This window comes from Coptis chinensis, chromosome 5 (genome assembly GCF_015680905.1).
Source record: "Coptis chinensis isolate HL-2020 chromosome 5, ASM1568090v1, whole genome shotgun sequence".
NCBI lineage: Eukaryota > Viridiplantae > Streptophyta > Magnoliopsida > Ranunculales > Ranunculaceae > Coptis > Coptis chinensis.
The window spans coordinates 63,972,168-64,116,346 of NC_141460.1; the positions used below are offsets into that span (position 1 = coordinate 63,972,168).

General features: G+C 38.1%; 8 protein-coding genes, 1 long non-coding RNA gene and 1 pseudogene across 28 annotated transcripts; 7 read left to right on the forward strand and 3 right to left on the reverse strand.

The window, feature by feature from the left end:
* Nucleotides 1–28,814: 28,814 nt before the first annotated feature.
* LOC147498307 (vacuolar fusion protein CCZ1 homolog B-like) lies at nucleotides 28,815–36,010 on the reverse strand. Of its 3 annotated transcripts, none has more exons than XM_086560332.1 (9): nucleotides 35,750–36,010; nucleotides 35,586–35,679; nucleotides 34,438–34,621; nucleotides 34,234–34,343; nucleotides 31,871–31,969; nucleotides 31,280–31,732; nucleotides 30,972–31,127; nucleotides 29,871–30,100; nucleotides 28,815–29,187 (listed from the first exon to the last, which is right to left on the reverse strand). In XM_086560332.1, the coding sequence occupies exons 1-9, from the start codon at nucleotides 35,986–35,988 to the stop codon at nucleotides 29,157–29,159; spliced, it is 1,596 nt and encodes a 531-aa protein (XP_086416458.1). In that variant the 5' UTR covers nucleotides 35,989–36,010; the 3' UTR covers nucleotides 28,815–29,156. The 3 variants fall into 3 exon arrangements, with proteins under 3 accessions (XP_086416458.1, XP_086416460.1, XP_086416461.1); XM_086560334.1 differs by having other exon boundaries at nucleotides 31,871–31,900; nucleotides 35,750–36,005; XM_086560335.1 differs by having other exon boundaries at nucleotides 35,845–35,992.
* A 1,359-nt stretch (nucleotides 36,011–37,369) lies between these two features.
* Nucleotides 37,370–38,962, forward strand: LOC147498308 (uncharacterized). Its single transcript, XR_015195428.1, has 2 exons — nucleotides 37,370–38,185; nucleotides 38,274–38,962. It is a non-coding gene; the product is annotated as an uncharacterized LOC147498308 (long non-coding RNA).
* Nucleotides 38,963–40,047: 1,085 nt separating this feature from the next.
* Nucleotides 40,048–44,078, reverse strand: LOC147498309 (HIPL1 protein-like). Its single transcript, XM_086560331.1, has 7 exons — nucleotides 43,648–44,078; nucleotides 43,382–43,539; nucleotides 42,208–42,999; nucleotides 41,907–42,120; nucleotides 41,485–41,663; nucleotides 41,006–41,229; nucleotides 40,048–40,535 (listed from the first exon to the last, which is right to left on the reverse strand). Exons 1-7 carry the CDS (start codon nucleotides 43,751–43,753, stop codon nucleotides 40,130–40,132), a joined length of 2,079 nt encoding a protein of 692 aa, XP_086416457.1. The 5' UTR covers nucleotides 43,754–44,078; the 3' UTR covers nucleotides 40,048–40,129.
* Nucleotides 44,079–44,487: 409 nt separating this feature from the next.
* On the reverse strand, nucleotides 44,488–52,746 carry ELF5 (proline-rich family protein). 2 transcript variants are annotated; one of them, XM_086560336.1, is made up of 9 exons: nucleotides 52,426–52,746; nucleotides 52,194–52,287; nucleotides 52,027–52,112; nucleotides 46,710–46,759; nucleotides 46,524–46,593; nucleotides 46,362–46,443; nucleotides 45,836–46,254; nucleotides 45,193–45,720; nucleotides 44,488–45,075 (listed from the first exon to the last, which is right to left on the reverse strand). In XM_086560336.1, exons 1-9 carry the CDS (start codon nucleotides 52,507–52,509, stop codon nucleotides 44,854–44,856), a joined length of 1,635 nt encoding a protein of 544 aa, XP_086416462.1. In that variant the 5' UTR covers nucleotides 52,510–52,746; the 3' UTR covers nucleotides 44,488–44,853. The 2 variants fall into 2 exon arrangements, with proteins under 2 accessions (XP_086416462.1, XP_086416463.1); XM_086560337.1 differs by lacking the exons at nucleotides 52,194–52,287; nucleotides 52,426–52,746 and adding an exon at nucleotides 46,945–47,216 and having other exon boundaries at nucleotides 52,027–52,101.
* A 24,240-nt stretch (nucleotides 52,747–76,986) lies between these two features.
* Nucleotides 76,987–77,547, forward strand: LOC147498311 (uncharacterized). The gene has a single exon (XM_086563206.1). The coding sequence runs from the start codon at nucleotides 76,987–76,989 to the stop codon at nucleotides 77,545–77,547; it is 561 nt and encodes a 186-aa protein (XP_086419332.1).
* Nucleotides 77,548–78,567: 1,020 nt separating this feature from the next.
* Nucleotides 78,568–79,311, forward strand: LOC147498312 (uncharacterized). The gene has a single exon (XM_086563207.1). It carries the CDS (start codon nucleotides 78,568–78,570, stop codon nucleotides 79,309–79,311), a length of 744 nt encoding a protein of 247 aa, XP_086419333.1.
* Nucleotides 79,312–89,533: 10,222 nt separating this feature from the next.
* LOC147498313 (uncharacterized) lies at nucleotides 89,534–90,109 on the forward strand. The gene has a single exon (XM_086563208.1). It carries the CDS (start codon nucleotides 89,534–89,536, stop codon nucleotides 90,107–90,109), a length of 576 nt encoding a protein of 191 aa, XP_086419334.1.
* Nucleotides 90,110–91,067: 958 nt separating this feature from the next.
* On the forward strand, nucleotides 91,068–94,514 carry LOC147498314 (7,8-epoxymelianol synthase CYP88A154-like; annotated as a pseudogene).
* A 1,079-nt stretch (nucleotides 94,515–95,593) lies between these two features.
* LOC147498315 (small multi-drug export protein) lies at nucleotides 95,594–101,655 on the forward strand. Of its 5 annotated transcripts, none has more exons than XM_086560339.1 (4): nucleotides 95,600–96,250; nucleotides 96,713–97,001; nucleotides 101,237–101,309; nucleotides 101,419–101,655. In XM_086560339.1, exons 1-4 carry the CDS (start codon nucleotides 95,691–95,693, stop codon nucleotides 101,448–101,450), a joined length of 954 nt encoding a protein of 317 aa, XP_086416465.1. In that variant the 5' UTR covers nucleotides 95,600–95,690; the 3' UTR covers nucleotides 101,451–101,655. The 5 variants fall into 5 exon arrangements, with proteins under 5 accessions (XP_086416464.1, XP_086416465.1, XP_086416467.1 ...); XM_086560341.1 differs by having other exon boundaries at nucleotides 101,256–101,309; XM_086560342.1 differs by having other exon boundaries at nucleotides 101,263–101,309.
* A 23,079-nt stretch (nucleotides 101,656–124,734) lies between these two features.
* LOC147498316 (protein mago nashi homolog 1-like) lies at nucleotides 124,735–128,839 on the forward strand. 13 transcript variants are annotated; one of them, XM_086560346.1, is made up of 9 exons: nucleotides 124,735–124,806; nucleotides 125,056–125,164; nucleotides 126,013–126,188; nucleotides 126,569–126,637; nucleotides 126,739–126,807; nucleotides 126,920–127,071; nucleotides 127,352–127,535; nucleotides 128,160–128,422; nucleotides 128,501–128,839. In XM_086560346.1, exons 2-4 carry the CDS (start codon nucleotides 125,080–125,082, stop codon nucleotides 126,599–126,601), a joined length of 294 nt encoding a protein of 97 aa, XP_086416472.1. In that variant the 5' UTR covers nucleotides 124,735–124,806; nucleotides 125,056–125,079; the 3' UTR covers nucleotides 126,602–126,637; nucleotides 126,739–126,807; nucleotides 126,920–127,071; nucleotides 127,352–127,535; nucleotides 128,160–128,422; nucleotides 128,501–128,839. The 13 variants fall into 13 exon arrangements, 9 of the variants coding, with proteins under 9 accessions (XP_086416472.1, XP_086416471.1, XP_086416473.1 ...); XM_086560345.1 differs by having other exon boundaries at nucleotides 128,518–128,839; XR_015195430.1 differs by having other exon boundaries at nucleotides 126,066–126,188; nucleotides 128,160–128,839.
* Nucleotides 128,840–144,179: the final 15,340 nt, after the last annotated feature.

The window sequence follows — 144,179 nt, forward strand, 5'->3', positions numbered from 1 at the left end:
CGAGACTCCTCGAGGTCAGATAACAAAAGCCCTCAGGAGCATTATACAAATCTGGATAATCAACCATAGCAAAGAAGAAATATGACAGGACACTAAAAGAAGAGCTAGATCCCAGTAATTTTATTGCCATCAATACCACACTAGAAGATATATTAAGAAGGATCATGAAAGAAGATTTTGTGGTATGGCCAAAATACACTCTTAGGGAGATGAAGGACAAGCCTTATTGTCAATTCCGCAAGATTGAGAACCATGAGACAAACAGGTGTTTGCAGTTATTAAAAGAGATTGATAGGCTGATGAAGGACGGGAAATTGAGAGAGTTCAGGGCTGACGTCAGACCCGCAGAAACGGCAACCATCCACGATAAGCCACTTAGAGTAATAAATAGATATACAAAGGGGAGATTCCACAAAAGAAAATCCTTCGAGATTAAATATGGAAGATTTCAACGGTAAAAGAAGTGCTCAAGGTTAATATCGAGCCTATTCCAGTAAGTCAAAGTCTGGTATCAGCTAGTATCCCAGGAGCAATTATCTTCGTACTAAATGACCTGTCTAAGGTGATGTTTCCACATGATAATGCGTTATTAATCACTTTGCCTATTTCTGGATATGATGTACAAAAGATACTCGTGGATTGTGGGAGTTATGTGAATATATTATTTTGGAAAGCATTCACAGGCATGGGTCTCGATAAGACTCATCTAAAGCCACCACAATTTCGTTTGTTCGGGTTTAATGGAAGCTCTATCAAGCCCGTGGGAAAAATAAAATTGCCAGTTCGAGCGGGACCTCAGACAGTGATGACGAAGTTCGTGGTCATAAAGCATCAATCCGATCACAATGCAATACTTGGTAGAAAGTGGATACACAATATGCGTGTTGTTCCAAGTAGATTCTATCAGGTAATCAGATTTCCCATAGTGTATGGTTTACACGAGATTAGGGGGGATCAGTCGGAGTCAAAAAAGTATAATTTCGTCACTGTAAAGGGGATGATGAAGGGATAAAGCCAAGACACTAGAGGCGTCTTAGAAAGCTCTAACTAGCAGTTACAGTAAGCTTTACCTATAAACACCGATATGCAGATACATGAGTAGGTAAAGTTCACACAAGAGCTAAAGCAAAATGAAGAACCCTGGGAAAGAAAAACAATAGAGGCGGCAGAAAAAAATTGATATTGGTACAGGAGAAAGTGAACGTCATACGTTCATTGGTACAGAAATGTCGGTCAGTATAAGAAATGAGTTGATGGGATTTTTGAAAGAGAATCAGGATGTTTTTACATGGTCAATGTCGAACTTCACCTGTATTGACCCAGCTATCTGTTCACACAAGATGAATATGGAAGAAAATGCAACTCCGGTCCATCAAAAGCATCGAAAGGTTAGACCAATGTACTAAGAAGTGGTGCAAGCCGAGATACAAAAGATGTTAAATAATGGCATAATTAGAGAAGTTGAGCATTCCCAGTGGGTGACAAACATAGTAGTAGTGCCCAAAAAGGATGGTAGAGTTCAAATTTGCGTCGACTTTACTGATGTAAATAAGAAGTGTCCTAAAGATCATTATCCGATGCCAAGGATAGATGAGTTGGTTGATCGAACAACTGGTTTCGAATTAATCAGTTTCTGTGATGGATATTCGGTATATTTTCAGATTCTAATGACTATTATAGACCACCTAAAAATGGCATTCGTCATTAATGGAGGTATATACTGTTTCATCATAATGCCATTTGGATTGAAAAATGTTGGAGCCACTTATCAAAGGCTAGAAGAGAAGATGTTTAAGAAGCTCATCAAATGAATTGTCGAGGTCTATATCGACGATATGGTCATAAAGTCCATGAAAGCTAAAGATCATGTGAAGGATCTCGACACTGTATTCCAAATTTTGCAAGAGTTTAACATGAAGTTTAACCCAGAAAAATGTACTTTTGGGGTCAGCCTTGGCAAATTTTTGGGGTACATTGTTACCAAGCGAGGCATCGATGCTAATTCTGATCAGATACAATCGCTTCAGCAAATCCCATCACCAACAACTAGAAATTAGATACAAAGGTTGACTGGTAGAATAGCTGCGGTCAACAAATTCATATCCAGAACCTCTGATCGATGTAAGCCGCTTTTCAAGTTGCTTAAAAAGAATATTAAATTATGTTCGAATGAAGAATGTGAAGAAGCATTTTTTGAATTAAAGAAATATTTACAAGAAATGTCAACGCTTACAAAGCCAGATGAGGGAGAAAGTTTGCTTCTCTATTTGGCTGTATCAAAATTTGTTATAAGTTCAGTATTGGTAAAAGTTGAAAAGGGTGTTGAAAGACCAGTGTATTTTCAAAGCAAAATAATACTCGAGGCAGAGACACGATACTCGACACTAGAGAAATATCCTTTGGCACTTTTATTCTCATCTCAGAGGCTGAAGCCGTATTTTCAAGCACACTCTGTGATCGTTATAACGAATCTCCCATTAAAGCAGACTCTGGCGAAAACTGCCAAATCAGGAAGAGTGTCGAAATGGTCAGTACTAATAAACGAATTTGGTGTCGAATACCGAAATCGAGTATCGGAGAAAAGTCAGGTACTGGCCGACTTCTTGGCTGATTTTCCATATGAGGATGCTAGTTGGGGCATGGAAGAGGAGGAGTTCTCAATGCTGCAAGAGCCCGAGGATATTATCGATACAGACGATCCATGGGCTGGAACAAATGGTTGGAAACTATTTGTCAATGGATCATCTGGGAGTAAGGGATGTGGCATCGGTTGTATTGGTTACAATCGAAAATAAAAGGCTCAAAACAACAGTAACGTTAGGATTCCATGCATCAAACAACGAGACTGAGTACCAAGCATTAATCGCTGGACTCGAGATGGCTAAATCTCTCAAAGTGAAAGAATTATCAATTTTTAGTAACTCAATGCTCGTTGTCAGCAAGATTAATGGAGGATATTCAGCAAAATGTGATAACATGGTGATTTACTTGAGTTTTATAAAAACTAAGTTGAGGGACTTTAGTAAAATAAGGCTTCATCACCTCAATAGAAATGAAAACAGACATGCAGACACCCTAGCTTATGTGGCAGCAATGCTAGAAAACACAGAGGGTTGCACTTTGCACATCGACGTCTAGGAGAGGCCAAACATCGATGGCGACGGACCAGAGGTTATGGAAATTGACACACTGGGGGCGTTATGGATGGAAGCATATATATCATACTTACTTGAAGGTAAAGTACCTGGGGTTAAAAATGAAGCCAGAAGAATCAAGTCTGGAGTGCAAAGATATGTTTGATTGATAATGAGTGACATGCGCTCCTTTTGTGTGTATAAGATGATATATGGAATGTATAGATGGATGATGGATGATGGTCGTTGAACAAAATAGAAGCGTATCAAAACCTAATTATCCTTCAATGAGTAAAGGATGGGTAGGATATTGTTCCACTTTTAAATGTATGTTATGTGAAGGACAGGACTAGAAAGGGGGTTTGAGGGATTAAAAACTATGATTGTAGAGATTTTAGATTCTAATACTAAACTAAACTAAACTAACTAAACTATTGAGAATTTATAGGAGAGAGAATTCAAGAGATTAGAATCCACCGCTACCTTTGATATGTGACCTTCTGCTTCATGGTTGTTTTCACAAGTAGACTATAATTAAGCAATCGAACGAGTGTCGATGCCCTCTTGGACGAAACATCGTTAACAATTAACTCTACTTCAGGTTGTTCCTATGTTTATGCTATTAATATCTTCTTTCCTTTTATGTAAGCTCGGGTAGCCATTCAATGTATTACCGCCAGCAACATCAAGGAGTACTTCCTAATAAGGCGGTATTTCAATGAATCACCATTTAAGGCAAACACAACAAATACTTCCCCTAGGCAGCCACTCCCTGAGCTACCCCTTCTAGAGCAACACAAAGAATACTTCCCTAACTCTAAAGAACTACACTACTAGAAGAAAAGTAAAGAATACTATCATGATATTAATATTGCAAAACATAAAGCCTATTCTATACTTCCATCCCCTGGTGTGGGCAATTGAACTAATAACTAAAAATATAAAGAACTAACCTGATTGGAGAATACCATGAACCAGAAGAATCATCAAACCCTAAGCACCGGCTTCATCTTCTCCCTTGAAGGAGAAGATTAGCCTTCCATGAAGAAGGAAGAACACGAAGAACAAGAAGAAGAAGAGTCGAAGAACATAAAACTAGAAAGACTAATTTATTAAGACTTGACTAGTGAAAACCGAATATTTTATTATTAATCTCTCTCTACCTCAAGTTCTGGAGACAAGAATATAAGTGAATTGGTGAGTTTCATAAGGCACTTAGGTCCTCTATTTATAGGGGTTACAATGAGTTCTAGAAACATCCCAAATAGTGGCTTGTTTTCTATTACAAATCGACTTCTTTTAGATCGAGTCCAACTTCATTTTTAAAACAATAAAAGAAGTGGCTACAGTGTCGCTTCATGCGTCTAGACGCACGGGCCTTGCGTCCCAGATGCAAGTGTCGTGTCTGGACGCACGGGCTTTGCGTCCCAGACGCAAGAGTCTATTTTTCCTTTTGTGCTCCATCTTTCTTTCCTCTTTTGCGGGCTTTGGTCCAAGCAACAAATCCTTTTGCCTTGGGCTTCCAAATAGGCTTTAAAACAAGTCCAAGTCGCATCTTTCATAGCTTCAATTCCTTGGCCTTCTTTATGAGTGTCCACGGGCTTCCTATGTGATCTTTAATGCTCCAAATTACTCCGTTTTACCCCTTTTTCTCTAATATTCTACAAAACTCTCTTTTTCATCTGTAGAATCATAAAACATGACTTATAAGCACTGTTAGTCCACTAAAATGGCTAAACAAGAGGTATAATCGAGGGTTAAAATGCACTTTTTGAGCACTTATCACAACCCCCAACTAGCCTTTTGCTAGTCTCTTAGCAAATAAGATAAAAAGAGATAAGTGATCAAAATCATATCCTAATAACAAAAATAAAATCCTAACTCACTTTGGCAGGCATTGCGATTGCATTTACCGTATGCAACAAGGCTTTAAACCTTTAAGTTCTCCAAAAAGGACGAGTTATAGTCTCGTAAGGGTTTTCAGGTGATATACCCACAAAATCAATCAATAGCATGTTCAAGAATGATAGTATTTTTTAGAGAGAAATTCCTTACCCACTTAGTGCTTACTCCAACAGACGGTCTCCATTGCTAACTACATTGCTGCAAAGACTCATAGATTATGATAGGAGATAGTAAAAATTGACAAAATTTTCAATCAAGGCTTATGTGTGTACTCAGTCAATCTCCTATACTCTCCTATCCAAGAAACGGAATCCCTAGTTTACCTTTAGACAGATACTCTCGACTTTCAATCATATCCGGTCATACTCTCATAAAAGAATCTCTCAAAAGATGGTATACTATTTTATCTCATGTATGTGGGGAAAAGAATAATGAATACGAACATCCCACATGCTACCTTGAAAAACGAGCTTATGAATGAAAGTAGTCTCATGGAAAGAATGTCAATCACATATAAAGTGTCGGGTCCGTCACTTTAGCATCCTCTCACCTATTCTAGACTTCGTACCATACTGTAGTGATATGTCATGGGTTGTAACTTGGCTTGGGTATTGGTTTATGAAGGAAAGGTAAAAAGGATTCAAAGGTTGTTTCTAAAAACATTAAGGGTTTTGTTGCTTTCTTTGGAAGTCTTCTTCAAATTCTGTATTGCAGAGAAAATTCTTCCTTTGTCTTAGCTTTTCCATCCATTCTCTTCAACTTCTTCTCTCTTTTTTTCTTTTTTTTTTCATTAGCTCAGTGGTATATCCTTGATTAGTACTGGATATGCTTGTCTTCTACTAACTTCTTTCACTTAGAACAGAATGATGGTCTTCATTGTATCTCTCTGATATTTCCTTGTAATATTCCTTTTGTGCTCTTTCTTCCTCCTTGTTCCCCTCGTATTCTCAGAAACATATGGGTATGGCTGATAAAGATTTTGGGTTGTACTCCTTGTCTAGAGTTGGGTAAAAGATAAAGGGTTTTGAAAGAAAATGGCTTATTGTAAGGCTCAAAAAGGTTTAACATTATGGTCCTACTAGGTGGGATAAAGGCTGAATAGGTTCACTACTTGACTTATCAGTATGATAGTCTATTTCAAATAAACTACAAGACCTAATGGCTATCTCCCTAATTGATGTCACTTCGTGATTAACTAAATCAACAAATAATGAGACTATATTACAACGACATAAAGAACTGAAAGATGTTGAGTCACTAAGACTCAGATTTTTCGTAAGAACTCTCAAAAGAATGGGTATAAAGCTCAAGTCTCACGGGCTAAGTCTAAAAAATCTACTTCCAGTTTACTAGGTATTATGGTAGTGCCTTGATAAAGAATTCTATCAACAAGAATTATGTCCTAGCATAATAAATAGTCTAAGCGGTAATGAAATCAATAATATCAACTATCTATCAAACTCAACACTAAACAGTATAGAATCTATATCCCAGACTCATCATTAAAATTCATTTTTCTCATGCTACTGATATAGAAAAAAAAATTGTTTTTTGAAAACTAATTTTCAAAATTCATTTCTCAAGTACACCCTCCCCCTACTTATGCATGCATTGACCTTAATGTATAAAGAAGTAAATGAAATGGATGAGAAAAAGATAGGATATTACCATTGATGTCGAATATCAATATTTTGATCTTTCTCTGTCATATAAAGGTTAAGCTCACAAAATAGAGAAAATCAAATACAATTAGTTCAAATCAAAATTAATCCTCATAATCAGCATTAGTCCTCATAATCATGTATCAGTATTTTTTTTTAGGTCTTTTTATGTCAGATCCCCAAGACATAATGTGAGTCTTTTAAAGTCAGATTTTCAAGACTTTTGAGTCCTTTATAGTCAGATCCTCAAGACTAGTATTCCCACCCACTAGGTTTCACTCTGTAGGGATTCTTCCGATCTCCCTTAGCAGGTGATTGACAAAAGTATACCTTGTACCAACAATTTTCTCTTAATGACTTTAACCCAGGACAAGTTTTAGAGTGGCAATTCTTACACAAACCTAGCTTACGCACTCTCCTATCCTCTTACTGGAAAATGAACTTTTACCGAACCCTACGTGAGCGATAGAAATAATCTTCCTTTGAAGGTCAACGGGGAGTAAATCCCACAAACTAACAGGTGGTGAACACTTTGGTTTCCATCTCAATACTGATCTCTCACCAACATGCTTACTTCCTGTAGACATTTTATACTCGGTCTACTAAAGTTATGAGACTTTGACTCCGGCGCTTGCAACTCCTCTCAATAAAGGATAAAGTTATGAAAATTTGAGGGCCTGGCTATCGGTGGCACTTATACTAATGAGATCCTAAGGAGTCAAGCTTACAACGCTTGGCTTCCTCATGCAAAAAACTTAAACTAGATAGAGTAATAGGTTCAGCAAGATATAGAATGTAATCTTTAAGGTGTGTAGGCTGGCAACTTACCCCAATTTTCCGCTTCAACAGTGGTTTGATAAACTGGATCCTTGAGAAAAATGGCCTCCACATCTCTAGTAGGCAACTTTAGAAAAGGCTTCAGACGATGAGCGTTGACTTTGAGACGAGTCCTTCTCTTTATGTCTTCTACTTCAATAGCTTCAAAGGGTGTGACATATCTTACTACAAACGGTCCCGTCCATCTAGATCTCAACTTTCCAGGGAAAATTTCTAGACGAGAGTTGTAGACCAGAACCTTCTGTCCAGGTTCAAATTCTCTCTTCAGAATTCTTCTGTCATGTAATGCTTTAGTCTTATCCTTGAAAATCCTTGACTTATCATAAGCATCACTTCTCAATTACTCTAATTCACTGATCTGAAGCTTCCTCTTTTCTCCTGCTTGATCTAGGCTGAAATTCATCTCTTTCACTTCCCAATATGCTTTATGTTCTAACTAAATAGGTAGATGACACGCTTTTCCATATACCAAGCGATAGGGTATCCCTATGGGTGTTTTGAATACTGTTCTGTATGCCCATAGTGCATCTTGGAGTCTAAGAGGCCAGTCTTTCCTAGAAGGATTTACTGTCTTCTCCAGAATACTCTTGATTTCCCTATTCGAAACTTTTGCTTAACCATTAGTCTGAGGATGATATGGTAAAGCTAGCTTGTAAATTACTCCATACTTTTCCATAAGATTCCCAAATATATGGTTATAGAAGTGAGAACCGTTATCACTGATGATAGCTCTCGGTGCTCCAAATCTTGGTAGAATGTTCTTCTTCAGAAAGTCCACAATGACTTTATGATCGGCGGTCTTTGTAGGAACTACTTCAATCCACTTTGAAACATAGTCCACAGCCAGTAGAATGTAGGTGTAACCAAAAGAAGGCGGAAATGGTCCCATGAAATCTATACCCCATACATCAAAGATTTCTAAGATAAGGATCGGTTGTTAAGGCCACTCAAACCTTTTCGAGGTCTTGCCCAAATATTGGCATCTCGGACATGCTTTGCAATAAACATTTGCATCTTTAAAAAGAGTAGGCCAATAGAATCCAGCTTGTAATACCTTATCTGCAGTACGTTGCAGGCCAAAGTGTCCTCCATAAGGCTAATCGTGGCAGAATGATAGAATGGATTCCTGTTCTGATTTTGGGATGCATCTTTGAATAATCTGATCCAAACACTTCTTAAATAAGTATGGATCATCCCAAAAATAATATCTAGCCTTTGAGTAGAATAAATATTTTTCTTGTTTACTCCAATGCGATGGTATCTTGTTAGTCACAAGATAATTTGCGGTGTGGTCGTACCATGGTACTTCTGATATACTAAACAACTATTCATCAGGAAAAGTCTCACAAATTTGTAAGTTATCTACCGCATTCTCCACTAGCAATCTAGAAAGGTGATCAGCAATGACATTCTCTGTTCCTTTCTTATCACGTATCTCCAAATCAAATTCTTGCAAAAGTAGTATCCATTGGATCAACCTAGGTTTGGCATCTTGCTTAGTGAATAAATCACGTAAGGCAGCATGGTCAGTATAGACTATTACCTTTGAACCTATCAGATATTGACAGAATATGTCAAGAGAATAGACGATGGCTAAGAGCTCATCCTCAGTAGAGTAGATCCCTTATAATATCAATCTTCGCTCAATCTACTAGAATTTCTTCTTTTGAAACTTGGTGACCCAGCACTATCCCTTCCTTTACCATGAAGTGACACTTTTCCCAATTCAGAACTAAGTTGGTATCGCAACAACATTTAAGGACTAAGGAGAGATGGTGCAGGCAATCCTCAAAAGATGATCCAAAAATTGAAAAATCGTCCATAAAAACGTCCATGTATTTCTCCACCATGTCGTCAAAAATACTCATCATGCATCGCTGAAAAGTGGCAGGTGTATTGCATAGACCAAAAGGCATACGATGGTAGGTGAATGTTCCAAACGGACATGTGAATGTGGTTTTCTCTTGGTCCTCAGGGTGAATATGGATCTGAAAATATCCTGAGTAACCATCAAGAAAGCAGTAGTAAGCTTGTCCAGCTAATCTTTCTAACATCTGATCGATTAAAGGCAATGGAAAATGATCTTTTCTCAATGCGCTATTCAGCTTCCTGTAATCGATACAAACTCTCCATCCAGTCTGAATCCTGGTTGGAATCAATTCATTGTTCTCATTCTCGATTACTATGGTTCCAGACTTCTTCGGCACAACTTGAACTGGACTAACCCATTAACTATCAGAAATAGGGTAGATAATGTTGGCATCAAGGAGTTTGACGACCTCTTCTCTAACTATTTTCTTCATCTTCGGATTAAGCCTCCTCTGTGGTTGCTTAGAAGTCTTGGAATCTTCTTCCAAATGGATCCTATGTTGAATTATCATAGGGCTAATCCCCTTGATATCATCAATTGTCTAACCTATAGCTGTCTTATATTCCTTTAAAAGTGCTACTAAATTGGATTCCTGCTCCTCAGTTAAATCTGATGCAATGACTACTGGGTAGGTTCCCAAATCTCCCAAGAAAACATACTTGAGTGTAGACGGTAAATGCTTCAATTCTAGCTTAGGAGGCTCCTTCTTAAGCTCCTTAGATGGTCCATCAAGCATAGGCAATTCAAACTTTTCTTTGAACTTGTTGTCATCCATGACAGGTGATAAATCCAAGATCGCATTGATTGCCTTGACACTAAGTTCCTCACAGTTTGAGTTTGTCAGAGCTTTTAATAACTCGTCAACAGGATATGAATGAGTCAGATAATCCTGTGCTAACGCTTCAATCATGCATACCTCGTTCACATCACACACCTCATGTGGTTGCTGTAACATATGGAAAACATTGGTCTCAACTCTCATATTGCCAAAGGATAACGTCATATTACCATTTCGACAGTTGATGAGTGCATTTGCAATGGCCAAGAATGGTCTGCCTAGAATTATTGGTATCTGCCTACCAGATGTAGGTTATGTGTTAAGTACTATGAAATCAACCGGATAATAGAAATCTTCGATCTTGATTATGACGTCTTCAATGATTCCTCTAGCTATCTTCACTAATCTATCTGCCAACTGTAAAGTAACATCAGTCGGTTTTAGATCCTTCAAACCCAACTTCTCGTAGACGAAATATGGTAGAAGATTCACATTGGCACCCAAATCTAATAAAGCTTGCTCCTCAAAAGAATCTCCAATTCTGCATGTAACAGTTGGACTTCTAGGATCCTTCAGTCTCACAACTGCTAGATTTTGTAGGTACGATGAACATCTTTGAGCGATAAAAGCTTCTTTCAAAATGTTGGTCTTCTTCTTCACTAGATCTTTCACAAACTTGGCATACGAGGGAACTTGCTTGATGGCGGTTAGAAATGGGATATTAATCTGTAAATTTTGAAAGACATCGCAAATCTCCTTATACTGGTCATCCTTTCTGGTATTCACTAGTTTCGAAAGAAACGGTGCTGGCAGATTCTTCAATATCAGTTCTCTTCATTCGGTTTCGGTTGGCTTGGTAACAGATAGTGGAGTGACAGGTGGTGTCACTCATGATGGCTTCTTCTTACTTACTTCCATAGTAGTTCCTTCAACTTCTTTTGCAACAGTTTCTTCAGCAAGTGGCACAACACTAGATATATTTGGAGTGTTAGAACTGGGTGGGATGGTGGGGACATAAGTTACCTTAGGCTCCGCAGAATCTTTTCTTGGTTCATAGATAATCTTGTTATTAACCTTTTTGCCTAACCTCAGAGTGGTGACAGCATTAACTTGATCATTCGACTAAGTAATATCCAGGTTATCCACCTGCAAGACACCTCTTCCTTTTGGATTTGGCTCCGGCTGGCTTGGTAATGCTCCTTTCGATCTTTTCGTCAAGGCGGCAGCGATTTGCCCTATCTGGCCTTGAATGACACTAAAGTTATTCTCCAGCTTCTGGGTTCTTTGATTTGTCTGTTTCAGCTCATTGACAATGGTGGTGATAGCTTCTTCTAGATTGCGGATAACTGTTTTGCTCTACTGAGGCGTAGGGGCAATGTATCTACTCATAAGATCTGGTACTAACTCTCTGTTTGTGTTGGCATGGTATTTCTGGTTACGTATGATCATTGATTTCTCGTATGGTTCTTTGGCGGTCCTGAAACCGAGCATCGGGTTATTCGAACCGATTAGACTAATTCTGGAATCTTGGAGGAAAATTCCTCTGATTTGTATTATGTGGTTTCCAATAATTTTGTCTCTGATTGAACTGGTTATTTATTCCTAAAGAGTTGATACTACATGCCTCTGCGTTAGTATCCAGATAGTACGAACACTCTTCAGTGGTGTGGCCTTCATCAGAACATAGCTCACAGATGACATAACAAGGCTTGGATGGCTGAGGTTTAGCTTCGAAATTATTTGCTTTCGGAGGATTCATAGAGAACTGATCAAACTTCTTGTTTAGAGTTTCAAGTCCTGTTCATAGGCTTGCCATAATTTATAGCATCACTTGATCTGGGTCTTCACGAACTTCGTTACCAAATTGCTTCGGAATCCCCTCCACTCTAGCTACGTCCTCGTTACTTGTACTCCATTGTTGAGTGTCTTCAGCTAAATTCTCGAGAAAGTTGTAAGCTTACTCCCCATCCAATGATGTAAACTTACCTTGATGCATTGACTGTATCATCTGTTTGTTCATAGTAGAAAGTCTTCAAAAGAAAAAATGAGCCAGTGTGCTCTTATCATAACCATGATGTGGACATGAGACTAGCAGATTATTAAATTTCTCCCAGCTTTGATGATATTCATCAATCACCTTCACTTTGAAATTGTTGATGGATTGATGCATGGCATCTGTCTTCTGAGGTGGGTAGAACTTGTTCGTAAACTTTGTTCTCAACTTCTCCCAGTTGTTGATTGAATTGATATGCTGTGTAGTTAACCATTAGGATGCTTTACCTTCAAGTGAGAGTGGAAAAAGAATTAACTTGATACTCTCATCCCTGATATTCTAGTTCTTGAAAGTTCTGAGGACTGATAGAAATTTGTTCATGTGAACATAAGGCTGAACATTATCTGAACCGTTAAACTTTTGAAGCATAGAAATGATTGATGCTCTAAGCTCAAATTGGTTAGCTTCTGTCTCTAGAAAAATAATATTGCTAGGTGGGTCTCTAATGATTGGCAAATAGAACTCACTCAGCTTCTTCCTCTGTTGTGCTTGCATGGGTGGGATAGCTTCAGGATTATTCGGGTCCACAACACCTCCATCATTACGTGTGGCCATTGTATCAATCTCGTCTAGTATTCTTATGAGTCGGTTGTTAAACCTTGTCCACTGTTGTGTTCCTACCGGACAATGATATGGACGACGGGGCATACCCTAGAAAATGCTTCTGAAAATGACGAAAAACTATCTTACTATGCTTGAATGCAATTAAACCAATATGCAACTATTCTAAATTATACTAAAATGCAATTATACTAATTTTTTGGATTTTTTTTTTTTAAAATAAAACTACTTTCCTTCAACTGGATTGGGCTTTGTAGCTAGTGTCTCGCCCGTTGTCTAAAGCTGTCTCTTCTAGGGTTATGGTGAATCACTTGGATTGCTTAAATACCATGGCCCACAGACGATAGTCCGTTTCTCAAGATTCAGACAAGATACACTAGAGTTCGATGTTTCACTGTGTTGGCTTACAACTTCAATTGTTGAAAAGGTCTTCAATGTAATTATACTAGAAAGCAATAAAACTAAACTACGATGCAACTAAACTAAGAGTGAAATAAAAAGAATGGAGATTTGACTAACCTAGATGGTAGATCTTGTCTTCGAGATGTCTTTCAAGCTTCTCTCTTTCTTAAAAGGATGGATGATGCGGCTAAAATTACCTCAAGATCCAAAGTTCTAATCTTGAAAGAAAACGTTAAACATAAACAACTTAAAACGATAGTGGTGCCATTTGACGTACACGCGTTCCTTTTGTCTGTGTAAGATGATATATGGAATGTGTAGATGGATGATGGATGATGGTCATTGAACAAAACAGAAGCGTATCAAACCTAATTATCCCTCAATGAGTAAAGGATGAGTAGGATATCGTTCCACTTTTAAATATATGTTATGTGAAGGACAGGACTGGAAAGGGGGTTTGAGGGATTAAAAAGTATGATTGTAGAGATTTTAGATTCTAATGCTAAACTAAACTAAACTAACTAAACTATTGAGAATTTATAGGAGAGAGAATTCAAGAGATTAGAATACACCGCTACCTTTGATCTGTGACCTTCTGCTTCATGGTTGTTCTCACAAGTAGACTACAATTAGGCAATCGAGCGAGTGCCGATGCCCTCTTGGATGAAATATCATTAACAATTAACTCTACTTAAGGTTGTTCCTATTTTTATGCTATTAATATCTTCTTTCCTTTTATGTAAGCTCGGGCAGCCATTCAATGTATTACCGGGAGCAACATCAAGGAGTACTTCCTAATAGGGCGACCATTTAATGAATCACCACGTACGACAAACACAAAGAATACTTCCCCTAGGCACCCACTCCCTAAGCTACCCCTTCTAGGGCAACACAAAGAATACTTCCCTAACTCTAAAGAACTACACTACTAGAAGAAAAGTAAAGAACACTAGAATGGTATTAATATTGCAAAACATAAAGCATATTATATACTTCCATCCCCTGGTGTGGGAAATGGAACTAATAACTAAAAACATAAAGAACTAACCTGATTGGAGAATACCATGAACCAGAACAATCATTAAACCCTAAGCACCGGCTTCATCTTCTCCCTTGAAGGAAAAGATTAACCTTTCATGAAGAATGAAGAACACGAAGAACGAGAAGAAGAAGAGTCAAAGAACATAAGACTAGAAAGACTAATTTATTAAGACTCGACTAGTGAAAACTGAATCTTTTATTATTAATCTCTCGCTGCCTCAAATTCTGGAGACAATAATATAAGTGAATTGGCGAGTTTCATAAGGCACTTAGGTCCTCTATTTATAGGGATTACAATGAGTTCTAGAAACATTCCAAATTGTGGCTTGTTTCCTATTACAAATCGACTTCTTTTAGAGTCCAACTTCGTTTTCGAAACAGTAAAAGAGGTGGCTATAGTGTCGCTTCATGCATCTGGACGCACGGGCCTTGCGTCCCAGATGCAAGAGTCTATTTTTCCTCTTTTGCTCCATCCTTCTTTCCTCTTTTGCTGGCTTTGATTCAAGCAATGAATCATTTTGCCTTAGGCTTCCAAATAGGCTTTAAAACAATTCCAAGTCGCATCTTTCATAGCTTCAATTCCTTGGCCTTCTCCATGATTGTCCACGGGCTTCCCATGTGATCCTTAATGCTCCGAATTGCTCCGTTTTACCCCTTTTTCTCTAATATTCACAAAACTCTCTTTTCACCTGTAGAATCATAAAACATGACTTACAAGCACTGTTAGTCCACTAAGATGGCTAAACAAGAGGTATAATCGAGGGTTAAAATGCACTTTTTGAGCACTTATCAATGAGCTATATCAAAAGAATCCAGGAGGTCCACATCTAAAGTGTATATCACATGAGGATGCACATTTAATCATTGCAGAACTCCATGAAGGAGAATGTGGAAACCATTCAGCTGGAAGGTCATTGGCAAATAAAATCACGAGGCAAGGATATTTTTGGCCCCAAATGCGAAGAGATTATCTTCATTATGCTAAAAAGTGCATGCAATGCCAAATATATGGATATGCTATACACGTTCCAGCTGAGGAGTTGCACTGTATATCGAACCCATGGCCTTTTGCGCTGTGGGGCATGGACATTGTCGGTCCTCTAGCACCTGGAAGAGGTAAAAGATGATTCATGCTCACGGTCACAGACTATTTCACCAAGTGGGTAGAGGTTATAGCCTTACAACACATAAAATAGCAAGATGTGATAAATTTTCTTTTCAAAAGAGTAATATGTCGATATGGGTTGTCATATGCTATTATATCAGATAACAGCCCACAGTTCGAGGGAGGAAAAGTAAAAGCTTTCTTGCAATCATATAAGGTGAAGCATTTCACATTTGCGCCATATTATGCTCAGGGTAACGGGCAAGTAGAAGCAACAAATAAAATCATTATGGATAATATCAAGAAAAAGCTGGAAGACAAGAAAGGTCTCTGAGTGGATAAATTAAACAACATTCTATGGGCTTATAGAACGACACCTCGAACTGCCACGGGTGAATCTCCTTTTACACTAGCTTATGTCATGGAAGCAGTAACCCCATCAAAAATGGTGGAATCGACATCCAGAACCAAATTCTTAACGAATGGCCAAAATAATGAAGTAATGGCAGCAGAAGTCCTCAATCTCAAGGAAACAAGAGATCAAGCAAGATTAAGGCTCGACACGTACCATCGGTAGCTCAGAAAAGCTTTTAGCAAGAAAGTGAGAGAAAGACATTTTCAAGAAGGGGATTTACTCTTGAAAATGGTTACTCAAGCAACTAAAGAGAAAGGGGTTGGCAAACTAGCAGCAAGCTGGGATGGGCCTTACATCATTCACAAAGTGGGAATCAATGGAGCTTACTACTTAAAAATGGCTGAAGGTGTAATATTACCAAAGCCTCAAAATATAAGCAATTTGAAAGCAATTTATCAATAAAGAATATTCTAAGTATCATGATGTATTTTTTTGAAGTTATACATTCAATAAACAGATTGTTATTTCCAAAAGCAATATCTATACAAGTATCGCAGATCCTCATATCTCTAGAATTATTTGTTGATAACAGGTCAAACAAAAACCCTGGTGATATGTGGATCCTCATCTCAATAACAGGTCAAACAAAAACCCTAGTAATCTGTAGATCCTCATCTTGATACCAGATCAAACTAAAACCTTGGTGATTAGTAGATCCTCATCTCGATACCAGGTCAAACGAAAACCCTGGTGATTTGTAGATCCTCATCTCGATACCAGGTCAAAAAATCCAGTTCTTGGCAACAATGTCGAGTTCGAGTAAAAAAATCCAGTTCTTGGCAGTGATGTCGAGTTCAGGTAAAAAAATCTAGTTCTTGGCAACGATGTCGAGTTCAGGTAAAAAAATCCAGTTCTTGGCAACAATGTCGAGTTCAGGTCAAAAAATCCAATTTTTGGCAGCAATGTCGAGTTCGGGTCAAAAAATCCAGTTCTTGGCAGCAATGTCGAGTTCGGGTAAAAAAATCTAGTTCTTGACAGCAATGTCGAGTTCGAGTCAAAAAATCCTGGTATTGGCAAAAATGTCAATATGAGGTCAAGATTGTGATGAAAATCCTGGTATGGGCGGAAATATCGATATCAGGTCAAAAGTGTGATGATACCAAGATCAGGTCAAGAATCATTTTGAGCTGCAATCAAATAAGCTCAATGAAAATCCTGGCATCGGTGGTGATGTAGGCTCGATGCCAGGTCAAAGAACAATGGGGAAACACTAAAGGTATGTAGCACAAGGGACACTATCTTGGAAGGGAATAGTGTCAAAATTGTATTTTGTTTCCAAAATTATTACAAGTTGCCATTTGATAATATTTGTAAATAGAATACCAATAGAATTTTAGTTTTTTGGTTATTGCAGTGAAGAAAAAGTAATATGATAATATTTCATGTAAAAACAGAGCTATTTTATTATTATTCAATTTTTCAAAAGTAAACAGAACATTAGGTAAATAAAAGAACGCAATGAGAGAATCAATCTTCATCCTCATCATCTTCATCTTCATCTTCATCTTCATATTCATCATAATTTTCATATTCATCATAATTTTCATCTTCATCTGCCTCGTCATTATTTTTTTCGTAACAGTACGGGTCTCGGGGAAGCCATTCATCTTCTTCTTCTCTTTCTTCTTCTTTTTCTTCTTCTTCTTCGTCTTCTTTTTCTTCTTCTTCTTCATTTTCTTCTCTGTCTACTTCTTCGTATGAATATTCACTGGTAGGGCAATTTGATCAGTGAGACCATTTGGGGATAGCCATGAAAATAACTAAATAGAGGAAGAAGTATGTGAGAGGAGACATTGTTTTAAGAAATTTTGTTTATAAAACACAGGCTACTCTTATATAGTTTGAGGATGGGTTTTTTATAGAAGTAAAAAAGTGTAAAAACGAGGAAACTTAATGGTGATTAGTAAGAAAATGAGAAAATTTAATGGTGATTACTAAGAAAACGAGGAAAATAAATGAAAACACAATTCTTGGTTATCTGTGTGTGTGATAGTTTAAGATTTAAATGATAATTTACTGCATGGTTGAGTTTTGAGCCAATTGGTTGAATTTATTTATTATTGTTAAATGTGAGTTTTTATATTAAGTAAATGTTATAAGGTCCATTACCAAATTTGTGTTCAAGCAAGGTTACGAATTCGAATCCTGGTATCGGTACCAGGTCAAATAAAAAATCCTGGTAATCTGTAGATCTTCATCTCGATACAAGGTCAAAAATTATTGATCAAAGATAATGGTATCTATACATATATATCGATCTCGAAGATATGATATCAATTGATACTGCTTTTAATTGGAGTGGTATCAAAAGTCGAATTTTATTTTCAAAATATTACTAAGTATCAAATGATACTGCTATTATTTGGAGTGGTATCGAAAGTCGAATTTTCGATTCAAAATATTACTAAGTATCAATTGATACTGCTTTTAATTAGAGTGGTATCGAAAGTCAAATTTTCTTTTCAAAATAGTACTAAATATCAATTGATACTGCTTTTAATTGGAGTGGTATCGAAAGTCAAATTTTCTTTTCAAAATATTACTAAGTATCAATTGATACTGCTATTATTTGGAGTGGTATCAAAAGTTGAATTTTCGATTCAAAATATTACTAAGTATCAATTGATATTGCTTTTAATTAGAGTGGTATCGAAAGTCAAATTTTCTTTTCAAAATAGTACTAAGTATCAATTGATACTGCTTTTAATTGGAGTGGTATCGAAAGTCAAATTTTCTTTTCAAAATATTACTAAGTATCAATTGATACTGCTATTATTTGGAGTGGTATCGAAAGTCAAATTTTTTATTCAAAATATTATTAAGTATCAATTGATACTGCTTTTATTTGGAGTGGTATTGAAAGTTAAATTTTCGATTCAAAATATTATTAAGTATCAATTGATACTGCTTTTATTTGGAGTGGTATCGAAAGTCGAATTTTCTTTTCAAAATATTACTAAGTATTAATTGATACTATTTTTATTTGGAGTGGTATCGAAAGTTGAATTTTCTTTTCAAAATATTACTAAGTATCAATTGATACTGCTTTTATTTGGAGTGGTATCGAAAGTCGAATTTTCTTTTCAAAATATTACGGGTTAATTAGACTAAACCCCCCATTTTATATACATGTTTAGACTAAACCCCCCATTTTATGATTCCTTAGACATAAACCCCCATTCTGTTTTCTCCTCATCACACAACGTCAATATTTTACTTAATACCCTAACTGCCCTTGTTGTGTTTAGTGCACAAACTCGTGTAAATTTTCTACCTCTGACAATTCTATCCACTACACTAAATCCCAGGGAACAAATAGCAATCATTCACAAACATGAACATTTAACAAAAAAATAATGATTGCATACACTGCATAAAATAGAGAACGCAACAGAATTGTCAGCCAATTCACCACTTCTAATATGATCATGCTATAGATAAGTTCCGCCAACCAACTATGAACATTAGAATACTACCAAAGTTATCACCCCTTCTCATGTAACCTCACGAAAAGTCACATATACTACAAAGCAAACAATCAACCACTGGTTATATTTCCTCCAATTATAGACCAAACCTATTTATCTACTGTTGAGTACTCAGACACTAACTCTACAAATATGTTGACATCTACACTCTAATAGACAAATCACAAAGCAGAACTTGGAGTAACCTAGCTACTGAAAATGAAAATTCCAACTATGCTAAAAGTCTCATCCGAGGGGAACTCTAGAGCAAGAACTCACCAGTTACTATGAACTTGTGTTTAATAATGACTTTGATTATACAAAAAATAACTTACTTAAATCAAATTTGAAGTTTGTTAGAGGCTTTTGTTGACATTACTACCTATCTTGGATTGACACATGTAACTCCATTCAACAAATGACAAGTTTAGTGTCTTAGATGGACTGGGTGTGGCGATTCTATACCCAAATAATGCTTAAAGATTACTAATGAATTATGAAAGAAAGCCTTCGATGTATCATTTGTAGAATTCTCACATATAACAGGCCAGACGGGTCAAATGATGACCAGTGATATAATATATTCATGGCAGCAAACACAAATCACATACTCAAACTCTCCTTCCAATTGAAGCTTATAGATTATTTACATTCAAACATGGAATACACAAAATCTATATACTCCAACTTAATTAAGAGTGTTATATTGCTTGATGTCACATATGATGTCATACATAAAATTGAATGTATTCTATGAAGCCATCAAATACTTTCTTGAGCCCATTAATCATGATAATGTGAGAGTTCCAAATGCAAAAATGGAGACATCTTACATGAACCACTAAGTAAACCACTAAGTAAGCCATAAAAAATGATTGTTGTTTTGTGTTTCAAATGAGCAAATGGCAAGATGATGCGATGGAGAGGAAGAATGATGGGAACTTAGAGCTTGTGCAATTAGAGTTTTCTTTTTCTTTTTTTTTTTTTTTTTTTTTTTCTAAAAACAACTTTTGTGTCATAGCTTACACTAAACACAACAAGGGTAGTTAGGGTATTAAGTAAAATATTGACGTTGGTGTGATGGGGAGAAAACAGAATGGGGGTTTATGTCTAAGGAATCATAAAATGGGGGGTTTAGTCTAAACATGTATATAAAATGGGGGGTTTAGTCTAATTAACCCAAATATTACTAAGTATCAATTGATACTGCTTTTATTTGAAGTGGTATCGAAAGTTGAATTTTCTTTTCAAAATATTACTAAGTATCAATTGATATTGTTTTTATTTGGAGTGTTATCGAAAGTCGAATTTTCTTTCCAAAATATTACTAAGTATCAATTGATACTACTTTTCAGTGGAGTGGTATCAAAAATTCAAATTTTCTTTTTAGATATGTTTAAGTGTCAAAAGCTACTAACATATATATTGTAAATATAAACAAACCAAAAGGAGAAAAAGAGATCTATTTCATATGTCGAAGCAGTTTAAGAAAATAAGGCAAAATAGACAACTCGTTGTATCAAAATTACAAATTGATGCAAATTTCAGCTCGTGGTGGAGTTTTTGGGTTGACTAAGAATGTTGCATCTGGCCTCAAGATCTAAGTCGACACCAGCAAGCATATCGATTCCCTCTAGGGCAGAGGGATCAAGACGAAATGCGTCAAGATCAAGAGGTGGAATAGTCACAGTCTTGTTGGGGTTAGTTTTTTCCACACAATCTTCATTACTGGTTGTCTCAATCTCGATAGCCTCAGCTACAGTGGTATCAGATACGCCAAACTTTTTCTCAACATCGAGGGCAACAGCTTCGGACGGCATATCGCTCTCGTCATCAGACTCAAGGTTATACTGAGTGATAACATCGGCAGGAAGATATTTTTTGAAACTTTTCATAGTGGAAACACAATATTTCATATTTTCATCAGCTTCAACCACCTCGAGATCGGCCTTTCTTACTTCGTCCACGAGTTCATCTTTTTCTTTCTCAAAATTGGTTTTTGCTTGTTTGAGTTTCATTTCCATATCGGCATAAGAGCTGCTCAATCTCTCTGTCAATAAGGTATTCTCAACAATAAATGTCTTCAGATTGGCATTCGTAGCTTGACGAGCAATTTCGGAAGCATTGAGTTTGGTGGTGGTGAGAGCATGGTTTTTCTTTTCTTCTTCAAGAGAATTTTGAAGTTATTCGTTGTCTTTCTTCAATTTGTCATTTTCTTCCCTGAAATGGTGGAAGGAAGCCATCTTGTTCTCAAACTAACTGACAGCAGCAACTTTAGCCTGAAATCAAGAATACAGCAGATGCATACATTATAAATAATGGGCAAAGTGATATAAGAGTAAGGCCAAAGGTATATACTTACTTTTTCGAGGGAAGATCACAAAATATGAAATCTTTCATTCGTGGAAATTTCAGCCATCGCGGATTGATCTCGAGGAAGAATTGTGTTCATAACAAGAGCTTCTCCGAGTCTAGGTGTCGGAGGATCAGAAAATAGAGAAGAAGATTTTATAACCCTTTTCTTGTTACGAAGGATAAAATCAGCCACAAAAACTTCATATGAAGAAGAAGGACCATGAGCAGTGGATGGAGTAGTGGGTTGAATAGTGGTTGGAATAGGTGCAGAAGTGGTGGTAGTTTTTGCAGTCTTAGATACCTTCGTAGTTGGTGGTACTTCAGTGGTACAAGGTTCTTTTCTTTTCTTTTGATGAAGGCCAGTATCGACATGTTTTTCTTTGGAAAGAATTAGAGCCTGGGAGGAACTACCACCTGTTGATTTTTTTGAGTTCAGAAACTTGTTGGTGGATTTGTCTTGATTACGAGGAATGTGAGATGTCATATCTGTGTATAATAAGCAGTGGTGATCAAACACATCTTGAAAAAGTGGATAATTATAGAAGTCTGGAACTTCTACTTTGATTTTGGGAAAAAGATCTTCAGTCATACTAAAACCATTAATCATATAATCAAAATAACATCTAGGAGTGTTATCAGGCAATTTAGAAGAATCAAAAGTTTTTCTAAATCCTTTTTCATAAAAACAAGGTCGTAATGAAAATGGAGCAGACTTTGGAAGGTATAACAGGTTGGTTAAGGATCTTGACCTCGAAGCACATTACTCTTTAAGGTATATAAAGGAGCAACATAATTGTCGACATCTTGTAAGTCGACATTCGAGGCTGGATTTCCATATTGATCAGCACCAGTTCGAGCAATTATTTCTTCATCAGTGCCTCTTAGAAGATCCATTACTCTAGAAGATTATCTACGACTTCTCAAAGTCGCAAGTTTTAGTACTGAAACAAGGGCACAAAGATAGGACAGTCAGATAAAAGGTCTGAGATGGAGTATCGAAATTTTGTTTCAAAACGTACCTCTAAGATTAAAAACACGGTGTACCAAGGAAGGAACAGCGACAGAAATAGATGACTCCCATTGACCAGATATAATGAGATGATAGATTGGCCATCTAAAGTCACTATCTCGATTCACGCTTATGATACCCTGTCGGTTACTTCATTTCTTAGGATAAAAATAACCACTAGGCTCATTTAAATTTTTTTTGTTTTTTTCAGTACGTTCGACAAAGGTATAGTGGGTTTGAATGTCGATGAGCTAGATTTTTTGGGATCTTCGCATATCAGTTCGAGATGCGCATTATAATAGTTACAAATGTACATCAATCTTCAAAAATTGTCTGTGCCTTGGCCAGGAGAGATGGTCAAATGGTTCAGTACTTCTCGATCGAGGTCAGTCAAAGGGAGTAGCAAACCAGTAGCTAGTTGCCCAACAGTGATGATGATTGACTGGGCATCACCATTTTGGCATTTGGTACCTTTCCTACATCCAACGTAGTGTTGAAGAGTGATAGTATCGGGTATTTGATATGCAGCTCTAACTATTGCTAAGTTGGGTCTTTTTGGAAAATAAGGGTTCAAACCACCACTCCATATGTTGTTATCCTCCATAATTTCACGCTCTGATTCCGAGGTCATAGTCTCGAAAGGATGGCATGCTAAGCCATCAACAAGGTATGTTGGGCACCATGCTGGTTCATCAGTTTCCGTCCTTTGTGATGTCGAGGCTGAGGAAGAAGAGTTGGTTCTAGTTGCAGACTCGATACCTTCATTCGACATGTCGGTATCACTAGAAAGAATAAAGTTTTTATTAAAATTATATTTTCCATAGATACTACTATCGTTATATTCAGTACAATTATATAGTATATTATTTTTTATACACGTATCGAGTTTTCGTGGTGACAATGACGAGTTTCGAGGTGAGGATGTTTGTCTCAAATGCATACGTTCTTGACGTCGAAGCCAGGACCGTTTCGAGATTGTTGCCTAAAATTAACACAAGTTTTTCTCCTAGCCATATTGAAACAGATCAAAAATTATAATTCAAAAATCTAGTTAGTATATTGGTTGTACAGATAAAACGTCCAAGTTTAAACCTTAACCCTAACCCTCTTCGGTTAAGAAGAGGAACAGATGCGATATTAAAGATAAAAAGATAAGTGTTTATGATAGCAAATAGCATATTAAAGTTTTATTTTAACTAACCTGTCAAGTTTGCAGGAAAATCTGGTGAAGAGGACGGCGAGTAATTCCAAGATGAAGCTTTTCAGGTGTTGTTAATGGTGGTGGGGTTTTAATGTTTCAAGCCGTTTTTGCGAATAAGTGAAGTGAGAGAAAGTGAAAGCGAGTTTTTATATTCGATATTTCGGTGCGGCTTTTCAGTTCCAACAGTAACTGCTTGATAATTTGAATTTTAAATTTGAGTTTTCAGTTTGAAATTTTTTGTTTTTCTCGGTTGCTTCTCGAAGCATTCAAATTTTTGAGATCAAAATTTGAATGCTTCGAGAAGCAACCCAGAAAAACAAAAAATTTCAAACTGAAAACTCAAACAAAATTTGAAAGTTTCGAGAGGGGGGCGATGTCGTGGGCAAATATCGTCAACCCGATATTCCACCCCAAATATCGTAAATAATTTGAGATATCGACATAAATGTTGATATCTTGGGCATAAGTTCAATTGTCGCAGGAACAAGTAGGAAAAGAAAGGAGAATAGTGGGAATGGACACGCGTCAAGATAGGATTGAGCACCACTATAACTAAAAGACTATATAAAGTGATGATCAAGAGAAAGAAGACAGATTTGATTCATTACAAAACTACTTGTAAAACCAGAGAGAGAGAGAGAGACTTTGTAACCACCATTAATGATGAATACTATAGCTTGAGTTTCATTTCTTTCCTATTATCAATTCAATCCAAACCTATTCAATTCATAGTTGATCTTAGAAGAAGATATTTGATCACTACAAATAATATAAAGAAGCGTACCCGAGCGATGTTAACTAAGTAACTAAAATTGTCGACAATATTGTTGATGTCAGTGTCAACTCTCTGCAATAAATTCTTTTGTTTCTGAGCTGCTACCGCATATGCTGCTGTAGTAGGTCCAGTGTTACCTTGGACCCCACCACCTCCTCCTCCACTATGACCAACTCCTCCTCCGCCTTTGTTCATCTTAAAACTTATTGGCTGAATGGACAATTTCATGTGATATAAGACCAGGGCTTACAGTAGGCCCAATCCACAGTTTGTTGGATCAAGGCCTAAGCCCAATCCACAGTTCACTGGGTTGTGGTACCATGAAAAGTTTACTATGAGTCTTGGAGACTTGGACACTTTCGTATAGTGCATGGAACAAGCCGACTAGCAATTCATATATAATATATATTACACGAGCACTAGCTCCCTCGATCAGACCTTGTAACTAGATGATGTTGATTTGCGCTGAATTACATGCCACGAAGTCGGTCTAGGGAATCACCTTGAGGATGTTTTTTCTTATGAGATTCTTTTCGAATAGTTTGGGAACATTATCAAATAAAGGCTTATCTTTTATCTATAGTTCTTAGAAAAAAAAAAGAAAAAATAGCCAAAGTAGGTAACGTACTTTCCCGAAAAAATCAATTTGGGTAACGTACTTTTTTTCTCGTCAATTTGGGTAACGTATTTATTAAATTCCTCATTTCAAGTAATCTGTTAACTTGCCGTTTAAATCAGTCTACATGGAAATCATTTTTACATGTGTAATATATCTATTTCTATTTAATTCCGTTAAAAAATGACTGCCACGTAGGCTGATTTGAACGGCAAGTTAACAGATTACCTAGAATGACGAATTTAATAAGTACGTTACCCAAATTGACGAGAAAAAAAGTATGTTACCCAATTGAATTTTTTGGAAAAGTATGTTACCCACTTTGGCTATTTTTTCTAGTTTTTAATTATGGATTAGTGATGCTATTTGTAAGGGGGATTTCCTGTCAATAGATAAAGGACACGTGGACAAGGAATAACCTAGAACTATAAATACCCAGAATGAGACGAAGACTATCGGATTAGTTCTGGGAATAAGTAATCTCGTGTTTCTCACAAGTATTTCATAAACATGTGTTAGTCACGTGACAGGCCACCTCTAGAGATAACAGTTAGCCAAGTCGTTAGGAACTGATATAGACAGTTTCTGAACAGAAAGGAACTGAGGAGGACGGTCCTTGATGATAAGGAAGGAATCAGGATGGCATATCTCTAAGAGGTTACCTTTTATGCCTAATCTTTCCATACATAACAGGTTATTATGATCTAAAAGGAAACATATCTCTGATAAGATATGGTCCAGGTTCAGACTTCCAAGAAGGGAGGATTCCCAATAGGAAAGCAGAGTCCAAGGAGGGGAGGAAACTCACACGTAGTGAGGTTAGCGTAAACCCTAGGACTCCTAAGACTTCTCCTATATAAACAAGAGGAGTTCGCTCTTAGGAACTACGCAAAATAGGGTTTGATTCTTCTAAGCATATAAGAAGATACGTAGACAGCCGCATAGCGGTTCTACCCTAATTATTCAATCAACTCATCTCATTTCTCTTTTCCATCCCTAAAGTTCTTCATCACACGACACAGAGGAGGATCGTAGGATACTCAAAAATTCCCCTACATCTTTTGGCGCCGTCTGCCGGGAACGGTAGCAGATAACATTTGTTCGATCGGTCGACCGATTTAGTTTAAACACTCTTTACATTGTGGTGGCAAGAACTAAGAAGACAAAAGGTGGCACTACCACTTGCAGCATCACTGTCAGAGAAGAGGAACATGAGAATATTAGACTAAGAATGTTCAATGTTGTAAATTGCGCTTGTCTTGCTTGTAATACAGTATCCCAACTATCTGCAATTAAGTGTCGAGCTCTACACCATCTGCATATCAGTTTTGGAACCAGATGGATTGCATTCCGTTTGGCGTACATTCCAACTGTTGTGGTGAGACCCATTGTTCATAGGTCAATGGCAAACTAGTAATATATTTTTTTTTTGGTCTGCCCAATAGAAAATGGAAGGTGCCCATAGCGAGTACCATAATTCAATTATTCAATTATGATCTAAGAAGAAAAGTTATGGGCTTAATTGAAGGTCATCATTATTAACAGAGTAACAAAACAAGTCAACAAGTAATAGAGTCATCTCACAAAACAAGTCAACAACAACAACATAACTGCATTATGGGTTATGGCGCGCAACTAAACTTTTCCTCTCACTAAAATCCATTCAACTGGAGAACTCTTACCTCCATTTCTTTACTCTCGTAGTGTACTTTGATCTTCCACAATTCTAAGTATGAGGTTAGTTGATTTCTTTTTTGGCCCCTCTTTTTCATGTCTAGGTAAATTTTCTCAATTGAATGGTGTGTGATTTGGACAATTTGAACTGTAAATCACACACATTTGCTCTTTTGTTGATTTAAAAAGGGATGTGCAATAATTAGACAGGTATATCATGCTGAGCTTTTCTCGAATGTGAAATAAAGTTGACATTGAATTTATCCAATGTCAAATGAACTTGACATTGAATTTTTCCAAAGTGGCATATGGTTTGAGCACCATAATTGTTTGGTTATGACCATTCTACTGTTCAAGCATTTATGTCTTTTTTTCTATTACCACTGTGATTACTTAATAGAGTATGAAATCGAGTGAATATGCGTTGAAAGTGTACTTGTTTCATGAAGCGATCTGAAAGTGAATCACATCTCTAACGACAAAGAAGATTAGCTTTGCAATGCATGTTTTGATTGTTTTACGAATTAGGATACTGATTTTATGGATGTGACATCTATGGGAAAGGATGAAAATGTTGAAATTCATGAGAACAGTGATAGAGACAATGACGGGTGTGAGGCTAGTAGAGTTTTCGAAGAAGACAAAACAACATTCTATTATATGCAGTTCAAGGCCACTAAGGAGGCATTCATAATTTACAATCAATATGCAAAGTTAGTCGGTTTCAGTGTTCGTAAATATATTTATAGAATACGTACAAATGGTGTTTGTGTTAAGCAGAGATTTCTATGCTCAGCTGCTGGTGAACGAAATCTAAAGAGTGTCACACCCAGAAAATGCAACATCGAATCTAGAGAATCGAAGCCCATCACTAGGTTTAAATGTAAAGCCCGCTTTGAATTTGGTTATGATTTTGAATTAAATTTTTAGGTTGTGAAGGATTTATTGGGGAACACACACATCTACTTGTACCGGATCCGAGCTCGATGTTCTTAAGATCACACAGAAATGTAAGTGAAGAAGATTTGAAATTTGCTACGAGCCTAGTTGATGTTAGTGTTCGTAAATGCAAGGTGATAGATATTTTTGTACATAGGCCTGGAGGTTTCTCAAGTGTTGGTTTTTTGAAGAAAGACTTGTATAATCAAATGGAGCTTGATAGGAAATATCGATGTATTAGTGGTGATGCCAACACACTGCTGACTTTCATGGATAACAAGGTGAAAGGAGATCCCTTATTTCATTACATATATAACTAAAATGAGGGTGGGTAGCTGGTTAGAGTGTTTTGGACAGATTCCACCTCACGTGCGGACTATAATTGCTTTGGAGATGTATTGTTGTTTGATTCAATATACAAGAGCAACCAGTACATGATGCCAATTGTTGTGTTTGCTGGAGTGAACAACCATCAACAAACAATAGTGTTTGGTTTTGCATTGTTGACAAGTGAATATGTAGTCTTACGAATGGGTATTGAAATTTTTTGTTAGCGCGATGTATGACAAACACCCTAAGTCAGCGATCATTGATGGTGACCCGGCAATATGCGAGGCTGTGAGATCTACTCTCCCAAATTGCCTCAACAATATCGACATCATTGGTTTATTTGGTTTATGACTGACCTGGAAATTTCGATCAATTAAATATTCTCTCCCCCCAAAGGTCCATCGTTTGATGGGCCTCTAATAACATAAGGGCCTTGACACGAGATTCTATAATTTGTCAGGGCTGTTTAACTTGTTCAATGGCGGGGCCTTTAAGTTCAGTACAAATGGGCAAGTGCAACTGTGCAAGTGTTACTTTCCTGAATTTGCCTAACACCCAGAAAAAGAGGTAAGCAAAAGGAGTGAAGCTCATCAAGATGGCTACAGACCTGCAGTAACTAAATTTTTGACAGACATGATTACTGATGACTGACATTGCAAAACAAACAACATTGGTGCTGCTGGAAATTTTATAAATGAATTGCTTGGTCTTTATATTAACCAGTTGATTTTCTTTCTTAAAGCATTCACTTACACACAAGAAACAAGCAGTTTTTAAACGGCAAAATGATTTACATTTTTCTTCTTTCCCTCCAATACTCAAAATAGGATAAAGCGAACCAATTTCTGTGGGAAATCCAATGAAGATTCAGGTAGTTTTGAAGAACGGAAGACACTTATGTTGTATAGTGTTCTCTTTATGTGCTAAGCCTCTGAAATTACAAAAATCCGCTTACTTCAAAAAAAAAAAACACCATCACAGTACCTACATTGTTTGTGTGCGAAGCCTCTGAAATTACTATAATCCGCTTAGTCCAAAGAAAAAGCACCATCACAGTACCTGCACAAATTAATCAGCAACAACCTCGTAAAATCATCTTATGGGAGCTAAGCATCCTAGAACGCTTCCTTGTTCCATCTGTAATAGAGAACTGGGGGGCTTTACTTATTTTCTTATCCTTCAGTATCAAATAACAGTGACTGGGTGGTGACATAAAGCACCAGCAATCTTCTCTTTCACAAAATTAACGAGAAAGTAAGGGAATTGTTGGAGAACAAAATCCTTTATCACCAGCCTTCTATTACTAACCAAGAAAATTATCATTGAAAAGACTCAACAAATAAATTATGTCGTAGTGGTTCCTAGGTTGCATTGATCTTCACCTTTAGATAAAGCAAGCCAACTAACATAATAACAAAGATCAGTGTGCCACTCTATGCTACTGTCTATGGCATGTGCACATTCATTACTAAAATTGCTTTGTGATCCGACCCACCAGCTGAACCATTCCTACGGTTTAGGTTTAGACCAGTCCGAATTACAATTATGTTTCCCACAAAGCCAATAAATCCTGGATTTTCTCACCTAATAACTAAACAATGGATTCAGTGGCAGGGATGTAATAGCCATTCGCAAATCAGAGATTCAAGGGCGTACGGGGAATAAACAAATAAATCAATAAATTAATAGAAAATTAATAATAATTATATAGTGCAAAACAAACAATAAATAACATAAATTACCTGGTGCTGAATTGCTCAACAGCATCTGAGGCATAGAGAAGGGTTTCATTGGCTTTCTCTAAAACCATGTAAAGCTCTTTTCCTCGTGTAACTCGGGCAATAACCCAAGCATTGTTCTTCACCCTAATGCACAGTTCTAAATCCTTTTCACGGGAAGGGTCATCCTGTTTTGTTCTACTTTTTTCTAAATCAACTTCTTCCCTTAGCTTGTTAAGAGCAAGTAAGGAATCCTGAAATCCAAATGCAAACGCAAATATAATTAATGAGGTTAAGAGGTCGCACCAAAAACTCTAGAAACCATTTCAAGCAATAATACAACAAATGCTATAGGAAAACATTCTCTCTATCCAGAGTCCTTACAAACTAGAGTTGATGAAAACAACAAAATCACAATCCAAGTGCCTAGTAAATATAGATTAGATCATTATCGAGGGTCTTACCCAAAGTCTTTTCCATTTTCTTTTTGGATAGGTAAAAGGCATATTTAATAAATTGGAGGAATCAAACAAGAAGGTTGGCTCGAGACAATTCACCATACAAGAAAGAAAGAGTACAATAAAACCCAAGAAGATCAACCTGTTACAGAAGTAAATAGCTTCCAGTCCTCCAATCTCAAAACATGATAGAACTGATTTCAATGCAAGAGCAAAGTGAAAAAGGAATGTTAGGGTTCTTTTCTTGTATGGGGTATTTTCTTAGGGTGTCTATTGGCAGTTTGGGCTTTGGAGCAGCGCCCCCACCCAAATCTTTCTGGATGTAAACCCTGTGATGTCTATATATAGCTATTGATCTTTACCAATTGGAAAAGACTTTATCAAAACTAATTCGTGCTTCCTTCCATCTCTATTCTTTATAGAGATATCAGATAACAGAGCACTTCTTAAATTATAGTAAGGTGGCATAGTACTGAACAATTAAAACCTCGTTGGGGTGGTATTTTTTTTTACTTGAACGCAAAGAATACCCATTGTAACCCCTATTTATATTGAGCGACCCATGTACAACATATCATGATGATTATATTCATCAACACGACAAATAAAAATAATTTGCTCTCATAATGTAATTCAAACAAAACTCATGCATGTATAGGAGGCTAACCTTTGTCAGGGTTGTCACTTTTCCTGGTGGAGAAGCCCTTGATATACTTCTGTCACTGTCAAACAGTAAATAGCGATAGCCAGCGACATGATATGCATTGTCACCACCCCATCCTCTTGTTAATTTCTCTTCCACTTTCAATATCTTCGGTGACGCCTAACAGATTGAACACGAAAAGCAGTGACACCCGGGAAGTTGATATTTCAACATTCTGAGGCAACTTTATTCATACTAGTACAAGACGAACACAGAAATATTTTATAGAAATAAACTCAACATGAGAAGCACAATGCAGAAAAGATACCGACATTTTCAAGAAGTTGTTGCTTCACAATGGAAATCCCTTGTTCGCCATTAATTATAGAAGTAACGGGAATGAGAAGGATTATTGTAAGGTATTTCTGCTGATAAACACAAAGATAAGCTCTCTCTCCTGTCTGCTTTAGCCACACTGTTGGGGTTGCAGGAACTAAATCGTCATTCTGTGAACCCCAGATTTCTGTGCACAGAAAACCATCTTTCCCTTTGGACCATTTCTCCTGTTGTAAAGGTCTTGGAACATGATATCTGTGCCTCTGTCCGCTAGGGGAAGTGTCACGTGAAGCGTTTAGAGCAGATTCTGCATTCCCTATAATAGAGTCTGTGGCAACTTGAGAGGCAGTATTTCCCTTGCGCAGATAGGACCATGTATTTGTAACAGATGATAGGGCACGAGGAGTCAACCTTGAAAGGGCATGGGTGAAAAGATTCACAGTGTCATCCTGCCATAAATAAGAGGTAAATGGTAAGCTTCACGAACAACAAACCTGGGACTAGTGTTTTTCAAAGTATTGTCACAAAACAGGTAACTGCTCCCCTTGCAATTAGCTAGAACAGTATTAAGTGGAGATCCAACGTACAGGAGTAAGTGTGGTGGACACCAGCAGGTCCTGAAATAAAACAAGTGAGTTGCATGCAGTACTCCCAGCACATGAAGATTCTACCACTTTCACAAGAGACTGCAAAAATAATAACACATGTAGGGTATGAATAAATCAAATAATAATAATAGTTCACCTTTCTAAGTTGATATGGAGGCACATAACTGCATCTTTGTGATAAAAGAAGTAAAAATACCGATTTACATAAATACTGTGAACTACATAAAATAAATTTGTGCTCCAAAAATGTTCACCAATCAAGGATGATCATAGAAGAGAATAAATGAAAGGACAATGACTACCGGGATGCATGATTTCTCTAATTGCAATGATATTCACCCCAGTAAACAAATTAAAAATAAATTTCACTGTTGTTGTACCACATGAGCACCCACGTGGCCACAGACATATATACACACACATATATATTTAATTAATATGGAAAGAAAAATCACAGAGACAATTCCCAAAAACTTTAACTAAAGCAAATTCTTACATCCATCAGCAGAGATAGATTACTCAGTTAAGGGCTAAGTTACATTGACACGGGCACATGTGTCCATATCCGACACGGATACGGAGTGTCTGATACAGCGAAATATCAAAAACTAAGGTATATCACACACAATATGTGTCCGTGTGTGTCCGATATGGACACGTGGATACGTATCCGACACAGATTATTTTTGAAATATAGTGTGTCCATGTAACATAGGTTAATAACATAGGTTAAGGGGAAAATAAAGCAGTTTAATCTCACTTCCAAGAGCTCGATAAGGAAATATCATATCGTTTAAGTCCTGTGCAGTTAAATCGCTACTCGGTCGGTACTCGTTTGAAGAGCGAGTAGCGAGTAGGTGTAATCGGTCGGGGATTAATCAGGATTACTCAGGACGATTTTTCATAACACTATTTTGAAATACCAACATAATAAAGCCAATTAAGAACCCAATCAATCAATAAACAATTAAAACACTCAATCAACTAAAATAAATATGATTAAAGTGCAGAACTTTACAGAATCGAAGGTTGGTTGAATCGTCGAAATGTCGAGTTCAATGTTTAACATTAAAATAGTTGAAATAGTGAACACAATTACTCTGCTAATCGGCCGAGTACTCGGGGAGTTTTTGAGCCCGATTGTGACCGGGGATTAAATTGTTAGTCGGGTCGGCTAAGTAGCGAGTACTCAACGATTTAATAGCAGAGCGTTTAACTATAGCATCATTAGTGTGTTGCTATACATGGAATCCCTCGGTACTGATGCTACAAAAGATAATTATCTGAAACTGTAGAAGTTGATAACTGATGCCGTTTTCAGCAAGCATATATAGATATGTTGTTCTTAACAGACAACATACAAGTATACAACCTCTCGGGTCATTCACAAAATTGCTTCATAACTAACAGCCTAACAGTACATAGCTTCCTATCACAACAATCAAGCGTTGCATGCTTCCATGGTCCTTGACATGATAAATCATGCGCAAGGAATTTTAACATTATGTGCTACAAAACTTTGTGCAAAAAATGTTCATTCCTTATCAATGATGCACTTTCATGCAACTAAAGATTAAATGTGACTGGGAAGAATCGCAAACTGGTTATTTTGAGCCACTACAGTTGTTGTAAATGACAACTGGACTTAATATTCACAATTCGATGAAGGGATGATAAGTTCTCCCCTGTACTTACTCTGCACATTATCAATCAGCAGACACAGAAAAAACTCTCCTCACACACAAACACAACTTTATAAACTCCAAAACCAACCATTTTGGTCAAATTTCCTTCGAGTTAACTTATAGCCTTCGGAGGCTTACAAATTAGAAACTGTTAAGAAATTTCAAATTTGTTATAGTTCCACATGGGATGTGTGAAGCCTTGCAGTATAGTATAACTACTCTTGGGCCTCTCCACTTATCACCAATTGGTTTTAAGTTTGATGCTAATAATGTTAAAGATAAACCAAATACTAATTGGAACAGGATACTAACTACTACCTAAAGTTCGCAACAAATAGCCTAAGAGTAGAGATAGTCTTAAAAATATATTTAGGCTACTAAATATGAGTAGAAGAAGAAGATGAAAAATTCTGGAGAAGAAGAGAGAAAATACAGCATTAGTCAATATCGTCCTTCTCTCAAACATTTTTATATAAGAAAATTGTATATAAAAAGTAAATAAAAAAGGTCATGACATAAAATAGATCTAGATTAGGCCTGTAAAGGAATTCTGTAATGAACCAGAATCATGGAATTCTCTCCATAGTAACACTTCTGTATGCAATTTGAAACAATAGAAAAGATCTTTTAGGCGTCATATATTTTACTAAAGCGCACCTGAACTCCAATTGCAACCTCCCGACTGACAGTTAACATCTGAATGGTTCCACGCTCCTTTAGACAGTCACGAAATGATGGCAAATGTAGCTTCTTCCCAACAAAAAAATCTGCCTCGAAGAAACACAAGTTTAAATGTCAAATTCAGATCTCAGCAGAGCTTTTCCATAGAAACATCTGGTATGAAGTATAATCACACATTACCAGATAGATAATCCATGATAAAGGAATGGAGATGAACACGAACAAGTCCACCACCAGGGTCTTTCTCAAGTAATGCTCGTACAGATCCATGAAACATTACAAAAAGAGAATGTACTTCACTGAGAATTTTCTGTAATGCATCAATCCGCCAAATGGCTTCAGCTTCTTTATTTTTCTCTACAATCTGCAACAAAGGTAAAAATTGGTATTATTGGCATGCGAAAAATGTCACTAATTCAGCAATCGAGAAAGGTCAGGAATTTTGAGAATTTGTATGGGCAACAAAACTAGAGCTGATGTAATAAGAGCCTTTATAGTTGCTTCAGTTAGTTCTATTTGGTATATGGGGTGGGAACGGGGAATGGGATCCCCTACCCGACTATGCAAGTTGTGTACTAGTGTGTGTGTGTGTGTGCTATTTTTTTTTTGGATAAAGGTATTCTACAAGTACTGTACTAGTCTATGTAATGTGCATAATAGTATGCATATTTAGTTAATTAAAAAAATTTGCAAAAAATGAAATTGAACTCAAGACCTCTTACTTGAAAGCATTAACATCATATCACAAGGCTAATGCCAAATTCGTGTGAAATTTCTTCGATATAAAGATGGAAATAGTTTAGGGTGTGAACAAATAAGGAAATTACTTTCATTTAAAGTTGGTGAATGGGAGGTGGGGCTTGTATGGGAAATCTGGTACCCTGGTAGGGCGGGTGCAGGCAATCCCCAATTGTTCCCAAAAGGGCATGGGGGCGGGCATGGGAAACTAGATTGAAATCAGGGATGGCAGACCCACCCCATTACATCCCTAGTGGTGTTCAATACAGAATTGATAATAGCGTCTTCAAATGATATATCAGATTCTAACAAAGTGAAAAAATAAAATAAGTACCAACTTGTGCCGAGCTTAATTTGCACGGGTGCAGAAGGCAAAATTGTTTGAAACTCCGATTGTCATTCACATTCAATTTGATGGTCAGAGGCGAATTAAAGGTATTGGGAAAAATGGTTTTGAAATTGATGGCGATGTCCTAGGCACTATAAATAAAGCTGATACGTCCTGTACTGATCCGATAAAACATCTAATCAAATGTGTTCGGGACAGGGTCAACAATGGACTCTTAATTCGAGATATGGAAGCCACGTACCATGACCATCCAGATATCTGGCTCTGCCTGATAGAAAACATGGGAGTGCCTTTCTGCTTCAATGACCTCACAAGCAGCTTCAGGTGAAAAAATTCTGCAGTAAAATAAAATGTTATGCATAAAGGTTTTTAAGTGTTGAATAGCGAGAAGAAAAGCATTGTGACCTAGTAAAAGTAATGAGCCCTTCACTGAGTCCTATAACAGAAAGTTGAGTAGAAAAAGGGCAATCAGCGGGAAAGAAAAACAGAATCTTCTCCACCTCCTGTCCTTCACGTTGACCCCTTCTCAAATCAAAAACACAGAGCCGGACGCTTTCACTGCTAGTCGTGGGAGATGACAACCCCATTTTACAATCTAAAAACACCACCTGCATCACATGCATCACCCCATTTAACCAACCCATGAAAGCAAGCCCGACAAAACCCCAGTTTATGTAGCAATGTTGATTTTTTAAAATTGCAACCGAACCCCAGTCAAAATAAGCCCAACCAAATTCAACCGAAGCCCATCTAATTCAAAAACCGTAATTTAAAGGTGAAACTTGGGTCGAGTTAGTCCAATCCCGATAGACTAAAACCCGACCTAGGCTAACATGTCATATCTGTGGTTTCAATTTGGTTTTGTAAATCAAAACCCGACTCGGTTTTGGATTGGGTTCGGATTAGAATATCAAAAAACTGAAAAACTCGAGCCAATGTGCATATATGTACATATATTTTTCAATCATTCCATTTTTGTAAAAAATAAGGTTGGGAATTTCTATTTTAGAGAGAATAATATAATCAACAAAGTTAGTTTCTCTTTCAAACAATCAAATCTCTTTGATTTCATTAGAATATTTCAATTTTATTGTTTTTTATTTCATAATTCCAAAAAACAACCAGAGAAGTTTGACTAACCCGACATAATCCGACCCAACCCGAATTAGTCGAGCCAAGGCTTAGCCTGAAAATTTAATGACCGACTAGGGCTTGGTCTCGAGCTCGGCTTGAAACATTTGAAACTCGGATTGGACTCGGATTATGCCTCAACCCGACCCAACCCGCCCGAGTTCCACCCCTTCCCTCATTACACATAAAATCAGGTTTGAGTGTTGTAAATAGAAAATATGAATAAGGACAAAACGGAAAAGATAAAATATGGATCCGGTTTTAGTCCGACCCAAAAAAAGAGTTTCCACTCGACCCATTTGCCATTTCCCACCAAAACCAAAAACAGTCTATGGAAAGGAAAGGAATGGAAAAAGTGTTCTCAAGGGACATAACAGCCTATTAACATATGTGAGAGCTAGGGTTTCCAATTGTTGCTTTGATAGAGAGTGTCCCGGGGTAACACTTTCAAGTCTCAAGGTAAAAGTTTGTTCTCCAACTAGTTTACATTAAAGTTATTCAATATTTGCTCTAATTCAATTATTCAATTAGTTTGGTTTGGTGAATGTACTTTATTTTGTGTGTAAATTGTGCTTTACATTTGGTTTTTAACTTTTTGGTATAGTAGAATGTATCTTTCCCGTTATGTGTCTAGATGGATGATATCAGTGTATTACGTAATCAAAATGTACAGGAATATTATGGATGGTTTCGACTGGTGATGATGACGTAGTGGCTGCAGCAGTCGTTTTTTTAAATGCTACATATCTTTTTTGTGAGGCATATGAAAATAGTGAACCAAGTAGAAATCGGAAGAGGAAGCGAAATCGACGTATGATTGAAGAACTGAGGTACGAGATGACAAGGTTAAGAGTTGAAATAGAGAACTGAGGTATGAGATGACAAGGTTAAGAGTTGAAATAGAGCGCATGGTGTCTGCAATGCGGACTAGGGCCCAAGAACTAAATGCTAGGAACCGAATGGAGGGTGAACTTTGGGATCAATGTGCGGTTGCAATTGAGTCCATTATTGATATGGATGATGATACCAAGTTGGAGGCACTAGAATGGTTCACGGGAGATGCGGAAAACATAAAGATGTTTCTAAGGGTCAAAGAATCTGAGTGGCGATCCTAGATTATGGAAAAAATACATAAAGTTTAAGATCACCTTTCTCTAGGCAATGTAGGGTACAATTATGTAGGGGTGCAAGTAGATATCCAAATATTCGAATCCGATTCGTATTCGTATTCGAAAAATAGGATATTATCCGAAAATTTCGGATATCAGATTCGGATTCGGATAAATTTTCACATTCGAACAGATTTCGGATACGGATACGGATGCTGGTAGTATCCGTCGGATAATATCCAGATCCGATTTAATTATTATAAATTTATAAGTATATTATTAAATAATTAATTAAATACAAAACATCATTAATTAATAAACTATAAAAAGAAAAACAACATTAATACAACAACTTTCTCCAGAGCCAGAGACCAACGCCGCCGTCACCACCACAACTCCTCTTCTTCCTCTATCAAATCATGAATTCATGAAAGCAACAAAAATAGAAGACCTTTCTTTGTAAAGAAGAAACAGATTGCTCTATAAATACTCCTAATTCTATATCACTTCACCAGATCCCTCAAATTTTCTCTCTCCACTGTTTTTCAATCTTTTAAAATTTGAAGATGAGTAATCCGAATCAAGCTGAATCCTCTTACTTGTAAGTCTCCGATCTATTTTTTGTTGTTGATATTGTTTTTTTAAGTTGATTGATTGAATGATGGGTTGTTTGATTTGATTTTGTGTAGAAAGGGGACAAAGAGAGATTTTAGAAATGAAAAAGGTAGTGAATAGATTGGTTGTTGATGAAGCAATTAATGATGGACAAGTGATGAGGATGATTATTTGAATGGTGGAGAAGATACTTGAGATCTTCTATATGTTGCTGCTGCTAAAGTTGTAAGGATGAGGTTGAATGAAGAAGGGTCCAAGTTTGGGAGAGGATTTCTTGCTGTTCCTCAAAACCCAACTCCAAAGAACTCTACGACTAATGTTGGGTTTTACCCAAATTACTCAAATCAAGCACTTGCTCAGCAACAACTGCAATTGAATCAGTTTCTTTAGTTTAGGCAACAGAGAGAACAAATATGTTTTTACAGTTTAGTGATCGGATCGGATATTATCCGATATCCGAATCCGATACGAATCGGATATCGGATTGGGATTCCGGATATTATTTCATACATCAGTCAGATACGGATTCGGACTCGGATGTGAGTGACAAATTTCGGATTCGGATTCGTCTGCATGCATATCTGAATCCGAACCTATCCGTCTGCACTCCTACAATTATGTTAGATGCTTTGATGGCACTGTTATGTTGGCTCTGTTGCCTTGGTTGCATTTTTTGTGTTGGTAGTACTATGCTGGTGTTATGCAATTTGTTTTAATATCTACTACTTATAAATAGCGTGGGTGAGTTAGCCGTTCTGCCCAACTGCTGTTTTATGGACACGTGTCCCATAGAGCCATATAAGCCTGTCAAACAAAAAATCAGTTCTAAATTTTTTAGTTTGGGTTTTATTACTGCCGGACCCCAATTTGTGTTGGGCAGACTCCCAAAAATAAAACAATTATTAAAGTGTGTCATTGGTTTCAAAAAATTTAAAAAAAAAACAATTATTACAAGTATGTCATTGGTCCCCAAAAAATTGAATTCGAAACCCAAACTTAAACGACCCCCGGTGGAGTCGTTTTGAAGTTCCAAACGATCTTGGCTTTACCGTTTGGACTTAAATCAAACTACCCAAACACAACCGATCGTTGTTCCCAAAAAATGTAATTTTTATATTTTTTCAAAGTTCAATCCTCAATGACATAGCCACATCGTTTTGGGACTAATTCCAAAACGGTGTGGCTATATCATCGGGATTTTTCTAAGACCAAATGGTGTGGCCATTTTTTTACATGTCCCAATCCCAAAGCGGCATGGCCACATCGTTTTGGACTCTTCCTGATCGGTGTGTGGCCAAGCGGGGATTTGAACTTTGAAAAATTTTAAAGTTATGTTTTTGACTCGGCCCATTTTGTTTGGATTTGAACTTTGAAAAATTTAAAGTTAAGTTTGTGGTTTTCGACCAACTTTTTTTGATACCAATGACATATTTGTAATAATTGTTTTTTTTTTTAGATTTTTTGGGACCAATAACACATTTGTAATAATTGTTTTTTGGTTGGAGTCTGCCAAACACAATATGGGGTTGTCAATAACAAATACCATTTTTTATGGGACAAAATTGTTTTGTCCACAGTTAAATCTGAATTCTGTCTGTTTTTTCCACTGTTTGTTTTTTTTGTTGGACCTACCACAAAAAAGTGAATAAAATAAAAAAAAAATTAAGCCAATGTAATTCACGTGCAAAGCACGTGCTAATTGCTAGTATATGTTATTGTGTTAGGCAGTTTTGAACGGGCTGACTTGATTGGTTGTAGATCACAGTGTGAATCCTTTCTGCATTGGATTTGAATCAATTATCATGTATAGGAGTCGGTCTCAATGAGAGTGGTTAGGGATCATGTGAAACGTTTCCAAACTCAACACAATTTATAAAAAATCACTGATACTTCATAATACACTCCGTTTGAATAAGATCTGTTTTTTATGTTACCATGTAGGAGCCAAAAGAATGAACACAGAACAAAACAATGAAGTCAGGAATTCCTTTGGCAGGGTATTGATTTGGCTCCCAGAACGAAAAGAATCAGAATGGTGACCCGGAGTCCCAGCCACGTTTACAATTTCCTTGGAGCAAGCATAATTGCAACGACTCGGACGGGCGACTCTGTAGACACCATTTGTTGTTAAAATATATATATCCTTCCTGTTGTCCTCGCCAAATGAGAAAATATAGCCCCATGCAGGGAGACTACTTCCAGCCACTAGATTGCATTGCATTGGAGAGTTACGCGCACAAGTGAACGGAACCAGGGCACTGCTGAAATTCCCACTGTTTGCTGGACTTTCTGTACCTGCCCATACAGCTGACCCATACAAATCTGCATACAAGTACCTGTAATCTTATTTGTTTTCAGTATGATTTTCACACAAATTATAAACAAACTATAAAATAGTTGCACGCACACACATACAGAAGCAATCTGTGTAGTAAAACTCACAGCACCTGCTAGTTGTATTCAAGAGAAGTATTCTGTAGGTTTAATTTACTACTCTCCCATACTGTCATTGCACGAGCTGAAATTATAAGCTGCTAAATTACAGTATTTCCCTTGGAACTTACAGCTAAGAAAACACAAACTGTAAAGGAGAAATCAAGCTTCGTGTTTCATCTTAAGACCTTAATTTTGGATCCACATAAGTTTTTGAAAATGCAAAATGTTTTTCAGTGACACATACGAGGTGCAGAAATACTGCAGGCGCACGCCAAGATGTGGCGCTTTTTTTTTTTTTTTTTTTTTGATCAGCTGAATACAATGGTCAATGATATTATCAAGACAGTAGGGGGGGGGGGGCGGCGCTTACCTTCCGTACATGCAAGGATCAGTCATGGATCGATATACATATCCACCTATGATTGCTGCAGAACCAGTGGAGTGGTTGTACCCCATTACAGGGAAGATTGTATATACAGAACTTGCAGGAGAATTTCCTCCAGGAGATTGAGGAGCAAAAGGTAAAAATCCCTCATAGAGACGCCATCCATAGTTCCCTCCTCTTGTTACTAAATCCACCTCTTCATAGTCCTCCTACAAGAAAACATTTGTACAGGCATTAGATTAAGTTGATAACAACAAGAGAACTAAGAATCTCAGTGCTTCTAATGTTGAAATTGTGCAAAGAAATGTTTTGGGGATACTGAATTCGTAAGAAGAACCAACTACAAATTTATCAAAGACAAAAAAACCATCAACTTTTAGTTTTTTCATCTTTGAAAAGCGACTTTCTTCAACTGTTGAAGAAAGGATCAATGAAAAGGCTTAAAGCATGTGAAAAATGAGAACCTGTCCAGAATCAGCACAAAACAAGTAGGAAGGTTTCTCCGAATCGAAAGCACAGCGCCAAGGATCTCTAAGACCGAAGGCCCAAATTTCAGGCCGCAATTCATTGTCATTGGAGTATGGATTATCTTTTGGAATAGAATAATTCCCCCATAGTTCAAGATCATTTATATCTTTTGCACCTGGAAATGCATGGAACTGTAAGAAGCCAATAGGGATATTCTCATTGGTATATAATTAACATGATGTCACAACAATATTTAAGTTCGTATTTAGTATTTACACTTGCTTTCTACATCATAATGCTAGACATTATAACCGAAGTGTTCAAGACCATATTCACAGCAGAACATGTTCATTAATTCGGTTGATCAAGAAAAACATTAAAGGATGCCATACTACGTAATGTTTTAACCCATACTCACTTGGTATATTATCTATGTCGAACCTTAGAACCTTTCCGAGTAAAGATTTCTTGTTTTGAGCAAAGTTATAAGGATCACTTTTGCTTCCCCCATCTCCAGTCATGAAGTATAAGTAACCATCAGGTCCAAAGAGAACCTGGCCGCAATGATGGCCGGAGAATGGAAGGCCCATTGTAAATATTTTTCTCACTTCTATTGGATTCGCACTTGTTGCCTGATAATCATGTGAAGATGAAATTCATAAGGATACCTTGCTGAAAATCATATAGCATATTCTCACAAGTAGAGCTCAGATGTGTACCAAGAAAGGTTGTGATGCAGAGCCATTAACTGTGTACTCTACAATGACACTGTGATAATGGCAGGGCAGAACCAAATTATTAGAACCAAGCTTTGAAGGATCACAGTTCGTATCTGAATTACAAGAACACCTTCCAACGCATGCCTTCCATTGGACCGCATCACAGTAAAATGAGACAAAAAAGCGCCCGTTGTGCTCAAAATCTGGATGGAACGCTATAGCCACGAGTCCATATGCGGTATCATAATGCACTTTGTCAGTTACATCAAGAAAAGGAGTTGATTCTTTCAGCGGCATTGTTCCTCCAGTTTCCTCCTTCGGAACAGTTGCCAACCAAATTTTACCTTGTTGGTTAGCCACGAAGATACGGTCAGTTCCATCAGGATGTGGAACCATGTGTATGAAAGTTCCGTTATGTATTTTCTCAAGGCAGATGCCATTTGGTGGTCTTGGAGACTCAGAATAATCAAATGCTTCACCACTGAAGCATTCAGCTCCATTATCGGAAGATCCACCAAAGGCTTCACAGAAGACACCCTTGGACTGCCAATCATCAGCCAGTTTAGAAAAACTAGAGTTGACAGTTTTTCTTGCTTTATTCTGCAGTGAACTAGCAAACGGTGAATTCAATATGGGCACATTTTGGCATGTATCCCAGACCTTTCCACAGAAGTCATTTGTGGAACTTCTGGATTGCGAGGAATTAACAGTAACAGTGGAGGTACAGAGAATAGGGATGTCTCGAGGCCCAGATTTAGTTTTAAATAGTTCTGCGGAGAACGGATCACATCTCTGCAAACCAAAATATTAAAATAGTTAAGACATGAGTCGGACTGTTCAATGAATGTTTTATGGCAATGCCTACTGAAAAATGCTAAGAAACTCTTAAACTGCATAAATTTATACTTACATGCCTTAAAGTTCAGATACCATGCAATTGCAACCTAAATAATTATGAAACCAAATTTTTGCATGTAAACTAATCAACTGTAAATTTTAGTGCGGAACCTAAATAATCACGAATCATTTTGGGGTGTTGATGTTTCAAAATAAATGGAAGCCGGACAATATTAGAATATCTTATGAACAATTATGAAATTGATTCATAGAGCACTAAGGAACTCAAAACTACCAAACCGACTATTTGAAATGATCATTAATGTAGTAGTCGCACCGCACAAAGGACAGACTTAAGTAAAGAAGCACAAGGCCGATCATAAACACTCATGTATTTAAACTGCTTCTGCAATCTAAACTCTTCCACAGTGTCACAGCATACACTCCCATTATAAGGACAGAAGGATAGAGGGGTCTTAGGTGTAAAAGGTGTTCCTATACAAGAAAGAAACCCAATTAGAAAATGCAGTAAAGCAATAAAGCATCAAAACAAGGGGGGAAATGTAAATATATGAATTCAATTCATGAGAAAAAGACACTCACTTGAATCAAAGCACAAGGGATCAGAAGAGGAAAGATGTGGAAATATAAACAAGTTAGAGGAGAGTAGAAGGGTAATCCAACGCATGAAGACCAAATACTCTTCCATATTCTACAGTTTACAGTTTCTAGCAGAGTAAGAAAGAGTGTTTATATGAAAAAACTTTGCTGCTTCTTCAGATAGTTCCATAGATATATAATATAAACAACTCTCTCTTTCTATGCACAGGTACACACTTCATGGGTAGAAGAGGAGATAGTCCACAAAACAAGTTTCTTGAACTAGAGAATAGTATAAATTTATTGAACTAGAGAATAGTATAAATTTATTGGTGGAAGAATGTAGGGAAGCAGTACTGGGTGACAACGTTAGCCTTACGTACATTGATTTAGTTCTTGATCTTCTCAAAATGATGAGATGGGTTTATGAGAAAGTGTGAAGTAAAATTGAACGAAATAGGATATCATTCTGCTCTTACTTTCTAACATATATGGTCTTGTTGAGAACAAAAATCTAACATCACAACCATAGCAACCAGCTGGAGACACGGAAACTTTTCTACAAAAATTTAAACCTATGGTTCATGGAAAAATAGAGTGCAGTTTCCAGTTCAACTGGCTCGCCATCCCAACTGCTTCAGTGCTTGTCCACATAATATTTATTCATGAGTAATAAATTTCAACTTAAACAGTTAAACTATTTGACAAAAGATACTTCTAATCAAAGAACCATGAATTGGCTTACAAACAATACATAAGCAGACACAAGATACTTAATAAATTGGTAATTCAATGAGTTTTCAACTGCCATCATTCCCAAATACTTCAGCAGACACAAGGTACTTAATAAATTGGTAATTCAATGAGATTTCAACTGCCATCATTTCCACATAACAAGCCAAGTCAGGACGAGTTACATAATACGCAAAATATGGACAAGTTACATAATAATCTAATTGGCAATCAAATTTCGAAGTTGATCAACGTAACATTCCTCATATCCACCAGAGGTGGAAAAAAATTCGACCTCTGGCAAGGCAAGGGTACTCCAGGAAAGACATCTGATTGAAAATATCAAGGCAACTTCAAATGATCAATTGAGAACATTATGCTTCTAGTCAATTACAACACCTAGACATTTCTACTTTGGGTACAAATCTGACAGCTTAGTTTTTGTATGTTTGCACATCCTCACATCGTATAATCAGTTCAACCATCAAGTGCACCGAGTGCCTTCATGTCCTCTAGAAAGGCTGAATATGAGTCATCAATGCTATGCGTCTTTGGTGCTGATGAAGAATTCACCAAATGAGGTCCTCCAACAGGTGCAGGAGCAGCTGGTCGGGTGGCTAACGTGACTGTTGATGGTGGCGGTTTTGGTTTTGTTTTGTGAGCAACTGTTTCTCTCCTTACACGTACAGATGCAGGCACCTAAATTAGAGAAACAAACTAGAAATCATCAACACAGCATATATAAACATGTAGACCAATAGTAGAAGAGTCGCCCTGAGATTTAATAAAGTAACATAACCAGAAGGTCAAACATACCATAGATGTAAGCTCTGGGGTATGCTGTGCTAGTGGCCTCTTCACGACTGTAGAGGCAGCTGATTTGACATACGATGGCTTTGGAGGTGCTAAGAATCTACCAGCAGCATGATCATCTTCTTGGAAAAAAGGAGGGCCGCCTTGAAGTAGGGGTCTCATCATTAATGGTGGTCCAGGTGGCGGACCAAAAGGAGGCCTTGGCATGGGAGGGACAACCATTCCAGGGGGAGCAGGATGGCCAGGAATTCCGGAAGCAGATAATGGTGGTCCTGGTGGAGGTGGAGGCGGAGGCAAGTGTGCAATTCCTGGAGGTAATACATCAGGTTGTAAAGCTGGCATTAAGGGCGGCCTTGGCATTGCTGATGGCTGCCTAGGAGGGGGTGGGGGCGGGGGTGGTGGAATTATGTTATCCTTGGATCCAGTAAAACTGTTTGTATCAGACTCGGAACTTGTGCGTTCATTTGGATAACTTTCCACTTTCACTGGTAAACCAGGTGGTGGTGGTGGTGGAGGGAGACGAGCAGGTACCTATAGGAATGCAATTAGCTTCAAATCAGTACTTGGCAAAACATTACAAACAAACAAACTTTGAACATTTAACCAGTTAAACGCCAGACATGTAAAATCAGGTAACATAACTTACACGATCCGACTCTTTCCTGTTCAACAGGTCTGATGCATAAGCTTTAACTTTCGCCTTCTCAGTTTCGTCTGTGCCAGGTGGAAGTGGCTGAATAGACCTTTGGAGTGGTGGAGGCGGAGGAAGTGAAGTAGGACTAGCAGGTTCTTCTTTAGCTTTGAGGACTGGAGGTGGTGGAGGCAGTGATGGGAGGGGTAAAGTAGGACCTACGGTGATAGCAGCAGCAGCAGGCTTTGGTGGCAATGGAGGGGGAGGTGGTAGAGGCAAGGATGAAGGCAACGCATAACCATCTCCAGAATCTGGCAAGGGGGGTGGTGGAGGAGGTGGAGGAGGTGCACCTAAAGACATATCTTCTGACTCTGGTTGAGATGATGAGGCCACTTCACTTGGTGAAGCTTCTGATAAGGGAACCCGTGGTCCAGCTGCAAAGCAAGAGAGAAATGGGATCTATAAATGACAGTGCAGATATTGAGAAAAAGAAAAAATATAAAGTTGTAGTTTCCAAACAATAGTACTTTACCAAACATACCTATTGATGGCTTGAACATGGGAGGCTTTCCAGGAGGAGGTGCTCCAGTAGGGTTTAGGGTAGGATGATAGTATACAGAATCCTGCATAGGCATTGTTGTTAGCGACTCAATGAAGCAGTAAAATTTTGGGAACTACAAATGTCAATTAGCCAAGAAATTACCTCTGGCTTTGGGTGTTTCGCTCTCTCCTCTTCTTCTGCAGCTGTCCGTCGTCGAGGAGGTCCCAAGTGGCTGAAAGGTACATCCAAAACATAATAAGTAAAAGATAAAACCTATTCAACAAGATACAGTACTCAACATTTCCTGTCAAAAGTAAAATAAAATAAAAGAGGATGAAGGTTCTCCACCTGAACATCACTGGTGTCTCACCCTTTTCCCGCGATTTCTCTTCATACTCCTGTCAATAATAAAAAATAAAATAAAAGATGAGTAGTGTACTACTTAATAGATATCTGATATCCTAGTACAGGTAAAAAGCACGAATCAAACATAAACACGGATATCCTATATAATGGTAAAAGAAAGAAAAATACAATACAAACATCATAGGCAAGCTACAGGAAGGAGAAAAAAAATCCATACCATTATCAAGTGTCTGCGCAAGCACTTGATATCTAATTTGACCAACTTCTCAATCTTTCAAGCTCTTTTTTATAATTATATCGTAGAACTCACTTCCCCGACGTTTTATCATTTCTTCACCACTTCCATCCTTATAACCACTTCTTTCATCAGACAAACCATCATAGACCAGTCAAATAACAAGCTGGAAGATATTCATACAAGTGCTAATTGTTTTAATCAGTAGGTAGACCAGATCCTTGACCCTCCACAAGGTTCTAATTACTTGATATCTGATGGATAACGATCTTGCTAAAGTTAGACTTGCCAAATCAAGAAACCAATTTCGGTTCCACAGAATCATAGAAGGTAGAATAATAATAAAACAATAATATCGGATACCAAATTCGGAGTCCTAGTTTTAAAGTCTGATTGTCTCAGCTACGGAAGTTCTCATTCGGCAAGGCACTGTTATAAAACATTGTCATATACAATCTCTCAGTCTCTCGTCTCAAAAAACTAGTTGAAAGAAACATTAACAATGAAAAAAGTGACAAGCACGATCGAAGCTCCTAGTTATTAGTTTTTATTTGTATTCTCCATGTATTTCTTTAGTTTCGTAGTTCCCTCTTGTTGCATTTGTTGGGGATACCTCATCTTACTGCCAGTGGCGGAGCTAGGAAAGTAAGTGAGGGTGAGCCAGCCAAACAAAAACCAAGCATACAAAAAAAATAAAAATAAAAAAACATATATTATATATACTAATGTATTAGAAAAAAAAAATCAAATCTAAACAAATACTTGTTCATAGTTGTCCTCGGCCTTCTTTTTAGTCATCCTTCTTCATCTTACAAGCGTTGTAAGATCAATTCATTATCAATGCTATCAAAAACTTTTTTTCAATGTATGTTATTAAACAATCATTCAACCACTCATCACCATCCGATTAAGCAGACGATTCTTTATGATATTCATAGCAAAAATGCCCTCTCTACGATGGCGAGTAACAGTAAAATCAGCACCAACTTAATCGACAAAATAAACAAGTGGGTACACAATGTCTTTCTTCGTCTCAACCATTTTTTTTGGCTAGGCCGCTAATTCCATTTACTTCACCAAACTTAGTATCGGGCGCACATCAATGATATAATTCTCAAGGCGATCCGCTAATTCCATCCGATCTATCTCGAAAAATCATCGGGATAAAGTCGAGCAAAACGGATCAACTTTTGCTTATCAAAAGCAACAAACGATTCACTAGGATCAAGACCGCCATACAAAGAAGTAATTCTGTGTTTTGCTTCATTAAACCGGTCGTTTAACTCTTGAATTTGCAAATCAATACGGTGATAGAATAATCCAACACGATAGTAATGTAAATTGGTGTTTCCTTCGCTCTTCGTCGAGACCTCCCTCGAGCCATATACCTCTCTTCCATATTTGGAACAACTACATCATGTTTGACACATAGTGAAGAAACTTCATCAAGAGACTATCCCACCCATCATCTCTCATCACTGTAAAGCGTACCTTTGTTATTTTAACAAGAGCCATAGCATTGACAATGTCTTGGTCTTCACGGCGCAAAAGCCTTTGGCAAATCATTGCTAATTCCTAGTATCGCTTTCATCAAATGCAAATTGAAGATAAATTCAAAAGATCGCGACCGAATCTAATAATCCGTAAGCCTCACCTCTTTGTTCCGAGCTTAAACCATTTTCCGCTACATTATCGAAAGCACATCAACTCTTGAACCATAAGTGGTTATCATGCCAAGAAGTGTATAATAGTGTGAGCCCCATCGAGTGTCACCGGATCGTTTAAGACTAGTCTCTTGATTCAACCCTTTGCCACTTGAAATTTCTCCACTTTGTAACGCCGCAACAACTTTAGCCTTCATTGCATCGCTAACATATCCCGGCCGCTTACATGATGCTCCAACGGTATTTACCACATTAGAGAGAATACTAAAAAGGTTAGCGATTGACTCATGGTTCTTTTGCAACCGCTACAAAGGGCTAACGGAAGGCGATGGGCAAAACAATGAACATAAAATCGCGGACTCATTCTCCTTTATTACAAGTGCTTTTAGGCCATTCAAATCACCTTGCATATTGTTGACCCCATCATACCCTTGTCCACGCAGTCTAGATATGCTCAACCCATGCTTGGAGAACAACTCATCGATTGCCTTTTTAAGTGTTAATGCACTAGTTTCCTTAACATGCACAACTCCAAAAAATCTCTCAATCACGCAACCTTTCTTATCGACATAACGCAAAACAACTGCCATTTGCTCCTTAATTGATATATCACGTGCTTCATCAACTAAAATAGCAAACAATGAATTTCCATAATCTTTTAGAATAGCATTTGTAGTTTCCACAACAAAAGAATTTACAATATCTTTTTGGATATCGGTGATGTCAATTTCCGATTTTTAGAAGCATTATCAAGAACTTTCTTAATGACTTCGTTATGATCTTTCGAAACCGTATAAGTTCAAGAAAATTACCTTTATTGATCGACTCATCCGATTCATCATCATGACCACGGAAAGCTAAACCTTGTCTCAAAAAAACCTAATGCAATCGGTTATTGCGGTTAGGTGTATTCGATAATCCCTTCAACTTGGTCGATTAATGCGTGAAGAAATGTCTCGATATCTTTGCTCTTGATTTAACAAAGCTTGTCTTTGCCTCTATAAACAATATTATGAGCACTATTTGGTCCTCCAACGTGCTCCTTTAATTTGGTTTTTCTTTCCCAATTAGTAAACCCCCGTGAGAAAAAAAAAACATCCCCACCTCCTTGTGCCCCCTTTATTAGGTTTAAAGAGATAACAATATAGACAAAATCACGGCATCCTCGTGAATACTATATTCCAACCAACTAAACTCCTCATACCACTCTTCCCCGAAAAGCGCCGGATTCTCTTGCCTCTTGTTCTTGGAGGAAAAGCATGATTAGGTCGGCAAAGGACCCCTAAGCAAATATGCTCTTCTCATCGAAGTCTTGATCATTAGGATGATAATCAAATCTTTTTCTCGGTCACGGGGTCTCCCGAAGACTAGACAAGTCAAGTTCTTCACGATTTTCACGATGAACCCGCTTTGGCGTGGGTTGTTCAACACCACCATCCTCAATTTCTTGGTGACTTCGCTTTGAGGAGGATCCTACTTCAACACCGGCAACGGATTTGTTTTATTAGGTGGTTGAGTAGGTTGAGTAGGCAACGACTTTCCTTTGATCAAATATTTTAACATATCTTTTAAATAATTAAAATAAACCATTAATCAACCGAATTGAAATTGCACTAATTAAAATAAACTACCAATGTTATTGTGATATTCAAAAAAAAAAATAAAAATATGTGGTTTAATAAATTCACAAAAAGAATACAAAAAAATTAAAAAACATGATTTAGGAATCAATTTAATATGAAAAGACAAAAAATAAGATAGAAAATTTAATAATATTAGACTTACCTATAAAACTTTAGAAATTATAGATAGCTAATTAGAATAAAAGAAAGAAAGGTGAAACTATGGAAAAGTGGGATACCTGTGGGTTTTGCTCAAATTTTTGATAAAGAGTCAAACTGGTTTGTTTCGTTGCTTGGTTTCGGTTTTTATTTGGTTTCGGTTTGTGTGTATGCTTTTTATTATGTCTTTTGTCGGTTATGGGGTATGGGTTTTTAGTTAGACTTCGAATGCAACACAGTTAAGTGTTTACCCAATAACTTTAGTACTTTATAACTTTAGTACTTTACTTTATATAGACACGTGGTTTATCTTGTTTCACTTAGTGATTTCCTTTATCTGAACCTACGGTTATATTGTTTACTGTTGGAGTTTTTTTCGGAGGATATGGTTTTGGTTTTTGCGAAGATGTGAATAGTAAAAAAAATTGTTAGCGAAAGTTGAGGGTGAGCGAGTGCCACTGGCCCCCCAGCTCATCACGCTACTTGCATTGATAATGTGCTTATATATATAGACCCAGTTATCTCAAAAAATGAAAAAAAATAAAATAATAAATAACAATGAAACAAGTGACATTTACCCTTCAAAACACAGAACGAACTTCTAACCTAATAAAACCTACAACCATATTATTTGGTACAAGACAAGCGTAAAATTATACCCATCATATACCATATGATAAACAGAAATAGGCCTCAGCAAACAATATTACAGTACTGATAAGGGGCTTGGTTATAAGACTTGGACTTCCTTTTTAGCGACCGACTTAATTTAGTGTCAGTGCAATCCAGGTAAAATTTCAAAGACAAACGGGTACTAAAAAACGCGTTGAAACCCAATTTGACTTGCCTGATTCTTGAAACAGTCGTTTAAACCAATGGTTTGAATTAGACATTAATCAGATAAAAAGTGAAACTCAATCTTCAGAAAACATCCAACAGACTTTTCCATTGGGAATCTAAAGGACTTTCTGTCAATTTGACTCAATTACTTCATCCATACCAGGCATCTCAGCCAAGATAATCAAATAAACGAAACCCCACATTCATTTTAAAATCAGTTGAATGATAACGCATAGGGGGGTCTGCAAAGAAATCTTCAATTCCACCATACTGTTATATCATTCTCCATGGATTTGGGTTCAAGCATATCCTTTTCTCACATCATTTCCATAAATGAAAGAACTCTTAACATTTTTCACATACCTCTCAATATTGAACTTGCCAATGTTAAGGTTTTATGAAGTGTTCAAGAAGAAAGGAAGCCTCTTCTTTAAGAGAGAAAAGTTGTGATGCTTTATAAATCTAACACACAATTGACATGATAATCAATTAATCAGCTAAACTTTATCAAGAATTTCTTATTAGAAAAAAACATCCGTCCTCTAGAGTCAGTTCCGTAAAGTGCGAGGTAGAATATTGAATGACCCACATCAGTTTCATCAAGAACTGAATTCTAAGCTAAAGATATAGTCGTTATAAGGTCGTCATTGTTTCATCGGTGTCTAGATTCTAGAAACATATACATTCCCTCTCTCTTTTCCTATTAGGTCCCATATAAAAGCAGGGATAGCATAGTGGACTTATAAATTAGACCAAGGGACTTATGAGAGTCATATTACCTTCCTCTTCTTCATAACAAGGTTCAGAGTGTCCTCAAGGTGTCGTTTCTTGTGCTTCCTTGCCTTGTCCAATGCACCATCTGCTTCTGCGCCAATAAAATGAAATACAAGTTGAGAAAAAGTAAAGAGTTCAAGGTGACTGAATAATAATAATGAAGAAGACTTACTCATCATTTCCAGCTTTTCAATCTGTTCCTTTATCGTTTCTGGATCCTTCTTCAAGATTCCAACTTCCCTAACCTTTTTTCTTTCTTTTTTGTTCTGTTAAAGAAAAGAAAAACAAAATCTTTAGATGAAACTTATTAGCCGTCCAATGCAGCTTCTAATATTCCAATTCAATAATTTTAATTAAATTTGACCAATTAAAAACCCTAGAAAGAAAGAAAAAAATATATATACCCGTTTCAATTCTTTTTTACGAAGCTCCTTACGATAGGCATCAGTTGGGTTCATCACTTTCCCTCCCTTTGTCGTCTTCGTCATCTTTGATCTTTCACACCTTTTTTATTTGGCTTCTCTTTGTTTCTCTCTATCCTCTCAAATTTATATGGGTTTTCGGGTTTGGATTTGGGACCCGTATATATACGGCCCAATAAACCCGAAAAAAAGGAACCCACCTACTTAATGATTCATGGGTAGAGACAATTAGAACAAGATTGCCCCAAGTCGGGGCGGCGAGTTCTAGTCCTTCGGGTAAGGAGGTACAAGAGTTGACAGTACCTAATCAAAACCATCCACGTACTATTCGTTTTGTAACTTTCTTGAACATCTGTAAATCTGTAATAGAAAAAAAGTTGGTCCGTTTCCATGTAGGCCCTGTTTGTCAGCATGAATTGCCCAACCTGGAGAAGGAATAAGACCCTGTATACCAGGTCCAGGTCTTAGTGTTTGGTCCCGTCCATTTTATGAATTGGGGCCACAACTAATGAGTAGGGTATAAACCAGGTAAATTGTGAAACCAGAAAAAACATGTATAGTGGATCTTTGGGTTTAAGTGAGATAAGGTAATACACAAAAGATATACAGGAGAGAGAGAAAACATCCTTTTATTATTTATTCAAGTTATACACTCAAAAAATTGATCCTTCTTCTTCACCCACTCATTTTCTTCTCTCACAAATTTCTCCTTCACCTTTCCAAATTAAAATTAGAGATCATAAAAGGAGGAGCAAACAGCAAAAAAACATAAATAATGGTCTATGGTTTCTTCTTCTTCACCGTCTCCATTCTAATAGACCGACCATCACTTTGATTCTTTAATGAAATTATGTTGAATTGAAGTTTGGTTTTTCTTTTTGAAGTTATTGATACATATTTTCTTTGGTGGATTTGTGTGTGTGTGTGTGTGTGTGTGTGTGTGTGTGTTTTTTTTTTATTTATTTTTATTCTATTGGGGGAGTTGAAAAAAAAAACAATGAAAAACAGCACGAGACAATCTCTCTAAAGAAAAAGGGACCAAACAGTTTCTAGAGTAACTACTTTTTGAGTATCTACCACTTGTTTTCCATACCCTAAACATGGTCGAGTACTACCGAATTTCACATGGCCAAACAGAGCCATACGGTGTACAAAGAATGTAAAGGTGCGGTTTAGTTCTACATTACAAATGTGATTAGGAGGAGAAAGGGTTTGGAGATGGGAAAGACCGAGTTCGTTTCTGAGCGACTGTCTACGTATCAAGCTCTCACTTATGGGGAAAGAGTTGAATCAGGTCTGACCAGCATGTATAGCCTATCTTATTCATGGGTTAGGGTGCACTATCCTGTTATTCTGTTTGGTTCCTATATTTTGGGCCCAAGTATGTAGACCCTATGCTATTAGTTGGTTGGCCCAACTCCAAAAGTACGGATAATGGTATCCATTGGAAGGCAATGGATTCCGATCTACATTAGAGGATACATAGAAAATTAAAAAAAAAATACAAAAAAAATACAAAAAAAAAAAAAAAAAAAAAAAAAAAAAAAACCGCTTAAACTGAAGAACAGTACCATCCACCTATCCTCCCACTATTGTTCCCCATTGATCTTTCAACCTCGGCGTCTCTTGATTTCTTCTTGCTACTATCTATCTCTCTGCTATTGGTAAGGTAATGGAAGTGTGAATTTAAAGTTTCAAAATTTAAGAAATTTTTTCATATTTGTGCTACCATCTTTGTTATGATATTTTATTTGAGTTTTTCTGCAACTGCTTAGTATAGCTTTCCCTGATGAGATGCTTTCTTAGTATGTCTTTATAACATCCACTAAATCTTTTCGAAGAAATAAACAAATGGGAAAATCATAGGTTAAAAGAAATAATATTGATATTAGATAAATAAAATTGCCTGTTTTTTTACCAAAACAAAAATATGTTGTTTCTTTCCATAGTTTGCCCTACTAATTCTTTGTTAATAAGTATGAAACAAGTTCTGTTTCTGTATTCAGGGTATATATCCTTGACACTTTTATTTCTGTCTAGTACACTTATCTGCCATTCTCTTGCCATTCTCTTGACAGAGCCTTTGTTAAGAAGTTCTATAATCCACTATATATATGGAATGTACTATTGTTCAGCATACTCAAGGGTGCCGAAACTTCTTGATCTCAAAGTGCACGTACAAGGCCAAGTGCGCGCTTGAATGAAACAAGATCAAATGTGATAAGCAAAATGAAAATAATTATACACTTAATTGAACCATAAAATGAAAAGATACCAATGCTGCTCTTCAGCAGTTTGAAGTATCAAGACATCAATCTCTATATATGAGCATGTAATCATGTAAGTGACACTTCACATAATCTTATGGAGATTATGAAATACATATATGGCTATCTAAATATCATAATTAAGTTTTGTAGAAGTTTGTACTATCACATTAGGCGTATCTAAATATTAAGAGTGAAGTAAATAACTTTGACTAACTTTCCCTCTCCACCATAAGTGTCAGAAAAAAATTCTTACACCAAAAATTTGGTTCCCATCCATATTTTAGCACTGGTTATCTTCTCTGATATTTGGGATATCTTAAACAACTTCCTGTTATCACTTTCTTAATGTATACACACTCTCTTGCACCTTAGACAATTCTCAAGCATTAATGTATCGAAAACTTACGAGTCCACTCCCTGTATCCATTTCAATGATGTCCAAACTATTTTTTTTTTCTTATTTATTTGTGTGATATTGTAGAGAATTGAGAACTCGCACTTTTATATATTTTTTCAACTAACTTGGGTTATACTCTTTACGCCACTCGACCACTAAATTATTATGTTTTTAACTTTGAAAGAATGGAGAAAGAGACACAAAATGTTAAAGGCCAAAGCAGTAAGAGGACGGTGTGGACGCCTCCAATGGATAAAATTTTTATGAAACTTATGGTGGCGTAAGTGCATGATGGACAATACCTTGATGGCCAATTTAGTAAACATGCTTGGAAGAATATAGTACAGTAGTTCAAAGCTAAATTTGGTCCCAATTATGATCTAGAAATTTTAAAGAATCACTATAGAGCATTGAAGAAGAACCATAGTGCTATAAGAACTTTAATTGATCAAAGTGGATTTGGTTGGGATAATGATAGAGAAATGGTGTATGCTGATGATGACCAGGTTTGGGATAATTATGTCAAGGTGATTTTCTTACTTTACTTTAAGAACTTTTTGTCTTCCAAAGAACCATATATAATTCATCATTAGAAAATTATGTCCACCATATGCAGGCACACCCGGATTTCGGAATTTGGAGAACTAAGTCTATTACAGGATATGAGGACTTGTGCATAATATTTGGTGATGGTGGGGCTAGTGGGAAGCATAGTCGTGCGCCTAGTGAGAAAGTTATGAACCATGAAAAATATAATCCGAAAGATGCGGGGAATCTGAATGGAGAGGGGTCCCAAAGTCCACTTGTTGGTTATGATGATTTGGGTAATAATACTCTAAAACCGATCAATTTGGACAGTGAGTTTGAAGCTTGTGCCCAACTAAAAAGAGACGACCAAAGATGACGCCAAACCCTCATGATTCTAAAAAGCCGCGACCTAAAAGCACTAGAGAGGGTATGGTAGATGCTATTCAAAGCATGGCAACAACATTTACTGAAATAGCAAACAAGAAGAAAGAAATTGCAACACCTAATTCTGAACCATCGTCTGAAGCAAAGTTGATTGTTGAATTAGAAGTCATTCCTGATCTTGATGACCGTACTTTCAAGCGAGCTTTGGATTTCTTAGAAGATGAAAAAAAAAGCGAGGGTGTTCATGGGGCTGCGTATGGAAAGGCGAAAGGAATGGTTGCTTTATCAATTTGAAGAAAAGTGATGAGCAAGTTTATAATTTATTTTTTATTGATCCCCAATATATTTGATGTGGAAAAATGCATACTTTGTTTGTTGGTCTATTGGGGATCATTAGGGGTCCAGGTGTCATAGAATTTATGAGTCTAGTAGTATATATTTTACAAGGGTATGTATTGAATATATATTTATTTTGTTAATTATGGTCACTTATGGGAATGCAAAACTTGCTTGATTGAACATGTGTTTGTTCTATGTACTTAATGAGAATGCAAAACTTGTTTGAACGTGAAGTTTGTTCTATTTATGCAATGAAGTAGTATTTTTATATTTGCTATGAAAATTATGTTTATCAGGTGTTATGTAATACAATTGAAATATACTATTTGCTTAATAAATGTGTTGACAGGGGCTATACTATGTCTGACGACTCTGATGAAGAAGATATGATAATGCAAGCAGCATGTGTTACTACCATGTTAACAGCTGGTTATTATCAATATTATGTCAATAAAATTCCTTGCCGCACTTCAGCTCTTAGTGGCACAGAGTGGGTTGAAGAAGTGCTTACTGGACATGGTGCGCGGTGCCAAGAAAACTTTTGTATGGAAAAACACGTGTTCTTGCGATTGTGTGATATTTTACAAACGAAAGGTCTACTCACTCACTCTGATACAGTACAGGTCGAGGAACAACTAGCAATATTTATGTACACAATTAGTCATAACGAACGTAATCGAACCATTCAAGAACGTTTTCAGCATTCTGGAGAAACTATTAGTCGCCACTTCAACAATGTCTTGAATGCAACAGTAGCACTATCTGAAGATTTTCTACAACCAGCAGGATCTAGTACTCCTAAAATTCTTGACAGTGGTTATAGATTTTATCCGTATTTTAAGGTATTGACTACGTATGATTATAATTTTTTTTAAACTTAAATTGCATGATACATTTTAAATAGTTTGTTTTTTTTGTTACTTAAAATATACGTCTATTAGGATTGTGTTGGAGCAATAGATGGAACACATATCCCTGCATTGATTGGTTCAAAGGAGAGAGTTCCTTTTAGAAGGAGAGAGTTCCTTTTAGAGTTCCTTTTATAAATAGGAAATGAATTGTTACGCAAAATGTTTTGGTGGCATGTTCATTTGACTTGCAGTTTCAATATGTTCTTGTTGGTTGGGAAGGTTCGGCTACAGATTCACGTGTTTTAAATTCAGCACTAACAAGGGAAGACAAATTGCAAGTACCTGAAGGTACATAATGCTTATTATTATGTTAAATCTTGTGGATTCTTTTGTCATACTTAATATTCCAAAACCCTTTATACTATTTGAACATGTTTATGATCATAATGCTTAATTTTATTTAATTTGAAATGTAGGTAAATATTATTTGGCTGATGCGGGCTATGCCAATGCACCAAATTTTATTGCTCCATTTAAATGGCACTCGTTATCATCTAAAAAGAATTTGGAGTGTTGCATCCTACAAATTACAAAGAGCTATTCAATCTTCGTCATTCATCTTTGAGGAATACTGTTGAACGTATCATTGGAATCTTGAAAAAGCGGTTTGCTATTTTGGCTCTTCCACCTCCATATCCGTTTGAAACATAAGTAAAGATAGTAATAGCATGTTGCATTCTACACAATCACATACGAAGAGAGAAACATAATGATAAATTTTTTGATAAGGATCAAAGAGAGCAAGAAGAACTTGAAGGAGACTTTGGAATGAGGAGACAAGATCTAGAAAACCTTAGTAGAAATAGAATACGAGAAATTGCATTAGATTGTAGAAAGTCTATTGCCATTGCAATGTGGAATGACTATTGTGACTATCACAATGCAGATTGATGAAATACTTTTGATTTTGCTTTGGATTTGTTTCATGTTAAGAATGAAATGACCAGTTATACTTGTTTCAAATTAAATATTTTGTTGAACTTTTTATTTTTGGGGTGAGAATATGGACATTGTATTTAAGTTATTATTTTCTTTTTTATTTATAATGTTCTATCATTTTTTTCAAATATGTAACAGGTTATCAGTGTAACAGATACAATGTGAACCAAATAGTGGGCACGCTGAACTTGTGACAGAACGATTGGCAGCCCAAACAGCTTCCAGATTAACCTGCTTTAAGTTGCACATCTACAGAATTAGATCAGCTAATCCAGGTTGGCTACTACGAATTTTTCTACTGCCAAACAGAGCCGTAAGGGGTATTTATAGTTGTTGAACATGAGGATCCACACAACATGTGTAATGACAAACATAGATGTATGGTTGAGATTGAGAAGGAGGGTATGAACGGTTTTGGTAGGAATTTCATAATGATGGAGGGTGGTTACAGTGGTTCGTAATTTGCGGTAATGGATTGTGTAAGTATGGTCCTGGTAATGATTGCATCTAGATAAGGGATGATGTCATGAGATGAAGCCTTCTACGTGAGTTCGTCCATGCGATCTACGTCCTTCTGGAGCGAGCTAGTAGGACGAACTTCATAGATCGGGAGATGATGTCGTTGCTTATAGCATGAGCTAAAGTGGACCACCTACATGAGGTGAATTGCTTATGAAGCAAGCTCGGAGGACGAGGACATGAGGTCAGTAGAATATTTCTGCTTATGCTGGACGCGCGCATGATCTTCATTAGATGTGAATATTACTCCCTTACACAGCCCCATCTCAGTAGGTCGCTTTATACGAAGAAGTGATCTGTTGAGAAAGAACGATGGCATGTGTCTAGCATATGTGAGGAGGTGAACGTTTGTGAACAGAAATATCCACCGTTTTGGAGAGATCATTTCGTGTTGTATAACGAACTGGTGCTGGACTGTAGCAGGCACGTGATTGACATGTGGGAGAATCTGAGCAGTTGAGGAGGAAAATGTGCCGCCGCTTTTTCTGGGATTTTGAAAAGACATGTCTTTGGTAGACGTGTGGGCTAGGGTTTAGGGTGTAATCATGAGGTCGGTGTATCGGGAACTGGAGGGTTGATCACACAAAACAAAATTTGGAGATCTGAAAAGTCATTTTTTGTTTCTCCTCCAGAAAACGCAAGGCTAGGGTTTCTCAGGTTAGTTCTTCTGCCATTGTTGTTGTTCATTTCTCTGCATTGTTCTTGCTTTTCTGTTGAGTTGTTAGGTTGTCTATTTTATTTATTATTGTGGTAGTTGTGAGTTGTGAGAGGAAGATGTCTGATTCTGACGTCACGCGATCTGATGAGATTCGCGAGGTTTCTTTGGGTTTTGATGATGTTGAGGAAGAGAGAGAAGAATTAGTTGGGTTTGAAAGTGAGAGGGAGGAGGTTGAACCTGATACTATTGTGGCTGGAGAAAGTAGCTCTAATAGTGGGGCAGCATCGACTACCCCCTAGGATAGTAGATAGACGAGCTATGAAAGCTTTTGCCGATCTGAGAAAAGTTTATGGTATAAAAGTGAGCGACCTGGAGATACATGAACTGGCAGAGGACGATGAAGTTTTTAGTGAGACGTTCGTGCTAGCGAACTACGGGGTAATTATCTGCGAGGGGCAGCTGAGGGCGGGAATGAGGATACCGCTCTCAAAGTTGGTTTGTGAGTTTCTGAACTTTTGTGAGAAAGCGCCCTACCAGTTCGTTGGCAATACCTGGAGGTTGTTCAGGGTGTTTGACCTGCTGAACGGGAGTGGTGAATATCGCATTGAGGTTGAGGACATTATTGAGCACTTCTCTGTGAAGCGATCTCGAGCTAATAACTTTAGCTTGCAAACATGGACGAGAAAGTCTAGCGTGTTGGACGGTGTGAGTAACGAGCCTTGGGAGAGACGACCGTTGTTGTTAGTTGAGAACTTCTGTGCTAGGGGATTTGGCGTACACACTAGGGTTTGCAACTTTTTTGGTGGTTGTTGGTGTTTTGTTTTGACATTTTAAGTGTTGATCTGGTATATGATATGTATATGTTTTGTTTTTGCAGAGGTCGTGGTTAAATGGCGAATTGAGCATGGGGTGATAGAAAGGTTTGCTAAGCTAACTCGCGCTGAGAAACGGGAGATACTGCGTGAAGTAGCGAACTACTTCGTTGAAAGGGGAGGTCGCCAGATCAGGGCGAAAAGAAGGAGGCAAAAGAAAAGGGCTCGGGGCCAAGTTGATCGTGAACTATCTACTGATTCCAGCATGGAGAGGGAGAACAATGACATTAAGACCAGGGAAGATAGGGGAAGGAACCGTCCTGGGCATGTGCGACCTGTAGGTGGTGCTGGGGGTTCTGGAACTGGAGGTGGGAGGGGGCATGAGAGCGCACCCTATGATCTGGAAGACATCTCTATCGTTCCGCATGAGTGGAGTTGCTTCTTGAAGAGGAAGGGTGATGAGCCTGAGTCGAGGACTGCCAAGGTCGCAAGAGCGGCTGACATCATACTAGGGGGTAGCTCGGGATCTGGCGGTGGTGGACGAACTAGTGGGAAGACAGTTCGTAGCTCGAGGTCGAGGTCTGAGGTCGATTTTAGTGTCCTGGGCCATGGGAGCACTGATGTCGTGCCGACCAGGGTTGCTGGGGACGTTGCTGGTAAGGTGAAGGGAAAGGCTGCTGCTAAGGAGACTATCAAGGGTCACTCTGGTAATGGGATGGATGATCTGGAGCACAACTTGGTGTATGTAGATGATGTTTCTGGCAAGAAACAACTTGTTAAGAGGTCGGACTATAGCTACATGTCCGTGCCTATAGCGGTCTGTTTACTGGAGGGGATGGCACTGTATGGTGATAGGAAAGATTTAGATTCGAAGGACCTGGAAGAGAACTTGAGGGAAATGGATAAGGCGTACTGCTTGGTAAGTGCTTATTTTGTTGTGGTTAACTAGGTTATCACCCTGACCATAACTCCCTAAGAGTTATAGGAACTGACTTAGAAGGAACCAAGTTCAAGAAAGTCCTTTCCTACCATTAATTATATCTAAGTCCCTCCACCTCACTTGTATTAACAATTAGACCATTGGGAATATGTTCTTCACTGTCACACCCATGTCTAATTGACCCAATGTGACATTTAACATCAATTGAACATTAAGAAACTATTTCTTATACCGACCGGGTTTGAGCTCAATTAGTTATGTCACAATTTCCTAATGCATAACTCCGTAGAGTGGTGGATCCTTTATTAGAATTTGTGATTCAAGACGGCGTCCTACATTCATTGCCCAAAACGTCAAGTCTAGTCTATGAATAGACATTAATTTTTAACGTTTCAAAGTAATAAATTTGAGACACAATGAATTTTCACAATTCCTCAAGTCTAGGGATTAATTAGTAGAGTGAAATTTGCACACTATCCTTAACAGCGAATTTATAGTGTGTTCTCACTTTGATCCCTTCAGTGTCAATCATATGACTACACCAATATACAAACTTAGAGTCATACTCAAATGATTGAGATATCATCATCTTATCATATAGCAGTTATGTATATTACAGTCTTAAAAGTGATGCGTCCGACTTCACCCCTAACTGTGAGTATTCTAGGTAAATAGATACAATCAAATCTCCTGCACGTGACTCTTCATATGCTTGATTGTTCTAATTCTATTACCTATGGAACTTATGGTTTCATCATATGATATTAGTTCACCCATATGCATAATAATAAGATTCATGTATTTAATTAAACATCATCATATATAAACAATAAATATTCATTGGCTTTGTAAAGGCCAAATATCCCAACACTTATGGGGCAATCTCTTTGAAAAATTTAAACGATAACAGCGAATTTCAAGTAAATGGCCAACGCCTTAAACATTACCACAAGTTACGATCTCCAAATGTCGAAATGAATCTTCTCCAAGATCTAGTCTACAAAGACTACTAGATTTGCTGGTGTACTTCCTTCCATGTGTTTAAAAAAGGGGAAGTACACCATTTTGGTTGTCGGACCCTCTTTTCTTTTCATCTCTTATATCACTTGGAGTGTGTGGTTGTAAGCGCCGAAACCGTAATCCACAACAACTCTATTTCAGAACTGAGTATAAATGTCTTCTGATAATCGAGCAAACATGTTTTCTGGTCAATGATGGGTACCAAAAAATTCTCCTCCTTCATTCTCTTCCCTTTTCTACTTTCTTCCTTGCAAACTTCAGCTAATCATTTGGTGTAAGTCTCACTCATCACGAATAGGTAATGGTCATAGTACTTTTGCTCGTAAACGACGTGCACGAAGGATGGGGTGGTGTATGCGTTGTCAAACACCTTTCTATCTAGGTCTTCAATCACTATCCGATACTTGTCGGTATAAGGTATATTTTTGCCTAACACTAGCTGAGCAGGATAAACTTAATCGCCGTGTCATTGCTCCCGCAGGTTGGGAATCGTCTTGAGGATCTGACGTTAAAAGACTCATAATCGTTTTAAGGATCTGACGTTAAAAGACTCAACATGTATATATTCGTGTCTTTCCCATTTCCCCTTTGCACTAACACTGTGCACAACAAGATTTGTGTTCAACATCGAATGTTGCCTACTCAGGACACGGGCAATGGATTTTACCAGGCCAACCCCTAGCTCTTTGCTATTTGATTTCATTTTGGGCCGGTTTGAGGATATACCATATGTAATAAGGGTAATATTATTAGACCGTTTCACCCCTCGCACGGTCAAGGATGGTACCGTCCTGCACCCTAGGTCCCCAAAACATAAAGGTTAAGCCACAGTCTGGCTGGATTAGGTTCGTTCCATGCGCCAACGTGACAGTTGCCTGGGATTTTACATGGAGAGTCTTTTGGTCGTCCAATGTTGCTAACACGTTACTCTTCCCTTGTATATTTGTATATAGTTAAAAAAAAATGGATGAGTTATGTTTCCACAAGACTCAACCCCTACACATTTTGTAAATTCTTCTTCCACCTTTTCTTTTTTCAAAAACAAGTTTGACTATGAGCTGACTATATACCATTGGATGCCATTTTTAAAGATGATCATTTTAGTAGCTCATTTGTCCCTTTTGGAGTTGAAACGAATCGGGAATCCATGTTTGAAGTTTTCAGAACAATTTAGGACATAATGGGCATTTTCGGATTTCATTTGGGCCTGGGCCAAAAATTCCACCCCTACCCAAGTCACGTGCCCATTTCATAAATCCACCATGCAACCCATCACACACGTCATTGCCTTCAACTTTCTTCCCCCTCAAAAACCGGATCTAGTTCCCATCACTTTCACTCGCGCATGCGTCACCCATCAGTATAGTTCGACTCGCGCACATGACCTATACTACGCCAAATCTAGTTCTTTTCCTATAGCAACTTCCGCATACATTGCTCACCTCACGCGAGTCAAACACAACTCTCTATGGCTGCCAATAGACGAATAACAGTTTAGCAAAATATTCTTGATCTCGTCAATGGTGGTATGTTCCACCCATTTTTTTATGAAGAGATTGAAAGTAGAGGGTGGGAGTATCCATTGCACCAAAATGCGGAATACTACTCCGAAGATTTGGTTTTGAAGTTTTACAACAATGGTGGTTTTCGAGGGAATGAATTTTGGATTGCGGTGGATGGGCTGGAACGTGAACTCACATTGGAATTGATGCCCAATATCACTGGTATTCCAATCAACTACTATACTCCGACATTGCAGATATCGGAGTACCCAACCACTTTAGACTTGATGATTGACACGCTAATCAAGGGAGAATACAATGACGGCTTGAGATGCACGTACAAACACTCACTGGGATGGAACCAATTGGCGGTCACTCAATGGGTGGCCTACAATATGATTGCCACCTTAAAGACATCAGACGTTAACAAGACGTTCCTTCACCTGATGTGGATCTTACAAGAGAGGAAGAGAAATTTCTGCATGGTGCATTTCCTCGACGATATCATTACTCAAGCCACTAACAAGTTAGCTCCTCTTGTTGTTCTTGTTACACAGATAATGATTCATTTAAGGTTCCAGTCTGATACTCTGTTAATTCCCACGAGGCCCTTTGAAAACTTTGGGATTTTCGAGACATGTCATGGATCACTGGGACCCTACAGCGAAAATAGTGGAAGAGCATGATCACGTGCATCTCCCCCATGGAAGCATTATGCTCGATCAACACTGGCATGTGTAACATGTTCACACGCCAAGTGAATATGGAAACTTCCATGGGTGAATTCCAGCATAACATGTGTACTCGTCAAAACGAGTTTCAGCGCATGATCATGGCAAACCAACACCAGTTTCAGGGTCAGGTGCTGCAGTCTATAGAGGATATTCATGATCAGCTAGCCACCTTGGGAGCTCGTTGGCAACGTCATCGTCGTAACCCTGGTTCATCTTCAGCTAACCCTGAAGATTCATAATAGTAGCTTTACTCCTTCTAGTTTAATAATGACTTCTGTCATTTGTTTCCTCTACGTAATTGAATTTTATTTTTCTATTATTGTAAAATAGTGTGTTAATTACTTTCTCAAAATTTTGTATCTTGAGACAAATTAAATGAGAAATTATCTACGTATAAGATTACTGCCTTCCTTATATAAATATAGATTAATCTGTTGCATTATGCATTGGGCCTAATGATTAAGTCCAACAGACTGATCCAAAAGTATGCTCAATGGTCTGGTCCACCACTAGGCCCAACGACTTTATTCTTCACACTTATCCACAAACGGTCATGTTTTTTGCTATAAAATTTGACCCTCCTAGCCATACTTCACTCATCACATTCTCTCACTCTCCACAAATAAATCTTCACCAACTCTCATATTCTTCAACATAATGGATCCGATCGAAAATTTTGAAAAGTAGCAATGTGAGGATGCATTCAAGGTCTTCCTGCTAACATTATTTATCGTTGTCATATTGTTGGTTATGCATCTAATTCTCGAAAATCTATGTAACGTACATCTCTCATTTCTTTTGTCGCTTTGTATATTAGTGTGGTGTGTTAAATAATTCTCAAACATTTGTATAGTTTACGTATTTAATGGAGAAGTTCCCTATTTAATATTTGTGTGTATTAATTGTATTTTTACCTTATCATAAACATAAAAAATCATAAAACCCCATAAAAAAAAAAAAAAAATCAATCACTCACAAAAATAAATCTATCTCGACTCATTGTGTTCAAAGTAAGTCACACACGCTACTTAGGTATGCCTAACAAATGTCGCGCAAGCAACTCTATAAAATTTTACCATCTTCCATTATTGAGGTTTGCTACATCAATTCAGAATTTATGTGTAGGTCTAACTATATTGTGGCCCCTTCCTCTGTACGTTCTATCTCTTTGCATGCCTCAATAATAGTCTTAGTGGCGTGACTTTAAATGCCCTATTTGACAACTCAAGATAGAAAATTCGTGTTGGTCTAACTGCCATGTGAAACCTTCCTCCGTATTATCTACTATTTGTAAAAACCTCTTAATTGTCTCAGGAATCTGACATTAAAAGACCCACCTTAGATATCCATACTCGATACGTCCTATCACATTAATGTGATGCGACAAGAGCACCTGTTCTATATGTGTTTTTTTTCCCACATATTAATTCCAAATCTAACTGCACTTGCCATCCTGATCCGTTAATATTCATATATTGGCTATAAATATCTTTCCTTCCGCCATCTTCATTTCAATCATTCTTCACCATTCTTCCCTCACATATAATTTCAAATGGCTAAACTAAGACAAATATTGCCCGAGAAAAATTTTATGAAAAAATTTCATGACGGTTTGTTTTCCCCATATTTTGATACTGAAATTATACGTCGAGGATGGATGCCTGTGTTATATCATTTGGCATCTACCTATTCCAGAGAATTGGTTATGATGTTTTACCAATTTAGCGAAATGGACCATGGTAAATTCTATTTCCATGCCCATGGACAACGTTTTCAATTAATTCCAAAAATCATCTCCAAAATCCTTCAAATTCCTATGATGAGCCCTGAGTTGGCTATTCAGGAGTCACAATTTTTTACCATCAAGCAACTAATGCAGGCCACTGTATCTCATGGTGAACTCGAAAGCAGAAACCACGTTGTTCTTCAACGCTCTTTGCAACATAATCAACGATTTGTTCTCCACTAGTTAGGACACAATATTGCTGGAATATCAAAAACATCTGAAGTGACCAAACCTCTTCTCCACAGTCTAGGTGATGCAGACTCAAAGGGATGACTTTTGTATAATCCAATTTATCTGGAACTCGATCACTAGAACGAAAAAACGGTTAGCCCCTTTGCCTACCCTAGTCACGCGAATTATGTTGCATTGGGGTTGTCAAACTATTTATCCAGAAACACCTATTCAAATAGCTCGCCTTACTGCCCTTCACGCAGAGTGCGTCGCTAATTTTTGGACTCCAAATACTCAAATGAACCTGACAAAAGACCAAGAAGACCAAAACCCACCCATTAAACATCTCTTTGATGAAAATGCCATGCAGAACATCTTTAATCCTATGGAAGGCATCCAATTTCTTCACCAAGGTCTGCGAACACTACACGCCCGTTAGGAGATCTTCTATATACGTCTGTTGGAATTATAGGAAGCTAAGGTCAGGCAATGCACGAAGTGGTACAAGAAGAATTCTTGCACAACCACTCACAGTTTTTGGAAAATCACAGTATTATAATGAAGAACCAAAGCAATTTTTCCACACACCAGGGTGAAATTCAGCAGCATCTCATCCAGCAGATTGATCAACTCGACAGTCTTGTAAATGATCTGCTTCCACTTAGCCATCCTCACCATCAATAATGCCCAGGATTTTGTTCCACATTTCAACATTAGGTTTTTACTTCTTTTTATCTCTTAGTCAACCTATTTTGTTTTTTGTTTGTGTTTTCTATTGTTAAGCAGTGGTTAAAGATATTGTGCCCATTAGGTTGTCATAATTCTTGTTGTTATCAATAAACAATCATTTCAAGACAAATTTTAAACTATTGTGTTAAATTTGTTTGTAGGAGGGCTTATCTTCTTTCATACTCTTTCATCCATCCCGATAGACATTATTGGATTCTTCTCTTTATATCACTTAATCTATCAGGCGTGGCGGACATACTTTATTCCTTTACAGTGGGACCTTCTCGTGACTATTTCATTTTGGACATTTCCTCACGTTAATTGATAGTCTGTAAAGACTCCCTGCCTTACCCCTCTATCTGCTCTAACTGACCTATCTTCATCAAGCATGGCTACACCAAAAATTATTCTTGAGCAATCCTTCTAGGCTATGATGGATTCCCATGCTTATGGCCTTCATTTCCGTGAATACATCACCAATATCAGGTGGTCTTCCCTAGTTCTTCAACTTGACCAAACTTATTCTCCAGGTTTGGTTGCATACTTTTATGCCATGAGGCTGCGACAACATGGCCATACATCAGCCATAACTCATACCGTTCCTTTTCATGGCCTACTTTTCATGGAACATATGATGATGGTCTTGCAATTAATGAAGGAATTGCACCTGGTAAATGGCCAGACACCACCATTCTCTTAACAAGCATGACCATGAATGTGGGGAATGCGATATTGTTTATCTTTCTGAACATCATGGGAGATTGACATTTTTCTACTGCCAATGATACTGCCTGTGTAGTATTCAATGCACTTGCTCAAGGTCATACATTCTTTGATATCATAAACTATGTTATCACCAATCTGAAAAGAGCTCACACTGTTACGCATCAATATCTACTTTTACCTGTAACCGCTTGTCGAATTATGAGGACACATTTCCCACAGTTTTCAGCTACTTTTAACAACTAGGTTAAAATAGATTCTATGTGCCCTACGAGCAGAATAATTCGTTCATTAAGGTTTTAGCAATGGTGTGATCGTCCTTCATGGTACCTTAGGTACGTTCGTTGTTTCCCTGACGACGATGATATGTTGGAACATTTGAACAAATCGGGGGAACAACAATGGAGCACCATTTGGTAAACCATTATCTATTAGCGTGATGCTAATGAAATGCATTTCACTCGAGATGACGAGAGTACATCAGTATCTAGTGGTTGGTAAATTTGAGTAGGCCACAGTGTATATATATCTAATTGTATATAGTTATGTTTGGTGTGCTATCATTTTTATTTATTTATTTATGTATAATATATTATGTTAGAATAACTTTCTGTTGCAGCTATCCAACCCTAATTTTGCTCACGATTTTTAAGTAATTTCATTATTTATCTCTTGATACTTCGAGGACTAAGCATCATTCTGTTTGGGGGTGGGCTTTAAACCTGTTGCAAAAAGTAGGCAACTTGTAGGTTGTATATAGTTTCTATTTTCTTTGTAGTGAATGTACTTAGTGACAAAGTCTTGTTTTCTTTTCTATAATGAAAATTGTTTAGAAATCTCACATTAGCATTCAAATTAGGATTTGTTCTTAAGAAAATTAAGATAATACGTACACAATAGTTTTTACATATTTTCATGAATATTCATTCACTGAGTATCATCAATTGTATATAGCAGTAAGTTTCTAGAACCCACGGTTAGTTACTTAAATTATCAATCTTGTGAGAATCTAACCAAAAAGCCTCGATATGTGTAAATTATGAGTAATGACATAGAGGAGTAGATTTTCAAATAGAGAAAATCACGCGTCTACTTACTTAATCACCATCCGAACTCTAGGCGAGAATTTAGGGCTTCTTTGGATCAATATAGCCAAAAATTCATACCTGTTACAAATTTTGCCGCTAATCACCCTACTGAATCTTTCATCAAACCTTTCACTTTCACCAACAATTCCTTACCCATCTATTAACCCCAAATAAAATAAACCCACCTAAATGATGAGTATGAGAAATATGATGAAAAGTGGAAAAATAAAGAGAAAGACTTGTCCCAAAATAAATATCAGTTTCTAGCCTTTTCAGTTTATATATATATCAAAGTTTGAACTCCCAAAAATCAAATCAAAAGGAGTCCAAAAGTTTAAAAGTTCAAAGTATGGTAACTCATCTAGAAGTAGGAAAAGAAAATAAGGATTTTTCTAATGTAAATATTTTGAAAACCTTATTCTCTCATACTTGCATTTTTTTTTCCATTCCCATTTTCTTCTACACCACCACCTAAGCCCCACAATACCTAATAAAGACCTCTAGCTTAATTAAGAGTAGGATGGTGTGATAATAAGTAGTAGATGTGATTGATCGACCTCAGCTCCTCTGTTTGTAATTGAGATGTGAGGAAAAGTGTGCCACTTCACACTGGAGTTAGCGACACCTGAGTGGAAAAATTATGAGCGAATTTGTGTTTCGACGCATACCTGTGAGAACCTATTTAGGGACGCTCTCCAAAGGATCCAGAAATGGCCCTGCTTGTACATTTCAATGTAAAGTTCACTATATGCATATTTATATATAGATGTTTAAATTATTGTATGCATATTAACTTGAGTTTCAAAGGAATTAATCATCATTCCCTACTAGAGAGATGTATAGATATTTGAGATAAATTTAGGAAACAAGCTTTTGTTACTAAGTCATTGTAGTATAGATGAAGTTTGTGAGTATCTTCTCTTGAAAACTCTCATGAGGCTATAACTCATCCACTAGGGAATTCCTAGTGGTTTAAGGCCTTATTGCATACGGTCAATGTAACTACACTCTGCGAAACAAAAATTAGTATAGGATTACACATTTTTTACCACTTATCTGTTTTAATGTCTTTTCTTTGCTTGAGAACAAACAAGGTGTTGTTTGGGGGTGGTGTGATAAGTACCTAAAACTATAATATTAAACCACATAGAGACATAGCAATCTGGTTAATTATATGTTTAATAATAATGAAAAAATTATATTTTCGTACTTTTGCAGGTTTTCGCAGTTAACGTAAAAATAATGGTTAAACCTGCATTAAAGCACGGGAATAGTGTATATATCTGAAGTCTTCCTATTCAGCCCATGTGAAGCTCAATGATAGAATGTAATTTAAGCTTTTACTCCTACTTAGCTAAAGAGACTAGGAAGAAGTAAACTATAATTTACGTGTCTTTTTAAATCAAAGTTCTACTCTCAATTATCATGTAATAAAACTAGAGTAAGAATTCGTTCCACTCCTAATTGCATTAGATAATAACTAAATCCACTAATGATGAATATGAACAATTAAACAACATGAGAGTAATGATTTAAAATAGAACTAATATGGTACAAACTAATATTGAATATATTCTAAATTAAACTATGACAATTAAATATTAAGATGTGAATATAAAAAAGGAATTAGGGAGATTTAAAATTCACCTTGATTAATCCCAAACATGCTAATATAGAGTTTGTTGTAACCCTAATTTTTATATTTTCACACAATGTTCAACATAAAGGTTAGGTCTTTTTATCCCTAATTATTCATGGTATCTCTAACCAACTAATAATTAGCATGAGAGGAAGTTGAAACCCATTCTCATGGTAAATGAACTACCCTTGAGTCTAAATTTATTTTACTTATTGGTAAATAGAAAACCCAAAACTTGAAGCTCTTTAATACAACTATTCTATACTAACACATCAAGTCTTCATCAAAGCTTTAATCAAACCCCTCTAATAGAGGTTTAGTTATGGTTCATTAGACTATCATGGAATAAATAATGAGAAGAAGAAGACATAATTAAAGGAATACTTGTATTAAAAATAACTTGAATTGTATTAATAGTGGCTAGGCTAATAAACATAAACTAGGTTTAGACTAAAGAGAAGAGGTATGAGAGAGTTAGAGTTTTACCTTAGTCCACTTTATATAGGAGAAGGCTAGGTTTACAATTTCGTGCATGGGCTTTGAAGCTATGTTTTGGGCCACTAAATCAAGCCCAAAACCCAATTACTTAAGTCCAAAAAGGGTTTCTCTACTGGAAATTATTCTAACAATCTTTTCGTCTACTTTTGTTGCTCTTATTAGATCAAGAGTTAGACCATTAGAAAGCTCTTTCCGATCCGGTCGTTTTGACATATAAAAGGCCCACTTCTGAGGTTTGAGTCCAAAGATACGGCCTACGAAAGTTTTATTGACTTTTATGCTCTATTTCTGTCTGCGTTGACTTTAACTTTTCAACTTTGACTAGGCATTAAAAATGTTTTTTCTCCTTGAAACTTGGGCTTTAACCATAGAACTTCTTAGCAACCAATTTTTGCTCCTTTCTTTTGCAAAAGTGACATATTTCTTCACATAATTGACTCCAAGACCTGTAATACACAAAAATACGTAAACAGTACTAATTCTTATTTATTATAAACATAATTGGTCTAAATATAATATTATCAAGGGGTTAAAACTACAATTTTAGGCTCTTATCAAACCACCTCCAAACAACATTTTCCTTGTCCTCAAGCAATGATGAGAAATTAAAATAAGTGACCAAAAATGGAGTTCTAACTAATCTCGTTTCGCCGAGTGCGATTACATTGACCAAAGCTAATAAGGCCTTAAACAAGTAGGATTTCCCTAGTGGATGAGGTATAGCCTTGTGAGAGTTTTACAGAGAAGATACTCACAAACTTTATTTATACTACAATGACTAAGAAATAAAATTAATGTTTCCTTATGTATTCTTAGATATCTATACATCTCACTAGCAATGAATAAAGAATATTCAATTCGTAACCTCAGTGTCCTGTATAAGATTGGAACACTGAATCAACAATTATTTCTAATGAAAAGATGACCTGTAACTAACCTGTGTAAATCGGGCTTTCTTTAAAGGGGCGCGGGCGCGCTCAATTATAAGGTAGCAAGGGTGTGTGCGCGCTCTGTTAATTTTTTTATAAACAGACTTTCGCGCGATTTCTTAATGGGTTGGGCCTTGAAATAGGAAAGAAAACACGAAACAAAGTTACTGGAAGGCAGGGTGTGTGTGAGTTTAGATATAGTGTAAATAGGGCGCGTGTGCACTTCGAGTATACAACTTTGAAAATTTCCAATAGACTTCCCGTGAGGCCAGAAGCAAAATCTTGTTTTCAGAAAACAGAAACACAGTCAGGAATCAAGGAATCAAGGCGGAAATAACCAAACACTTGTGAACAATAGGGTGGGTGGGTGGATTGGGCTGTTTGTAAAATTGAAAAACTAAGGGAATTTAATTCTAAAGACAACTAAGATGGCAGCGACGCCATTTGATAGAATGAAATTTAAGCTTTTACTCCTACTTAGCTAAAGAGACTAGGAAGATGTAAATAATAATTTGTATGTCTTTTTATATCAAAGTTCTACTCTCAATTATCATGCAATAAAACTAGAGTAAGAATTCGTTCCACTCTTAATTGCATTAGATAATAACTAATTCCACTAATGATGAACAATTAAACAACATGAGAGTAATGATTTTAAATAGAACTAATATGGTGAAAACTAATATTGAATATATTCTAAATTAAACTATGGTAATTAAATATTAAGATATGAATATAAAGAAGGAATTAGAGAGATTTGAAATCCACATTGATTAATCCCTAACATGCTAATATAGAGTTTGTTGCAACCTTAATCTTTCTGTTTTCACACAAGGTTCAACATAAAGGTTAGGTATTTTTATCCCTAATTATTCATAGTATCTCTAATCAACTAATAATTAGCATGAGAGGAAGTTGAAACCCATTCTCATCGTGTATAAACTACCCTCTAGTCTAGGTTTATTTTACTTATTGCTAAATAGAAAACCCTAGACTTTTACGCCCTTTAATACAACTATTCTATACTAACACATCAAGTCTTCATCAAAGCTACGATCAAACCCTCTAATGGAGGTTTAGCTATGGTTCATTAGACTATCACTAGATTTTTGGACCTGTTCAACAAACGGGGACCTTTTTTATAATTTTTTTTATTATGTATCAAAAATATTATTTCCAAAGTATATTGAAACTCATATAGTAAAACTTAAGGAAGGTGGGTTCACGCAATGGAATGGTCTGGTCAGAAGGCCTTTTTTGGCTAGTTGGATTATTTACAGAACCTTTGCTCTCAGAATTTTCTCTTTGCTTGCTTATATGCTTCACCTTACAAATTCTATCGGGTTGTACTTTATTTTATTGTTTTTTTCAAGTTTAGTTGCAATCTGTAGCCCTATCTTCTTTCCATAACAATTCACTGAACGGGTGTCGTTATTATTTAATTTAAGTAAATAAATTTTGAAAAAAAAAAAAAAAAAAAACTTGAACAGGTTCTATTTTTTTAATTAAAATGCAAATTAGGGAAAAACAGAGAGTGGTTAGTATGTTGATAGTGTCGGTGTAGGTGTGTACTCATGTAAGTCAAAAGGAGTGATCTTGCCTCATGAATTCTACCATCAATGACAATTAGCACAATACTTATTATAGAACATTCTCAACCCTATATTTATGAGTCCTTCATATATATTGGTGCTTTATACAAAATTAGAAATCATGCCAGTTCAAGTACATAATACTTGTATTTAAGTAAAATCTAATGAAAGATTGTTAAAAAAAATAATTAATTTCATCTTGACTGGTTCTAAGCTTTTTAAATAAGTTCATGCCTATGGATCAATGTAACTCTTCAGGAGAACTCGTTAACAACATCAAGTCATCAACGACATCCATCCCTTAGACCTGTATTCCAAAAATAATCTAAATATATAAACATAATGAAAAAAAAACAATGATAAAAATAATTGGGTACCCAAAATAATTATATTTGCAAACAAAAAACATATAGCAAATCAGTAAAACAATCATTCAACGCTATTATATAGGATACCAAATTTTTTTGCTAAGAACATGGCAAAGATAAAAAACATTAAGGCATGTACTACTTACCAAATAAAGAAAAAATAACTAAGGTAGTACAATTGGGGTAATATGCAACTAATGGGACTCCTCCGAGCTCATTTGGTTACATGTCTGATGTCTGCAATTGTATATGAAATTGGTTCCTTCAAGAGTCTTGACTCATATTCTTAATCAAATAAAGTGTAAGCAATACTATTCACCTCAATGATGTTATTTCCAAATGCCATCTTCTATCCTTCATCATTTCACTTCATAGCCTATCCATTCTACAACTTACCACGTCCTTCAAATGTATTATTAAGTCCATCATATGACCCAGTATTATCATATCCAAGAGATATAAGACCTCTCTCTCTCTCTCTCTCTCTCTCTCTCTCTCTCTCTCTATATATATATATATATATATATATATATATATATATATTCATTGTTTCTACTTGCAAATAGTAGAGATCCTCTTATCTTTGTAGTTTGCACCATCCATATTTCCTAAAGAAAACATTAAAACAAAAGAATGGCAAAATGAATAGAACTCACATATGGAAATGTAAGCAAAAGAGAGTGCCTCATTAGCACTTTCTTTCACAATTCCATTGGTATCTTTTATGCATAGATCGACTAACCAAAAGTCCTTTTTGTTTGGGCAGAAACGATCAGGTCTATTATCCTAGTTTGTGATTTTAGTTATATTGAGTATTGATTGTAGCTATTTAGCAATATAAAAACGGGTATGCACCTCCATTTGGTACAAAAATTATTGTTAGAAACTAATACATGAAAACAATAAGTTGCAAAATAAAAATCATCTTAGCAGCCTAATAGAAATATTAATTGCACATTAGTGGATATAAAGATAGCCTATTAAATAGGGACGAGACATGTTTTTTTTTTAAAATGTATGAAAACATAACTATCCTTAACATCTTTGTTTTAGTCGACAATTGTGTATTCTTAAATTCAAGTTCAAGCATCCACTCCAAGTGTAAGGTGTCCACCTTAGATAATAACTCATACCAAAAGCAATATCTTGCTTCAATAATGTGCCGTGTCTAGTGTATGGGTCCAATTATGAAAAGGATGCCAGGTCAGCAGACATCATATGGGAGGCAGAGTAATATGATAGAGCAGGAGCATAGGAACCGAGCCAGGGAAAGGACCAGGTCAGCGAGACACCAAATGGGGTGCATCTTAGTAAGGTAAACCGGGAAGTATGCGATCCTAGCCGAGAAACCCTAGATTGCGGACGTGGCAAGTGTACGACAGGAAGGGGATCAGTCAGATGGGAGGACAGCTGGACGGTCAGGAAGTGAGAGGAAGTGGGTATAAAGAGAAGGACATAGGAAGAGAAAAAGGAGGCCGCACAGTGAAAGGGAGAGAGAGAGAAAGAGAGGGTTGTAAGTCCATCACTTCTCATCGATAGAACAGTTGAGTTTTTAGGTCAATACATTTGGCGCCGTCTGTGGGGACAGAACAAAGGCAAAGTAGAGATGGCACCGAAGAAACAAGTAGGCAGACCGAAGAGAGTGGCAGTGCAGGAACCGACACCAGAGGCGGTGATTGATGAAGAAGGAGGCAGGAGAGAGGATCTGGAGACAGAGGAGACACGACTTATGAGGGAAGAGATCGGGAGGCTAAAAGAGGAGAACGACAGGTTGAGAAGAGAAAGGGAAAGAGAAGAGGAAGGTACGGGTGGAGAGGCAAATGATAGCTCTGAGGAGGAAGAAGAGGAGCCAAACCTCGTGGAAAATCCAGTGGCCGGCTTGACAATCGAACAGGTGCAAGAGATGATAGACAATGACAGAGAAGCAAACCAGCAGAAGGGGAAAATTCGCGGAGGAGCGGCTAGCCAAGTGGTGGCGGGGCTAAACCGCAACCCTTTGGCGGATGGCATTTAGGCTTCGGAGGTCCCAAAACGCTTTAATCAACCTCGATTCGAGAGGTACGATGGGAAAGGAGACCCAGTGGACCATATCCACCATTTCAGGCAACATATACCGTTATGGCAGGAGTCGCGGTATGATGGATTGCGATGCATGATGTTCCCGGCCAGTTTGAAAGGTGAGGCATCGGATTGATACTATCGATTACCGGCAGGGAGCATAAGGAATTTCCAAGAGTTGGAACAGGCCTTTGTAGATTATTTCATACACCAGAAGAAGCGTGCGGTGGACATCGCGGCCTTGTTCAACATGAGACAGAGGTCGGCAGAGACAGTGAGAGAGTATCTATGTCGGTTCAAGGCTGAGACGTTGAAGGTCAAGAATTTGGATGAGAGGACCGCAGTTATCGCATTTGAGCGAGGGTTGCTTCCAGGGACGGGAGTGCACCAGTCGGTCGCAAAGAATGAGATTGCAACATTGCACGAACTATATCCGCGGGTAGAGAAATATATCAGGTATGAGGACACTTTACCGAAGAGATCAGGGAAAGCTGTTTTGTCTTTGGAGAAAGATAGGGAGCATCGCAGGGAAGGGGCCTCAGAAAAGGGAAGCGGGGGGTACCACGGTTACCCCCTGAGGGTTGAGAGAGTATGGGAAGGGATTCAATGGGATAATAGAGAAAGGAAGCCATATCGAGAGACAGAGGTGACGCCACTGAATAGATCGTTGAGAGAAATATTGCCTTTGATTAAAAACTTGCGGGGGTATGAAGGTCCGCGGAACACACCAATAGAGCTGCCGGATAAACCTTTCTGCGCATATCACCAAATGCAAAACCATGAGACTGATGACTGTTACGCTTTGAAGTGGATGGTTCAGAGATTAGTGGAGAAGGACCAGATGAAGGAGTTTGTGAGGGATGCGCAGAATGATGAGTGCTTGCCGCGATAAGATTAGTTATTGGGGACTATACATGTGATCTTCAGTGGTGAAGTGCTAAGTCATAATGCACATAGAGACAGGGTAAGGAGGACAGCGAGCATCCAACAGATCAATGACAGGATTGATATGCCACGACCCAGGGTGGGGTCAGCCGAGGACAAAGACACGATCGTCTTCAGCAAGGCGGATTTACGGGCAGTGGACTCCCCCCATGAGGACGCGTTGGTTATCATGGTGGCAATGGGCAATTACTTGGTGAAGAGAGTGTTAGTGGATTGTGACAGTGCGGTGGATCTGTTGTTCAAAGGAGCTTTGGAAGAAATGGGAATGGATCCTAGGCAACTAAGGCCTCCGCGCACTAATTTATACGGGTTCAATGGAAGTATGATAGAGCCTATAGGGGAGCTCTTGTTGCCGGTAACCACGGGCCCTGTGACAGTATTCGCACAGTTCATGGTGGTAGATTCTGCCTCACAATACAACGCTATATTAGGGAGGAGGTGGATTCATGAGATGAAGGTCGTCCCATCTACGTACTATCAAGTGATACGGTTCCCCACTCCAACGGGCACGTATGAAGTCCACGGTGATCAGGTGACAGCCAAGAACAGTCATAGGGGAACAATGAAACGATTGGTACACGGAATAGAAGAGGAGAGTTCCCACCCAAGAAAAAGGCAAGCATAGCAATTACAGAGTACCTCCGCGGAGAGTAAGTTGGAACCTGCGGAGGGTCCAAAGGCGCTAGATGAAATTGAAGTGGTGAATATAGGGGATGGGGAGGAAGAAAGGCTCACATCGGTAGGATCCAGTCTACCGGATGATTGGAAGAGTAAGTTGATACAGTTCTTGTCGGAAAATAGGGATGTGTTTGCTTGGACGATTAAGGACGTTACGGGATTAGACCCAGAATTTGCATGCTATAGGTTGCACATGAGGGAAGATGCCAAGCCAGTGAGGCAGAGGATGCGGAGCATTAGACCAAAGTATGCGGAGGACATCCGCGAAGAGGTATTATGGTTGAAGGGAGCTGGCATAATACGAGAGACGGAATTCACCTAATGGTTGTCCAATGTAGTCGTGGTACCTAAAAAGAATGGCAAAGTACATATGTGTGTCGATTTCACGGATGTGAATAGAGAGTGTCCGAAAGATAGCTTACCCCATGCCGCGAGTAGATGAGTTGGTGGATAGGACCACGGGGTACAAGGTATTCTCATTCATGGACGCGTCTATGGGGTACAACCAGGTTGTGATGTATGGGCCAGATCAGGAGAAAACAACATTTGTGGTAGAAGGCGGGACGTATTGCTATATAAGGATGCCATTCGGGCTGAAGAATGCTAGAGCCATGTTCCAGAGATTGGGGGAGAAAATGTTTGAAAGCAAGATTCGAAAAGGGATTGAAATATACAGAGATGATATGGTGGAAAAAAGCATGTCGGAGGAGGAGCATTTGGAGGGCTTATGGGAGACATTCAGTATACTGCGGAAGTATAATTTGAAGTTGAATCCAGAGAAGTACACTTTTGGAGTGACCACAAGCAAGTTATTAGGCTACATCGTGACTCATCGAGGAATAGAGGCCAATCCTAAGTAGATAAGAGCCTTGATAGAAATGTCATCCCCACAGAATGTAAAGGAGGTACAACGGCTGGCAGGAAGGGTGGCGGCGTTGAATAGGTTCATTTCCAAATCATCTGACAAATGCAGGCCGCTATCCGACTGTTGAGAAGTACTCTGGATTTCTTATGGACCGCGGAGTGTGAAGAGGCATTTCAGGAGTTGAAGGGGTACTTGGGCAAGACACTTTTATTATCTCGACCAGAAGAAGGGGAGAAGTTGTACTTGTACTTGGGGGCCTCCGAGTATGCGGTAAGTTCGGTATTGGTCCGCCTCGTGGACAAGGTGGAGAAACTGGTGTATTTTCAAAGTAAAACATTACTGGACGCAAAGACGCGGTATAGCAGAATCGAGAGGTATGCCCTGACACTAATTTTCTCGGCTCTGAAGCTGAAGCCCTACTTCGAGTCTCACTCCGTCGTAGTGTTCACAAACCTACCTCTCAAACAGGCATTAAGGACCGAGAGTTCTGGGAGAATGTTGAAATGGGCAGGGATGCTTAGCACGTATGAGATACAATATCAAGTAAGGACCGCAAAGAAGGCGCAAGCAGTGGCAGAATTTCTAGCAGAGTTCCCCGCTGAGGATCCCAATTGGGGAGAAGAGATGGTTATGGAACCAGAGAGAGATGTGGAGCCCAACTTGCTGGACCCTTGGGATAAGAGAAATGGATGGAGGGTATTCGTGGATGGGTCGACCACTGACGAAAGCAGCGGCATAGGGGTGATGTTGGTTACACCCGATAACCATAGAATAGAGCTAACTACAAAGTTGGGTTTTGCGGCATCCAGTAATGAAGAAGAGTATGAGGCAGTGATGCGGGATTGAGGATGGCCGAGGATCTGGGGGTCAAAGAACTGATAGTGTACTCAGATTCGAATCTCGTGGTTTGCCAAGTTAATGGTGGGTTCGCAGCTCGATGCTCGAGAATGGCAAAGTATCTGAAGGTAGTGCACGAGAGGTCCAGCAAGTTCGCAAAGATTCAATTTGTTCACCTGGGTCGCGGAGAGAATAGACACGCAGACGCGTTGGCATATGTGGCGGCAGCCATGCCGGGGTCAGAGGAAAGGACGATACGGGTAGGAAGATTGGACAAGCCTAGTACAAAAGAGGTGGTAGAGGTGTATCAGGTTACTGAGGAGGAAGAGTGTTGGATGGATCTCATTAGAAATTTCTTGGGGGGAAGGGAGGTGACAGACAAGAAAGAAAAGAGAAGGTTGGAACAGAATTCCCAAAGGTACGTCCTAGTGGAAGGTGAATTGTACCAAAAAAACTTTAACGGGCCCTTGTTAAAATATCTAGGGCCACGGTCGGCTGCAGAGGTGTTGGGAGAATTACACGAAGGTGACTGTGGGAGCCATTCGGCGGAAAGGACCACCGCGCACCGACTGTTGACGCAGGGTTACTTTTGGCCCCATATGAAGAAGGACGCGGTGGACTTCGCCAAGAAGTGCGACAAGTGCCAGAAGTTCTCATAACGGATATTCGCACCCACGAAATCCCTGCATAATGTATCGAGTCTGTGGCCATTTGCCATGTGGGCTATGGATATTGTGGGACCGTTGCCCATGGCAAGCGGTAAGAGAAGATACATGTTGGCAGCCACATACTACTTTACTAAATGGATTGAAGCCATCCCTTTGCAGCAAGTCAAGGAAGTGCAAGTGATTAAGTTTCTATGGGACAACATCATATGTCGGTTTGGGTTGCCGTATGCTATCATCGCAGATAATGGGACACAATTCACGGGAGCTAAAGTGGCAGCTTTTCTACAGGCCTACAAAGTGAAACAAGGATTCTTAGCCCCTTACAACCTAGAGGACAACGGACAGTTAAACCATGTGCTCTGGGCTTACCGAACCACCCCGCGGACGAGCACCCAGGAGACATCATTTGCTTTGGCATACGGAGTGGAAGCCGTGATTCCTTCAGAGATGATCATGACTACAATGAGATCCAGGGCTGTGGAGGATGGGTCGAATTGGCTCATATTGGCAGGTGACTTGAACCTGGTAGAAGAGAAAAAAGACTCAGCTCGCATCCGACTGGAGGAATATCACGGAAGATTACAGAGATAGTACAACAAAAGGGTCAGGCCACGGCGTTTCAAGATAGGGGAGTTGGTGCTGCGTCGGGTGACTCCAAGTACAAAAGAAGAGAAGGATGGGAAGTTAGGCCATAACTGGGAGGGGCCATACACCGTGGTAGAGTCGGGAGGGTCAGGAACTTACAAATTGCAGACCATGAAGGGTAAACGGATAGGGAAGCCATGGAATGTAAGACTGTTAAAAAAGTTTTACAATTGAATGTAAGGAAATCCTGAGCAATGTAAGGAGGTCCAAAATAGAGGACGACAGTTGTAGGTAAATGTATAAAACCTCAGCACTTTTGTGAATGGAATTGTGTTTGTCATCTGCAATATTTTAGGGAAGAGTATAAACCGTGTACCAGCAGAGCGAGAAGAGACGCATGGGGCAATAGAATTCCCCACAACAGGTATAAGAGCCTGAGCGAGCCGCGGAGTGGGATGAGCCCTCTGCGGATCAGAGATGTCAGAGACACGTGCTGCAATAGAGTGCTCCTAATAGGTGTAAGAGCCTGATAAGCTGCGGAGTGGGATGGGCCCTCCGCGGATCAGAGATGTCAGAGACACGTGGGGCAATAGAGTGCTCTAAACAGGTGTAAGAGCTTGATGAGTCGCAGAGTGGGATGAGCCCTCCGCGGATTAGAGATATCAGAGACACGTGGGGCAATAGAGTGCTCCCAACAGGTGTAAGAGCCTGAGCGAGCCGCGGGGCGGGATGAGCCCCTTGTAGATCGGAGATGTCAGAGACACGTGGGGCAATAGAGTGTTCCCGACAGGTGTAAGAGCCTGAGCGAGCCACGGGGCGGGATGAGCCCCTCGTGGATCAGAGATGTCAGAGACACGTGGGGCAATTGAGTGTTCCCGATAGGTGTAAGAGCATGAGCGGGCCGCGGGGCGGGGTGAGCCCCTTGTGGATCAGAGATGTCAGAGACACGTGGGGCAGTAGAGTGTTCCCAACAGGTGTAAGAGCCTGAGCAAGCCGCGAGGTGGGATGAGCCCCTCGCGGATCAGAGATGTCAGGCGTAATATAGCGTATTCAACAGGCGCAGGGGCCTTATGGGCCCCGTGGACCAGAGACGCAAGAGACATGGGGGCAAAGAGAGTGTCCTCGACCTGTTTCAGAACGTCTCAGGGGAAGAGGCTGCGGAGGGGGTGAGCCCTTCGCTGACGCTAAAGAAGAAGAGAGCTTGGAGAAGAATCGAAAAGGAAGCAAAGATTTGGATAAAGAGAAAAGTTGTGGATCAAACTGATAAGAAGCCTTAAATGATAAAAAGATAATAGTATAACATACAAAACCCAAAATATCATGTTAAAGAGGAAGTATGACCAACAACAGGGCTAGGAAAGCAAAAATGTCTTATTACAACACAATAGTCACTAAATCATTTCGAAACAGACTCATTGACAGGCAACACATCAGAGGGCAATTGAATATTGGTAGCAATGACATCTTCAGAGGTTTCTGCGGAGCGAGACGCGGCAGCTTCCAAGGTGGTACGTTCCTCCGACTCCAGTTGCGCGGAAATGACCTCTTGAGTCGGCAAAACATCCCCGGTGGCCTCAGGGGGGTCAGGCATTGGAGTGGCAAGCTTTTTTAGGAGAAGGAGGCCTTCTTGGGTGAGCCTATCCATTGCTTCTTGGAGTTTCCTGGCCACCCTCTTGTCGGCCAGAAGCTTGAAGCGGTCGCGGAGTGTATTCATGTCGGACAAGTTCTTTTGCGACTTGGTGGCACAGGCCTCCTGATGCTTCTATTTGAGTGCCTCCAGGGCCTCCTGATGGGTGTTGGGCCATAGATTCCAAGTTGAGCTGATGGTGCTGGAGAAGGGAATCCCGTTGCTGGCTTAGACGGTCATTGACTTGGTCCATGTACCTTTGATGAGAACTCTTCGTGGTCTGGAGCTCATCTTGAGCCTTGAGTTTGGCCAAGTTGGCAGCCGCTAACTCGGATTGAAGGCCCACATAGGCCGCTCTCAAGCCCAGGGGGCCGTCCAACTCCCTCTCCAAGGCAGACAGCTTGTTTCTGACGCTGACCAGGCCGCGGATCAGAAAAGAGATGTCCAAGCTGACCTGAGACCCAAGGGAGAAGGTAAAAAAATAAAATAAAAATGCACCCTTTCCCAGTTAGTGTACAACGAAGTACGATGCGAATCGAACGTGCCTCCATCTGCATACACAATGTCCCGGGGCAAATGAGAGTTGTAAAACAAGGAGGAGGCAACCGTGGTATTGTCCAGAGTAGAGTCGTCAATATTTACTCGGCGGTTGCGCACCTTGAAGGCGGGGCAAAATTCTTCTGCAGTAGAAAGGTCGGATGCGGGGCATCTGTGGGTGCGGGCGCGGAGGCGGGTTCCTTGCCAGCCCGACGAAAGGGGGGTGATGAAACGGCAGGAGGCCGGGTTGAAAGGTTGAGTGCAGGGTCTCCCGATGCAGGGGCTTGTTGTGTGGAGAGGTCGGGCTCTGCAGAGCATGAGGTCCGCAGCTTCTTAAAAGGCGGCTGTTCAGTGGAAGTCCGTACCTCGGTGGAGGGAACCTCAATGACCGTTTCATCATCAGAGTCGCTGTCAAACAGCTTCTGCTTGTGAACATCCATGTCTTCAGTAGGAGAGTTATGGTATTGATTGTCCTAGTAAGAGATAGAGCGGAATAAGTGGACGCCTTCTGGAGCAGAGGAGGTGGGAGTGTCTTGAGATCTGCGGGAGACGGGTGGAGGGGTAGCGAACCTGGTTCGTTTGTGGCATGGTGCGTGGGAGTGTGACCTTTGCTTGGGGGATGCTCGGGGTTTACGTTCTTTTGGAGGGGGAGGGCGATAAAAAGGAGCTGATAAACTGCTTATGTGGTATAGTTCGGGAACTTGCAGTAGTGGGGTCGCAGTGGTAGGATGAATACCCAGGTGTGCAGCTTGGTCAGGTCTGATGTCGCGGAGTCTTTGGAAGATAGGATTTGAAATACCAGAGTAGATTTGGGACTTGGAATCTGACCGCCACCCTACACAAGCAAGAGAAACCACAGTTAGGAAAAAGTGGAATAATACATCAGGAGAGAAGGGGAAAACCGAGATACGCACCGCGTGATTTGAAGGCGAGATGGTTAAGAGTTAAATCGTCAGGAAGATCTGCGGATAGGAATTGGCCCGACACGTACAACAGGTAGTGGTGCCATACTTTATCCGAGGTGGTGACATGAAGTAGGAAGGTCTTCTTGCAAGGACGCACACAGAAAGACTGGAGTTTGCAGAATACATAATTATGCAAAAGTTCCCTATGCCTTGGCAGGGAGGAATGTGGAAATGATTACATACCTCGACGTCTAACAAAGTGAGAGGTAGCCGCAAGCCGGCTACGATCTGGCCCACGGTGACTACAAGGTATCCCGGACGTCGGGGAACCATATGAGGGTAGTAAGTGATAGCGGGCACGTGCTCTAAAACTATGTCGGCCGGAATACCGTAGGCAGCCCTAATTGCAGCCAAATTAGGTTTATGGCATCAAGAAGGGGGCGACAATAAGGAGGTCGGACGGCCAGAGGTTGAAGGGACTGCAACAGGAACCGGAGGGGGCGGTGACGCTACCCCACCGGATTGGGAAGACAAGGGGTCAGTATACTCATAAACCAACATCGAGGGAAGACGAACAGGCTCGAGAAGTTGAATATTTCAAATAAAAGCGAAAACTAAAGAGATTCAAGCACAGAGAAACTTACCAAGGAAAGCTAGTAGGGAAGTGTGTTGCCCAGGTAGAATGCTCAAGGAAGAAGAAGTTCACCGAGAAAAGAAAGGGAAGGTAATCACGAGCTGGATGTTGGCCGGAGTGAAGAAAGAGAGCAATGTGGAAAAGAAAAGAACTGAAAGGAAATGGGGGAGATGAAATGGGAGAGGAAGAGGAAGGAGAAAGGATTATATAGGGGAGGGGTAAAAGCGTAGTTTTGAGGAGGTAGAAAGACTGAAGGGATTGGGGGTAGAAGGGTAATTGCAGGGAATAAGGAAATCGAGGCAACAAGACAGCGAGCCAGCCTAAAAGAGACACTTGGCAGCACGAAGTACGAGAGGCGGCGGAGAACACGCATGATGAGTACAATCACTCTCCCACGCAACCCCAAGAGTGGGTAGAAAAAGTGCACAGAAAACGAGGAGAAGTAGGTTCTCGACCTCGGGTCCATAATTAAGACCGCGGAATCGAGAAGGGGAATTTGTATGGGCCCAATTATGAAAAGGATGCCAGGTCAGCGGACATCATATGGGAGGCAGAGTAATATGATAGAGCAGGAGCATAGGAACCGAGCCAGGGAAAGGACCAGGTCAGCGGGACACCGAATGAGGTGCATCTTAGTAAGGTAAACTGGGAAGTATGCGATCCTAGCCGAGAAACCCTAGATCGCGGACGTGGCAAGTGTACGGCAGGAAGGGGATCAGTCGGATGGGAAGACAGCTAGATGGTCAGGAAGTGAGAGGAAGTGGGTATAAAGAGAAGGAGATAGGAAGAGAAAAGGGAGGCCGCACAGTGAAAGGGAGAGAGAGAGAAAGAGAGGGTTGTAAGTCCATCACTTCTCATTGATAGAACAGTTGAGTTTTTAGGTCAATACATCTAGTGTTTAATCAAACTTACAAATGTAAAACTATCACAGGAAAAGTCGATCAAGTTGGTTGAACAACCGGTTGTATTATGGAAGAGTTGGCTTGTACTAATTTATGTAGTTTTTGGCTTACTGAAATAAACAAAAAAGGGATCAATTATGGATAGGACCTTGGTGGATTTGAACCACCATCTCTTGAGATGTATTTACACACTCAAGTGCTCTTCCATTGAGCTAAAGATCCACTTTAAGACACTCAGAAGCATAATATGCACCACCCACTCTTAATTCATGACAACAAAAAACCAAAACAATATAAAAGGAGCATTTTTCTCTTATCATGCAACCATTTCCTATTTAAACTAAGTAACCAACACCTTATAAGAAACGGGTATGGTAACCGTTTCTTATTTCCTATGAGTTATGCATTTCAATCATTTCTTAAACCCTTAATAAGAGACATGACAAGCATAACTCATAACCTCAAATGAGAGCGCCAATGACTTAAGGCCTCCAGAACCCTCATATCACTACACCGAACATTTAAAACAAAGATGTGCTAAATATATCAAGATTAATAGTGACCAAAAAATTTGAAGTAGCAGTACTTTGACTAAAGTGGTTTGTCGACTAAAATCAATACCCTTTTACACCTAACTGGATAAGGATTTGCAGTGGTGATCCCCCAAATCAATTCATCTAAGAAATGCACAGACTTAATGACTGCTAATTAGTGAACAACTCACATTTAAAAAAGAAGTGAGATGACTTAATACCAAACAGATAGACTCATTATTACGAAGCAATATACAGGAGATCGACGTCGCTATCTTTATAGTCGAATCAACAACACTTTAAGTCGAAATCAAGAACACTTAAAAAGCCATAAAAGTGAAAATCAAGAGATTACAAAGTTACTACTGAACCCTAGCTTACATATATATAAAACTAAAAGTACTTTCAAACCAATTACTTGGGATGTGATAAGAGCCCAAAACTGTAGTTTAACCCCTTAATAATATTACATTTAGACCAATTATATATATAATAATAAGAGTTAGTATTATTTACGTGCTTTTATGTATTTCAGGTCTTGGAGTCAAATATGTAAATAAATATGTCACTTTTGAGAAATGAGCAAATGTTGGTTGCTAAGAAGTTCTATGGTTAAAGCCCAAATTTCAAGGAGAAAAAGCCTTTTTAAAGCCTAGTCAAAGCTGAAAAGTCAAAGTCAACGCGGGTAGAAAAAGAGCAGAAAAGTAAATAGAATTTCCGTAGGCCGTATCTTTGGACTCAGACCTCGGAATTGGGCCTATTATATGTCAAAACGACTGGCTCGGAAAGAGTTTTTTAATGGTCTAAACTTTAACCCAATAAGAGCAGTAAAAGTGGACAAAAAGGGTGTTGAAGTAATTTCACACAGAGAAACCCTTTTTGGACATATGTAATTAGGTTTTGGGCTTGATTTTATGGCCCAAAACATGGCTCCAAAGTCCATGCACGAAATTGTAAACCTAACCCTCTCTTATATAAAGAGGTTTAAGGCTAAATAAAACTTGGCTACTCCCCTATTTAGTTTAGAATAAATTAAGGTTTTCTCTCTCTCTCTCTCTCTCTCCTTTTTAGTTTAAGTTAGGTTTAGTTAATTAATTTAGTTTGTAGCCTCCATTAGAACCTTTTAATAAAAGTTTTAGTTTATTCAATCCAAGTATCTTTAATAAATTAGTTCTTCATTATGTCTTATTCTTTCTATTATTATGTTCATGATAGTCCCATAATTCTTAGCTAAATTCCTATTAGAGGGAGTTTGAATGAAGCTTTGAGAGAAATTGATTTGTTACTATAGATTTGTTGTTTAGGGTTTTAAGTTTAGGTTTTTCTTGACTTAGAGATAAGAAGAGTTTAACTTAAAATAGAGAATAGTGAGTTTGCCATGAGAATAGGAATAAGCTTTCTCTCATGCTAATTAGTTTATGACTAGAGATAGTATAAAGTAATTAGGGATCATTAAAGGTCTAGTCTTTATATTTTAACCTTGTGTGAGAATATCTAGACTAGGGTTTTCTATTCAAATCTATGCTAGCATGTTAAGAAATTAAAAGTGGATTTCAATCTCTCTCTAGTTTTCTCCATATTTGATTCATCTATATTTAATTACTTTAGTTAATATTAGTATAAAATCAATTGATAGTATAATCGTAGTGTATAAATCTCACAACATAATATTACTCTCACCATTGTTTCTTTGTGTTTGATTAATTTGATTCTATTTAGTCTTGGTAGTTTATGAGTGGAACGAATCCTGACTCTTTATATATTACTTCATTATTATTTGAGAGTAGGAATATTGATATAAGCACTTATTTAGTTAATTGATTATTTGTGTTTACGCATAGATCGTTAGTTTAACATAAATTGGTGAATATCAGGATGCAGTTTTGGTACTTTTCTCCCCACCATCATTGAAAAACAAATGCCCATCTTTAACAAAAGTCACATCATCTTGTAATACTTTCCAAGAGACAGTAATGAATGATAAATATCTCACATCTCTTGCAGGTAGTTTCAGCAAAAGCTTGTAGATTTTTTTTCTTTTAAAAAAGGTCCCCTGTACTCATACTTGGTAAAACTGACTCTTTCTATTTTACTCTTTGTACTCATATTTGCCTAAAACGCAAAGAATAAAAAATTGTGAAAACTTGATATAAATAATAACATGAACAACCTCACAAAACACAAAATGAAACCAATACCATATACCTGCATAAATTTTTATTGCCATTTCACCTTCTTTATCTCTCACCAAATCAGACTTGAATTAAGCAAAGCCAGCAAGAAAACCTGGTCAATTCCTCGCAATAAAACCAAACACTGTATTGTTAATTTGAAAAAGAACAATCAAATTTAAAAATTTGTCTTAACGTATGATTAATTACTATGAAAATGACAACATATACTTTCGATTTCCACGACCAATAGATATTTAGTGTATTGATATTAGAACTTCGAATGGTAAACAAATGATGTTAGGAGGATTTTAGCTTTGACTTCTACGCTATGGATACTTGGTATACAAAATTAAGGAACTTTATAGGCCAAAATAAAGTAAAAATGAGATGTTATGCAGGAATTAATGTTATCTAGCGTTGCCAGGATGCATGCTAGAGAGATAGATGAGTGAACATCACCTTTTCACAGTGAACTTATATATATATTTTTACCGTCTAAGGGAGCCATTTAACAAAACTTTAAGATGTCAAAAAACAAAAAAAAGTAATATTATGATAGTAGTATTATTACAATAATCCCCGTGTTTAGGTAGCACCAATGGCTATGGAGGGATTGGAGGCATGCCCAAAATCTCCTTGGAAGGTAGATCATATTAGGAGTCCAGGAAACAATTTTACTAATTCCAAATTCAAGCAATTAGCAAACTAATAATCGATGTTCATTGCCAAACCCATTGTAAACGTTATATGTACCTAATAGAATGTAAATATGGCAACATGCAGAGTTCTTTTGAGATGTGGATAAGAATACAAGGAACCTTACTTGAGAGTCATTAGACCCCAAAAAATAGGGTAGAAGATCTTAAGAATTGCTTCAAACCGCGGGGAGTGCCCACTGGTATATCGTATAGCAGTCAAGCTTATAAACAACACTGAAAAAGAATTACACTAATCCTAAAAAAAAAAAAAATCTCAAATGCACCCTAAAACCACATGCTGTTAGTGGCAAAAAATATTTACCTTATCATTATGCAATTGTCACCTTTGAGCCTTTGTACAGTAACCTAACATCCAGGAAAATTAATATATCTTAAACCTCCAAACCTAGAATTCAACAAAAGAATTATAGTAAATACATTTTTAGTAAGTCAATACTTCACATAAATAAGGGTTTCAACCATTGTCATACACTGTGGCATAGTAGCTTTGAAAAACATATAACAAATATAAAGTAAGACAGTGGAGGTTTTCAAGTTGTCCAATGCCTTCACCAAATAAACAAATATAAATAATAAGTAGTTCATAACTGAATTAAATATATACAAACAATGGCAATACCTATAACATATATGTGGATAGTGAATTTAATATAAAGAACTCAATCTGAGGCCTTAGGCAACCTTAAGTTATCGGGGGGGGGGGGGTTGTTGAAAGGGAACCTTAAGCTATGCCTAGTTGGTCTTCTCATTCCATGCAATCCCATTAAACCAATATAGAAGGCCGATTGTTAAAACACTATGGAATGCCGGTGTGGTGCATATCACGGTGCAGGTGTGGAAAACTAGAAACAATTTTTTTTTTTGAAGAGAGACCTTTCAATAGAGATTGATTCAAAAGAGATATTCTTAAGGAAGTGAAAATAGCATCGTGGCTGTCCAAAGCCACTATGCATAATACTGTGCATGAACTGGCATTCCTTCATAAATTGGGGGTCACTTGCAAGCATGCAGTAGCTCCTATAATCAAAGAGGTCAAGTGGATCCTACTAGAGGACGAGGAGATAAAAGCCAACACTGACGACTCCTCTATTGGCAACCCAGGCAATGGAGGTGCGGGTGTTCTCTTTAGGGATAAAGAAAATAAGATACTAGGTGTTCTTGCACAAAGGCTTGGTGTAGCAACAAACTTTGAAGCAGAATATTGGGCAATCATCTTGGCAGCAGAACATGTTGTGCATAGAGGATGGCTGAAGTTATGGATAGAATGTGATTCATCGGCCGTGGCTCAAAACCTTTTGTGGGAGAACACGCCATGGAAGATCAGAGCAAGATGGAAAATAACCACTTCAAAACTTAGCTCCTGGAGAATAACCCATACCTTTCGCGAAACTAACTTTGGAGCTGACACTGCAACAAGGCTTGCTACAACTCTTGATAATAGACAACCTGTTTGGAGTGACATTCGACCAGGTTTTGTTCCTAGAGTGGAGTGCCCCTTTCGATCCTATTTTAGATTATGTTAAGTCAGAAGCAATATAATCTTATTATCTCTCTTTAACACATTCTTTTATTCGTAATACAACTCTTTACTTGCATGCAAAAAAAAAAAAATACAACTCTTTACTTGCGTGAAAAAAAAAAAGGCTAAAGAGGCTCGAAAGCCCTTACCATTTTGTACAATAAATGCAATTAAAGAAATCACAATATATGGGAAAAAAATTGCAACAGAAGGATTAAAGAATAAAGGCCAAAGAAGAATAAGGATTAATAATAAACCGATCCGGAAGATGGCTATTTCATGTTGTTTGCCTCTTCGCAGTGTTTCACCAGTCGTTTTGGCAATGATATGATATACATGTTTGCATCTCAAGTTATGTTAAGATATACAAAGTGCAACCTCACATTGACATTTTTCTTGAGGTAATTGATACTGTTGAAGACCGACATTTCCTTCAGATGCCGCACCTAGCTAGTTGTTGGGTTTCATTCCGTCTCTCAAGCAATAATGTTCATGATTCAATCTAGATTGGTTTGCCCTTTGCAATTTTAGATAACTACAATTTTATGACAATGGACATTCCGTTAGATGCTATTTTATGTTCCCAAATTTTAATAAAATAATGCGGCTATTTCATCACCATAAAAAACACAATTTTCAATCTAAGTTTTCCAATTTATACTGATAAGATAAACAATCCGGTGTATCCAGTTTTAACTTAACACGAAACTACGTACACATTTCTAGTTTGAGTAAACAAATTTCATTATTGAGGGAACAGTTCTCTAAATGAAGGGCAGGATTTGATAACCAACTATTTAGGGGGATAACTATCTACTTTGGGCCGACAAAACAAAGCTCAGCACCTTGTCCGATTGCTCCAATCTTACATGGGAATCTGCCATATGGAATCAACGTACACAAGTACATTGACTTATATAAGGACAACTACTTCACAGAAGGAGTGTGAAAGAGAGTGATAGATGGAGAGTACACTATCTTTGGCTATTGTTTTTGGTGTTTTACCTTGGCTTTTATGGCTATTATGGTCATGGAATGAATTCAAGTTTGCAAGTCCTATTAATGCTGGCTCTACTAAACTTCCTCCTGGTCATATGGGCTTACCTTATATAGGAGATATGCTCAGTTTCCTTTGGTACTATAAAATAGTGTGCCGCCCTGATGACTACATCCATTCCAAGCAAAAACGGTATGTGATGGCTCTTAACTTTGCCATGAAGTACCTGTACTGTGTGTTATTCCCTTTTTTCGTCTACATTCTGAGTTCTGAAACAAATTTTCAGTGACAAAGCGAGCATACAAAATTAATTTAAAACCCACTACATGTCATACGTGCAAATGCTCGCTTTAAAATTTTGTAAGTAGTTTACACTTTTAATATTAAGTACACTAACAGTTCTTGTTTCTTGTGTAATTGATATGATGGTCAGTTACGGTGATGGAGCAGGAGTGTATCGTACTCACCTCTTCGGGGCTCCATCAATTATTAGCTGCTCATCTGAGTTTAACAAATTTGTCTTTCAAACGGAAGAACTGTTCTCGATGGCATGGCCATCAGCAGAGCTTTTAGGCAAAAATTCTCTTGTAGCAGTAGGTAGTATATCACATACCAAGATGAGGAGCTATGCGTTAGAATAGTTGTATGAACACAGCAACTAAAGTAGAAACGAAGGAAATGCTAAATGAAGAAACAAGCACATCAAGAATCGAATAACCAAGGCGGATTAGGTCAGTCCTTAAGGAAAGATTTCGCCCTTCCAATGGTGCGAAAGGCAACAGTTCCATGGCCACAATCGCCTTCCTCACAGGATTCAATGGTTAATGTTGCACCGACTTTGCACTAGAAACGTACTACCCTCTGTAAGCGAATATAAAACTCTCTTGGCGACGGAAGAAGAGAAGAAGAAAAGGACTGGTTTGAGTTTTTCTTGCTTCTCCGAGTTGAGTTTGAAATGAACGCGATCAAGTCTCTCCTCTATTTATAGAGGTTAGAGGAAGAGAGACCAACTCCTAATAAACACCTGAACTTGCCGCTTTCAAGAAAAAGGCAAAACAAGTTTAGGCTATTGGTCAAACCACTACCCACAACAGTAAGCCCAAGCCCAAGCCCGAACCCTATCCGATGTGGTGGATAACCAATGTGGGACTATCTACTATGCACTAAAGTGGAGACAACACCATTTGTTCATCTCCTCCACTTTGCACACACACACTAGTATTTAGAAATACACAAGAGATTCCAACACTATGTGGCTAATGCAATTAATCAGCCTAATGCCCTCCGCTCAATTAATGTAGTACAACCAGTTATAGTCTCTGCCCTCCGCTCATGGGCAGAGAAAGGCAAAGTAAATGGACTTACTGAGGTCAGGAAGGTGAGATTTATGTGTCATATACTATAGCTATTCCTGGCCTTGAGTACTATGGCATTTAAGCCATTATTTTGATTACAAAATGAAAATACAGTGTAATACTAACTTCTCTGTTCCATGTGCCACAATTAACCTCATCGGCACTATATTTGTCAGCTTTAAAGGGAGTCCCTTGTTGGATACACTCGGTCAGGACTTCGCTGGCCTACTGAAGGGAGTTAGAGCACAACCATCGAAAGTCCCAGGAAGCGCATACTACCATGCAGTTCAGGTTAACTCAAACTTGAATCCACTAACTAATAATTATGTGATTGTTGGTCTAACGAACTATCTTGTATGTTGCATAAAGTATTGGTTTGGAAATATGATAAATTTCATCTTGAATACCTAAAGCCGATATATTGGGCACAAGACTTTTGATTCATAGCCAACTGAAATGAACGCTTGTAGTTGGCAGTGTAGGAAGAGAGTGATGGCAGTTTTCAGGAATGAACTTGAAAAGAGGAAGCAAAGTAGTAATGTGAACGACAAAAAGAATGATTTGATGGAAGGATTGAGGACAATGAAAGATGAGGAAGGGATACTATTAGGTGATGATGAGGTGCTTGATAACATTGCTTCCCTTGTCATAGCAGGCTATGAATCAGCCTCCCTTGCATCAATGTGGGCTCCATAGTCTATACTACCTTTCCAAATCTCCAGATGTGCTTAAAAAGCTTCGAGTACGTAATTACTTTAAATCATAGTCTTAACTAAAACTAAGGTTAGTCATAATAAATGTTTTTAGCTTAACTTCCAATTTATTTTGCTTTTTGTTTTCGAAATTTAAATTACAGGAAGAGAACATGGCCGTGGGCAAAAAAAAATGATCTCATTACAAGGGAAGAACTTGCGCAATTGAAGTACACAAACAAGGTCTATATTCAGTACTATAAATTGATCATAAGGTATTTCTGAATTGATGCGTAGTAGGCCTAATACCAAATTCGGTACCTAATCTGCAGGTGGTAGAAGAAACAGTAAGAATGGCAAACCTTGCAGCTTTACTCTTCAGATGGGTAAAGAAAGATGTTATATACCAAGGTAAGAAACTGAAAATGACAGATGATTAGCCCTACAAAGTGTTACTCCAATTAATTAAAAAAAAAAAGAGTAACAAATCTATCTAATAGTTTTTCACAAAATAAGAGTTCTAATGCCCGCAAGACAAAATCAAAGAACAACGACGTGAATTGGAAACAACTACATTATTAACTTAGTTGGTGGCTACGAAACAACAATGACAATTGGTTTGGTTTGGTTAATTAGTAAGTAACTCTACAAATGTGAGTCACTAACCCGATAATAGAGTATGAGATTTGCATGTCCTTATATGTGCTTGTTGGGGCTTACAGCTACTACCCTTGCTTAATTACCAATTAGTGTGGTACAGTGGCAGTGACTGCATTCTGTCTTGCAGGTTACAAAATACCGAAAGATTGGAGTGTAGTTTTATGCATCCGTCATATTCATACAGATCCGAAAAACTTTGATGATCCCATGACTTTCAATCCAGACAGATGGGATGTAAGTTAACATTTTGGTGGGAGTACTTTATGATTTCTCCTAACTGTTCTTGAACCGAAATTTCACCCTGTTTTTTTTCAGAACCCTCCGAAGCCAGGGACATACCAAGTATTTGGAGGGGGGCCAAGGGTTTGTGCAGGAAACATGCTTGCTAGGATTCAACTTTGCATTTTTCTTCACCATTTGGTCACAGGCTACAAGTAATTAAATGAATCTAATATTGCCATTATTCCTGACATATGTTCTACGTGATTTAAGAGCATCAATAACATTTTTCTTGGTATGGATTGCAGGTGGGAACTAATCAATCCAGATGCAAAGATGGTGTACCTTCCTCATCCAAAACCAGTTGATGGAGTTGAAATTGCAATTAGTGCAATATGATGATATCTTTTAGTTTTCAATCTTGTATTGTTATCGTATTGTATACTATCCAAGCCTGTTTGTCATAATGGTTAAGTCATTTGTATCATAGGGATTGGTTCTTATTGTTTTTTTCGATGATGAAAAAACCAAAAATAAATAATAAAACCAAAAACAAAAGTACGATAAAAATAAACAAGAAACTAAAATTTGGATTAAACATTAGGATGTGTATGTGGTGTTCCAGTGTCGTGCTTTAGAATTAAGACGCAGTACAGATGCATTGACTCCAGTTAGTATGAACGCAACATGCCTATTTCACTGGAATACGAACTGTGCAGTGCAAAACGAAAAACTGGCATTTGCAGTGCAACGTTCATTTTGTGTTGAAAATTTGAAATACCAATCGAACGTGCACTCAAGTTTTTAAAATTATGAAATTCTGGATACAATTAAACCGATTATCAATGAAAAAAAACACACTAAAATAAACATTATTCAAAAATGAAATAAGAAACTAGTTGCAAAGCAAAGGCCATTGAAGGCTATCCATGTCCTGTGGCTGATCAAATTTGGTTAGGGATGGATTCTGGCACAAATAATCTCCCATTTTCACCCATCACCAACTTAATTCGAATCTAAAAGAAACAACTCCAAACTATACATACTTGGTTGACAAATATTATTGGCTGTGAAAATTAGTTTGGAGTTGTGCTCTCACCAATCACGCATCAATCACATATTCTATATTTGTCAACTTCAAGCATCGTTAACATACATAGTGAACTCCTCCCATTGCCCTTTGTATTCTTGCATCCTAACATAGCTCAAATACTCCCAGAGCATGAGTATAATTCTTAAATCTTAAATCTTCTAGAAGACTACACAATATTAACAATAATAATATTTTTGACTTTTTCCTAAGAGTGTTTCTACAGCAACTCACACTTTTGAACCGAATTTGTGAACACACTGACGTGGCAAGTAGAGAGACCTTGATTTTCAGTACTTCTTTGACCAATACACACGCACTCCCTGCCTGATGAGTGCCACGTCAGTGTGTTCACAAATTCGGTTCAAAAGATTCGGTTGCTATAGAATTTTGGTTTTACTAAAGTATTTGATAAAATAAAACATGTTTCAAATATTACTCACCTTAAAACCAAACTCCCAGATGCACACGATCATCATAAAAAGCAAAGGACTGAACCTTCAGAGTGTTTGGAAATGGTAGTCAAAACTTGCAAAACCAACTAAAGCCTCATTTCCCCTTCTTCAACAACAATGTCTTCCATCACAACATCACTATCACCTTCAACTTTCATTTTTACAAAACCCCAACAAAGAAAAAATCCACTTACACTCATCCCCTCCATCTTCTCACACCATCTTCTTTCAAAGTTTCAACCTTTATCAAAAGCTAAACCTTTTCAAACCCATAGTTTCATTCAAAATGCAAAAAGAACAAGTGTGGCTTTAACTATTATTGAAGACAATGATGAAAACAATGAGATATTGAACTTTTTTGATGAAGAACAAAAAGAACAAGTCGGGCCTATTAAGTTTGTGTTATTGGTTTTAGTTTGGGCATCTGTTTCTCTTGTTGCATCAGCTTTTATTGGAAATAATAATGCACATGCTGTTGTTTCTGGTGCTAGTGATTCAATTAGAGCTTCTAGCTTTGGTGTGAAAGTTGCAAGTGCTTTAAGAGGTTCTGGTTGGCCTGATGAGGCTGTTGTTTTTGTACTTGCTACACTTCCTGTTGTTGAGCTTAGAGGAGCTATTCCTGTTGGGTATTGGTTGCAACTTAAGCCTGTGCTTTTGACAGTGTTAGCTGTTCTTGGGTATGCTTTATATGCCCTTTTATGGTTAATCATTGTCTGGTTCGTGATTTTTGCGAAAACCTGGTTAAGAGAATTTCATCTTAATTTGTTCTTCAATCGTATTCTTCTTTACATAAAAAGCTTATATGTTAGTTTGTATAATCAGGATAGCATAATAGTTTTTCCCTATGTGGTTATAACAGTTAATCTGAAGATCGCTCTTTCAGTACGTAGTCTTTTCCTTAATTACTGTGGACTTTAGAGTATTACTAACTCATTCAGGGTTTGTATCTTGTTTAGATGCGAGTCTGCTAAATATTTTCTGAGTGAGATTACTGTAGGGCTTGACCTCCTACTGTATTCCTTGTTTCATCACCTACTTTATGGATTAAAAAAAAGAAAAACTAAGTTCTTTCAATGTAATTGTATGACTTCTCAATATGGTTTTCTTATATTTGTCCCAACTTTTGTGTTGAATTGCAGGAATATGGTTCCAGTGCCCTTGATTATACTCAACCTCAAGAGATTTGCATCACTTCTTGCTCAAAGTAATCCATCTGCCTCCCGGTTCCTTGACCTATTATTCAAAAGGGCCAAAGAGAAAGCAGGACCTATAGAAGAATTCCAATGGCTTGGGCTGATGCTCTTTGTAGCTGTGCCATTTCCTGGAACTGGAGCATGGACAGGAGCAATTATTGCTTCCATACTCGACATGCCATTCTGGTCTGCTGTCTCTGCAAACTTCTTTGGAGTTGTGCTGGCTGGGCTTCTGGTAAACTTACTTGTGAACCTTGGGCTTAAGTATGCCATTGTAACTGGTGTTGTTCTCTTTCTTATTTCAACTTTCATGTGGAATGTCCTCCGAAGCCTTAAAAAGTCTTTGAGCTCATCAAACTGATTTTCTACTTAAATGCAAAATTTTCAGTAGCAATGGTACTCTAGAATCTGTATTCTGTAGATTTATTGCGTTATATACATTTAACTTTTTTTGTATGAATATAGACCTCTTAGAACTCCTTTAATTAGAGCTTTGAGTTGCTATCAACATTAGCCAAATTATAGTTCTTTTCTCTTTTGTAATCCAGACTAGAACCGTTGATTAGGAATTTAATACATCCCCTTTTAGTCAGTTGCGGTCTCATTATGAAAACAATTCATGGTATCTTAGGCAATCTGACATTTTAGGTACAGAGTAGTTCCTTATGACTTTATGGATGAGACATCTAATCAAAGTGGGCATGGTTTTGTGGTTTTTCATTGAAGGAGTCATAAAATCGAAGTGGGCAGGTTATGGATGAGAAGTTCATCTAATATTGTGTGCCAAACGGCTCTTCTCTACTCACCTATGACTAACTTTAAAATCTGAAACCCAGACCTCTATTTTCAGAAATAAGCTTTGTGAGTTTTTTCCATTCCTTTTCCTCTATAAATTCCACTAGATGGTAACTTAAGAGCATAGAACGATCAGGATAACTGAGGCTGGCATGTTTAGCACTTAGCACAGGATTAACTTCAGCAGCAGCTTTTAGCATAATGGATCTTTAAGTTGGTTTGGGCATAAATTCAGCATTCCATCTAATTCCGAGAAGATAAGAACATTAATGAACCAAAGTCCTCAAATTTGACCCCAAGGTTTTTTCTTCTTGGAGTTTATACCTAATCAGCTTTTAGTACTTGGCGTGGCATGTGTTAAATCAATTGAAGAGGGGAGTTGATTTTTTCATTAGTGCCTTGTTGAGAGGCCATAGAACACCTGTGGAGAATATACCTCAGAGAGTTAGTTTTCACTTTTCAGTAAGACGCTTCCGTAGAGATCATAAGTTCATTTTCAGTAAGACACTTCAGCATTCAGATCATCAGGAATGTGTGCATACTCAGAATGAATTGTCTCAAAAGTAATGTTCCTTGAGGTACATCAAATAATTCTTTTAATCTAGTTGAATAGTACGGATGATTTTATACCATAACTTAGGTGATATCCATGATCTGTATTACAGGATTCATTATGATTAGTTAGGCTAATAGTTAAACAGTTCTGTTTTTTAGATCCTCGATATGTAGATGTTATAGTCACACTTTCTGCAATTGATGAAAACAATTCAGTCTGAGTCTATTTTCTCGCTGTTTCTGAAATTCTAAGTCCATTCTTTTTAAAGAAGTAAGATTAGTCTTTTAGTTCACCGAAATATGTGCAAGTAAACATTTTACTTCATATATATGCTATTAATTGGAGTGATCCAGTTCTTACGACAGGCTTGATAGTGTTCTTCACTGAAACTCGTCTAGGGTAAGTAGTCACAGTCTGCAAATCTTTGTCAAGTTTGCGACTCAAAATTCCCTATTTATCAAACTCTTTAATAAACGGCAGTTTTTTGTTTGTCAAGAGTATATAATGGTCAAAAAGTGCTATCAGACACAGCCTTAGAGAGAGTCTTTGGGTAACAGTTAGAGTCCTTAGCTAGCTATCAGATCCTTGAATATTGGGATCTTTATAAACTTTGTAACATTTTTAACTTAAATATTGGCTTCCTCATTCAATAACCGTACAACAAGCTGGTGAGGGATATTCGGTCTTTTCCTAGCTTTATTTTTCATATTGTAAGAAAGGGGGTTCATTCTCCGAGCAAGTCAAGTTTTAGTTTTAGTTTATCCAGCTAGGAACCATGGAGAACATCACTTTCCTTAACAAGTCCTGTGTCTACCCCTCCCACAACATTCCATCCCTTCCGTTACTTGTGAATTGTGATCCCAATCTCCTCTTCATCCAAAAACCTTTTTCAAATCTCCTCTTGATTTTGATCTATATTTTTTTATTTATCGTCAAATTTATGACCACATTTTAGCATCGTAAATCATCTAACCTCCCTCCTGGTCCAGTGCCATGACCTTTCTAAAAATAAACTCCCTGAACTTTTTTAGAAACAAAACGAGGTCCAGATGGATGACAGAGATGAATATCGAGGTTGCATGTATTCGTGTTTATAACAATCATATCATCCCAGTAAAGTGTCCTGAGATTGCTCCAAAGTTCCTGGTAAATCAAAATGCCAAATTTGTGTCAAGGCCTATAACAATGGGAAAGGAGTCTATTAGTCATGGGTTCTTGTCAGTGATTACCGCTCCATGGGTTGAGCAGTTGAACAAGATGAGGGGGGTTGTGGCCTATGAGTTGCTTACTCCAGCTAGACTAAAGTGGTTTCATGGTAAAGAGAGAAGAGGAAGCTGACAACTTTCTTTGCTACAATTATACCCAATGTATGAATTGTAATCTTAACAAAACTAATGGTGGTGTGGTAGTGAATGTAAGAGTTGCCTCTAGGGCATATTATGAAAATGTCAGTAGGAAGCTGATATTTAAGAAGAGGTACTTTGGGGAGGGAAGATGGAGGTCCTAGTATTGAAGAAGAACACGTCAAGGCCTTCTTCAGAGGTCTCTCATACTTTTATGCATATTGTGTATGAGACTACGTCCCTAGTTTAAGCTGGTGAGGTTTAAATAGCCATTAGAGAACATAAAGGCTGCAACAGAGAGCATTAACAAGTACCATGATCCAATAATTGGAAGTAAGATACAACAGTGGAAAAGTGGACGTGATGAATTACATCTCAAGGGGCCTGAGGATTTTATGGATATCCTAATTTCAATTGAAGATGATGGCAAACCATTGCTGTCAACCGAGGAGATCAAGGGTCTAATTGCGCATTCTACATTTTGCACAAGAAACTAATTGGATACAAACTAATATGTTCAAATTGTTTCAGGAATTGGTTTACGCTAGAGTAGATAACACCCCAAATGCCATTGAATGGGTAATTGCAGAGATGGTTAACCAACTGGATATTCCTCATAAATCAGGAAGTGAAATTGACAATGTAGTTGGAAAGGATACGCTTGTGCAGGGGTCTGACATCCCATTGATGTATTATGTTAAGGCTTGTGTCAGAGAAACATTTCAACTGCACCCAGTTGCCCCCTTAACCTTCCACATGTGTCCATTGTTGACACTTGACACCACAGTCGCTAGTTACTTCATTACGAAAGGCAGCTATATTTTGCTGAGTCAAATTGCACCATGTTGAAATCCTAAAGTTTAGGATGAACCACCTAGATTCAAGCCTGAGCACCATTAGAATTTCCATCATGGCTCAGTTGAAGGTAAACTGAATGAATCCGAGCTACGTTTCATATATCCTTCGGTACTAGACGACATGGGCATGACTCTGCACCTTCGATCATCAGTGACTATTATGTCAACAGCTAGGCTTCTTCAAGGATTCGATTGGACAGTGCCACCGTGAATCAAAAACCTATATATCTGCACTGTTCTAAAAATCGGTCTAGGCGGTGCCCAACCGATTCGCCTAGGCCCTAGTCGTTTAAAAAATCGGTGGACCGACTAGGCGGGTCTAGGTGGTCCAGTCAAGTTTTTTTTTTTTTGAATGATTAAATGTCAAAAAATAAAAGCCTGTGTAGGCTTAATATTTGAATGAGTTTAAAAGACTTAAGTCTAATGTAAATTATATGCCACTATAACAAAGAGTATGTTTTTATATGAGGTCAATATTCCTCAACTATTACGCATTTTTGTAATAAGAATATTTGTTTGTGTTTATTTATGGTAAATGATTTTCTTTGTTTCTTGTAGTATATGTGTGTATTACTATATATATTAGGAAAAAAAACCGCCTAGCGCCTAGCCCGTCTAGGCACTATCTAGAAGACCTAGGCGCTCTCCCACCGCCCAACTACCGCCTAGCGTTTTTTAGAACACTGTATGTCTGAAAGAACTTGTGATCTGCTCATGGGTAAACTGTTGCATGGAGCCATGGACATGCTAGACGGCGCTTTCCTCCATATATAAATGTACCCAACGAAATAAAGAAAGCCAGTAGTAGTTTATAATGTTTTTCTATCATCAGTTACTGTAGTAGTGTTTGTAGACAAATAAAATGTAATTAATTTCTTCCTTTTTTGTGTTTTTAATGGAGAAAATTCTTGTTATTTAGTTGTTCTCATCCTCTTCAGTTTTCAGCCTCATTTACCCACGTGTCCCACTGAAGTATAAGAGTGTTTTGCCTGGTAAGCCTCCTACTTAGCCACAAGATGATGTAGGAATCCATTTACGGACATGTTATATAGTGTACTGCACAGTTTATTTTGTGTTATACTAGCATGTTTTGTTGCACAGGAATCGAAATATGGATCGTGTTTAAAAAGTGAAGTTGTCAAGTGAAGACTGTAAGAAGAGCAGTGAAACGAATGCACCCTCATGGAATCTCCACCCTCAAGGAACCTCCACGAAATAAAGGATAGATCTTGTAATTAATCAGTTGATAAACTCCATGATTTAAAATCGAATATGGAAAACACGTAACAACGACTTTACATAAACTCCATGTTTAAAATCGAATGCTGTTTTCATAAATATCGCTTAAGTTTGCCCCATCAAATAATTAAAAAGAATATAGGCCAAGCACAATTATTGTAATCATTTAACAGATATTGCGTAGCTTGTTTTCAGTCAGTCTCTGTCACTATTGCTTTTCATTCGGCTTTTGTTTTGTTTTTTCGCTACAGAACAAACACATATATATATATATTATAGAATTAAATGGCTACACTGAAAGTCAGAGCAACATTTTGGTAGAGTACTTATGTGAGAAGAGCTATAAGCCCATTTAGCTAGATCATGAGCCTCACCATTAAGACATCTTCTTAACCATCTAAAACATGAAAAATTAAATTTATTAACAGTTCTAATAATTGCTTTCGTAATACTTTGTAAAGACCAAGCAATACTAGACTTCTGAGAGCTCAAACTGTTGATAATGTTGATGTTGTCCCCCTCAAAAAGAAATTTTCCTCCTCCTAAGTGTTGTGTCAGCTTCATTGCTACCTCAGCTGTAAGAAGTTCACTTTCCTCTGTTGACTTTGTTGTGAATCTCCTCACTACAGCAACAAGTAAAGCTCCTTCTTCATTCCAAGTCATAGCAGTAGCAGCTCTTGATAGAGATCTCTTGTTGAAAGCAGCGTCACACCTAATATTTATAGAATCTGACATGTGAGCGATGTTACTTATATGATAATGCAAAGTAGATATATTATTATTGTTACTAGTAGATGTTGAAGCATGTGGGTTATGGTTTGAATTTATATTCCTACGTGTAGTGTTAACAGAAGAAGTTGGGTTTAGATTCTCCCTGTCAAAAGCTCGCTTTGAGTCTTCTTTCCCATTAAATAATTGTAGCTATTTGTATAGACCCCCTATCCGCTGCTCTTCTATCAAACTTCTCCAAATTCCTATTATCCCACATAGTTTGTAGTAGGGTGCATGCATGGGTTTATGTCAGGGACCTTGTTTTCACACCATTCCATGATCTCATCCACCCATCTTCTAATGGACCATTCTCTGTTGACATATGCTCATAAACCAATGGCGAAGCAAACCACAAAGCTTTTGCCCAATCACATTCAAAAAAGATGTGTTCCATAGTTTCTTTTTTCCTGAAGCAAAAGCCACACATAGTATCATTGTTCCTAATCCTCTTATGTATCTTCTCTCCAATTAGCAATATGTCCATGTATAATTTCCACATGAAAACTTGTTCCCTAATTGCCAGACGAGCTCTCCAAATTCTTTTGATAGTTTTTGCTTGAAAAGTAGAGTCACATCCTTCCCAATCCTTTGCTTTGAGCATATGAAAAGCAGATTTGACAGAGAATTTTCCCTTAGTAGCAGGCCACCAGGTTAACTCATCGTCCCCTCCATCCTGTGGTTTGATGTGTGTTCCCTTGATAAGCTCTGCTACTATAGGATCAAAAACTTCATCAATAAGTTAATCATTCCATGTTGATCCTTCCAGCCTTATTCATGCGATTTTTCACTTTCCAGTATTTCTAGATCCCCACTGGTGGGTGCAAATCCTTTATCAATATAGGATGATCATGGAACATAAGTCAAGGATCATTGAACACGGAGGTGCGAGCACCATCCCCGATGGTCCAGATAGACCCTTTATGTACTAGATCAAAACTTTTATTGACCCCTCTCCAGAAGTAAGAGGCACTAGGTGGTAACCTTTGTTATGTCCCCATACCTTTTTTTCCATAAGCCGCATGAAAAGTTCTAAACCAGATGGAATTCTTATCCCTTAAAGTTATCCAACTCTGTTTGGCCAACAGAGCTTTGTTCATATTAGATGCAGTCAATTTCAGCCACTGGCCACTACATTGTACTCCTTCCATTCAACATAGTCCAATTCCAGCAGTTGAATCATTATGTGCATTTAGCTTCAAATGAAAACATATCTATATGAGCGAACATGCATTCTAAGCAGTAGTAATTACTCAAATAAGTAGTTGTAAGTATGCAAATTCAAACTCATCATGACTGACATTAGGAATCAAGATCACTCCTAATGAATTATAGCTCTTGTTGCACTTTCCCTTTGCAGCCAGTTCTTCTTCCATAAAACCAACTGTTAAAGATGGATGGCACATATCAAAAAGAGAAGAAAATTATCATTGTTGCAAAGAGAAACAGTCCATATGATAATCATTTTTTTTTTTCAAAAAAGGGAATTGGAAGTGATCATGAGAGTCAAATGAAATATGATAGCAAAGCATTTAATGCAAACAGTAAAGCATAACCAAAATTTACCTTGGAAATCTCATTAAGTGAAGAGGTGCATTTTAAACACTCGCATTCAATAGAGTAAGGAAACCATGCATTGTAAACCATGCATGCAGATCCGGAACATCGCCATTTTGACGGACTACCAAAGACTTGCTGAGATTTTGGAGTGTAGAGGGACAAACCTATCTTGGGGAGCTACTTTTGTGGCTCACGACATTTATGCCAGTATTTCTGTTTTGGATGATTGTACCTTTTATTATATTAGTAGAAACTCAAACTTTGTAGCTGATGCACTAGCGGCTAGGGGAAGGCGAGCCCCGCCCCCCCTGACACTATAGTTTAAACCCTGCTATTGCAAGGTCGTTGATTGAATTATGTATGCACTCTTTGGGGAGCACTTCCTAGTTTGGAAGTTTTTCCCTTTTATCTAAAAAAAAACCATGCATTGTTGAATAAGTAGAAGTGATCACTCAAAAAAATTAACGAACATTTGTTCTAATTCAAACTTCATATATCATCAACTTTTTTCATCATGTCTCGCAGGGGTATTTTAGCAAACACATTAACCCAATATAACAGCAATGCTAGTCAATACCATGAGCAATAAAACCCAGAAAAGAATAAACGAATAAAGTTGGGAAAAAAACAGGAAACCCGCTTTCGACCCAGTGAATTGTAATTCAATCTAAATAGTTTGAAAAAAAAATCAAACCCAATGAAGAAAATCCAAACAGGTTTTTACTACAATAAACATCAACAAATAAGAGCGACTATAACATTTAAGCAACTTGAACACGCACTTGCACACACGGTTAGCATTCTGATCCCTTCCAATCATAATGCATACCTTACAACCATAAGTAAAGAAATTGGTTATGACAGTCAGATTATCTGATGAGTTGGTTAGAGAAATAAACTTATAACCTAAAAAGTAAATTAGCAAAGACTACTTTACAAATTGTGCACAATTGAGATTATTTCTGTGAACTTCATGAAGTGCAGAAATATTATGCAATCAATTTGATTAGCAATATAGAAGCAAACATATCAAGTGGTTGTTAAGATAGCATATTGCAACAAAAAAAAGCAATTGAACTATAAGTCTATAATTATTTTACAGATTATGTGCTATTTTTCTTGATTCTAGTTGCATTGAAGTAATGAAATAACTACTATGCAATTGATTTGAATAGCAAGAAATTCTAAGAAGAAATTGTTGTTCATACCTCAACAAATGTCTACTCCTCCCGTTCCCACCTCTTCTTTCATTCTTTATAATATGCTTATGATCAATGGGTTAATTATGTGAAAGTTCAAAACCATAAGGCCAACAACAATAATTAGCTCTGAAACAAATACAAATGTAATTACAGATCCAATGACAAAGCTTCATAGTTCAAAATGACCCACACAAAGACTAGTAGGTACCCACATTATGTAATGCCCTATTAGTTTCATGGAAAGATTTTAGTCTAGAATTTGGAAGCAAAGAACATAAACCACCTTCTTTTTATCTACTTCATAATAAGGTTACAGTATTATTACTCTTAGTTAGAAATTTGTGCTTATTGTATTGAAAATATTGTTAAGATAAATATGTGAATGGTGATCGATTATGATGCTATGACACTTCATTTTTTGTTCCTCTTACATCTTCCTTGTTTGGAAGATTGAAGTAATGCTTGAAGCAACACAATACAAAGAGAACTGATTAGTGTGACCAAGGGACATTCATTGTTAAATTTCTTGTCTATTAGAATGTTTTTCGAGACCAAAAAGAAACAATCTAAGCTACAAAGATATTACTTTGTATCAATAGCACTATCCAACTTGGTAAACATTAATGGAATGGGACTCTATATATGGTGGGACAACCACTTCCTATCAGCTAAATGTAAGAAAATTGTTCCCCAGTCCTCCTTGGCCTATGTATAAAACAAAAAGATCACACCTGTGAAAGTTCTTCAAGTGAAAATTAGGCATAAATATAGAATACTACACAACACTAAATCATAGAAAATTCAAACTAACCTTATAACGTTTTCGGCTATTTCATTTTTTCCGCCTATAATAAAGATTTGAGAAAATAAAATAAAAAAGAATTTATGCATAGCTGAAATTGTTATTCAAGGTAGTGTTGTTCCCCCTTAAGAAAAAAAGAAATTTATATATGCGAATGGAAGATCAGCCCGTTGAGAGTCGCTATTTGTTTTCTAATTTTGAAGCGCGCAAGACTAGTGAAGAAGTATGCATCATTCATATTGTGGTGAACTAAATGTAGCAAAAATAAGAAAAAGAGTTGTCTTTCATTCAAGAAACGATAACTGGTAAAAAATGATGATTGTCCTAAATTGATTGAATACAAACTAAACTTAAATACCTTATAATAGACTCAATCAACTCAAGAAATGAGTGCATGAAGCGAAAATGGCAGAGATGGTATTCTTATAACATTAATATGTATAATATATTTAGAAGTACATGTGTGTTGAAACCAGCAACCGTCGTAGCGACAATAATCAAAATATAATTTCAAAACACTAACGAAATCAAGATGGAATAAAGAGGAATTATAAAGGAGGGTTAAGTGATAGGAGACACAACTGGTGTCTCTTGGAATGCAGGGTTTCCTTCAAATGATGTACATGATTTGAGAAGGAAGCCAAGAGAGAATGATTCAATTTGTTATTACATAAGAAAAGCAATCATGCTTTTGTGCAATGAAGAAGAAGAAAAAAAAAATTGTATTTAGGCAATATGGGGTCCAAATTATTACCAAGTATCTACTCATCTACACAAAATAATTTGGATTGGACTTGAAAGCTAAATTGCTAAATTAATACATGCCATAGTGACAATAAAAAAAAAATTGCAACAATAAAATAAGATCAGGAAAAAAGAAATAATAGGGTAAACAAACTCAAAGATTTCATACCAATGCTGAAGCCAAAAGATCACTACCCTGTCCTTTGTTTCTTTTTATGGCCAAATATCATATGGAAGGCAAACATGTAAATTCACCAATGATGATCAAGGTGGCCGGCAGAAATAGTTTTGGTGGAAGGAAGTGATCAAGGTGAACAATCTAAGATGTATATATATTTTCAAAGGCGCAAGGATGCGATCATCGTGTTTGTGGAGAGGATGCAATCATTAGTGTTGAATGTTACTTCCAAGTGTAAGAACCAACGCCTACCATTGAAATATAAGATAGTAGGGTGATAGTTCTTGTTCAATGGTGGGTGAAAACACTAAACCGTTGCATTTTTTGGGAACTCAAAGTAACAATCATACGTATTTTGACAGTGTTAATCACTAATCTAATTAAAATATCAGCATGTTTCTACTTTGTTTTATCTCTTTTCTTAGATTAGACAGAAACTTGAATGAAGGAGAAGATATGAAAAATCACTACAGAAGTATAGATTGAAGTTTAGAACTAAAAAGAAAAATGAATGATAGAAAGACGTACCTAGTTGTTCTTCTCCCATGGATAGGTGTTCTTCAATTTTGAGATGTAGTTGAAGAGAAAACAATAAGCTGCTTGTGGTGATAGGAAGAAACATATTTGTGTGCACTGTTTACCGAACAGACGCGTCTTTCGATGGACTATTTTGGAGCGAAGGGTTTGAAAATAAATTCCTAGATTTTTAGAATAACTGCATGCCTTTTGACGTGGAACGCTCAGAAAGCACGAGGTCACAATGCTTTAGTATAGTTAGAATAGATATAAGTGTAAATTACAAAATTAAAGGTTTTCTAGACATTGGTTCTACTATTATTATGGAATTAGACTTTGGTCCAGAAATACTGAAATATTAGGTTTTGGTCCTACTTCTGTTACTTGATCGTCTGCTCTTTTGAGCCTGCGTCACACGTGCTTCCAAGTAGGACTAAATTCTAATATCTAACTTACAAGTAGGACTAAACTTTAATATCTAACTTACAGTAAGACTATTCTTTACTTGAGAGTTCTAATTGACCATTCAAATGTAATTTGATTCCCATATTGAGGAAAGTTTTTTTCACGTTCTATAATAAATTGCCTTGAAATTGGCTGATATGTTGCATAAACCAATTCTCTCAGTGGGGAATAAATTCAAAACACCGCCTTCAGTGGCATCTTTTGCACTAGAAATAGTAATATGTATGATAGATAATAAGCAACATATAACTAGCATTGGACACTATAATTATTTTAGGATCTATAGGATTTTCTATTTGAGTAAAGATTTTTCTTGTTTGTTTATTTTTAATTGTGCTAGGGTTCATATTTTCACGACACAGTTTTTGATCGATGGATGTTTTACAAGTGTATGTACTGAATCTCTGTGGGTATCAAGAACGTGTATTCGAGGAAAAGATTGTGGGTATAATTCCAGAAAGTAGAATTGTCATTCAATGTTCAAGTAAAAACTTAATATGTTCCATCGTTCCACCTCATATATAATGGATCGAACATGTAAAGATTATATGAACCTTTATGTCCTTGATTTGGATAACATGTTCCAAGATCCTACTAGAAAGAAGCATATTTATTTCTTTTGTGACTACTTACTTTGTAGTGAGATACTCACGACACCATAGTGCTTCTTCTATGCATGTGTTTTCAAAACAATTTTTCTAGTTTCCTTCTTCTATGCATGTGTTTTCTAAACAATTCTTCTGGTTTCCTTTTTTTTTTTTGATTCTCTGCGAGGCATATACTATGGAACTGGAAGAAAAACTTGCAAAACTTAGAGAGCATAAGGAAGAATTGCAGAAGATCGAAACAGGAGTATTGGAAGATACACATTGTCTAAACCATCGTCCTTTCTCACTCTTAAAGATAAGTTAGTATTTGACCCAGATAATAATGTCATCGTTAGGACATGGTCCTTATTATAAGTTAGATATTAGAGTTTAGTCATACTTGTAAGCACGTGTGATGCATGCTCAAAAGAGCAAAAGGCATGACCAAAGTCAACTAAGTTAACTGACGGTCAAGTAACAGAAGTAGGACCAAAACCTAATATTTTAACATTTCTAGACCAAAGTCTAATTACCATAATAATAGTAGAACCAATGTCTAAAAAACCCTTTAAATTTTACAAATCAGATTTCAATTTTACAAATCTTGATTGGTTGTGTTGATCAGTTGTAAACTTATAAGACGTAGCTAGGTTGGACCATAAACTCACTAAGTTATAGACATGCTCGAGTAAATGGCCAGTTAATCATTTGTTTATATCAATTATTGTTCAATTAAGTATGAGGTATTGTAAATTTTATTAAGTTTCAATCACTTTCACAAATGTGAATCGACAAATCGTTTAGGGTTTAGGGTTAACAAATTTCATACCAAAGTCTCATGTAAATTGTTCTATCTAGCTATCTTAATTTCAAACTTTACTTAAAATTTTATAATTAAAATCCAAAATGTCTACAAATGTCTGAATGGCATGGCTGGGTCGTGTATTGTATACCCAACCGATATACATAGGTCGTTAAGGTCAGATATGTCTGGTAAGATATATTGGAACGACATTTTTTGGCCGCTGAGGTGTATACCTAAACGATTTGATAGGGTCGTTAAGTTTTATAGGACATCGGTCTGTAGAAGTAGTGGAGGGACACCTATACCTACGATCTGCAGTGGTCAATTAGGCCAAAAAGCTCTGGAAACGATATGAAGAAATAGTTTTTTATTTTGTGCGACCTGGCTGGGTCGTCTGGACCAATACATTAGTTGTGTTTAATTGGAACCTTCAGATGGGGGAGGATTATGTGGGCAAGATTTGGAGTGGGTTTGGAGTGGGCAGAGTGGGAGTGGGTGTCCCTCCCCAAACATTTTACCACATAAAGTGTGATATGTTGAACTTTTATCATATCAAATGACTCATGCACTGACAAGTTCCAACATCAGTGAAGTTCCTAGATTGTAATAAACAAAATCATAATATCTATCTGATTTATGAAGCCAAAATAAAACCACAGATGCTAGATTGTGTTACAAATGAAAACCGTTGTAACAATTGCTCTAACTATTAAAAACAAAACAATCGCTAAATCTTGTGAGAAGCTTAGCAACAAGTGCTTCATATAACACAAATACTCTACATTGTTCAGTTGCAAATCTCTTTCCCTTACATCAAATATCTATCATGCAGAAAAACACCCGCCCATCCTCACTACAGAACTTGTCAACATTGAATTTTTCTGGAGTGCTGTACCCAATATCGTCATAACCTAGAACATCACCACCAGGAACTTGACCAACTTCACCACTAGGAACATCACCACCACAAAATCCTGTAAGTTTAACAGAAAATAAAAATAAAAATAAATAGTTGCGCCAACAGTACAATCTAAGTTTACAATATAACGTCATCACCATATAAGTTAAACAAGTGTGAAACCAAAACATGTGTCGTACCTTGCTCACCATTGTGTTTATGTGGATGTGGACACCTAGGCTTTGTGTGCTCCTTAGATTGGCAATTGCTACACTTGTACCTTCGAGATCTCGGTGTTCCTTTATCCAATCTCACTACGCCCACGAAACAAACAACATTACTTATTAATACACATGTAAGAAATAAAATGTCATGTGCTCAAAGAGGAAATTTCTAAAACTAAAAGTGAGATTTGATGTACATGCATGCACGTTCTTATATGTCTTCACACACCTCGTAATAACATCTTTTGATATAACTAAAAGATAAACGGACACTCTTATCAATACAAGTTATCCACAGGTTTATACAAAAATGAATTTTATAACGTCAAACTTTCAACTTACACCCTGTATCTCTATTCAACTCGTCATCTTCCTCACGTACGTAGGCAACTCGAGAAGTGCGTTCAGCATAGTTGCGGTTAATACTTGGACCTGTAAAATAGTGCAACACAACGAAAAATGTTGCCTAAATAAAGTAGAATCAACAACTAATAAAAATATACAATTGGAAATATAGGCATTAGAAAGTTGGGAGCAAACCAAAGAAAATATTGCAAAGGTAAATAAAACTTACCTCCATCCTTCAAATGCAAGAGTGTGCACATGGGTTTTGTGTGATTAGTCTAACCACAATGGCCATACTTATTCTTTTTGCTCTCATTGTGACCTTGAAATCTGCTAGGATTTTGCAGTCGACCTTTGGATTTTACATGTGGGGATCATTAACCGATTGCCGATATGTGGTTTTAGGCGGAGTAAAAGGCATCTCAAAAGGAACACATGGGCTGCCTTCATAAGCTGGTGAAGTCTCATCGATTTTGGATTTTCCGGTAGATTGTTAGGCATCTCAAAAGAGCGCTTTCCTTAAGAATCTTTAGCCATATTCCTTTCTTTCGCTTTAAGTGTTTTCATTTCCATTTCAGAATCGGATGACAAGCAACGACACTAGCATTGGCATTGACCTTGGCCCCCGCACGCTCCTGACTTTGACCCTTTCTTTTCTTTCCGATCTCTTCTCCTTTGGACCCTTGTCCTTCGTTCGCTCTGTTCAATATAAGGAGTTGGAAGAGTAGGCTGTTGGGAAGAACTGGAGCTCCTTTCTCTTTCAAGACTTTGAGTTCTGAGTGAGCTACCTGAGCGAGGAGGCTGGGGCGAGGTTAATCAGCCAAACTCCTCAAGTCTATTGATAGGGCTAAGCCAATGAAAATAGAACTAAGGCACTAAGTGGCCCATCATAGGTAAGGGGCCTCTCGGTAGAGAAAACTCATCTTTCTCCTAATTAGAAATTGGATATGCAGGTCTCATTCCGGTTCTTCGCTGACTGAGTAGACGTGGCCTTGTATACTCAAGTAGGGGAGGGATTCACATTTTATTCTCTTTCTGTTGACTCTCTATATCATATAGATCATCTATCTCATCCTCCTTAATAGGAATAGTTTGCTGAGAACTCTCCTCGTGAAGGATATGAAGATCGAGCTATGTCAACAACAGTTCCAAACCTTCTTCTGGCTTTTTAAATGAAATTGTTGATCTTGTAGCGGTAAAAAATACCGGTGATTTCACGTAAATCCACGATTCTATTTTGATTTGAACCATAATTCGAATGAACCTAAATTTTATCTTCTTGCCGGGGCAAAATAAGGTAAAATGAAATTGAGTTTATGACTATTTAGTACCACATATTTTCATTTTTTTTTTCCTAAATGGTACCTGTAATTTTTTTCTCGCCTATTAGTACCACGAACTCTTAATTTGTTTCAATTTAGTATCTCAGTATCTTTTCGCTAACGGGAGCTAACATGAATAGTGTTGTTTTATTTTTTATTTTATTATTTTTTTGTAATAATTGAAATCATGCGGAGTTGCGTGTCTTCATTCATTAATTGGGCCATTACTTGTGCAGTATCTTCCTCCAAAGCAACTATAGAATCTTCCTTCATGTGAGGAAGGAGTCGCCGCCATTGCCTTGTACTCTCATTTGCAGAGCTGATAACTTCACCAGTCTTAATAATGATGTACTTTTCGCAGTTGTTGGAGATATTGTTAAGTCTATTTTGGATCGATGTAATCTCTTTTCCAGTTGTGCGGAGATCTTTCCATTTATTCAGCACAGAAGTAGCTCTCTTGATAAAAGCCTTTTTTGTTTTGAAACTCAATCTTGAGGATATAAGTGTCAATTACATCGTCTACATCATTGTAAAGGCGTGATTCAGCTTTCCTTTACAAAGATAGTTGGATGGGAACTGAAAAGGGTTATTATTGGGACCGAGTTCAACTTAGGAGCGAACTGCCTACGTATCTTGCTCTCGATTCGTGAGGGAGAGAAGAATCAGGTCTGGCGTAGTTCATGGGAGGAGTATTTATAGATGTTCAGAATGAATCCTCGCTCACCACATGTAAAGTGCATCACCAACGTGGGGTCTAGATCAAGGAGGCGTGCGAGAACTGTCTTTATAGGTCTGCTGTGATGATGGAGATTAATAGTCTGGGCAAGTAGCTTGCGGCAGTGGTCGGTCGATGGCTGGTGGCGTGATCGATGCATGTGCCTCTTTGTTCATGATTGCTTCTAGAAGGCAAGCTGAGTCACGTTATAGCCCGTTCGCGTCTTGGCGTGCGCGAACTGTCTTTGGAATGTTCTCTTAGCTTATAGGTGCGATCCGTTCCATAGTCGGTGTGATAGTTCCATCAGGTCTTTGAGTACGCCGCCGATATTCCTAAAGGGGGATATCACTCCCCTTACAAGATGCGGCGTTAGTCGGGGAGCCGTCCGGCCGAGAAAAAACAAAGAACGCGTGTGGGTCATGCTAGAGGTGGAGATATCCAACGAGCTGGGGAGAACGATCTGTGGTACCCTGTGAGGTTGTGGGCGTAGATGTTTGACACGTGACCAGCACGTGGGAGAATCTGAGCAGTTGCAGAGAAAAACGTGCTGCCCCATTTTTTCGGGATGTGAAAAGACAGGACAGTTGGTTGGAAGTCGTGTGCGGCTAGGATTGGGGTGTAATCATGATGCCTTGGAAACTGGAGGGGCGGTTGTTCAAAAATTTCGCTGGCTCTTTGAAACGTCATTTGGCTGCTTCGTCTGGTAGAAACCACTTCACTACCACAACATCCTTCAGGTTAGTTTTCTGCCATTGTTGAACTCCTGCTTCTTGCTTCGTGCTTAGTCTTTGTTTTAGAGCTATTAGGACAATCGGTTAGTTACTAGTGGCTAGGATTGTTAGGGTTAGAGGAGAGATGTCTGACTCAGATGATATGCAATCTCATGAGGTTCGCGAAGTTTCTCTTGGTTGGGATGACGAAGAGGAAAAGAAAGATGAGTCTGTGTGTGGGGTGGGTGAGGGTGATGATGAAGATGAGGCGGTTGAGGAGGCTGGAAGTGAGGAAAATGTGGCTCAATCTGCGTTTGTAGCTGCTGAAGCTAGCACTTCAGTTCGCTGTGAGAGGTCGTCTTCTAGCGGGCTGCCGCCTAGGGCTGTGGACAGACATGCTTTGAGGGCGTTCCCATATTTAAGGGAGAAATATGGGATAACCATAAGCGGTCTGGAGATCCATGAGCCTGACCAGAATGCTCTGGTCTATAGCGATAGGTACACCCCACCGAATTATGGGGTGATAATCTGCGAGGGGCAACTGAGGGCGTACATGATGATACCATTCTCAAAGCTGGTTTGTGAGTTCTTGAACCGCTGTGGCAAAGCGCCTGTTCAGTTTATGGGTAACATGTGGCGGTTGTTCAAGGTTTTTGACATATTGAACGCCAGCGGTGAGTACCGGATAGAGGTCGCTGATATTATTGAGCATTACTTGTTAAAGCAATCTCGGTCACTGAACTTTAGCTTGCAAACTCGAGCTACGCTATCGAGCGTTCTGGATGGTAAGAGTAACGAGTCGTGGGATAAACGACCACTGCTGCTTGTTGGAAGCTACTGTGCGAGCGGGTTCAGTGTGGAAAATAAAATATGCGACTTTACTGGTGGGTACCAGTACGTTCTCTGATAATACTGATCTTGCGTTGGTTGATTTTGTACTGAAATTATTGTTTTACTGCCTGTGCAGATATCCACCTAGAAAAGGAGTCGAGCCAACAGGTGATTGAGAAGTTTGCTAGGTTGACGCGAGCTGAGAAACGAGCGAAGCTACCAGAAGTTGCTCAGTTCTTTGAAAAGAACGGGGAGGACCCGCAATTAGGGAGAGGAGGAAAGTGCAAAAGACTAGGGCGCGGGATAAGGTGAGCGGGAGGACGTCGAGGAAGCCTATAATGGAAAAGCGTAGGAGTGATCTGGTGACTAGGGAAGATAGGAGCCGAGGTCGTGCCAGGGTGAAGCGACCCGCTGGAGGTGCTGGTACATCTGGGTCTGGAGTGGGGAAGGGCCAAGAGGATGCTCCGTTCGATTTGGGGGACGTTCTTTTTGAAGTCCTTGAGTCTCGCTTGCCAACGAGGAAGGGGAACGACTCAGAGTCTCGACCTTCCAAGGTTGCGAGGGTAGCTGAGACCGCACTGGGGGGTGGTGAAGTGCGAACCGGGGGAAGGGCGGCTTGCAGCTCAAGGGCAAGACCGATGCCCGACTTCAGCGTCCTAGGTGAGGACGCCCCAGAGGTTGCCCCGGAGGTCGCTCCGACCAGGGTTGTTGGAGATGCTTCTGGCAAGATGAAGGGGAAGGTTGGTATGAGAGAGACTGGTAAGGGGCATTCCAGTGCTAGGAAAGACGAGCTGGAGCGCAACCTGATATATATAGATAAAGTGACTGGGAAGAAGCACTATGTGAGGAGGTCTGACTGCAGCTACAAGTCCGCACCCATAGCTGCTTGTTTGCTGGAGAGTATGACTTTGGACGGTGATAGGAAAGACCTGGATGCGATGGAGCTGGAGTCGAATCTGAGGGGGATGGATCAGGCGATGTGCCTGGTGAGTAACTTTTGCGTTCAAACTTGGCGGTGTTATTGTGCTATATGCTGTTGTTTGATGCTAATGCGATATCTTGTGCGAGTTATGCATTGTTGATCATTGGTATCGGGTTTGAAGACAAAGAAATCGGTTATTTGCCCGAGAAGACGGAGGTCGAAGTTCTTTGGGACAAGCTTCGAATCTGCGAAATGCGGCAACAAATCGAGAAGGAAGAACTGGATGCTTTGAAGTCCCAACTTACTACCGTGACGCTGGAGAAGACATCTGCAGTGAATGAGTCAATCGGGCTGAAGCATGAGGTGGAGGCATTGAAGGGCTAGCTAGTCATAGCGAAAACCTATGCTGAACAATGTAAGACTTCCACATTGCAAGCGAAAGAGGCCTATCTCACCATCCGTGCTGAGGTGGAGGAACTGGAGAAGAAATTTGATGACCTGCAGGAGGAGTGGGAGCGAAGAGCTTCAGGAGAACGCGGGGGCAGGCCACTCGAAGATGCTAGCACTGTTCCTGCAGTCATGCTTCCCCCTATTACTGGTGTGGTGAGTGATCAGCTTCAGGGTTCTAGCGAGCTAAATGTGGTCGCTACCAAGGCAGTTGTGGCATCTACTGGTGATCCAAGCTCTGCCCCAGTGTTGAATGTCGTTCTTGCAGAAAAGTTTGATGATGTTATTTGAAAAGGTTGTTGGTGTTTGTGGTTGTAATTGGCCTTTGGCCGTAAACAATAGAGCTAGTTTCCTGGGTTGACCTGGGCAGCTCGTTTTTCTTCTTTGCCAGTGATCATGATAACTAGTCGCTAACCGTCTTTGGATTTCCGAAAGTATTCTCAACGGCTTGGTTAGTCAATAACCGGGGCTTCCCCGATGTCGTCGGTTAAATTCCCTTTTTGAATGTGAAACATGTTGCTTTGCTTTCTATAATGTAGTATTGTGTGTGATATGAATGTTTGCACTTTGTAAGTATGGGTATCTTTGTTGCGACTTGTCGTCACGGAGGGTACCGTATCGATGACACCGTGACTTTGTCGGTTGATGCGTGCGTGCTTGCTATCCGATTTAAAATCGCGCAGTCGCATTATGTCTTTGAGGACGCAAGGGGTGTTCTTTACTTTGGAGCTGCCTGAGCTACAGCGCGTGCGTGGCACGTGTAAGAATATGGGCGGTCGGGAGATATGAAATGATGGGTGCCGTGGCTCACCGTTTACGCCTCAATGCCATTATGACTTGTCTTGGGAAGAGACGTTTCGTAGGCATAAATAGAACTGCTTCGAGAAACTGAAGAGTATTTGCTTTTCATTTTCTTCGAGTTTGCTCTACTTTCCTAGACGGTGCGAGGTTCCGGTTTTCTACTAATCATCTCAGGTACGTCTGTGCTTTGCTTGATTCGTGGTTTATCTTAGGAAACTTTGTTTGTGTGGTAGCTCGATGATGCTTGAATGTGCTCTGTAGGTCTGAAAATGGCTAGATGTAATGCCCAGAGTGCTGGTGGTAGTGAGGGGGCTAGGGAAACTTCACCCCTCGTGATGAAGGAGATGGCATTCCGACCTCACCCGTTGGGGAACCATGGTAAGCGTAAAGCTGATGATTCTGGCGCTAGTAAAGGCAAGCGTGCGAAAGTAGGGGGAGGTGGGCGATCTGGGGGGGTCGTCTTTAGGTCTCTGAGTCGCGGAGGGGTTGACGATCGGGAGCAAGATCGCCATGCTGCGTTTGGTAGCTCGTCCCCGCGTCGTGGTGATGTGGGGAGCGACTTCTACTACGTTGGTCGTACTGGGAAGAAGCGCATGGTGAAGCGTTCTGATTGTAGCTTCCACTCGGCCTCCATAGCGAAATACCCTCGGAAGGGATAGTGCTCGATGGTGACAAAGCCGAGCTGGAGAGTGAAAGCTTGGAGACGACCCTGAAGACCACCGATGCGGCTTGTTGTTTGGTAAGCTTTCTATTTATACATTTTATTGTGACTTGAATGAGGACGATTGAACGTTAACGTCCTTTGTGCAGTTCTTGGCAGGGTATGATAGATTGAAATGTACTGTTCAGCGACTTGGTAGTGGTGATGGTGGCGTGGCCGAGCTGGCTATGATGCGTTCTGCTTGGGAGGACGATAAGAAGAAGTTGGCGTCCCTAAGGAACAAGCATCATGAGATCGAAGGAGAAGATCAGATCGTAAACTCTATGATAGATCTGCAGAGGCAGCTGGCGTCTGTGACTGAGTATGCCAAACAGTTTCAAATGGTGGCTCGTAAGGCGCAAAAAGAGTATGATCGAACTTGTGAGGATCACTCTGTACTGGCGGAGTTATACGTGGAGCTACTGGAGAAGCATGACCAGGAAGCTGAAGACGCCGCCGCGCTTGTTGTTGCCCGTGATGCGAGTCATCTCCCCTCGACCAGTGCCGCGCCAAGGGATAAGCATGTTATGACATATGCAGGACGCTGATTCCCTGAACTTCTCTTTGTAAGCATTGAAGGTAGTTGTTTTGTTTGTTTGTGTTGCGATCTCGCCTCTCTGGAAGAGAGTTAACAATAGAGCTGGTTTCTCAGGTCTGCCTGAGCAGTTCGCCTTTTTGGTTAGATATTTGACGAGCTGGTTTCCACGAAAGTGGCAGCTCGATGTCTTTCAACAAATGTAAAAGCTGTCGATCTGGATTTCCTGGGTAAACCCAGCAGATCGGTGGAAGCGTGAACAAGTGTCTGGGCTTTGGGCCCGCGGTACTTTTAACGAATATGCATGGAATTCATGTTTTTGCTTATGATTGATCTCTTTTCGCTACTGTTCCGTTTATGATGCTTGTAGCATATTGTGGATATGAAGCTTGAGACTTAGTTTAAGAAAGCGATATGCTTGTTAAGTAGTGCTCGAGTGAGCAATCTCACTATGATGAACCTCTAAGTATAGGTTCTCGACTTAGCGAGATTTAGATAGGCGGCGGGTGGTAAGCCCCGAGGCGTTAGCTTAATGATGATCACATTTAGCCTCCGGCGCATCGCTTTCGAGAGCGTGTGTAGCCCCTGAGGGCGTATTGCTCACTGAGAGCATTCTCACGAAGTTGATCCTAGGAGTATGGGTCCTCAACTTAGCGAGATTTGGAGAGGCTATGAGCCTGTAAGCTCCTGAGAGCGTGCTGCTCGCGAAGAGCGTTTTAAGCCGCTGGGGGCGTATGGCTCGCTGAGAGCGTTCTCACGAAGTTGATCCTAGGAGTATAGGTCCTCAACTTAGCGAGATTTGGAGAGGCTATGAGCCTGTAAGCTCTCGAGCGTCTTTGCTTTCCGAAGAAAGCATTTTAAGCCGGCGGGGCGTATGGCTCGCCGAGTGTTTTTGTATCCCCGAGGGGCATTCGATACGCTTCTCGCCGAGAGGCGTTTTAAGCCGGGCGATGGCCGAGGCCGGTAACTTTGTAACCCCGCGCTTTGTAACCCCGAGCCGCTCTCGGAGTTGGTCCTAGAAGTATTTGAATAGAGTGGTTGACAAGACGGATGTAACTAAACTATCTGAATTATCAAAGATTAAGAACATGATTGTGTACGAGACTGAATTTTTATTGATAAAATCTCTTTAACAAGTAAGTGTTCCGAGGTCGTGGAAGTGCTTTCCCTTATTGTGTCTTGATCCAGTAGGCCCCATTGCCAACGACTCGGTCCACTGTGTATGGTCCTTCCTATGTTGCGGCTAGTTTAGAGTCATCATGCATCTTTTTCAGAACTAGATCACCAGGCTGGAAAGATCTAGGATGTACTCGTTTGTTGTAAGACCTCTTTAGAATCTGTTGATATGATGCCACTTTGATAGCTGCCAGGTCGCGGCGCTCTTTCAACAAATCAACCTCTCGGACTAGGACCGAGTCATTATGTCCTGACTCGACAAGCTCGGATCTAGTTGTTGTGATTGTCAGTTCGGTGGGAATAACAGCTTCGGTGCCATAACATAAGGAGAATGGTCATTCGCCTGTGCTGGAGCGAGCTGTGGTGCGATGAGCCCACATAATGTTTTCTAGCTGATTTGGCCATTGGCTCTTGTTCTTTTCAATCTTTTTCTTTAAGTTTTCTAATATGGCCTTATTGCTGGACTCTGCTTGGCCGTTGTTTTGAGCGTACTGTGGAGTGGAGAATGCGTGAACTATCTTCCACTTAGCCAAAAATTCTTTGACCATTTTGCCTTTGAACTGGGAACCATTGTCCATCACCAGGGTGTGTGGCAGACCAAATCTGGTGACAATGTGAGTCCAAATGAAATTTCTGACATGTGACTCCTTGACATGTGCCAAAGGAACTGCTTCGATCCACTTAGTGAAGTAATCGGTTACAAAGAAAAAACAAAGCTTTAACCCAACCCGGTGCTCTTACTCGGGGATGAATGGTCCCATGATGTCCATGCCCCACATGTGGAATGGCTAGGGACTTGAAATGCTGATCAATTCGCGAGCGGGTTGGATGATGTTGTGGCCAAAGGTTTGGCATTTGAGGCATTTAAGCACATATACTTTGGCGTCGATCTGCATGCGAGGCCAAAAGTATCCTTGAGAGATCGCTTTGTGGGCCAAAGAACGACCTCCAGCATGATTGCCGCATTCTCCTTCATGAATCTCAGCAAAAATCAATTGACCCTGAGTTGGACTTAAGCATCTCAAGTGAGGTCCTCTAGCAGATTTTTGAAACAACTTGTTATTCAGAACACAATAGCGACGTGCTTGATATGGTATCTGTCTGTCTTTGCTCTGTTCTGGCGGAAGTGTGCATTTCTGAATGTACTCTATGATGGGCTGCATCCATGTTTGGCTCATCTGATCTTCAGAGAGTGGGCAGAGGTCGCCGATTTCTAAGACATGCTCTACTTGGTAGGTATGTCGGTCAACTACTTCAATGAGGAGTTGTATCGGGGCGCCGCTTGGTGTTTGAGTAGCCAAGTAGGCTAGATTGTCTGCGTGGTGGCTCTCGTCGCACAAAAAGTGGTACATGGTGGCCCTTTTGAAAGATAGAAGTAACTGATTAACAACTTTAAGGTATTTAGAAAGGTTATCTTCGTGGGTAGTGTACTCTTTAGCAATCTGGCGAACGACCAGTTGCAAGTCACTAAAGACTTGAAGTTCTTGTACACCCAGCTGTAGCGCCATTCTAAGCCCTATAATTACTGCCTCGTACTCCGCTTCATTATTGGAGGTCGCAAAGTTGATGCGAACTGATTTCTCCATTACTTCTCCGGCGGCGATACTAATACGATGCCAACACCACTTCCGCCGGGGTTGTTGGAACCATCTACAAAGAGGGACCAAACAGTCTTGTCGCTGTGCTTGGGGGGTAGGATGTCTGTCTCTGGCTCCCAATGTAGATCGTCCATCAGGAAGTCGGCAAGGAAGTCAGCCACGACTTGTCCCTTCTGCGAGGTGCGTGGGACGAACTCGATGTGATATTCGCCGAGCTCTTCGGCCCAAACCGCCATGCGAGTTGTCTTATTTTCCTTGTGAAGTATCTTCTTCAACGGGAGGTCGGTGAGTACTTTGATTGGGTGTGCCCCGGAAATATGGCCTGAATTTCCTTTGCAGAGTATATCATTATAAAACCGCTCTTCGATGTAAGAGTAGTTCTTTTCGGCTGGAGTTAGTGTCTTACTTGTAAAGTAGATTGGTTTTTCTGAGTTGTTGTCTTCCTTGAACAGAACCGAACTAATAGCGAAGTATGATATTGCTAGATACAGCCCCAGTGTTTCGCCGTCTGTTGGTTTGGCTAAGACGGGAGGTGTTGTGAGATACTCTTTGAGAGTGGAAAAGGCCTAGTGACACTGATCGTTCCATGAGAACTGCTCGCCTTTTTTTAGGAGTTGTAGGAACGATCGGCACTTGTCTGATGCCCTAGATATGAATCGGTTGAGTGCAGCAACCATGCCTGATAGCTTCTGTATCTGCTTCTTTGTCTGCGGGTCGGGCATGTCCAAGAATGCGCGAATTTGATCTGGGTTAGCTTCGATCCCACGCTGTGAGACCTGATAGCCCAGAAATTTGCTGGAGGACTCTCCGGAAAGGCATTTTTCTGGGTTCAGCTTCATGCGAGTTCGGCGTAACCTGGAGAACGCTTGCTCGAGGTGAGTGAGGTGGTCACCTGCTTTTTTGCTCTTGACGACCATGTCATCAATATATACTTCCATGGTGTCTCCTAACATGTCTTGGAACATGTCAGTTACCATTCGTTGATACGTCGCTCCAGCGTTCTTGAGGCCGAATGGGAGAACGTTGTAGCAATAAACCCCCTGTTCGGTAATGAAGGATGTTTTCTTTTGATCTTCCTCGGCAAGTGGTATTTGGTTGTACCCACTATAAGCATCCATGAAGGAGAGGAGCTCGTGGCCGCAGGTCTGGTCCACAAGTCGGTCGATCCTTGGTAACGAGAAGCTGTCTTTGGGTGTTTCTTGGTTGACATTGGTGAAGTCAACGCAGAGGCGGACCGTGCCATTCTTTTTTGGAACAACCACTATGTTAGCGATCCAATCTGGGTAGTCGACCTTCCGGATGAACCCGACTTGCTTGAGTTTATCGACCTCATCGTTGATTGCTTTTTGGAACCGTAGTGATAGTCTCCTAGGTCGCTGTCGCACTGGTTTGGCACTATGGTTGACGTTCAACCTATGGCAGGCAACGTTAGGATCTATTCCTGGCACGTCAATATACGACCAAGCGAAAATATCTTTATTCATGGACAAAAAGTTTACAAGCTGGGTTTTGAGTGTGGGGTCGAGGTTAGCCCCTATATAGATGAACTTAGGGTCGTCTTCTGTTCCTAGATTCACTCGCTGCCTCTCTTCAGCTGGTGCCATAGCTTGTGTTGGGAGAGCGTCCTCTGGGGGTTGAGCTCTGTGGATGCGTTGTTGGTCTGATGAGTGATTGGAATTGCTACAGGAGGTGGAGCGTTTTCTGTGGTTATGACCACAGAGTCTAGGATGACTTCTGTGGTTATGACAACGAAAGTCGGATTATCTTTGGTTGTTTCGCGGTGGTGGATTTGGTGGGGCAACCTCTGTGGTCTGCACAGGTGGAACACTAGTTACGGGGGCGATCTCTGGTGTCTTGACGAGTGAGTGAGTGGCTGCCTTGGCAACTTTCGGAGTCTGTTCAGATGGATAGGCCTTCTTGTTGGAGCCTCCAGCACTTTGAGTTGGTGCGTTGCCTCTGACTTCGGCGACCAGGTCTTTGGACATAATGTAGCTGGCGGGCTCGTCTCTTATGTTGATTGGGGCCTCAACGGTCTTGTTTGCTGAGTGGATTTGATTACAGTGATAGGTTCCAGCTGGTTGCTACGAAGCTCCATCATGCCCCTAGGGCCTAGAAAACGGAGTACTTGATGCAGTGTAGACGGTACGGCCTGGATTTGATGAATCCAATGCCGTCCTAGGATGGCGTTGTAGGACGACTTAATATCCAAGACGCTGAAACGCGTGTTGAAGCTGACTTTATCCTCTCTTGATCCCACTGAAACTGGGAGTATAATGTCACTGATTGGGTCGGCTCTGGAGCCATTGAACCCATAAAGAGGAGCGATAGGATCTATGAATACTGACTTAGGTAGGTTCATCTCTTGGATTGTGTGGTAGAACAAAATGTCACATGAGCTGCCGGTCTATCGGGGCCGCTTTAACCGTCGGTCGCTGATCCCGATCCCACGTGGATGACAAGCGCATCGTTGTGAGGGAGGCAGACCTTGGTGAGGTCAGCCTTTGTGAAGGTGATATCCTCGAAAGTGGCGACACAATGTCGCGGGCGCAGTTTGCTTGTGAAGAAAAATGGTAGACTTCTTGAAGAGCACCGACACGCCTTCGTTTCTCTCTGGAAGAAGTAACAGAGTCATCTGGGAAAGTGATCATATGGATGGTTCTGCCGTTGGTACGATCTGATGAGTGTGGGCGACGATCATGCTGGGAACGGTCAACGGGGCGTCCTCTACTGCGGGAGCGAGCTTGGACGTTTTGTCGTTCCCTGCGGTGTGGAGATCTGTTACGCACTCGTCGGGCCATAAGCTTGTGGGGCAAGTCGCCGTCAGCAATGTTGGTGTACTGCTTTATCTGTCCGGCTCCAATGAGATCTTGGAGATAATGTTTGAGCCCCCAGCAAGCGTCGGTCTCGTGACATTTTGCTTTGTGGAATGCGCAGTAGGGCATATCAGGTCGGTCTGCGAGTTGCCGTACGCTAGGTTGGAAGTATGAGGCTCGCTTGATCTTTTCCAGTATGTAGCTGGGAGAGCGTGTCAGGACAGCGAACTCTCTGTTGTTATCCAAGCGGTTGCCGAATTTGGGTGCTTGCGACCTAGACCGCTTTTTGGCAGGTGGGGTGTCGTCAGAGATTGCCACAACTTCTTGGTTGTCTGATAGACCGTGCTGTCGCAACCCTTCTTGCTGCTTGATATATTTGTCGACCCGAGCATATAGCTCGCATGGGGGGTTTACGGGCGCTGATCTCATCGGCGACACGGAGGTCGTGTTACGCGCGCGACAAAGCGTTGGAGAATGCCAGTGTGGCAAAAGACTTTTTGAGGCCACTCTCCATGCATAACAGTTTGGCTTTGAACCGACCTAGGAACTGGCGAATGGTTTCATTCTCTCCAAATGATAACTAGAAGAGTGAATCCAGATCTTCTTTTTTACGTCTGTTGTGCACGTACTGGTTGGCAAACAGATCAGTGAGCTGCTCTAAAGTTTTGATCGAATCCGACTCGAGTGAAAAGAACCAATCGAGTGGGCCATCTTTGAGGCTGGCAGGAAAGAGCCGACAGTGAAGATGGTCAAACTCCGGGGAGCTGTAAAGGGTCAGGCTTTGAATGTAGCGGACTACATGTTGGCTGGGGCATGTGCTGCCATCGTACATTGGGAAACGTGGCTGGACAAAATCTTGAGGAGAGGACTTACTGAGTACCTCTGTGGTGAACGGGGAAGTGCGGTACGTCTTGAGCATTTTTTGAACGATTTGGGATGCGTCTTTTCGTACTGCGCTCTGGTCGATCCGTTGCGACAACTCATTAATCTATTAATTAACTTCGTTGATGCCGTTCTCAGCAATGTTACTAGCTGACTGTTGTTGGGCGTCAACTTGTGCACGAAGAGCAGCATTTTCTTGCCTGAGCAAGGAAATACTCTCATTGGTTAAGCTTAACTGGTTTGCGAGGCCTTGAACTTGAGCTTCGAGGCTTGCCATGCTTCGTGAGCTTGAGATATTTGGTTTTTTGGTGTTCGATTCTTTTGGTTTGTGTGAAGATGATGTCTCAAGTAATCGAGACCACAGACGGCGCCAATGTAAAGGCGTGATTCAGCTTTCCTCACTACACCATTTTGGCTCAAAAACGACATCAGTCTCGGGGCAAAAACCACGGTTAATGGCCCTTGTTCTATAGTGAGTGTTTTTTGCCGTCATTGATGGACTCATTGGCCGTTGTATTCTGTTTGCTGCGAGTGGGCTTTCCCTGGGCTCATTCCCACCCTCATACCCAATGAAAAAGTACAACAAACAGAAAAATTTAGTTCTCAACGCCATCAATTGTTTCTCTCTCCTCCCTCAACTCCACACCAAAGGCCACCACTATATCTCAACTCCACACCCAGGCCAGATTTACCACGTTTCTCAGGTACTCCCTCTATTTCCTTACCTCATCTATTTATCTATTCAGGGAGTTCGAGGGTATTAATCGATTATTCGTGTTTTTGTGTAAAATTTTCCTTTTGTTTCATCAATTTGAGTTTACAAAGTTCAACTTTACTGAACTTTGAGTTAAATTCAATTTCACGTTGTTTTTTTGTCAACTAATAGAGGTATGAATTATGATATGAGAAATTAGTAAGACAATCTTGTTTCTTCTTCACTTTTATTATTGTAGCTGAGGATTTAAAGGTCGAATTCAATGTTTGTGATGTTTTGGTTCTCAGAATTTTGGTTCAAGATTGGAATTCAGGAGACAAGTTCCAATATCTCCCATCTTCTTCAAGGTTTGATTTGTTTTTTCCTGAATTTTTTCTGGTAAATTTAGCTTCAAAAGTCCAGTTTCGAAATTTCAGTTTACTTGTTTGGTTAATTTATAGAAAAATTATAACCCTTTGTATTCTCTCAACTCAGAGCCAACACTTTGTTTATCTGATATTGCGAATTTAAGCTCAAAGTTAGATGGTTTAAATTTGAAAGTTTTGCTTGCTATTCGTATCTATGTAATAGAAGGTATTCAATGTTTTGCTTTCTTGTAATTGTGCATGTTTTTTGTATGGATATACCAGTTTCCAATTTAAACTATTAGTTATAATATCTTTTTCTGATTTTGGTTGAAATTTGAAAGTTCTAATCCGTATGTGATTAAAGTTATTTTTTCTTTTATATATTTGATTAAAAGTTATTCAATTAGTATATTCATTAGTAGTTAGAGAAGTTCTTTCATTTTTACGTTAAGGCTAGTAGCTTATATCCTTATGTTTTTTTGTGAATATTACTTGGAACTTGAGTTTTTGTAGAATTAAGTGAAGGTTCCATGTATTGAGCGGCATAAGTATTAGTGCAATTTCTCATATTGAATAACTATTATTATCTAACTATATATTCATTTGAACATAATCTGATGAGAACTCAGTAACTTTGCTTTGAAGAAAAAGGGAGTTTGATCAAGGACTAATAGTTCTTTGAAACAATTAACAAATGAGCTGGTGTCTTCAAGACCACTCTTATGGTTGCAGCTCATATTGGGTTTGTACGTGGAGAAATGATTTGGATAGGTATATAGTTAAGTAGTTGAAATGTATGTGTGAAAGATTTGGATGGGTTTTAAATGGTGGAATTGTGATTCAAATAGTGAAGGAAGGCGATAGTAACTGGCCAATAATTCCTTATCATATTGGGAGGCAGGAGCTTGACATTGTGATATGGAATGAGCACATCTCATTTACTACTTCAAAGGTTGGGTCACTTGTTGATGTGCAGAGTAGCAAAGATCCATATGGGCTTTGTATTTTCTATTATCTCCTTCAGGTTGGTGAAACACATAACTAACAGTTTAATACTAGTTTTGGTTTTTTTGGCTTGACATGGCATTGTTGTTGTACAAGAACACAAGGTGTGAGTAAGGGCCGTGTACATCTCTGCGTAGAAGTCAGAAGGATTTTGGCCATGACATTATAGGAAATTAAGAAGCACTTTCTTATCTTTGCACATCTAACACCTTATGATTTGTATTTATCGATTCCTTACTCCTTGCTTCATCAAATTTGAATAATGTTAAGCTTTAGTATTCTAAAGACAGTTGTAGTTGCACATTTAGCTTGTACTCTACACTGGAGCACTATTTCACTAATAATTAGTTTTTCATTTATGGTGTTTATCTCTAATCGTTTGTTTGCTATTATTTTCAGCTCATGTACACTTGTACAGATTCAGGACCTTGACAGGTAAACATAACCAGCTGATGGGTCCCAATCAATGTAAATCATTAGTTTTATTCTATTTTTTTTATTGAAAAATTAACAAAAGTTAGCCAAAGAGAGAGATGGGCGTCATTTTTTTTTTCTTGTTAATTATGTAGATTCCCATGGAGATCAGATCACTTGTTGTTAGATTTGAACCTCTAAGATCAGATGGCTCCCTTCATTTGGTAATAATATGGTGGACATTTGAACCTCTGATTTTGTTCTTTCAATGTTTGTACATTCATTTATAAAAGTCTGACAGCACTTTGTACACTCTTCTATTCAATCTTTTGGCAGATGTATGCAGAGTTGCAGTATCTCTCACCTTTTTTACCTACACATGAAGCACACTTTCTTTGCTATCATAGGCCAAGAAACTCAGCCAAGAACTTGGACTTAAAACTCGTCAAGTTAAGTTATGGTTCCAAAATCGACAAACTCGGATGAAGGTGGGTGTTCTTAGCTTTCATTTCTACTTTCTTTATTATGCACGTTTTCCAAGCAACAATAGTATCCATGCGTACCAAAAATAAACTTATGGACGGATAAGAATTGAGAAAAAGCTAAGCTCATTACCTTGGCTCAACTATTTGGTTGATTCTCATTAATGACCAATTCTTGTGCCTCTTCTTGTTTAACGATTACTTAATGTGATAACACAATATAAGCTTTGCTGTTACTTTAAATTTCACAACATTTTTTATCTTGTTATGTTTGATGTTTATTTAGGCATAACAAGATAGAAGCTAGAATGTGATACTCAAAGCCGAAAATGGGAACCTAAAAAATGAGGACTTTAGGCTACAAGCCGCGTTGAGGAGCATATCCTGTCCTAACTGTGGAGGTTCGATGTCATTCAATGTCATTCAATGAACAACATCTTTGGTTTGAAAATGTCTTACTCAAAGAAGAGGTATTATTTATTCCTTTGCTCAATATTTCTGTTGATAAATATATTGCTAGCTAGGCGATTCAAGTGACAATGAATGGTAAGTACATTTTAGTCTTATTGCACCACACTTTGGCTTTGTTCTGGGCTCAAAATTGTTAATTACAGAAAGAATTTGGAAGGTGAAACGCTTTAGTATGGAAAGGTTTAGTTTAGTTACTCTTGCTGATGCATTCTTAGATGTTGTAAGTTCTCAATCTCAAAGAAATGTACATTTAAAGTTGTATAATACGTGATACTTTCTAGATAGATTGTTAAGTTCATAGTCTTTAGTGTTGAACAAATTTCACACTAAAAGTAAGTTGCCTTTTTTTTTGTAATCTTTTTGTTTTATGTCATATTCTTTCTTGTTCGATTTTGTTGGATTAAATATGTCTACTATATATGAAGAGCAACATGATGTTATATCCAAAGTAGGATCCTAGTTACTGACTCCAATAGTTGAAATTCAGTCTACCTATGTCTTGCATGGCCTATGATTAGACATGTACTTCTATTTTCAGAACAAATGGATGGATCTTTTCCCTTCCATTATCTCATTAGCAAAGACTGTTCAGACTATAACATCTAGCATATCATGTCATCCAGGTGGTGGTGTGTTCATTGCTGATCCAAGGAAACCAGTAAGGGGGTAGGTGCTAGCTCATGCTGCCACAATTAGGTTAATGCTTAGAAAGGGCAAGGGTGAACAACGTATTTGCAAGGTGTTCGACTCTCCAAATCTGCCCCCGAGTCGAAGCTATATCCTCAGACCTGCATCATCATATGCTTACCATCATGACCAGACCAACATGAACACCAAGTGAAACTATTAATTGAAATCATAGTACTCGGTGGCGTCCATGGCTGTGGTGATCCTCTCTCCTTGTTATTTGAGTATTTGAAGGCTTTATATTAAATGTTACTTTGCTGAAATTGGAGTTAGATAGTTTGTTATATGTATCAGACGGGAGTTCTCTTGCTGGGTTCCCTCGAGTCCATCTTTATATCATGTGAGTCGCAAAATGTTTGTTGTAGAGTTCTTGCGTTTTGGAAGACTGCTTGGTGATTGTGAGGGTTATTGCAAAATGCATACTACAACATGGTGGACGAGATTCAAGACCTTGGTGACGTTGAAGCGGGTGGTATCATTCGATGGTGAAAAGTTTATACTCATGTAATTTAAATTTATTTGTTGTATGAAAGACACTTGTATATACAAATGTTTTACTTGAGTTTGACTTTGGTGAAAGTCGAAGTATTAAATGAATCTTTTGTGCTTTTGTTCAGTACTTGTGTTCCATTTTAATTTTATACAGTTACAATGCACAGTTCATATTATGGTTAAAATGACTATCAGGTGGGTACGAGGTACTAAAATGAGCACCAAAAAACATATATGATTATTAATAAACAACGGCCATAGGATGTCGTTAATGTACATTTTAAGATGGGACGAACTTATAGAAAACAAGTGTCAATAGCCGTTGTTTAAAAAACAAGTGTTAAAAGCCGTCGTTGTATTATTGGATAAACAAGTGCCCCGGGCCGTCGTTTTTCAAAAACCACAGCCATTTTTATGACGGCCCTAACAACGGATTAAGGCACACGTTTTTGTCCTAAAACGACAGATAAGGGCCATCGTTTATTGACTGATTTTTCGTAGTGCCTTTACAAATACAGTTGGATGGGAACTGAAAAGGGTTATTATTGGGACCGAGTTCGGCTTAGGAGCAAACTGCCTACGTATCTTGCTCTCGATTCATGAGGGAGAGAAGAATCAGGTCTGGCGTAGTTCATAGGAGGGGTATTTATAGATGTTCAGAATGAATCCTCGCTCACCACGTGTAAAGTGCATCACCAATGTGGGGTCTAGATCAAGGAGGCGTCTGCTGCGTCTTTATAGGTCCGGCTGCGTGATGATGGAGATTAGTAGTCTAGGCAAGTAGCTTGCGGCGGCAAAGTCGATGGGCGGTGGCGGCGTGATCCGTGCATGTGCCTCTTTGTTCATGATTGCTTCTAGAAGGCAAGCTGAGTCACGTTATAGCCTGGTTCGCGTACTGGCGCGAACTGTGCTGGAACGTTCTCTTAGCTTATAGGTGTGATCTAGTTCCACAGGTCGGTGTGATAGTTCCACCGTGCTGAGTACGCGCCTGATATTCCTAAAGGGGGATATCACTCCCTTACAATCATAAGCTATACTTCTCTGATTTCTGAAACCCAGAGTCGAACTCTTTCATCTTTTTCTTGTTTTGAGTTGGCGTCTTTCAAGAAGCATTGAATCCACTTGAGCTCATTTTTCATCTCCTTGACTTGATCACGCATCCCTGCAAATAAGATGTTTTCTAAAGCAGCAAATAAGCAAGTCTTTCTACAACAGACGCAACAACATACTCAGCCATCGTTTTCTTCAATTACCAATAGAAATGAAATAACAAGGTTTCTAAAACTTCAGATAATCAGACTTTGTACCTTACAGAGTTACAGGTTCATTTCTTTTCTTTGTTTTAAGATCTATGAAAGATAAGAGAACTAGACAAGTCAACTCCAATTTTCTCTTTAATAACAATTTTTTGAAATCAGAAGATTGATTAAAATAAATAAATAAATAAATAAATAAATAAATAAAAACTAAAATTGTTCACGTTAGCTCGCCGTTAGCAAAATTGGACAGAATTAGACGGAAAAGAGACTGAGGTACTAAATTGAAACAAATTGAGAGTTCGTGGTACTAATAGGTGAGAAAAAAAAGTACAGGTACCATTTATGGAAAAAAATTGAAAGTACATGGTACTAAATAGTTATAAACTCAATGAAATAAATTCAATCAATAGTAAATAGAAATAATTCATAATCATCCGGTTAAGATTGATCTAAACCAGCCTATTTTATGTTTTATATGTGATTCAGATTCAGAATGCCAACTATTAAAAAACTTATTAGAAACACAAGACAACCAATAAAAAAATGTAACAAAATCCCGCGCTCTTCGGGAATGTCCTCAGTATCGAGGAAACGTGTACTAGGGTGTATATGCGACTCGTTCAAATCATGAACTGGAAAAAAGAAAGGGAATTTTTTTTCCAGTATCAATGACTTTTGAGAAATACAAGATAAGAAAAAGTCCAATTGACAAAATAGCCCCAATCCAATCGAAATCTGTTGATTTATCATTCATTATTCATTTCATTATAGACGCCTTCGGAAGTAGATGGAGTTCGATTCTTTCTAGAAAAAGGACCTAAACAAACTTTGAAAGCTTATGTGCTTTTGGCTGTTTGGGAGGCCCACGAACAAGTCTCATTACATTTGGTTGTAAGATCACTGAAACATATAACAGAGGCTGCTCGATCAGAAAAGTTGGGATCGCCTAATGGAACAACCAATTTAGCAACCTGTGTCCATCTCCTTAAAAAGCAGCCCTGAGGTATCACACGAACATCCTCATGTTTGTAAACTGAAATGATATGTCTACATCAAAATCCACATGACTCAAATAGCCCACATGAACAGGTAGCATCCTACAATACAACATTGTATCTCACAGTCAACTTTTTCTGCCTGTTCAAATGGCGACTCATGGTGTACACACGAATATTTTTTTTTCGTTTGCAGTGTACATCACTTCCTCCTTTAACTGGTTCTTAAAACAACCAAAAATAGCTTGAGTATAGATAGATGCAGCCTGATTTGCATATTCGTTCAAGTGGGTATGAATGACTGGTTTGGTTACTATTGTCATCACCTCTTCCTCGTGCTCTTGGTGCCAGATATTTGCAACTATCACTTCCATTTTTCCAAACATCTCAAACAACTGCATTCCAGTTTTCACATGGAGCTAGATTTCGGAGTTTATACTCTCGCAACGTTGAGTGGTTCTGCAACCAGCAAAGAACTCACCATGGAGATATGCTTTTGCCCACATCTTTTTTTCCTGGTATATCAGGTTCACCTATTTCCTATTACTGACTTGGAATTTCTTCACGAGCATTTCCCACCTTTCTTCGAACTCATTGGAAGAGCAATTCATAAACATAATAGCACAGAAATCTTTTCAAAATCCAATGATGTTGATATTGTTGAGACAATTTTTCATAATGTGCCAAGAACACAAGCGGTGTTCCGAATTTGGGATAGTAGATCTCACAGCCTCGCGTATCACCGGGTCACCATCAGTGATCACTGACTTAGGGTGTTTGCCATACATCGTGTTAACAAAAGATTTCAATACCCATTCGTAAGCCTCCACACACTCACTTGTCAACAATGCAAAACCAAACACTACTATTTGTCGATGGTTGTTCACTCTAGCAAATACAACAATTAACATCATGTACTGGTAGCTCTTGTATGTTAAATCAAACAACAATACATCTCCAAAGCAACTGTAGTCCGCAAGTGAGGTGGAATCTGCCCAAAACACTCTAACCAGCTACCCACCCTCATTTTAGTTATACATGTAATGAAATAAGGGATCTTCCTTCACCTTGTTATCCATGAAAGCCAGTAGTGTGCTGGCATCACTATATAAGCTGCCCCACCAACATGTCTGTTAACCGACCAGAGAAAGTCTAGTTCTTTGTAATTATGCGATTTTATTTCATCCATTGATGGTAGAAGGAAGGGTGATCTTGGGCACACCCATAAAAACACTCCTGTACCCCATAACTAACTAAATTTTTTGTCGACCGCCTCAATCCAATAATATCTCCCAAACTAATTTGGGGTATTTCCAATAAGGACAAAAAAAAAATACGCCCTTTTTTCGTCAATCATCTTCTTTCCCCATTCGTCAAAATTTGATTTTGATTTTTTTTTTCTTCATCATCATTAAGTTGGTATTCATCCCCATTACTTTGGTATGGTTGATTCAAATTAAAAGTGGGTATGTACTTGCATGTTTATTAGTAAGAGAAATGTTGTTAAAGAAGAAGTTATTGGGAGAAGAAATCAATATCATTTTTTTAATAGAAAAAGAAGAACATGTTCTTGTTCTTTTTCAGTTACAAGTGAAAAACTTATTCTACAATTAAGTATTAGGTCCTTAATATATTCTAATAAATGAATTGTTTTGTCTTGGGTACACCTAATAAAAAAAATGATAATTTAGGAACATAAATGTGTCTAAAACAATTTTATTTATTTATTTTAAAATTGGGGTATGGGTGTGTCCAAGATCACCCGTAGAAACTTGGTTTCACATAGTTTGATTGAAAAACTCTCTTTATGGAGTTGCATATTAGATTGAGTTAGGACCTTAGCTTCTTTGTATGGTAGTGTTATTTTCTGCTTAGTAATTATATTCTTTTGTTTCTCATATGTAATATTATGTTTATTAACTTTTAGGGTTCACTTAGAGTTAAAGTAACAGAATTTACTCCAGCACCACGAGTGATTAGTATGTTGGAATGTCTCCAAATTCAACCCGTTATTTCATCTATCTTGGCGAGCAAAAGTTTTAGAAATTTGCCAGATGAAGTACTATATATTGATGAAGACGTCGAGATTGGGACTGACCATGATGTTGTCATAGCGGGATATTGTATTCTTCCTGACTCACCCCCTTATTTGATTGTTCTCAATTCTTACGGGAATGAGTGGGGAATACATGGACTTGGAAAAATCATTCCAGACAACTATGTGAATGGTATATTTCAAAAGAATTATATACCTATTGTGGAACAAAGATGGTACGTACATATATATTTAATATGCTTTTACTTATTATTATAGATGAAATAGGGGTGATCTTGGACACACCCATAAAAACACTCACATACCCCAACTTTAAAATAAATAAATAAAATTGTTTTAGATACATTTATGTTGATAATTTTTTTTTTATTAGGTGTACCCAAGACAAAACAATTCATTTATTATAATATATTAAGGACCCAATACTTAATTGTAAATATTCTAAGTTTTTCACTTGTAACTGAAAAAGAACAAGAACATTTTATTCTCACATTTATGTTGATATTTTTTTTTTAATTAGGCGTACCCAAGACAAAACAATTCATTTATTATAATATACTAGCTATTTGGCTCGGCCTATGGCCGAACTTGCTATTTTTTAAAATTGACTTTGGGCTTACTACATTTTTTAGTTTATTATTATTATTATTATTATTTTATGATGAGTAGAAATGGATATTATATTAAGCAGTAAAAAGCATATATAATATTCCAGGAGATTATTAGAAACCAAAGTGGAATGAGTAAATGAGTTGTAAGTGGAATTCATGTATGAACCTAGGGACAAATAGTATAAAGAAATTGATCAATTTTTGTGTACCTATCATCAGTTGGTTTTGGCATTGTCCTTTCCAGTCTGTGCCATAAGCAACATCCCTTTTTGTTACTCTCCTTAACTTGCAAATTCTCTCTATGTGGAAGAATGCTTGCTAACTTTTCTTCCACAACTTAACTTTGAGTAGCCACATACAACTTTAAAACACCACCCGAAAAAAGATAAATTGCACATTTGTATAACAGTAGTTCTATCCTAATCAATTAGGTACAATATTTTTCTTTCAGCAGATACTTGAACCTACCATCTTTTTTGAGTTTCATTTTACTCCTAATTTTGGTGGCTCCATCGGTTGCATGTTCAAGAGGCTAAGCACTGATCAAAGGAATTCCACTGCTGCAATGGATATTCAAATTCAATGGTATCATCTCGCTCATCAGGGCACTTTGGTGGTTCACATTCACTCTCACATGTTCAGCAGTAACAACCTCATTCACATGCATCATTAACACTACATCACACGATCCGCTAATCAAAGATCATCAAGAGCTAGTTCCAAATATAGATGAAGATATGATGATATTTTCAAAGTAACAAAAAAAGTTGATGCCTTACAATACTCTGGGAATTTTTTAAAAAAAAAGTAGATACAGTTCAAACTTCAAAGCATATCTGAAAGATTGAAAGACTTAAGTTTTCAAATAACATTACAGGAGGCTTTAATGGTTGTTCCCATTGCTGTCCAAGCTAGGGAATTTTTCTTTTGCAAGCCGGAGAGTGTATGTAAAGGCATAAATCAAGTTTTCAAAGTGTAAAGTGAAAAATATAAAAAATTAGTCCTCTTAATGTGTCCATGCATGCTCTTAGCAGTCATCCAACAAAAAAAAATCTCAAATGATTCATAGGCACAAAACTTGGATAGTCCCTTGTAGTAGGCTCTTCATTTGCTCTTTGATACAATAAAAATGGAATGTGAAAAAATGGAAACTGATCTATCTCTCGAAAAATTCATCACTCATGGGAAAGAATAAGAATATAGGGTTGTAGATACACAAATGTGATCCTTTAATCAGACACAAAGTGCATATGAAATGACGAAAAATAATACTAAAAAAAATCACAGCATAGATCTACATGACTTGCCTATGAAATGAGTTATGTCCTCATAAATCTCAACCACATGAAACATATATATCCACCAAAATAGAGAATGAGAGAAATTTATCTTTGCAGGTAAATATAGTTTCTAGAGTCTGTATACTAGGTTCTTCCTCTAGTGAGAATTTAGTTCCAATGTATATAACTAACCAACTTCAGCCATTAGCAAATTACTCCTCCAAAATCGTGAATATTATGTCTAGATATGTGTAATTTCTGCTTATAGGATAGTTTTAATTCACTTACTTCCTGTGAAATATTTAAAGAAAATAATAGTAAATGTAATCATTCTCACCAAAACTTCCAGCTACTGAACAAAACCTTATTTAGCCCCCTCTAACATGTGATGGTCGATCATATACATCGCCATCATATAATCTGCATAATATAAAAATAGTGATCAAGATCAAAGAATTGATCAATTGAGAAATGTCTTTCACATGAAGCTTTTCTAAATATAAGTTTTAATATAATCTAATAGTAAAGGGGAAAAAAGAAGTAGGAATAGAACAAATATGATATGTTAATTACTATCAAACTACTACTATATTAATGAGACATTGATGGATCTGATGAAGACATAAATATGATATCCGACCTAGTTCATAAGGATTGCATCAATATGAACAAATATGAGTATTTGGTAAAGGCTTACTAAAAGATATAGTCAGGGGAGCCACAAAAGCTAAACAATTCTTCGTGGAACTCCATTAAACCTAACCCGAGCACCTACGCATGCTCATCATTTCAACCATCCTTTACTGGAAACCCTCTCTCAGAATCTAATTTGAAATATCCACCCATCTGTTCTTTGAAATAAAAAGAAAATTTCTTATACCTCTGTTTACATCAAGCCTCCATTTTACAGTAGCAAGCTCTATCCTAACGTGTATCCATTTAGAGCATTCTGAAACACTATACTTTCAGGCTACTATGAATTATGCATCCATGTCCATGCTAGAATCCATTAAGAAATTAAGAAATGGTCAACTGATATGACTTATTTTCACATGCACCATTCTGAGATATAATCCGACATGTTTGGAAATTAAGTGAGACTAACTTTACCTATGTATTAGGAGCCATTCATGTCTTCGGCAATATAAACTGAAAGCGAAGGAAGATTAACTTACAATTTAGCGACCTTACTGTACATGAAGGTGAAACCTATAGCAGAAGTATGTGTGCTTTAATCAATACATAGATGATACTAAAACAAAAACCAAATCTGAATTTTGTTTAACTATACATATCATATCATAAAGAACTAATACTTGAATTTCATTTCTAAGTTTATCTGCAAAGATCTTTTTAGAGTGCATACCAGTGCCCTAGGTCCCCTAACCAATTCACATAACGCAACATGGGAAGAAAACTGAACAAAAACTAAATTATGGCTTTATTAGATTTCAAATTTACTAAAATCATTACTGTAAGGTATCTCAAGTTTAACTTTACATCATTGCTAAACATGCTTTAGAATGTGAACTTATTACCCGTTTGCACAAATATACTGAAGTGGATTAAAGGGTATCTGTTAGAGTTCTATCTGAGTCATTCGTTACAAATTACTTCCTCCACATATAAATTAGTGTAAGCAGTGAAAGAAAGAAATGCAGGGTGCATATAATAATGACATAACAAATATAAAGCTTTTCAATCTTTGAAAGGAAGAGCTTGAGTACCATTGCCACCTACAACACATAACTTGCTATTGAATTCTTTCTGGGATGTTAAGAGAGGGAAATAAATTCTACCTTCAGTTTTTGGGCATTGCACATACAAAAATACATTATATATTCTATTTGTAAAAGTCCCCATTGAGATTCCAAGAGCTTGAGTACCATTGCCACCTACATTGGATCGCATAGAAATAAATGCAAAATAAAAGGAGAAATTAGTTATCACGGCTAACTCAATCAACCACGTACAACTACTCATTTCCATCTTAATATGTCTCAAATATTAGTGTCAAGAATTAAAACTATTTTACAACCTCATTTTATATGGCAATTACCTAACAATTATCTCTAAAGCTATCTCTTAAATATAAAATATAGCGAGTTCAAAAAAAATCTATGTAGAGAGAAGAGAAACCATCCATCTAGTGATGAAGAAAATCTCTACTTATCCTTGTAAATCAATGCCCTAATGGAGAAGCAATACTTGTTAAATGTGGTTTGAGGTTCATGTTAAACGTGGCAATTAGCCACTCTAAAAGTTTGATAAATGCTTTGTCAATTTCACTCTTATAACTCATAGAATCTTATGATTGAAAAAGACCTACAAAAACAAAATAGCAGCTTCAGTTAGTTAGGCATGTAGTAAAAAACTATTTCCACCAAAATAAAAATTAAAATAAAAATAAAATGACTATAAGAATAATTATAGGCCTGCTCTATACCCAATTAAAATACACCCTCACGCACAATGAAAGAGATAGTTATTGTCAGTTCTATTGAGGTGAAACACTACTGGTGGAAATAGTAAGGTTTAACTATTAAGAATAACTATTAAGAATTTAAATCCCGTTGCTACTCAAAACTCCATTTCCAAGTGACTTTGATATAGCTTGCTTTCCTGGTCTTGGATTAAATGTGAAATTGCAGGTTAGAACCTTGTGAGTAGGAAGTATAACTAATACAATCATCTCTTTTTAGGATATGTTTCATTTTACCCTTTTTTATCATAGGTTTGCAATTGAATTTTCTGGATCTACTTACACTCAGTCAGGTACAACCTTGTATCCTAACTCAACAAATTACACTATCTTTTCTAGTCCGTTAGTTCTACTTTAACTTCTTTTTATTTCTTTTATTTAACTAAGCGAGCATACATAAGAAACCCAATAAATAAATTACAGCATTTAGATTGACTAATGTCATTGGGCAAAGTCATACATGTCATTGGAAGATAAGATAATAGAAAAGGAGGAGAGAGAGGTCACAATACTTGCAAATTCTCCATTTCTTGAGGTTGTGCATGTCACTCATATGGTTAGACTGTGTAGCTGCTTGATGTCATCAGTAATGCGGCCACTGAGATTCATGTAGGAAAGATCAAGCTTCTCAACTGCACCATTTGAGTTGCACCAAACTCCAGTCCAATTGCAATGGACTAAATGATTATTGACTTTATTGCTTGGCAACTTCCAATTAATCACCAAGGCGGATCCATCGGGTCTTCTTCTTTATAACATGGATAGCTATGTAAGGAGTCTTAATCAATATCCCTTGCTAGGGCTATCCTCATCACCTATACGCTTCAAGTAGTTCTACCTATAAGAAAGACTTTTAAGATCATTGATAAATAAGACAAAACTATCAACAACCACTATGTCCAGTATTTGTGTGAACTATGGACCATTGACACACTCTCTAGTAAGTGCACAAAGGATGTCATAGCCCATTAACACTTTATTCAACTCTACACTATAAGGTATGGAGTTTGTCTTGGAAAGGAGACAGGTGGTTAGAATTGAAATTGCATTTAGTGGTGATCTGATGATCATGTAATTTGTGATAATGAGGATGGTGATGACGGACAATGTGTGCAAATCCATGTTGCGATTTCAACAACTGAAGACAGCATAGATATAATCCACATAAACAAACCAGAAGAAATATTGCAAGACATCAAAGGACAACATGGAGTTTTTGCACCAATGAGAATTGGTTTTCCCAAAATTAAAGTCTCTAAAGATTTTGTGCTAATTTTGAATGGCATTATACACTTTGAGTCGGTTGATTTACAACTACTGGTCTACCAGAAAAGACTAAAGGAAAACATGTGATACTACACTTACAGGAAATATATATTGTCATGTCTCTTTAAGTTCGAAATATATACCCTCAACTTGATCCACCATCTCAAAATGGAGACTATGAGAATGTAACACGCCCTATTTAGTTAGCAGGTAAACAGGGAGACTTGGAAAGCAATCTGCCTTAGTGATTGATCTCCAAGAAAACAGTAAAAGTCTCTGGTTATCATCCTAATGGCCATAGTGATTCCAAGATAGAAATGATCATTTGAAATCAATCGATTGACAATAATATGCAATCACTAAATAATAATTACTTAAACATTGATAAGGGTGATATAAAATGATATAATAATTGGGTCTCAAAGAAAATCAACCGATTGAACACTTCGTGTACAAATGGGAAGATATTTTGACTTGAGACCGATGTGTTATGTTTCTTATATGTTGTTTTTTCTTCTCTTTTAGTTACTTCCATTGTAAGGATACCTCATCCTGCTGTTTTATATGTTCTATTTTTCTATATCAATAAAATATTTATTTACTAATAAAAAAAAAGGTGGAGATATAAATATGTAACCTTGCGCTCTTTTGGAAGTGGAGATTATTTTCTCAATTTACAACAGCAGCAAATCATCTGATTATGGACTCAGTACAAACGTATTATTTTCTTCCCTGCAAACAAAAGGTGGAAAACTTTAGAGACCTTTTTTGGGATGCGTGACTTTAGTAGATGTCAAGTCTGGGAATAAAAAAAAAATGTAGTACCATGTTTTCCTCCATAGGGGACTGGATCCATGGCCAGTGTAGAATGCTTTTGAACCGGTCATTCCCATAGTCTGTAAAGAATCCCTTTTGAAATCCTATATGCATATGTTGTTTTAGAGACTACTGGCAATAGAGAAAGTCATTGCACTTTGTTTTAGAGAATTGAAAGAAAGGTGAAAATTTAAGGAGCACAATTAGCACTTCAACATAAAACTATCACATTATCAAAGTATTTAACTAATAGAAACAAAACTATTTAGCACATTAACTCTGCTAGGCATAGGTTACCTAGCCAAAAAAGAAATAAAAGTAAAGACAGACACATTAAGAACCATTGTAAGTCAAGGCTTCGGAAACACATTTAGAGAATTTAAAATTTTGGTTACGCAACATAATATGCACCTTTAAATATTTAATAGATCTTGGTGTCCTATTTCGAGAAGTTAGAACATTCTATATCATTGATATATACCATTGTTTGGCAGAGAAAGCTACCCAAAGAATAAACTTAAGGTAACATGCTCAGTTGATACGCCTATGACATAATCATCTAAAATGCAATACCATACCAAGAACGTACTTGAGATGAAGTAATCTTTGAAAGCAATTTGAAATAAATTGTCAGAAATCAAGTACCTTGCATTGCTTCCCAATCATTTAGCTATACTTGCAACTATCTTAAGCTTACACAATTGCGCTACCTCTATGTATTCCCTTAAAAGCTCATGCGTCAAAAAAGAAATACTATACATAAATAATTGATCTGTAAGCCAACACACAATTAAAATAACATGGCTTCCTTTGAATAGATCTTTATAAACTCATGTTTAACGAACAAACTATTACATCATAAATAATTTTAACCAATTACTCTGACACCCCCTCTTGCAGTTAGAATTAGACTTATCGAACAACGTGAATCAACAAACCTGACATACCCTACCATTTTCTTATTTAAGAGGCATAATTTTCTAATTAGAGTCAACTTCAAGATAAAGATTCCTAATTAAAGACAACTTCCTTTTAATTCTTTCAAGTATCTTACTCATTACGGTTTTTCTGGAGAGGTATTAATAACCATCAACAATTAATAAGCCTGCTGCAACGCATCTCCTGTCCAAGCATAAATACCAACATAAGGTGTTGCAACATTAACTGGAAGCCATGGAGTACTTTGAACATTCCAATCACTTGGTTTTTTGAAATAAAATGACTTAAGCTTCCTACATCGAGTGATTACTCACCCTAATAAAAACATTCTACTGGCGTTCGGCATTTTTTTTGCATTATACAGTGGCAGCATATATCTTAAAAATAAGATTTTGATATCAGAAAATAGGCACTGCGAGTGTACAAAGAATTAGCATTTAATTACCGAGAGCTGGATTCACTTTAGAGCTATCAGGAATGGAGGGACTCCATGCCACACCTCACTGCAAAGTGCAAACAAACCCATACATTACACAAAGGTGCAGACCTAAAGAATAATATAGTACAGTACCCATGGATGTTGTTATCCATGTGACTTAGCAATATCATTGAGTTCAGCCTAACGTTAATATCATAAGTGAAGAATCATAATAATAATGGCAATAGATTAGAGTAAATAAAACCAAATTGTGAAGTAAGTAAATAGATTTGATCACATATATGCCTATGATCAAATAGATTGAAGATGAATAGATGACCAAACCTTGGGATCACATCTGATTGGCGTCCTAATCATTTGAACACTGAAAGCCAAATGATAACCCGTAAAAACTCAATTAGATTACTCTAACCTTTTTCTTACGGTATCAATTATTTATTTCCTACTCTCACATATAGATTTATGCAATATATAGAGTACGGAATCGTTCCACTCCTAAACTACCAAGACATAAAGAAATCAATTAATCAACACAAGGGAACAATGGTGAGAGTAATATTTATAGAGGTGAATTTATACTATGAAACTAAATATATGAATTTAACTTATACTAATTTAACTAGCCAATTGAATATGAATTGAATAAAATATAGAGAAGAATATGGAGAAGAGATTAGGGGGATTTGACTTAAATAAATTCCTAATATGCTAGTGTAGATTATTGCAATTATAATCAATTAAGATTAATTGTGATCCCTAATTATTCATAGCAATCTCTGCCAACTAATAATTAGCATGTGAGGAAGTTCAACCCATTCTCATGTCAAATCAACTAACCTACTAGAGTGAACTCTTAAATGGAATAATTCTAACTAACACATCAAGTCTTTATCCAAGCTTCATCAAACCCCTCTAATGGAGGTTTAGCTAGAATTCATTAGACTATCATTAACATATGAATAATAAGAAAACATAATGAAGAACAATAACTTGACTTTTATTAATCTAATGAAGAATTATTAATGATTCAATAACTAAATTAAAAACAATGTAATAAAACTAATTAATGGAGTCTAAATTAAAACAATGTAATTAAAACTAATAAAACTAGTTATCTTTATCATTCACTAATTAAAAACTAACTAAAACTAATTAACTAAGTAAAAAATAAGTTCTAAACTATATTAATGGAGTCTAACTAATTTATTTTCTAATCTAGGTCTAACTAATGAGTCTGCCATCTTTCTTCCCTTGAAGAAGAGAAAGAGATCCCCAATTTCGTGTATCGAGCCCAAAACCCAATTTGTTGAATCAAAGACTTCCAATTCTGGTCGTGTTACTGTAGCTCAAGGTTTCACCAACTTATACTACTCTGATCGAGTTAAAGTCTGAACCATTGGAAAGAGCTTTCTGAGCCGGTCATTTTGATATAAAATAGGCCCAAATTAGAGGTCTGAGCCCAAAGATATGACCTTTTGAAGTTCTTTTGACTTTTCTTCATCTTCCTAATCTGGTTTGACTTTCACTTAACAGCTTAACTTGGACTTTTTAAAGGCTTTTTCTTCATGAAATTTGGGCTGTCTTCATAGAACTTTCATAGCAATCACTGTAGCTCCTTTTAGCGTCTAATTAGTAACAAATTTACATTTATTCAACTCCGAAGCCTGAAATACTCAAAAGCATGTAATTAGTGATAAACCTATATTATTAATCACATAATTGGTCTAACAGCTATATTGTTAAGGGGTTAAAACTACATTTTTGGGCTCTTATCACCAAACATAATTTTTATTTGTTAAAATAGGAAATTTTCCCTGAAACACTATCACAATAGTTACTCATAGAGAATTAGAATTAGACCTAGAGAAGCATTGCATATCAAGTCCTGCATAGGGTACATATTTAGTTAAAAAAAAAGTCAGATGCACCAATCATACACTTTAATGAGGTTGTTAATAATCGTCACTCAATATTTCCATAGAAAAAGAATTGTGTGATAGCCCAATGTGTCGACAGACTAAATTCCGTATGAGCATTAATCTAATAATAGCCCAAAATTATATTATACTTACAGTAGGAATCGGGTGAATTAAGTAGTAACACTGTCACGAAACCTACGACCACCAGACAACACACAATCTCATTACCAAATCGACCAAAAGCAATATCGATTTAGAGTCCTTTTGAAGCAAAATATTTATTAGCATTTAAAGTTTCCAACATGCTTAAATAATTTAAAACATGTAGATGCTCCTATCATGTTCATCACACATGCAATTTTCAACTCATGCATGTTTATTTGACACGGATTACAGTGAGAAAGGCACCTAAGCATCTCAATGAACAAAAAATGGAAGCAAGTTTCAATATATAGATCAAATGGGTAATTAAGCGTCACATACAGTGGGAAGGTCTTATAACCTTGAATACTAATTCACGCACTACATTAAAAGATCAAGACCAGAATAATATAGATCCAAAACAATTTGGGCTATATATGGTACTAACTAAACTATATGTAGAATCAGATTGCTTGGTTTCCACTAAAAAGTATTCAAATAGAAGATAAAATCTAAATTAGTTTCAGTAAAACCATAAGTTAACATAGAGGTTAGTTGGATTGAAAGTAAGTTTGATTACCTAACTTTCTTTTATTCGTTTTTCTAGTTTTTTGGCATGTTGCCATTCTTAGATTGTGTTACATATTTAATCGTAAGATGCCTTTCCCACCCTTGGTTATTAGCATGTTACATATTTAGTTGTAAGAGTCCAACGTGAAGCATGGAAATTTTATGGATATAAACAGCCAATAAAAGATAATTGAATTACATAAGCCTTCAATTCCTACTCACACACACAATCTCCGTTCATGATTGTGTATCGAGAAACATTCAAACACTGAAACCAAAGCAGAATTAATGTTGGTTAAAACAGGAGATTTTCCTTGAAACACTAAGGAAAAAAAAAACTTGTAGCAGATTTTAGTTTCGGCTGACATGTCAGTACTTCATAGAGAATTAGAATTCACCAACAGTAAAGCTAACTACAAATAGCGAGTGATGCAGACAACCTGGAGAATCATTGCATGTTAAGGATTTACACTGGACACCAAGAATTCACGCTGGACACCAACTTAACAGCATAAGCTACTTTGTTTACCCTGTTTAAGGATTCATGCTAGACACCTATTATATATATATTAGCTACATTGCTAAACACAAAAGTGGCGTGTGTGCGTATAACATAAACAGATAAAACCCCACTCACCATAACTCCTTCAGCAGCATCAACAACCCAAAACCGCACCATCGCAAATTCGTA

Bases quoted from the DNA above. Each gene is read 5' to 3' on its own strand.
- LOC147498315 (XM_086560338.1), top strand. From the start codon at position 95,691: ATGTCTTCCATCACAACATCACTATCACCTTCAACTTTCATTTTTACA. The intron at 96,251-96,712 runs GTATGCTTTATA...GTTGAATTGCAG, and splicing joins ACAGTGTTAGCTGTTCTTGG to GAATATGGTTCCAGTGCCCT.
- LOC147498313 (XM_086563208.1), top strand. From the start codon at position 89,534: ATGCATAATACTGTGCATGAACTGGCATTCCTTCATAAATTGGGGGTC.
- LOC147498312 (XM_086563207.1), top strand. From the start codon at position 78,568: ATGCAGGCCGCTATCCGACTGTTGAGAAGTACTCTGGATTTCTTATGG.
- LOC147498316 (XM_086560347.1), top strand. From the start codon at position 125,080: ATGTTTGTGATGTTTTGGTTCTCAGAATTTTGGTTCAAGATTGGAATT. The intron at 125,165-126,012 runs GTTTGATTTGTT...TGATTCAAATAG, and splicing joins TATCTCCCATCTTCTTCAAG to TGAAGGAAGGCGATAGTAAC. The intron at 126,189-126,568 runs GTTGGTGAAACA...TATTATTTTCAG, and splicing joins TTTTCTATTATCTCCTTCAG to CTCATGTACACTTGTACAGA.
- LOC147498309 (XM_086560331.1), bottom strand. From the start codon at position 43,753: ATGGAAGAGTATTTGGTCTTCATGCGTTGGATTACCCTTCTACTCTCC. The intron at 43,000-43,381 runs GTGCGACTACTA...TTTGGTTTGCAG, and splicing joins TTAAGTCTGTCCTTTGTGCG to AGATGTGATCCGTTCTCCGC. The intron at 40,536-41,005 runs GTAAGCGCCGCC...ATAAGATTACAG, and splicing joins GATCCTTGCATGTACGGAAG to GTACTTGTATGCAGATTTGT.
- LOC147498307 (XM_086560332.1), bottom strand. From the start codon at position 35,988: ATGGGTTGGTTAAATGGGGTGATGCATGTGATGCAGGTGGTGTTTTTA. The intron at 34,344-34,437 runs GTAATGTGTGAT...TCTTCGAGGCAG, and splicing joins TATCATGGATTATCTATCTG to ATTTTTTTGTTGGGAAGAAG. The intron at 29,188-29,870 runs GTAATTTATGTT...TAATTTGTGCAG, and splicing joins GTTGAGCAATTCAGCACCAG to GTACTGTGATGGTGCTTTTT.
- ELF5 (XM_086560336.1), bottom strand. From the start codon at position 52,509: ATGACGAAGACGACAAAGGGAGGGAAAGTGATGAACCCAACTGATGCC. The intron at 52,288-52,425 runs GTATATATATTT...TTTCTTTAACAG, and splicing joins GTAAAAAAGAATTGAAACGG to AACAAAAAAGAAAGAAAAAA. The intron at 52,113-52,193 runs GTAAGTCTTCTT...TTATTGGCGCAG, and splicing joins TGAAAAGCTGGAAATGATGA to AAGCAGATGGTGCATTGGAC.
- LOC147498311 (XM_086563206.1), top strand. From the start codon at position 76,987: ATGCCACGACCCAGGGTGGGGTCAGCCGAGGACAAAGACACGATCGTC.